This window comes from Sceloporus occidentalis, unplaced genomic scaffold (genome assembly GCF_023333645.1).
Source record: "Sceloporus occidentalis isolate IW3139 unplaced genomic scaffold, rSceOcc1.0.p SCAF_51, whole genome shotgun sequence".
Classification (NCBI taxonomy): domain Eukaryota; kingdom Metazoa; phylum Chordata; class Lepidosauria; order Squamata; family Phrynosomatidae; genus Sceloporus; species Sceloporus occidentalis.
Genome location: NW_028317031.1, coordinates 2,885,938 through 3,030,116, shown reverse-complemented (window position 1 = coordinate 3,030,116; position 144,179 = coordinate 2,885,938). Strand labels below are relative to the sequence as shown.

General features: G+C 38.6%; 1 protein-coding gene across 1 annotated transcript; it reads right to left on the bottom strand.

The window, feature by feature from the left end:
* Nucleotides 1–44,146: 44,146 nt before the first annotated feature.
* Nucleotides 44,147–94,415, bottom strand: LOC149288431 (tenascin-R-like). The gene is made up of 21 exons (XM_089491718.1): nucleotides 93,935–94,415; nucleotides 89,973–90,443; nucleotides 79,772–80,047; nucleotides 78,469–78,584; nucleotides 75,022–75,172; nucleotides 74,319–74,588; nucleotides 73,031–73,216; nucleotides 66,493–66,582; nucleotides 61,900–62,163; nucleotides 60,289–60,555; nucleotides 59,919–60,038; nucleotides 59,698–59,841; nucleotides 58,907–59,026; nucleotides 57,600–57,743; nucleotides 49,764–49,894; nucleotides 48,954–49,086; nucleotides 48,095–48,246; nucleotides 47,333–47,429; nucleotides 45,612–45,773; nucleotides 45,325–45,488; nucleotides 44,147–44,257 (listed from the first exon to the last, which is right to left on the bottom strand). The coding sequence occupies exons 1-21, from the start codon at nucleotides 94,413–94,415 to the stop codon at nucleotides 44,147–44,149; spliced, it is 4,050 nt and encodes a 1,349-aa protein (XP_089347844.1).
* Nucleotides 94,416–144,179: the final 49,764 nt, after the last annotated feature.

Genomic DNA, 144,179 nt, shown 5'->3' with positions numbered 1-144,179 from the left:
AGGCTTGTATTTTTCAGCATGCAAACTACTTGTTTTCCTCCTCCTCTGTCGGGTTCTACTGAGGCCTGCATACTTAAGTACATCAAAGTGGGCAGACAAGATGGGCCGAATGGTTCTTATATGCCGTCAAACCAGTCAACCACCATTTGTCCTGTCCTTCTCTGAGTTTTTCTTACTTTAGAACGTAAATAGTTACACTGATTTGTACACACCACTGACCCCCTAAATGTCAGCCTGGGTTGCCAGCATTATTATGTAGAAATGAATAAGTCACATAAGGAGAGGGTTAAGAAAGTCTCTGGTGAGATGTTGGATAGTCATGAGGATTTCCCAAACTATGACGGCAGCATGCTGTTCCCAGCTTAAATGGGTAAATTAGCACAAAGGAGAAAGGCAAATAAGATTAACATGAAATACAGTTTATAAAGTCATCAAGATGTTGCCATCTGAGAAAAAGTTGGAAGGATTATGTTGCGAGCCAAGTGCTCACTCTTCTGGTAAATAGATTCAGCCTGATTCACAGCCACAGCCCAGCGAAGGAATGTGGTTTTGTGTCTGCTTGTAGAGCCATTCTCTATTATCTCACTGCTGGAAGGTTTAAATACACGGGCATATTATTTAATATAAACTTGACTCCTCTCTGACGAGGCCCTGGCAGTTTCCCTGATTACGTGAGCTTCTTAAGTAGGCGTTGGTGGTGCTGCTACTTTATTAGAAGGTTTTTTTGTCTGTGTGACTCCCTTTTTATGAATACGTTCTGAATTTAGGCACTGCTCATCTAGAATGCCCAGCAGTATTGAGGGTCAGAATATTAGCCAATTAGACAAGTGAATCCCAGACTTTTGGCAGCTATGAGAAATGTAATCCACCCTTCATCATTGCCACTGTACCCTTCCAGACACAATTTGTTCCTTTCGTCCGCCATCCAGAACATCACGGAGTCTAGTGCTGACGCCTGGATTCTTAGAAAGATACAGAGCCATATCCCCATAGTGCTACTTACTTCTAAGCTCTGCTTACTTCTATGTCCCATTTATTGCTTGGCTTTACCTGCTCCGTTGGCCAGAAGGTGCCAGCCTTTACCTATGGTAGCTTCACAAACCTCCCCCTCCACTAAGTTACAGATGGATTTGAAAAGTGCTCATCCCAGGCTCCTTTATGTCTGAAGAAGGCAAGGCTCCAAGGGCAGTTGTGGTAGATCTAGTCTTCTTGCCAAAATTTTGCGCTTTCCTTAAAACCGAGAGCGACCTCTGCCTGTGTTTTTGTACTGTTCTTCAGGCAGTCTCAGTATTTGCAGATAGAATGTTACAATGTATACAATATACTATAATTTACTTCATCGGTATGAATGCAACCTTGTGAATTTTGTGAAATTGTTCTCGTCTGAGTAATAATGAAAGAACTTAAATTTGCTCAAAACTGATAAGGATTTCCTGCCCACCAAGCCTTAAATACGACAGCTGCTCATTATTAACATATTGCATCAGCTCGGTTTTGGTGGTGGTGGTGGTGGGGGGGGTTGTCACTTATAGACGCATTCTTTTCTTGCAGGTGTGTAAAAGTAATTTTTTTGACACGACAATATTGACCCCTCATAATATATAGTACATGCACTAAAATAAAATATTTCATCTTGTCTCTGCTCTAATAATTAACAATGCATTATGCAGGGCAGCTCTGCCCTTCTCATAGGAGAAACCTGTGTGATTTGTCCTTCCTAGTAAATACTTAATATAGCAAGATGCCATTTTTCATCTCACTGCAATTCACATACAACTCACGGATTACTGAATCGACCCCACAGTATATGGGTGTGTAGCTTTATTCAAGGAAATATGTGGTAGGCGCTGAATGTTGGTTTTCCCATGTGATCATTTCTGTTTGTTTATTTCTCTCTCACTATGTCCGTCCACGTGACTTATCAATGTATATTTGTAATTGTGTCTGCGTGAGAACGGTTGTCTTCCAAATAAGTATTTTCCATGAAAGGAAAAATAATGTAAAGCATGTCTATATGGATATCTATATCTACTGTATGTATGTATGTGTATATATATATATATATATATATATATATATATAAAAGCACAGTCAAATCAGTAAAATACGTAACACTGGTAGAAAGAACTATTTTGATGGCAAAACATAGCATCCAACATCTAGTTGTTATGATCCTGTAAATACCACGGGTATTGAAATAAAATAGAACATACGCTCTATGTATTATTCTGAAAGGTATCCAAGAGCGCAGGCGGGGGGACCTTTCATGTCACCCTAGGGAGCAGCCACATGTGTCAGGGCTTGATCACTACTTTCCCTGTGGTTACTCGACCAGGATTTGTGCACCGGCATGCAGCTATATACTCTTCATAAATACTCTCACCCGCATCCCACTGTTCCATATAATTTGCATTGCCGTCACACAGGAAGCCGTCTACTTTCTGTAGTATATGAGCATGATACAATGCATGTTGGGTGTGTATTAAAGTAATGCAACCATTTCAAAATATTACGAATAATTTTTCAAGCCTCACTCAACAGAACAGTATCATGACCAAGCCGTGTAACTGTTTTTTTCTCTATCTATCTATCTATCTATCTATCTATCTATCTATCTATCTATCTATCTATCTATCTATCTCCCTCTCTCTCTGACGGCCGCCTAATGACGTTAGTGCGGTCTACTGCTGGATATGACATGTGCGTTACCTTGTTATGTGTGTATGGGGTGTTGCTGGCTGTGGCCAAGTCATTTCCCGTTGTGACAATCATACCTGGGAACTTTCTGGCTACCCAGAGCCCCTCCTTGCGGGATGTGGGTAAGAAGTCCCGCTGACGTCGGAGGGTAGTCCCGCTGATGTTGGAGGGTAGTCCCGCTGATGTCGGAGGGTAGTCCCGCTGATGTCGGAGGGTAGTCCCGCTGATGTCGGAGGGTAGTCCCGCTGATGTCGGAGGGTAGTCCCGCTGATGTCGGAGGGTAGTCCCGCTGACGTCATGGGACACATGATATTGTTGAAGGGGAAGTGGGCAGGGATTGCGGTGTGCAGAGACATCGCATTGTGTCCACATAGTGACCTGGAGAAGCGGCGGGAGAGTTCCCAGGTATGGTAATAATGGTCAGGACAGCTGTACACCAGAAAGCTAGCATGGGATATACTCCCAATACCCGTGCAGAACATGGTGAACTGTCATCTTCCAGTAATGTAAATAGGTGAAAAATTGCTTTTTTTAAGTAGCCAGTAAAAAACAGAATATCTCAACAAAAATAGCTCTCTTGGTAAAGCCGGACTAGATAACCTCTCAGGGACACTGGTGGACATATGCAAGAAAGGACATAAATAGTGTAATACTGTCTCTTTAAAAATCTCGGTATATTATTTATTATAAATAAACTCACAAACAAACATGCACTGAGGATCAGCTCAAGTGCAAAATGTGCATTGATAAAATTAGGGTTACGGGACACTTGTGTAAGATAAAGTGCTCTTCTGGAAGTAGTGCCTATTGGCTACTTGAAGACTTCACCTATCTTCCTTTTGTAAGAGAGGTGAGGATCTAGAAAGTCCAGCACTCCTTTTGTCTTTTGGCCTAGGAAGGAATGGGTTGAATATCTCCTCTGGGAATGTGATCCCAGAAGATTGTTGATCCAGTGATCATTGCGGCCCCCCAACAGCACCTATTACCTTCGTGTTTTCACCATTTTACGATTGCAGCAAAGCACCTCAGTCTTCAGAAATATAAAAAAAGGAAAAAATCTGTGTGTCTGCGTACATGAGTAGTGGAAAGGCAACAGTGGCAGAAATCCTGTTAAATCTTCAACTAGTCATATCTAACCGTGCTGCTCCCTCCAGTCATCCTTCAGCCTGTCGCATGTACATACAATAAACACTGTTAATGTTTGCTTGTTTTCTCTAGAATCATAGATTGTGGCCGAGAGCAATTTCATTAGGTATGTTTTTCTCCAGTGAGTTCTCCGGGCCTCTAATGGTCTTCGATTTATGAATATTTCAGTTTGAACAGAATTGGGTAATACCCAAGCCTTGGACTGTTAGTGGTCCTTTGGGATTGGTTTGTAAACTACAGCATTAAACAATTGTCAATTTGAAAAAGTGGTATAGAACAGCAGGGACAAGGAACTCAGGGTTCTATATTGGATCTAATATACCGAAAAGTGGCAATATTATACAAGGTTTGACAATTCACATTCTGCCTATTCAGTTGCAGGCAGAATGTAAGTACATTTGCAGTCTAACAAGATGGTAGAATGTCCAGCCCTGATATAATATACTGGGATCTGAGCTACACAAAGTTTAAGGGATGGTTCAATGAATTTATAACATTGTATATCCCAATGACTGGACTCTAACCAAGACACATAAAAAACACATCATGCAGGGTAGCTATGATTTTTCAGTAGGGAAATGTTAATAGTTCCACAGAAGAAAAACCATAAAATGCCAATAAATGCCAGCAATGTTAATGCTAAACCCTTTTCACTGTATTTCACCAAACTGAAAACAGAAAGGGAGAGAAAGAAATCATAATAGCTGTACTGCGCCACTAGGAACGTTTAGGAAATCCAAATCAACAAACTATCCAACTCAAAAATAAACAACACAAAAAATAATCATATATAAATCAACAAAAAGTCTCTAGTTTGCCAACTCACTTGTAAGTTCTCTCCAACTTGGATCTTCTCCACAAACTCAGCCACCTTTTTGCCACCCCAGCCCAGGTTCTGCCATAGGAGAAAGGACACAGAAGAGTAGAGAGAACCACATCCCCCGGAGGTAAAAGAAGCCCCTGCACCTGAACTACTTCATCAGCTCTAACCCAATACTCCATCCCACAGCCACCAAGGTGTCTGCACTTTGAGAAAGACTTTCTGATTATATTCTGCTGGAGATGACAACTCCTCCATTTCCTAAATGAAATCAACCTTTTGGTAAACTGTTTCTATGCAGGGTAGCTATGATTTTAATATAGCACGGCAGTATTCCATATGTAACTGTCATTAAAAACAATACACAAAAACAAGCTTTACACCACATCACAAGCTTCCTAACTGCTGGAACAGATACATTAAAGTATGTAATGGGAGGACAGCAGGCAATCTACTTAGTTGTTCTGCATCTGGACAGAGGGGCTTATTCACTAAAAGTTATGTTTTTGTTCAAATAAAAAAGAGAACAACATTCAATCTGAAGTGAACAGCATTCAATCTTCAACAAAATGGTCATAGCACTGGAAACCCATAGAGGAAACACAAATTTGGTCAGCCATGGTGGAAAGTTTGGCTAAAGACCTGGTTGCATTTTATCTGGATAAGCACTGTCACCATATACCAATGAAAGATAAATACAATTCCAAAATTATGCTAGGTGCTCATATCTTTAAATTAGATCAGTGTAGGTAGATATACCCCTTCAAGCCTGCCATACCCAGCCAGTGAAATATTTCCATTGACAATCAGATCTTTCTCCACGATAACATCTAAGAACCTGACAACTAGACAACAGAGGAGCTCGCTACATGCTTTATTGTGAGCTATATTTATACCTTTGATGTTTTATTTAAAAACCCACTTATTTAGAAATATGCTTGAATAGGACTTTGTTTCTTAGGGTGAGCTCAGCCTTTAAAATTCCCAGCAGCTGTCATTATAACAGATTTTTGTATGCGTCAAACTAAATAAGAAATGAAGGCATGTAACAGAAAATATGCTTTAACACCTTATCATTTTTTGGATGGAAATTTAAAGTGATTCAATATACTCCAGACGCCCATCTAACCAGCTTCCAAATAAAAAGTATCAGGTGCTTAACAAACGAAAAATACCATCTCCATATGAGAGAAGCTCTCTTGATAATAAAAATAGCTGCCTTAGGCAGTTTTTTAATATCCACAAAGTTTTATTTTCTTGTTCACTATGTTAATTATGGTAATTATGTCAGAGGGGAAGCAAAAGGAGAGAAATGGGAACTCCCCAATTAGATTAAGTTTATTCCTGCGTCGATGATATTCAGATTTAAGTAAGAGAATCTAAAGTATGGTATTTCAAAACCTGTTTGGAATTCTCTTGGACTGGGCCACTAGAGCTCAGTAGGATCCCTCGTCTAGGCATGAAATTAATGGGGACTTTGTACAGTAGAACTCAGCAGAGTAAATGGTAAATAAGGTTTGAGTTACCTAGAGCTGCCTTGACCAAGGTTGGCAAAACAAAGGAATATTTAGACCATCTTATTCAACTTTATAGCTACAACTCAGTGAACAAAGTCGACGTGATTCTGTAGATATTAGGTGTACTTACTAGGTGTATTAGGTGTAATCATGTTCTCGTGTAAAAGGCATCACAACTGATTCAAGACCTTGCTTCTCGCCGAAGTTATAGAGGGAATCTCTGAAGTACTCTAAGTGTATGACATCATACTTCTCACCATGCTGTCTAAATAAAAGGTCTCCCTGACATCTACAGACTTTTTATCAAATGTGACTAATATGACAAAATCCTTTTTTATGTGAAGAATCCTTTAGAGCTATTTTATATTAATATGTATACTTATATAAGATCACAGCTGGCGGGGGTATGTGCATGGGGCTGACAGGGGTGCCAAATATTCTAGGTACTGTGTTTCAGTGTTGCAAGCAGTCCAAGCATTGTCCAAAATTTCTTCATATGCCGAAAGGGGACATACCAAGACATTTTGGACAATGCTCTGCTTCCAACTTTGTGGGAACAGTTTAGGGAAGGCCCTTTTTATTCCAGCATGACTGAGTCCCAGCGCACAAAGCAAGGTCCATAAAGACATGGTTGGATGAGTTTGGTGTGGAAGAACCTGACCGGCCGCACAGAGCCCTAACCTCAACCCCATCAAACACCTTTGGGATGATCTGGAATGGAGATTGCGACCCATGCCTTTCCATCCAACATCAGTGCCTGGCCTTACAAATGCTCTACTGGATAAATGTAGTAAAAATCCCACAGAAACTCTCTAAAATCTTGCGGAAAGCCTTCCCAGAAGCTGTTATCGCTGCAAAGGGGGACCAACTACATATTAATGTCTATGTATTTAGAATGCGATGTCATAAAAGTCCCTGTGAGTGTAATGGTCAATACTTTTGTCCATACAGTGTATCTTTACCCTTACGAAAAATTAGTGCAGTTTTTCTTAAGTAATACTGCAGTTTTTTGGACATGAAAAAACTGCAATACTGCACTTTTACTGCAGTATTACTGCACATTTACTGCAGTTTTACTGCATTTGTACTTCACTGTACTGCAGTTTTACTGCACATTTACTGCACTTTCTTTTTATATTGCAAACCTACAGTTGTACTTCAATGTACTGCAGCTTTATTGCATTTGTACTTCCGTACAAAAATAACTGCAGTACAACTGCGGTACAGTGAAGTAAAAATGCAGTAAATGTGCAGTAATACTGCAGTAAAAGTGCAGTATTGCAGTTTTTTCATGTCCAAAAAACTGCAGTATTACTTCAGCAAAACTGCAGTATTTTTTTTGTAAGGGTAATGCTGTATTCAGTTGTACAATATTAAATTCAACAGAATATGTGGGGTTTCACCTTAAAATAACTCTGGTATCCAGTTGTTGCTATGGAAGGCTAGAATACAATACCATTTTGGAGTTCATTGCATTCATTATAGCTCTGTGGATCGAAAACATTTGGATTTCAGCAGAAAAACATTTTCACTGATAGCTCCTGGTATACCATGGTACTAACAAAACCAACAAATTCACCTCAGATAAGGGCCTGCATGACCCTTTATAGATATGAATAAGACTTCTTCTGCTAGGTGGATATTCCACTTATCTCGCACTCTCTCAGTTTATGTAACATTCCCTGTTGAAAAATGCTTGCGGAAACTTTGCACAGCGCTAAGCACACAGACAGAGTTATCCCAGAATACACTAAACTCTATAAGAACAAAGTCTGATTCTTTGTCTGTTTTGCTTTTTGCCCCACAGTATGTCTAAATGTTCCTCTCCAGTACATGTCAGCGACTGCTGGCAGTGAAGGATTTAAATGCCTTACTTGTTGCAAAACACAATCAGTTTTATTTTAGGCCCAAGTGCTTTCAGATTGTCCATATTTGGGGAAGACCAGTGGAATTTCCAGCTTTAATGAATGGGGCGTAATGTATTTTCCTCTAAATTGTTATCACAGGACTGCGAATAAGCCCAGAGGGAAATACACTCAATGCCTTCAATGTCTTTCCAGTAAGAAGGAAAACAAGCACACAAGCTGCTAATGGAACAAACACAGACGCCTGTTATTCCTTAAAGTATACACATGTTATATACAAGGGGATGCACAGATTACACCTTATAGAAAGAGAACCACAACAGGAAGCACGAATTTCATATGAATGAATCTATTCAATGTACAGAGACTGTAATTCATACAACGCACTTGTCTTATACAGGGCTAGTCTTTCTGCTCAATTACATATATAGTATATATATATATATGTTTTAGTGGTCAATATGGTGCTCTGAATTTATTATGGTATAGTTGATAATAAATTAGAAACGGCTTTCAATTTTGTATAAAATAATCATACACATTAACCTCTTGAATAACCTGCCCTGAAGGCCAATAACTTGGCTGGTACCGGAGAAATCTCTGCAATGAGGAATAGAGCTACAGAAGAAAACGCCTCTTTAGCCCCAAATCATATTTGCAAACTTGATTTAGCTCAAGTAGCTAAATTTAACATTATGTGACATTCGGAACGTACTCACTGCAGGATACATTTTTGCAGAAAAGCTGATAAAATTTAGCAAGTAGTAGTTGCAGTGAGAAGAAGCCCAAATGCAGCTAACAGTGGAGTTTAAGATATTTTCTTATCTAAGCAATATACATTTTCCATATGAAATTATGTGTTGGAGCTAAATCTTGATAAAATGAACGGGGGATTGCTAAAAAAAAAAAAAGCAAAAAGAACTGGAATGATAAAAATGTAGCTTTACAGGACAAAATTTGGATTCTTAGTTGAAGTTGATGGATTTATGATTTTTTTAGTCTTAATTACTATGTTACAGTGTTTCCTAATAATAAATAGAACCTAGAAGTAAGGAAACAAATTGCTACATGTTCAAAGTCAGAGATTTGACATCTATAATATTCTGCGGAATGCATTTAGAAGCTGAAAAACAGGCTTCTTAGAATTAGCTATAACTACTGGGACTATTGTTGGTATTTTAAAGGCAGGCTGGTTAAAAGAAGAAAACTTGAGCAACAGTATTAAAATCGATATACAGATCCAGAGCTGTCATTTCACACCAGTCCTTTTAGATTAAACAGAGTTCCAGACCCAGATAGCTGTCAGCAGACTGGGCTAAAGCTTCTTTAAGTTTTAAACAGGAGCTGAATCCTACCTTGGCTGGGGAGGCTGGATCCATGCAGTGCAGGTTCTGAGAAGTTAACTTTTCTTGCCCTGTAGCTCCAATCTTAGAGACGTCAAGGAAATTGTAAGAAGTTGTTTTTCTGTGAGGCTGTCAGATTTCTCATAGGTCTGTTCTCTCCCCCTCCCTCTCTCCTGCCTGCCCCAGTTTATTTCCTCCTTTCCCTCTCCTCCCCTCCACTCCCCTCCCCTCCACACTGGTACCTGGAGCAGTTACTGTGACTCACCCTGGTCTGATGCTTCTCCCTGTTCTTTGTGTAGCATTTCTCCCCCCCCCCATGCTTGTTCATGTCATTGCATATTGGTGAAGGGCTGGCAGCCAACATATAAGCTGATGGAACTATTCTGAGACTACTAGTGATTCAAACATGCATGGAGTGCAATGACTAGAACTTTGCTGGAAGATATTTATTTTCTGCTATTTAATGTTATTTACTGCTTAAGATAAAAACAGCATCGCAGGTGTGAGGAGGCTACTCCTCTTTTTGGAAGAGAAGTGATAGATTCAAAAATCGGGGGATTCTAAATATTAAAGAATAAAAGTATTCAATGTGCAGATACTATACTTCGCTTGTCTCAGACAGGGCCAGTGTTGCCCTGTTGGGGTTTTTTGGACTAGAGAAGTTTCTGCTCAATTGTATATATATATATATATATCTAGTTGAAATCTTGAGAAAGGATCATGGTGCTGTCCGAAATGTTGTGAAATTTCTGTACTTTGTATGTATCTGACGGGAGCTGCACCTGGGCAAGTAATTATTATTGAATCATAAAAGCTGAGTGCAAGCCTTGTGGATTTTATATATGTGTTTGTATATATATATATATATACACACACACACAGTATATATATATATATATATATATATACACATGTATATATTAGACTTGTGCATTCCGGTTTGTAAACAAGGGTAGTCGAAAACAAAGCAAAAATACTATATATTTTCTGCCAACCACTTCCGCATCTCGCATCTTCTTGTAACCTCCCTGCAAAAATAATGGAGCTTCCGGTGACATCCTCTCCCCTGATTACAAAATCAGGGAGAGGACATCGCTGCCAGCTCCACCATTTTGCACTATGATAACCTTGTGTGAACAATCTGCCGTTAAATTCTCTATTTCTATGTTTTTGCTGTAGTAAAGACTAAGACCTTAACCCCTTTGCAACCATATACATGCACTTAAAATAAATATCTTGCAATATGTGATACCATATAGTATAGCAGTGTTACCAATGATACTTTTGTAACAGCGATGGAGAGTGCTGCTACATACAAAAAGTTCTAAAAACAACTCAAACAAGAACTAAAAGTTGCCTGTCATACACTGTTTAAACAGTTTAAACGCACTGGCACACCAAAATATAAATTTCAGCTCTCACAGGCCTTGTTAGCAGGGTGCAGTAAGTAACCCACTAAGCAGAATTGTAATGGTGAGTCCAGGGGGTGGCCCTCTTTGCTTTCTACCCTGCACCTGAGATTTTGGCACCCTCTTTTTCTGCACTCTAGTGCGAGAAGAGAAAACGCTTACAAGCTACCTTGTCTCTGTTTAGTTGATGTTTCCTGTTAATTTTTTCAAGCAGCCTTTGTAGTGATGAGCGTCAGGATTTAACAAACCACCTATCTCATCTTGCATGTGGCCAGCAGGGGACTTGGGTTGATAAGCAGTGTTGGCACTTTAAGGCTAGCTGTCTCTAAATAATGAATGCGCATGACCCAGATGCCGACTGCACACTGCAAGACCCAATCTAAAGCAGGAATGCTTGGTATGCGGTGCTATTGGCTACAGGCCCACTGGGGATTTGCCTGAGGTGCCGATGGGCAGTTTGGACCTGCATATAACAGGATACTCCTTTACCTTTAAACTAAGTATCTCTAAGGCAACTAAAATGAAAGATTTAATTACACTGGAGAAATGAAAATCACAAGGTATAGTTTTGCCGATCTTACTTATGCTGAAGGCTGTGCAGGTCTGTATCAAAACGACAATTACAGTTGAGTCGGGGTGTTTTGCCAAATGCTTAAAATTGTCCATTGCCTTCCTTCATGGGCATTACATAAAATACCAAAAGTGTGGTTTTGCAGTCTTATTTTTGTGGTATTTTGCAGCTACCATTGAAGCTGCATTTGTGTTGAGGAGATGATGTAGTCTCTGTGCAATGGACTAAGTAAACCAAGTGTGATTATAATTTCGCCGTTCTAAAACAGGAACACAAATTCACCCCCTGCATCCTCTCCGAGCTGCATTTGGCAGAATTGCAAAATGGAATCATAACATAGATAAACACTAACAAACAAATGGTGCTAGATGGACAGAAGTAGTAAAACATTCAAGAGGATTGATATTAATGTGTTTTATATACCTCCTCAGACATCCATATTATTTCATATGTGTTTTTAGATTCCCCCCTAACCGGGTATGCTTATATTCTAATACCAGAGAAAACACAGTTTACTCTCACAAACATTTGATTTTTCATTTAAAATACACCTGGAGAATGAAGGAACGTTCTTTAATCCAGTTGATCTTGGAAAAGTAAAGGAGAGATTGGGAGTCTGTGCAAACATTGCGTTTAAGAAGTTTAGTAGATATGAGGCCAGGGGCGGGCTGGGCCGGGGGGCAGGGGGGCAATTGCCCCCCAGGCCGCCCTAAATCCGGGCCGGTGGGGCGGACGGACGACCGGCAGACGAGCATTCAATGCAGCCGCAAAGTCAAAAACTAAGCGGCCGCGAGCAAGATTGAATGCGGTCGTCATGCCAGTAGTGTACCTGGCGGGGGGGGGGGCGGTTTGACCCGGCTGCAGCTCATCTGAGGGGTGCCACCATGCAGGCACGCCTTCAGAAACGATGTGCGCGGCAACTGTGGCTGTGCGCCGGGACTTGATGTCAAATCCCGGCGCACAACACTGAAGCCACGCCCACCGTCTTCTCAGTACACCGGAAGGACAGAAAGAAGAAGAAGAAGAGGAGGAGGAGGAGGAGGATGAAAAGTGAGAGTGAAAGAAGAAAAGGTAGGACAAGATTCAGGGAGAGTGGATTAGTGTGAGAGTGATGGGTGTTATACTGAATGTTTGTGAATGAGGGTTTCAGATAGCATGGATGTGTAAGTGTTGGGGATAGCTTGGCATAGGGAGTCCATAATCACATTCCTTTCATGCCCAGATTCCAGCATGTAGTGGCTGCCTAGGCATGATAGGAGTGTGATTGCTGTTATAAATTATTTTTTGGTCCTACTTTGGTGTATTAACACTTTTATTGGACAGAATAATTCAATGACAGTATTAATATATATATATAATTGCAAACAGCAATCACACTCCTATCATGCTAAGTCAGCCAGCACATGCTAGAACCTGGGCATGATAGGATCGTGATTGTTGTTATATATATGTGTGTATATATATATATATATATATATATATATATATATATATGTTAATATTGTTATTGATTTTTTGTCTAATTTTGGTGTTACTTTTAATAAAGTATTTTAAAGTTTTTTTTTGTTTTTTTTTCAGTTTTGGCCAAGTGAATGCTGAATTTTCAGTTTCAGTCCAGAATTTTCATTTCGGTGCATCCCTACTATATACTATGCCAGTCACTAAAGTGGTAAGCCTACACCACATCAATGTTTGGCTTAGTATATAGTGATAGGGGTTGTCAGTGTCTGGCTCAATGTATAGGCACACATTGACGGTGGTACCGCATAATCCCTAAGTATATAATGATAACAATTTTGCTGTACCCCTGTCAATGTTTGCCTAACCATAGAAACTATGCAGTTTTAAAGTGTGTGTGTGTGTGTGGGGGGGGTGCCACATACAGGGTCTGCCACAGGTGCCAAATACTCTAGGTACGCCCCTGCATCATGCGGCTGTCAGACCCAACGGCCATGCCTCAGCTCCTCTTCCCACGTCTTAAAAGGGGTGTGATGAAGAGCTGAGGCATGTGGTGCGTGCACACCGGCCACTTTAATTTCATTAGGCGCTGGTGGAGTGACTGCCGCACGACGGCCGCTTTCAACGTCGCCAGTTGGGCCAGTTGACTAGACTTGCCCCCCAGACCTTAGGCTGCCAGCCCTCCCCTGTATGAGGCTGTACCTTTAAGGGTGCATTAAATGCATAGAATAACAAGGCATACAGCATTTTAAAGGTTAATCTCCTGTTAATAGACTGGACTTGCTGGAATCCTGTGATCCCCCAGCTATGGTTGGGCTATAACTATAACTGGCTAAGTGTTTACTATGACCAATTAGCCAGAATAATCCTTTACATTAAGAATCTTGCCCGGGAATTCCTTTTTTTTTTTGTCGTATGGTCCATTATATGTTAAACTGAAGCAGGGAACAGCAGATTGAAAACATACCAGATATAATAAGAGTGCAATTTACGGTTTGAGACGTGACTAAACAGTAACCTCTTTCCCCAGTTCTTAAATGTATAGCTTGGAGGTGCAAGATGAATCAACTATAGATTACTGTAATCTGGCAACACGCCTATTAAACATAATTTCACTTAATCCTGTAAACAAAGAAATAACATTCATTAGTAAAGTTTTCAGACGCTGTCTCCTTGTATTGTACATGCCATGTAAGCCACCTGTGCCGGCTAAAAAGGCTTTTTAGGAGGGGTACAGATATAAAATGGGTGCGGCCCAGGGAGAAATAAGAGGGTAAATTGGTAAATCTTAACCAAAATATGTAGGACAGCTGCCTGGGGCACCTGAATTATGACTGAGCAGTGGTGTATTGTTCATAGGGCCACATGGATTTCTTGTAGTAGAGACAGAAACCGATGTGGCCCTCTTTCTTATCCCGTTGTCCTTTCTAAGAGTCAAAGCATAACGCTATCTAAAATATTTAGTTTGTCTTTGGCGACATTTGCATACCTGGGACCTTCCCAGGGTAGGCACCCGGAGCTCTCCCTCTTCTCTGGGAGTACCTATGTGAGGGGGTGGGGCTAGCCTCAGACTGCCTTACATGGGCATGGAGTAGGAGGTAAACTGGGCAGTGATTGGGTGAATTTAAACAACCCCTCCCCCGCCCATAAAAAAAGTAAAGTTACTCGGAGAACCCAGGCAAGCATCACTTCACCTGGAGACTCTGGTAAAACCTGGAGAGGTCCTAGGTATGGTTAATTGGTCTCAGACTAGCCCTGGACATAACCACTAAGCCCCTTTCCTTTGTATGAGAATCTCACTTGGGCTGGCCTTCATAATTGTGAATAATGGATTCTGATATCTTAAATGCTTAATTTACTGCAAATCCAATTTTAGTGAATTAGATTCATTTGCTACATAATTGCACTATATTAAATATGAACATAGGTGCCGTTTTAAACCTTGTTGAGCTTATTGAGTAAGTGCCACAGGACCCAGAAGACAGAAATCGTTCTGGTGGTTAGAATAACGAGGTCAACTCTATTTTTAAACAGTATAAACAAAATTCTTAAAATAAACAGGTTTGTGATTTGTAGACTATTATAGTTTTGTTAGATGACAGGTTTACCTCCTGGCTCCCTTGGTGATATCTGAGAGTAAAGTATATTTTACAAAGATATATTACCGTTAATACTGCGCCTTCAGGGACTGGGACAATGACGTGTCAATATTCATCCCCAATTCAATATATTCACATTCACCCAGTAACATTATTGCATAGAAATGCATTCGTATTCCCATTACACACATGCACATAGTATGGCTTCCCTGTGAATGAATCGGAAGAGCTTAGAGGCATTACATGTTGGCCACAGAGCTGTAGAGAGACACACAACCCTCTGTTTCTTCAGCTGCAGGCTGCGATTGTACAGCTGCAATAACTGGTCGGAATTATTAGTTGGCTGAGTCATGGAAAGTCTGTCTTGTTCAGACGGCTTTTTTTTTTTACATTCCCCAGGTTCTGGGAGCCAGAGGAGTTTTTTCAACTTTTAGTGAAATCTAAAAATAGAACCCGTCTTGTTTCTCTTTTAGAGGATAAAATTGTAGTGGATAAGGGTGAGAAATGGAAAATGAATCAAAAGGAGGTCTGCTGAGCCGAATTAAGATGCAGCGACACCGCTGTGTGAAGGAGGGTTTATTATACAAATATTATAAAAATATTAAAGGGTTCTGCGAGGCACAAGCAGAAGTGAAAGGTAGGGTCGGCATAGGTTTATTAAAGGAGTCCGAGAAGCAGAATAGAGGTGTTGGGATGGGTCAATATCAAAATATGAAACATAACATACTAGTAAAAAATATTTTTTACTATTCATTAAAGAGAAATATTGATCCAAAATTAGAGAAAGAGATCATTTTCATACATCCAGAAATTGTCAGTGACTGCTTAGTTGAAATCAGGCCCGGACTGGCCATCGGGCACACCGGGCATTTGCCCGGTGGGCCGGACCACGGCAAGGCCGCATTGATTTAGGGGCTGATGGAGCTGCAGCTCCAGGCCCCTACCCTACCTACGGCCGCATTAACCGCCGCAAAAACCCGATGTTTTAATTTAAACCCTGTGCGGCCGCAGACCCCTAAGGCCGGCCATGGTGGGGGCTTCCCGGCCCCTTAGAGCAGGGCCGGCCTTTGGGGTGTGCGACCGCACAGGGCGCCACACTCCAGGGGGCGGCGGCGGGGGGCGGTCCGCACCGGGTGCCGCTCATCAGGGGGTGCCAACTTGCGGCACCCGGCACCCCTCCAGAGACGGACAGTAATGTCCGCCGCTGGAGGAGCAGGCTCGCAAGGGAGCGGTATCGGAGGTCTTTAACAGACCTCCGGTTCCCTTGAGTGATTTTAAGCCGGGTTCAACCCGGCTTAAAATCACTCAAGGGAGCCGGAGGTCTGCTAAAGACCTCCGATACCGCTCCCTTGTGATCCGCGCGGCAACAGCTGCTGTGCGCCGGGATTTGTTGTCAGATCCCGGCGCACAACACTGAAGCCGCGCCCACCGCTGTTCGTGCCCTCTGACCCGGAAGAAGACAGAGAAGACAGAAGAACTGAAGAAGAGGAGGAAAAGGAGCTGTAAGGAGAAAAAAAGGAAAGGTAGGAAAACATTCAGTGAGAGTGGATTGGTATATGTGTGGCTTAGTATATATGTGTGGCTTAGTATATATGTGTGGATTGGTATATATGTGTGGATTGGTATATATGTGTGGATTGGTGTGTGTGTGGATTAGTATATATGTGTGGATTGGTATATATATGTGTGGATTGGTATATATGTGTGTGGATTGGTATATATGTGTGTGGATTGGTATATATGTGTGTGGATTGGTATATGTGTGGATTGGTGTATATGTGTGGATTGGTGTATATATATGTGTGGATTGGTATATATATATGTGTGGATTGGTATATATATATATGTGTGGATTGGTGTATACGTGTGGATTGGTGTATACGTGTGGATTGGTGTATACGTGTGGATTGGTGTATACGTGTGGATTGGTATATACGTGTGGATTGGTGTATACGTGTGGATTGGTGTATACGTGTGGATTGGTGTATGTATATGTGTGGATTGGTGTATGTATATGTGTGGATTGATGTATATATATGTGTGGATTGGTATATATATATGTGTGGATTGGTATATATATATGTGTGGATTGGTGTATACGTGTGGATTGGTGTATACGTGTGGATTGGTGTATACGTGTGGATTGGTGTATACGTGTGGATTGGTAGGTGTGCGGATTGGTAAGTGTGTGAGAGTGATGGGTGTTATGCTGTACCATTTCCAATGTCTTTTTCATGATCTAATTATGCTCTAAAAGTACATCATAACTCCCATCACTCTATACTGTTCCATACAGTGGCAGAGCTGGGAGGCAGAGGCCTTGCACCCCCACCGCAGGACTCCTGAAAGGTAAGTGAACTTCAAAGAGGGAGAGGGTAGATAGTTAGGAGGGGGTAGTTGCGGCGGGCTTAAGGGGCTCTGCGTTAATGCGGCCATAGAGGACCAGTCAGTCCGGTCCTGACTGGGCTTATTTTAAGGTGGGGGCCTGGAGCTGCAGCTCCATCAGCCCCTAAGTCAATCCTCCCCTGCCACAGGTGCGGTCGCAGTTGCTGCTTGTTCCGGCAACAAGGTAAGTAGGGTGAGGGAGGGGGGTGCAGTGAGAAGAGGCAGAGGGGGGTTAGATAGTGAGAAAGGGGGAGAGGGGATAGATAGAGGTGGTACATATTGAGAAGTGGGGAAGGGGGTTACATAGTGAAAAGGGGCAGATAAGATGAAGAGAGGAGGTAGTGTGAATGCGTATGAGAATGAATGAATAAATGTGTGGATGAATTGTGTGAATGCGTATGACAATTAATGAATTCATGTGAGGATGAATTGTGTGAATGATTTGTGAGACTGCATTAATGAATGTGTTAATGATTTGTGTGAATCATTAAATGCAAAGATGGTACATGAAGGGTGGGCTTTAACAATAAATAAATAAATAAATAAATAAATATGGGCTGCTCAGGCTTAAATGCCCGGGCCTATTTTTTGTCCCAGTCCGGGCCTGGTTGAAATTATTTGTACCCAGTAACTGAATGCAGTTAAGTCGTTTTAGGTTTATTAAGAAAAGTATTTGCACGCCATAACAGGGCTCAGGGCTGGACTGGTATTCCCGAATCCAGTGGCTGCACTCACATAGCATTCGGCTGGACATATCCAGCCGCTGGTCGCATGCTGCAGCGTTCAATCTGCCGCTCGGCCAGTAAGTATGGGGCATTTTCCTGGGGTGCCAGATGGCCAGATGGGTCCTGCCAGGATTTAGAGAAACCATTGTATTATAGAAGTGGCTGAAGAAAAACTCAATATATTATGGCAACCTAAATCCATGTATTTATAGTTTAATTTCTGCCTCCTAGGTAGGCCTCTTTTAGTTCTTACTATGTTGGGTTTTATTTATATTATGAGGAAAATTGTTTGAATTTCTAGTCTGAAACAATATATTGAACCCAATTTTGTTTTAAAATACTTTTTATTAAACCAGAGCTAATATAGAAATTATTGTAGAAAAGACATTAGTGATAACAAATCTGTAATCACTGAGGAATAACTGAATTTACATAGTAAATCATCCTCCTCTCTTTCCCTTACAGAGTCTCTGCAGCCGCTAAAGGAACTGGAAGTCGTATGTATGCAGGGATCACAAGACAGCGGCAACTTGAAAAAAATGAACAAAATTCAGCATCAGTCATATGAATTAAAAGAAACATAATTTCCCAATACACATTCCTAATGTCCCAAAGATTTCCCACAGAAGACCTCAGTGAACCCACATAAGACTAAGCTGAACCTTTAAGAAACCAATACTGTTTACCTAGTTAGCACATTTTGCTTAGTTACCATTGACTTTGTCTCCTAGGAAAATCCTACAGTTGATACAGATATGTAGATTTAGGAAAGATGAGCTTAATAACTCTGCTCTTCGCTGCTCTGAAGCCACCGACACAAGTAAACAGAGGATGACTAGGCGGCTGGATTTGTGCGGCCACATATTGTGATTTTATACTGCTACAGAACGTGGCCACCAGTATCCAGCAAGGATAAGTATCTGGCACTATTGGCGACTGAGCTCAGTGTGCCAGGTGGCCAGTGATCTACCACCAAGTGGAGCAGCAATGTGGACTTGGCCATGTTTAGCTTTAAACCCATTTGTAGTCTTGAGAGCCTGGTTTTATTAATCACCTGTGGTCGAAAGTAGCAAAACTACCGCATGTTATATTGGGTCCTTATTAAAGGAAAATCCTTCCGCTTGACTTAACTGGGTTTTACACTCATAGACACAGTCATTTTTGCTATAGTCATTGTTAAGGACAATGCTACTAAAAGGAACTTACGTTAACACTAAGTATTTGATTTCCAACTTCATATTTAGATGACATGTAGCTACAAGATACATAATTGCTTAACCTTTAATGGAACTGTGATTTTCTGGGAAATACTATTATGAAATCGGGGCGTGATGTGACCAAATCTGCTCTGAACTCAGAGAAACTTGTTGGTATTAGGAAATGTTTGTCTATGAGTAAGTCACACCTTGGCTAGGTTAAGTGGTTAGTGGGACACGAACTACAGTCCTTAAACATGAATGTTTCTACATATCAGACTTGTAGAAATGATTAAGAACAGAAGGATTTTGGCACGGTTTTGCTCAGGCTATAAAATGATAAATTTTAACTTGCCTTATTCATCAGATAAGGAATCTCTGCTGGCATACCCTACCATAGTTAGTTCCTATCATAACTGTTGCTAAAAGAATAGACATAACACCCAATATACACCCTACAAGTCTCCACAACACTACAGATACTGTATGTTCTACACTAAACATCAGTGCACACGCATTTTAACTTTAAAAACAGGGCGATCTCTACAAAAGTTTATTTCTGTCAAACCGAGGTTAATTAACTCGTGTCTTTATATTCTTTAGCTCCATCCATAAAAACGCCTCTATTTAGACACAAATCCACAGAGCCATATTTCAATTTTAATTACAGAAAACAATGATGGTAGCTGTTTGCATATTTGTTAGAAATGAAGAAAGACGCTTGTGTAATATCGCTACTCTGTGAAACTGTATTCATTTGATATGCATACTTATGATGGGTGATATTTTTTCATGGAAGCCTGCAGATGTATGTAGATGCAGAGAGCTTTCATATTAATTATCTTTATTTGTTTATATGAATATCTACGGATAAAGAACATCAGTCTTCTACCCATTCTAAAGCTCAGTTTTAAGGCATTGATACAATTTCTTAATCACTTACAATAATTAAAGGGATAAAAAAGTAGAGATCTATTTTCGAATACATTCTTGAAAACAGGTTGAAGAATGTGTCCTGTGCAGAGTAATAAATATGAGTAATATCGCAAGAAATGTGCTGGCGTGAGATGCTTCTCACTGCTTCACACCTAGCATTTCCTATGGAGTTCAATGTAAAGGTCACAAACCGCTTAGTGTGAACAGTTTCACACTTTAAATACAAAAAAGTGAAGCGCAATATTCTAATTTAATATAAGTATAACACCTTCTGGTGAAGTGGTGCCGCAAAGACATAGGAACAAAATCCCCAAAATGTTCCAAATTAAATACAATCAAAACCCACACAAGTGTCTGTTGTCCTCCGTTTCTGATGTTACAGAGTCCAGGCTTCAAACTTCGTAGCAACTACCACAAAGAGACGCCGTCTTAGTCCTCTGATCCACTCCTGTAATTCTAACTCCTTCTCCCAATGTCGTCAACACGCACTACGCGTTTCGCTTATCGCTTCATCTGGTGCATGCCCTTGATGCTCTGCCTACTGGTTTATAAAGCAGCCGGTCTGTCCTAATTGGTGTAAGGCCGCTGAAGAAATCAAACAGCTGATGCCAATAATTCGTTTCAGGTGAGTATTCACTGTGATTCGTTCATACCTGGGAACTCTCCGGGTTTGACCCGGAGATTGCCGGGTGAGCGCTGCTCCTCGGGTTCTCCGGGTCAAGACCCCAATCCTCCGGGTCCTGACACGCCCCGCTCCCCGCTCATTTTTTCCTTTCCCGACGTCAACGGGAACGCCCACCGACGCAAGAAATTCCTGGGTATGGATTCGTTTCATTTAACCCCTATGTATGTGTCCTGTATACATATACAAATTATCTTAAAAATACATATATATATATATATATATATATATATATCAAATGTGATCAGTATCTGCAAATATGTGTCTGTTATACCCTGTTTTATGATTTCTTTCTTTCCATGGCATGTATGGTCAAGCTATGGCAGCCAGGACCTGGGTACTAGAAATGGTAGGAGCTCATGTAGCACACAGTCTCCCTTAAATATCTGTATAGCAGCATGTACATGGTCATATCAATGAATGGAGAAAGTTATTTCTGGGTCACTAGCCCCTGCTTGTCTCTTCATCTACTATTCATTAACCTCATTTGGCCTTAAAATATTTTCCTTAAATGCTGTCTCCTACATATTGCTTTCTTCCGCTTCCCTGTTTACATTTTTATAGTCATCAAATCCACTTGAAGATTAGCTATCGCACAGATGAACTGTGGGACGTGACTTTGAAGACATCCGTTTGGACAGAAATTCACATTAACCCTTTGTTTCTGGGGTGATTAGACATATACGGAATATCTCTCGGTTAAAATGGAGTTTCTTCACTTGTTACTTAACTTATACATGTTAAGTTCTATAAAAGAGTGATCTCGGTATAGCATAGCACATGTACATATAGAAACTTATCGCTTGTAAACATAGAATGTATGAGGAAGTGAGACAACAGCAAACTGGCCCTCAAACAATACGACTTCAAACACGTACAAGACTGCTATCCATATGTACAAGACTTCTGTCCGGAGGGATTTGATCCATACATACTCACAAAGCCCCGGGTTATTTACATCAAGCTCTGTGTGAATAGACAAAGTCTTAGGGTCACATAGTTTGGAGAGCTCATTTACTGATACCTAAACATCCTAATCAGTACTTTTCTTAATGTGTACATTGTCTTTAAAATCCCTGCTTGTCTTTAAAATCCCTGCTTTTCTTTTTTTTTTTTTGGAGCCCGAGGTGCTTGCTCCTGGGTGCTGCAACTGTACCATGGGCAGCAGAAGCCAGTATACGATACTGAGTTCCCTCACGGGGAACCCAGACAAATCCCCCCCCCATGGGAGGGTCGGATCTTGAGTTTTACCCCAAAGGGCGAGGCTCCTTTGCTGGCCTTCTTTGAAGAGAGGAAGGGGTCAGAAGGCTCCCAATCCTCCTCCAGCAAAGTCCAGGCTTCACTGCCTCTAAAAGAAAACAGTGTCCAAAAACAAAGGTGACAAAATATGTGCCAAATCATTGTGAGGGCCTCGCCATGAATTCAAAAAGCCGTGATATCAATAAAGGGGAAATTAATTGGCACTCGTGAAAAACAAAGTGATATATAAATTAAAGAAAAACAATTTAGGGGGAGGCCATTGCTGGCCTAGCCAGGTTAAAAAATAAATCATCTTAACCCCAGGACCTGATGGTACAAGGGGAAAAGGAAGTGCAGGAAAACCGCCAGTGAGATAATGCGCTCACCATGTGCAATGGCGTGCAATACCGTACACAGTGACTCCAGCATTTCTGCCGGGGCAAATCAGCACCTCAGGCTCCATTGCTTTCACAGTCCTAAAGCCAAAGGATCAGTGTATCCCCCCCCCATCCAAAGGGGGACTACACTTGATCTTAGCCAAAAGGCCGAGAAGCGTTAAAATCCCTGCTTCGATACAGGTGAATACAATATTTTAGTAAATCAGTAAATATCTATGGTTTTCATAAGCAGTATATTTAAAACCATTTGCTTGCCATGGTTAGTGAGACATCATTAACATCTCTTTGTGATGAGATATTAAAAGGTTTACATTTTGAAAAGTCTCGAGGCCAGCAAGGAGATCAATATGGCTAAAAACAGTACAAACAATCAAATAGTGCAATGTCTATGTGATTGCACTTTAGCAGTTATTTCTATGACATCATATGTAAATTAGGAAATAAGAATCGATTATTTGCCTAGAGAGTTACATAATGATGCAAAAAAGACAGCAGTATAAATTCTGATGTTTCTAAAAATAATGTGTGTTTAACTGATATTGCCATTGCTTGTAATAAAACTTCAGTATTGGCCGCATACTGCATCCAAAGACACACACATTGGGGTTGATTCACTAAAGGGAGGGTTGACAGGTGTTGTGGTTTTAACTCCTTGACTTACTTCCCTAGAGATTATGAAGGGCCAACCTCTATGAGCTTCTTCTGTGGAAGAGGTTGGCAGTCCCTGCATTATGTATATACCATATTGGCTTGAATATAGGCCCCACCCGAATATAGGCCGCACCCTTAAAGTTTGGTGCTATTTTAAAGAAAAATATTTATATTTAAAGAAAAAATACACATTAGTGGAATGGTAAAACAGTATTTTATCCAATAAATGAAGAGGAATACATGTATGTTAACATTTTTGGTATCAATCAGTTTGTCAGCATATATAATATACAGACAGACAGAAAATAGCCATTTTAAGGTCCCCCCCTTAATTCGCAATGCACCTTACTTACAGATATGCCCCTCTGCCCCCTGATATGCCACCCTGCACCCCAGATATGCCACTCTGACACCTGAGATGCTTTATGCCCCCTAGAAATGCCTACGTACCCCCTAGAAATACCCACCTGCCCCCCAGGTATGCTTTATGCCCACTAGAAATGGCCCACCTGTCCCCTAGAAGTGCCACTCTGCCCCCCTGATATCCCACTCTGCTTCCTAGAAGTGCCACCGCCCCAACTTACCAATGCACCCCCAGACTCCCTGGTGTCTAGCGGAGCCGGCCGGTAGACGTCTGTGCGATGCACGCAAACAACCTCCGCTGCCGGCACTTCAATGACAGAGACGCACCGGCTGAAGTCCTGGCAGCGTTGGTTGTCTACGTGCATCGCTGCAGTCGGTGAACGTCTGCGCGATATGCGTAAGCAACCTCCTTCTCTCCGGCAGATGTGGACGTTTGCACGATGACCTCCGCTGCCGGAACTTCTGCCTATGGTGGAGCACCGGGGTGACATAACCTTCTGGCGCTCCACCATAAGCGGAAGTTTTGGTGGAGAGAAGGATCCAGGTCCCCTGCACCACTGCAGGAGATCTGGATCCTAACAGAACAAAAACACCTGCCCAGGAAAAAGTGCGGCCTATATTCGGCCCAATACGATAGTTACATCAGTGGCATTTCTTCAAAGTCTTCTCATCCATTAAATGATACATGACACAGGGCCAGGTCAGTACATCTTGCCAGTGTTAGCCTTTCCTTAATGAATAGCGAAGTGGGCAAGTGAAAACCACAATCTGCAAATATCCCGCCAATTTACCTTTTCACGAATAAACCTAAAAGTAGAAGAGTATTTTCTGTTCTCTAATCTTTAATTTTGCGGTTTGTGGTTAATTTGGTAACAAAAGCAGCGCCCCAGTTAGAGGCAAAGTGTTTCCAGATTGTTTATCGAAACCTGAATTAGTAAAAGCTTTTTAATGTATTTAAACTGTTCTATAAACAATTACCACTTAATAGCTGAATCATGCCCAAATTATTTAACTGCAGGCTTTTAGAACAAAAAAAAAACCTGGTGACATTAAAAGGACCAAAATTAGACAATTAGAGGTTTAGGGTAAAATAAACTGTGACAACAACACAGAGAAGCCTGCAGGTGAATTCTGCTGGGGGGTATGTACTAATTCAGGGGTACAAAGTGCTGTAAAGCTGCGTAAAAGCAGGCGCTGGTGTTAATACGTTCACTCCTGTGGTTTTTCTGCCTTCTGCTTCTTGCACATAATTTAACCTCATTAACTCTTGGTAAGATTCAAGCAATCGCTTCCTACTAAGCTTTAAAACAAGTAAAGAATACAGAAGCAGTAGCGTGAAATAAAAAACAAACAAAATCAAAGCTAACATGTCCTTTGAGAACGCAACTTTCTAACACATTAATTAGAAAAAAAACAACAAATAATAATAAAATAAATGGTGTTAGCGGGCTGGTTAACCCTTCAAATGACGCCCAGGTACACAATGTATTGAAACCCATTAAAATTAGAAGTTGCCTTCTAATTTTAATGGGTGTAGTAAATAAAACGCCTGCAACAGGATCGTGTAGTTTCTGGTTCAAAATAAAGTTAGTTTAAATAAATTCCAAAGTTTTTAAATCTGTATATATATATATATATATATATATATAATGTGTGTTTTTTTTATTGTTAGCTTGATACATTATGGCCATCGCTGCCTTGTAAATAACAGAATGTTTGTGGCTTCACCTTGCATGTAGCAGTCTGACTAATGAAGATCAATGGGAACTTTGCAAAGTTTTCGGGCCGTAAAGTGACGTGTCTTGTAGGAGACGAAGACCGAATATGACATGACTATTTGAAAAGGCAACCTCCAAGTCTCCAAATAAAGGTCAATATTTTAAAAGCGTCGCAGGATGCTTCATAGTATATAGTCCATTATGGTACTTCTCCTTTAGTTAACCCGTTAATGTAGGTTCAGTAGTTATTCCTTGCTGTAGAGGATTTGGTACCCAATGGGTAGTCCCTAGCATTTAAGAGGAATGCAGCATGTTCTAGTCAAAAAAGTCATGTACTTAAGAACAATCGTAAAGATATACTGTCTGTATGTTCTATGGGACAAAAGAAATGTATAATAAAACATATCAGCAGCGACTAAAAACGAAAAACCCAAAGCAGAAAAAGTAAAATCTATTATAAAATGAATAAAATAGAGATGTCCTTGAACAAATTACAAAGCAAAACCACATAATACTAGACAAATAGGCTTGTTAAGGAATAAAATGTTAGGGGAGAATTGTCCTGTGACATGATTCTGAAAAGAGAGCGGAACTTTAACCACGGATACAGAATTTTACAGATAGTTATGCAAATTAAGACTTGCAAAACTTAATAATAACTCTCTTCATGGTTCGATACACCCATCTGTTTTTCTTTTCACTTTACCAAAAATAGAATCTCTCTTGGGTTCGCAGCCCAGCAACAAACCAGACTAAAGTAAAAAAATAAACATGTTTTTTTATCATAGAAACTCTGCTCCCTGGGCTATACTATAGTATATAATAGTTTAAACTTTTTCGGGCGGTAAATTAACATGGCGTCACACAGTTATCTTAACCAATATAACCAGGGTTAACGTTAGAATGTATATACTCGGCAAGTTAGTCTGAAAAAAAAATTGTATGGTATTTCGTCCTTTCAGGGATCAAGTTGAAAGGTGAATCCAGATCTGAACCTTCTTGTTCTCATGGACGCCACTGAGGAAACCCTTAAACATAGCTGGGAACGCTCTGGATTTTACTTGGAGACTCCACTTCTCCAGGTTGACACCTGAATCCTCCAGGTTTTAAGAATGGAGTCCTGACACGCCCCACTCCATGCCCATTTCTCCTTTTAGATAAGGATTTTCCTCCCACTGGAACCGTCCACAACATCAGCGCGAACGCCCACCGACATCAGCCGGAGCACCAGCAACATCCTGACCTATCCCACAATGGTAGGCTCGAGATAGTCTGGGCCAAAAGTTCCCAGGTATGCCCATAAAAGCTGAGACATCAGATTTTGGTTCTGGACTATATTTGTAGAGGTTTTTTCTCTATTGCGGCACAGGAGAGCTAAAATTCGAGATGCTGCTGTCCCCTTAGGACAGGCTATTACACGGCTGTCTGACATGGATTACCAGTCATTGCTGGATTTTCTACTGGCCAAAGAAGACAAATGCCTAGGAGCCCCCACACTCATGGGGCTCCCAAGCAAAAAGGGTAATCTGGGACAATCTGTTCTAAGCTCAATTGTGATTTGTCTGCATGAAACCTAATAATGAAAGCACTGGCGTATGATGATACGTCTGCTGGAAAGGCGATCTACAAAAGCACTGAACTGTATTGCAGCTGTGCCAGGAGAGACCCATTTATGTCAGAAAAGGAGCACGTGAGTTGTAGGGCCGGTAGGTATAGTGGCGCTTGTTATCAGTGAGGATGTGAGATACATCGCACACAACTTCTTGTACAAAAAGGAAACCCTCATAAACAGCACAAGAAAAAACAATCTATTTCTCTCTTTCATGAAATGTAAAGCATGCATAAAATATGCAAATGCATGCCTGTGCCCACTCTAAATAATATGTATTAAAAGGGAACAGCGGTTGCTACAGCTTTTAATATAATTAAATTCAGTAATTAAATCTACCTAAAGCTTGCGTGTTTTGTTTGTCAACTAGTGTAATGTTTTTGAGATTTTATGCACTGAAAAATACAGAAAGGTAAGCACACCCTAAAAAACACATTGCAATTCTGGGGTGCTGATGAAATGACCAACATGTAAACACAACCAAGCAACAGACCAGCACGCATCCAGCAAATACTGTTTAAAGGCAACTAAGGCTTGAATATTGGGGATTCTGACACATTAAATGGCCATATACACCGATCAGCCATAGTATTATGACCACTGACAGTTGAAGTGAATAACACTGATAGTCTGTGTGTGTGTGTGTGTGGGGGGGATATATTAGGCAGAAAGTGAACATTTTGTCCTCAAAGTTGAGGTGTTAGAAGCAGGAAAAATGGGGAAGTGTAAGGATCTGAGCGACTTGTGAGCCAAATTGTGATGGTAGACAACTGGGTCAGAGCATCTCCAAAACTGCAGCTCTTGTGTGGTGTTCCCGGTCTACAGTGGTCAGTACCTATCAAAAGTGGTCCAAGAAAGGAAAAACGGTGAACCGGTGACGGGGTCATGGGCGGCCAAAGCTCATTGATGCACGCGGGTGGCAAAGATTGGCCTGTGTTTTCAAATCCAACAGATGAGCTATTGTAGCTCAAATTAATCACAAAAGAACAAAAAATGTAACCAACGTTTTGAAGGAAAACACATTTTTACTTTACGAAAAGGGTGATACATAAATGGAACAGCCTCAAATCAGAAGCGGTAGAGGCTAATACAGTGAGGGAATTTAGGCATGCATGGGATAGGCATACAGCTATCCTGAAACTAAGACCGGACACTGATTAAGGTCTTTACATCAGGAACAATTGGCAGAATAGTAGGTCTGATCAGCTGTCAGATTCTATGTTTCTATGAATAATGATCTTCAATTAACAACATTTGTGAAAATGTTTTTTCGTTTATTCTCAGTCAGGGTCACAGGTCTATTAACTCATCATAACTGCTCATTTTTGCAGCATGGAGTGATGAAACAGTTATGGCTGCAAGATATGAATTACAGATGCCGTCGTGTTAGTAGGCTAATTCCAACAATGTTCAAAAATCCAGAATTAAATGAAATAAACAGGAATAAGAAACAAAACGGAATAACCCAGATATTAAAGATATATTTGAAATAAAATACAGCACTGAAACAGTTTGAAAATACCTTTTAAACAGTCTATTTGAAGTTTTAAAAAACTTTTTTTTTCAATGCACATATTTATTGTAAGGGCTGTCACTGATATATTGTTTGAACATACTGAACTACACTGAACATTTCATACAAAGGTTTGCAAAGTCTGTAATTACAAGTCAGACGTCCTGCAACATTTTAAATGCTTTCACGTTCTGTAATTACATTTCAAATTCTCTTCATTCTAAGACGTTAGTCATATTATTTAATTAGAGATCACCAAGGTGATTTGTAAAGCTTATCTTAGCTCCAGGCAACTGACATTTCTTTGGTATTTTGAGTTAAATAACACCCTTTTTAAAATAAAAAAAAAATATATCAGTTAATTCTGTGTCTCTCTTTCCTGTCCTTTCTTTGACAAATTTAAACTGTCTACGTTTCATAGGGGCTCTTCTTTGTTCAACGGTTTTGTGTAAATTAATTGCTTTAGTTACTTAATTATTATTATTATTATTTTTTTAGTTAGGTAACATTGAAGAAATATTCACCAGAAAACTGGCACAGCAAAATTGTTTGGATGCATCTGTGTAGGGATCAATCATATAACACGGGGTTTAATAAGACGATGAGTGAAAAGTATGTGTATCTACTGTATGTCATAGAGTATAGTTTATGGCTGCATTTGGCTTTAATCTGAGGTTGTTGAAGCCAAACAGTACATTTCTTGAAAACTACACTACACTAGTGGGAACTGGCTGTAAGGAAGAACATACAGTATATGTGTATGTGTACGCTGGTGGTGAAAGTATGCTTATATGCTGCTGGGAACTGTTTGTGTGTGTTTATGTTGGTCCCAGTAGGGTTAACTACCAATAGCAAAGTGGTCGAGGGGCTGTCACCACTTCTGATCTGTCTATCTAGGAAGAATACACCACTGCCAAGAGGACTCAGGTCTGGAACACCCCAAGCAGCCTGTGAGTACATTTGGTTGACTTTGCATCTTGGTGTGTGCATGTTATTGAAAGCTGTGTATGAGTGTATGCTTGGGGGTGCACTAAGGTTGGTGCACTGCACCTATGTGCCTGGTAAACAAGGCCCCCAGCAAGGTAACATACTGTAAGTGTAAAATGTTAGAGTGAGTGTTCATGTGTATTAGTGTACTGTGTTAGCAAAAGTGTGAGAGCATATGCATGTTATTCTTTGGTGTTAGAGTGTGTGTCAGCATATGGCATTAGAGTATGTGTTTTTTGTGTTGTTTGCATGTGTGTGTGAGCAAGACACATTTGTTTATGAATTTAATTTTCAGTTCAGGCAAAAATTTTGGGGGGTGGGGGACATTTTTAATTCAAGAACAAAATTCATGGTCCAATGCTCATATTCACTCACACTCTCTAAATGTTCCCCTACCACTTCCGCATCTTCTTCTGCATCTTCTATCTTCTCCGTTCTATTCTATTTTCAATCCTTAATCTGGTATCTTCTTTTTTCGTCCGCATCTCCGTGGACATAACCCAGCAACCACCACCAAAATGGCGACGCTGTGGTGACATCCTCCCCGCTCCTCTGATCGGGAAAACGCCAACTGTGGGCAATATGGTGGCACTTGCGGTGACATCCACTCCTAATACTCCAATCTAAATATACTTCTTTTTAAAATGAAATACTGTTTTACTGTATTTTCTTGTTGAAAACATTTCAGCTGGGCCTCTTCATCCTGTCTTTCTGTTCTGGTCGCCAATTTCTGACATCACAGATTGTGCAATGGCCTAGGACTTTTATTGCTCTTATTATTTCTTATTACACAGAATTTGACAGAGCTGATCATACAAGTATCACAGGCAATAATGTTAAATAAGTAGATAAGAGCTTCTTATTCTATTAAATGACAGAATACATTGAAGAAATAATAAAAGAAGGATCAGGAAGCTCCGGCTATCTTTAATTATGTTTATTGTAGAATAAAAAAATACGGAATAAGAAAAATTGTAACTGTTGAACGATATATGTTATGTTTAACAGATGTGTATCTATTATACAATTCTTAAATCTAATAACTTTTTTCCTATTTAAAAGACTTTTTACCCCCTACTCAAGGTTAGTAACATCCTGCATGATAGTTGTTCTGAAGATTATTGTCACGGAGCTGGCTAGTCCGACCGACTACCTCCGCTGTCTTGTGCTCCCTTAGCCTGGGACAACACACTTTCCCCGGTTCCCCAGTCACTCGCCGAGACTCAGTGTAGGGTAAAACCAAACGAAGACTGATTTATTTTAGACACACAGAGCTGGATATATCCAGCAAAACACACATTAACATAAAACAAGATATTGGGACACAAACCGCCCCCTTAACCTGCCTCTCAGAGACAACAGGGGCAGTAACGGGATTAACAATACAATAGGTGGGGGGAGACTGATTTATACAACATTAAACATCAAAGAATGGTGGTCACTCCCTGGTGGCAGATCCTGGCTGTCTGCTGGAGATAATCCCCTCAGCCAATGATGAGATGATACTGCTGGGGGTAGCCACAGAAGCCTTTCCAAACCCAGGGCCCATAGTCAATAGGGAGGAGGCTGGCAGTCAGGCTTCTCCAGTGGCCCCAGTGATGGAGGCTTCCGTCACAATTCTCCCCCCTTCGAATTGGACTGACATAGGATGAGACCCCAAACGGGTTGACTCCGTAGTCAGTCAGTTTATTTGGCCCATTAATGCCCTCCCAAAATTGGTGCTCCTGCTGCTGCTGGGGAGATGGGCCGGCTGCGCCATCTCCCGGGTACCGCTGGGGAGTGATGCCGCCTGCATCCCCTCCCTGGTGCTCCTGTTGCCATTGAGGAGGGAGTTCCGGTTGATCCGGTCCTGGAATTAGGTTCTGCTGCTGGGGGGGCGGGTCGGCCGCTGTATCTCCCTGAACTCCTGCAGCTTTGGTAGGTGCTGGGCAGAGGCCAGCGATGCTCTGCCTGGTTGCCAGCACTTCAGCTGGGGTTAGGGAATCTTGTGGGTCGGCCTGCCGCTGGGGAGGAAGAGGCCGGTTCCTCTGCTCCCGGACATGTGAGCTGCCGCTGGGAAGATGGACCTGCTGTCACGTCTCTCGGTTCCTCCCACTGCCGCTGGGGAGGAAAAACAAGTTCCTCCGCTCCCGGACATGTGAGCTGCCGCTGGGGAGAAGGGCCGGCTGCCACATCTCCCTGGATCCCTGTAGTCATTGCAGATGTGGGGCAGAAGCCAGCAGCGCTCTGCCCTGTTGCCAGCTCTTCAGCTGGGACTAAGAGATCTGGGCAGACTGCCCAGCATTCTGAGGCCCCCGGTGTGGAGACCGCAGTGTTATCCACCCCTCTTGGGTTAACATCCTCAGATGTAAAATCAGTTAGATCCACAATCTCTGGATCTGGTTGTGGAGCACAGTCGCACAGCTCCAGTATCGGATCTGGATTAGCTGCCCAGTATCCCTGTGACTCAGGGGTGGAGACCGCAGTCCCATCCACCCCGCCTGGGTCAACATCCTCAGGTGACCACTCAATCACATCCACAAAATCCATACAATCCCTGGACACTGGGGCATTCTGTTGAACGCGTTCGAACAGTTTTTTATACGCCTTCTCCAGTTCCCACTCCTGCGTAATTAAAAAGTCTAAATCACCTTTAAGTCCTAGCGCATCTGGGAGGTCCCACTCCCTGAAATCCCGGATGTCCTCAATCCGCCACTCCGCTGTGCTGCCGAAGTCCGGATCCTCCTGAAGACTATCCCATAATAATCCAGGGCCACCAAAGTCATAGCCCTCTGGAGAACAATCTTTCGCAGTTCCCCAATATGCTTGCTCTGTATACCACTGCAGAGCCCTATAGTGATCTTCCAGCTCTACCTCCTGTTGGACCAGCTTGTCCAATTCGGATACCCATTGCTCCTGGGGTTGCTGTCCCAGGAATGACATCCGTAGTTCCCGCTGGTCTCTAATCTTTTGTTCGGAGCTTGGAAGACACTGACCCCGGCGTATAACAGCCCTCTGCCATACTGACCGTCGAACCACTTGCCTCAGGTTCTGGTATTGTTCTGTAGGCAAAGCAGTGGTGTAGCAGGAGAGGATGACCCGCAGCAGCCCCTGGAATTCTGATACCACATCCATGTCCTTGTCAAGGCGACCGAAGTCTGCCGTCCTGTCGGTTAATCCCGGTAGAAAGTAAGTGTCCCTCGGACTAAGAAGCAATCCCACCGCTTGCCACCAATGTCACGGAGCTGGCTAGTCCGACCGACTACCTCCGCTGTCTTGTGCTCCCTTAGCCTGGGACAACACACTTTCCCCGGTTCCCCAGTCACTCGCCGAGACTCAGTGTAGGGTAAAACCAAACGAAGACTGATTTATTTTAGACACACAGAGCTGGATATATCCAGCAAAACACACATTAACATAAAACAAGATATTGGGACACAAACCGCCCCCTTAACCTGCCTCTCAGAGACAACAGGGGCAGTAACGGGATTAACAATACAATAGGTGGGGGGAGACTGATTTATACAACATTAAACATCAAAGAATGGTGGTCACTCCCTGGTGGCAGATCCTGGCTGTCTGCTGGAGATAATCCCCTCAGCCAATGATGAGATGATACTGCTGGGGGTAGCCACAGAAGCCTTTCCAAACCCAGGGCCCATAGTCAATAGGGAGGAGGCTGGCAGTCAGGCTTCTCCAGTGGCCCCAGTGATGGAGGCTTCCGTCACAATTATCATATGGTCTTTCTGGATCATAATGCCATCTTTTAAATGCTCATCATTTAAGGCTGACGCAAAACATACCGCTCTTACAGCATCACTTAACAAATGTCATGTTATTATTTGTTCTTCAGCATTATTAAAAAAGTCTTCTTCTACTAGATATAGGGTGTAGGGTATGTTTCACTGACCTAGTGATCACATTTACCAAATTGTCTGCAAATAGATTGCCAGTGGTGTGAAGAGATGAACCGGGTCTCCTATGAGCTGGTTCATGTATATATAGATAATCAGTTGTGTTTCCCAAACCTTGTTTAAGCTAGCAAAGGGAAGATCATCCAATGACGGCAATGGTTTATCATATACAAAGATAAATTGCGGGCCTTCCAATATTTCAAACCACATAACCCGCCTACTCAACGGCACTCAATGCTATCCTGTCTGACATAATCCGTTTCTTTAAAGCAACTAAGGGAGCTACAGATGTATATAAAGCAACTTGTTGACCCTGAGCCAAGTCCTATGATTTCCAAAGTGTTACTGACACTGCAGTTAACAATTTTTCCAGAGCGGTATATTTTAATTCTGTATTTGTATAAACATAGGACAGAAGACAGAAAAACTATGTGTCCATTGTAAATGCTGCCCGTTGTAACAGAGCAATTAATTCATTATAATTTGGTACAAATACCATGCCATTATTGAATTACCCATTTATGCTTCTCAGTTGTTGTAAGTTGTAAGACTTTCTCTTGGTAATTTGGCATGAGAGCACAACCTTGCTGTGAAGTTTTGAAACCTAAAAATGGACTGTAGAGCGGACTATCTGTGATTTTCTCAAGGAGATTATGAACCTGGCCTTGTCTAATGCTTGTAAGACTTTCAAATGATGCTGCTTGTTGTCGTGTGAAACATAAATATCGTCCACCCAAACTTCAACATTTTTAATGCCAGCTAAAAAGAGAGACAACGTCTCTTGTAAACAAGGCTGGAAAATTTTAGAAAAATCCTTGAGGCAGCCTTGTTCAAACATATTGTTTTCACTGCTACTTAAAAGCAGTTAACCAGTAACTCTCCGGGGTAATATGATGTACCCAAAATCTGTTTCCCAAGTCTAAGCAACTCATAAATTTTCCCCTATATATAGAAGGGGTAATTTATTAACTTCTCGGTAATCTAATACCATCCTTCGTTTACCATTGGGTTTAGGATAAATTGCAGTGTTCATAGAACTGTATTGTTCTATCAAAACCCCTTGTTTCAGGAGATCATTTATGAGCACCTGGAATATCTGGAGTGTTAATCTTACGTTACGCTTGTTTCGTAGGTGCCTTAGTATTTGTGTTGACAAATGTCCTTCCTGTGTCCAACTTGATTTCCCATTATTGGAAAATGTGTTTATTTTGTTGTAAAACTTTCTCTAGTACAGAATTGTATTTTGTTAACTCTAACTGTCGCTGGATTACAAAATCAATATCGACAGGTATTGTTAGTGTTTGTGCTACAACGAATAAGCAATCAATAAAGGGGCATCTAATTTAGGATGTCCTACCAATTCTAAAGTAGCATTCTTTCCATTGATTTTACAGTGTCATGATATATAGGGCATGTCTCATATCTCTCATGTGTTTTTATTGTAATTGTAGAAAAAGCTTTGGTCCGTGTATTGTTTGGTTGTACCAATAATATGTCTGTTTGCGTGTTTAATACATCATCTTCATACCTGGGAACTCTCAGGGTGTGCTCCTGAGTCTCAGGGTTTTTGCCCCAATCTCAGGGTGAAAGGGTCGATTCTCAGGGGCAGCACCATGAGATTTCTGAGGGAAAAACAAACCTTCTGGCTTGTCTGGTGTCTGTAGATGAGTGTTTCATAATGCTTCTACTACCCCCTTAAATTTAAGTGGAAGGGTTTTCCATCACCTTTACCCACCATAATTTATATAATGATCATTCATATGTAAGCTTTGTAACTACCACAATAGAAGTAAATACCTGACATATAAGATGTTTCCAAAATTAGGGCAAATGCCTAAATACATTTTAATTTTTTTTCATTTGCACTGGCTATGTTTTTGGGAGGACATTGTAAAATAACCCTGGCTGTCAGTAGGTTAAGTGACAGGGAGCATTAAGAAGAAAAGCAAAATTGCAGATATTTATTTCTCTCTACATGAGAACATCACCTGAATCCTTTGCCACAAATCCATGAAGTACAATGAACCTATTTACGCTGATTTAAAGAACAGAAAGTTTAAAACAAAAAGAAACGTAATTATGCTAAACGTCCGAACATGACAGATCTTTCTTTACTGATAAAATACCATTTAATATTATTTTTAAATTCGACTTTAAGTTCTCAAAACCTTGGGCCTTGTCAGACTATTTTTGTGCAGGTTTCTCAGAATGGCGATACATCTGTAAACTGTACAGTGCTCAAAACCCGGTACTTTGTAAATAAAAAAATAACGATAAGAATAAAAAGCTAACCACCTTATGGCCGTTATAGAAGCCAGAAAAACAATCGTAAATCATACACTATAAAATAAGGAGAAACAGTTATATATTATAGGTCGGAATGGAACAAACATCAGAAAGAAATTTGTCTGAAAAAGGTATAAAGAAATTGAATGTTCCTATGAAAATAACAAAAGAAAAAAAACACAAAGAAATGATTGTCCTATTTTCAAAGTTCTAAGATGGTGTCCTCAGCGAAGCTAGATAAAAGGAAACAATCTGGTGAAATGAAAAATTCTGATTATATAAATTTCTGGCATGTCAGCAATCATAGAGATCAATGAAGGTGTCTCTTCAATTGGATATTTAAAGGTGAAGAAAAATATTTTTTCTCCGTAATGCTTAAAATCCTGTGCTGTATACAGTAATGTCATTTAGCATTTTTTATCTTGTTTTGTTCAATAAGCATACTTTATCTGCAGACCTGGAGGCTGCCATTGTTGTCAGTAGTGTGATATTTTGGGTGGCTTCCCTTGCTTTAACACCACACTGAGCTAATGCTTTATGGCAATGCTAAAGAAGTCCATCCCTCCATAGACTTACATTAATTAGAGTATCCTGCCGATTAAAACTGACATAAAACTTATTATACAGGCAGAATGATAAGGAGTCAAAGCATTTGTCTAGTAGATTGAGCTAACATACAGTAACAGAGCTACAAAAACATAAAGATTGTTAATATATAGCTGTCTGAAATGTTGCAGAAAAGCTAACACTTTTTTAAATACATTTTTAGAAAATGTATTTTAATCTGATACAAGTAATGAAAGATATTAGTTGGGGGGTTCCCATTTAAGTATCTGGAAAGATGGAAGACCCCAGTTGTAGATTGCATTGGATTCTCCTTGGTGTGCTTAGCGTGGGATAAATGTCAGACATGGCTGGCCTCACTTGTTTTCGCTTAAAATTGTCTGAAACCAGAAGATTATTCATCTTAAAAATACATTTTCAAGACTGGAGATTTCTTTTTCTAAAATTGCCTTACTTTGAAAGGTTTATAAAATAAAATATCTGTGTAAAGTCTGTCACCAATGAAGTGCGCTTGAGCTAAATTTATAACAATAGTTTGATGGAGTTGGAAAATTAGGGGTTTGTCTTTTGTGTCCAATTGATTGATTGATTTGGGATGTATTCACTAACCTGGGAATTAGCAAGAGAGATTAATATTTCAACTCACTGACTTAATTTGTGGTTATGGAAGGCCAACCATCCTTATAGTAATAACCCAAGGCTATTTCTCAAGACCTAGAAAGACCCAGCAAGGCACAAAAGTTATGATTAAAATGAAGGAAATTAAAACTAACAAAAAAGGGAACTGAACAGATGGCGGCTAACTTTTTATAACTTGACATAAGAATAAAGGATTTAAAATGAAGCTTATAATTAAGGAATCGTTCCTTTTTTTGTAACCACCTTTAACTAAGAGTGGACTTTTGTAAGAATAAATGTAAATTTGGAAAACAAGACAGTGTAAACAGAACGGAACAGATAAAAGATTATTGGGATGTTAACCTGGTCTGTTTTTCTAGATCATTGATTCTTTAGATGTACTGAGGAGTGAGGACCCCATGGAATAATTCTGATTTTAAAGATTTATGTTCCTGCGGCAACCTCTCATTCATCTTATAGAAACTGCCAGTCTTAAGTCCAAAGCTAAGCTCTTACCCTTGATTTTTTGTCGGTGCTTTAGCATGTACGCTCACAAGCAAGTATTTTCATAATCCTCGCACCACCTTGTTAAGAACCTTACTTATAAATGCTACACATGGATGATGACTATGTAACTACACTTACAAATGATGCCTTTCTGTGGTGGTCTTGTGTAGGAGAAATCGCAATTCCTTCTTCGCTCTTGTTGCCTCCCATAGAGGTATAGGAAGTAGATTGTAAACCATGCCTGGACTGGCCATGTGTCACATCAGGCAAATGCCCAGTGGCCTGGTGGCCACCAGTGCCATATAAGCACCCCATCTGCTGCTCCAGTGGCAGATCAGGTGCTACAGTGTGCAGCCACAAATATTCAGATGCTGGCCTTAAACTGCCAGGGCAACCTCGTCATTTCCAATCCGGCCCTGTTGGCAGTTATTGATACCTCTAGATCAGTGCTCATAAGACCCCTTACAAACACTGTGTTGTGGTTGTACTAGAATATGATAACTATTTAAGCTGTGAGTTGTAACCTTGTTTTGATCATTTTATTCTTGCGGAACAATAGATTAAAACGGCATGCATCTAAAAGGCAGATGGCGTGCTGCATATTTTATAAAGATAATTATGGATAAAACCTAATTAGGTTCTTTCAATTAATCATATTTTTTGCAATAGCAGCTTGTTTTAGCTAAAACTATTGCATAAGTGTAGCCCTTGGGTCTAAAATTATCGTAAAAGGAAAATGAGGGGCCATTCAGTAGAACTCAAGGCAGCTGTCAAACATCTAATGGAACTTCATGTAAGAAACACTGGTGAGAGTGTTATTTTGTGATGCACCCTCGTGACAGTCAAGTGATGATCAACCTTCTAATGATTCTTCAGGTATAGTCTTAATTAAGTTATATTAGGGGCTGGCTGTGATTACTTTATTCTCCCCTGTGCATTGGAGAGATCCCATGGTAGGAGCAAAATGTCGCCGCAGTCATGTGATGATCAACCTTCTAATGATTCTTCAGGTATAGTCTTAATTGAGTTACGTTAAGGGCTTGCTGTGATTGCTTTATTCTATGGTAGGATCAAAAGGTCGTCACAGTTGGTGAAATAAATACCACTTTCACAGAGTGCTGAGTTTCATCGTTATTTGTTTTCTATTGTGTTTAGATTGGATGAAGTCCAGTTTTGGCACCTGAATTAGAACTTCTGCCAAAATGGCGTTGCTTGTTGTGACGCCATTTTGGCAGAAGATGGGATTGGGCTATGTCCAAAAAGATGCGGACGAAGATAGAAAATTGAAGACAGCAGATTGAAAATAGAAGAGAATAGAAAAGAGAAGGGAAGGGAGAAGATAAGCGTTAACTGCCTAACACGAGTTAAATAGAGCTATCTCATCACTATATTTTAATTTTGCAATGGTTTTCACAATAAAAAAAAAAGGGAACCCTTGGGTTGCAGTGCACAGAATACTGTTTAGCTGAAAGTTACAACTGTTAGAGAAGGTTAGAGGTTTCTCTACTTCTTATAATATATACTTGCTGTTGTGGCTGCTATAAAGGTTGCGACCAAGCAATATTTAACTTTCTTTGCCCATGGCATGTGTACTTCTGCACAGAAGCAGTAGTTCTAAAGCAACGTGCCTTTCTTTTTGTAGCATCCTCTCCCCAAAGAGGTTGTCATATTACACAGCCCTGTGGTTCTTCTAACAAGGCTGCCATCTATTTATGCAAATTGCCCAATTTACTGTGGGAACGCAACTCAGCCTGACTGTGTCCCAAGCTAATATTATTCTCACTATTCATTACATTCTGGTTCCCGCCTGAAGACTGCACGCTAATTATGGTAATGAGCCTATCTGTGACACTTCAATTAAAATATCATTATAAATAGCACTTATCGCTTACTTCCACCTGTGTGTCGTACTTCCTGGAAGGAAAATGGATAAAATCTAGAATGTCTCACTTCAGGTTTACAGAATATATCGATTTCATTGTAATTCTTCTTGGCGCACCAAGGTGCATAAGCCCTTTGCGTATCTAGTAGGACACACCAGGAAAAGAACTAAGAATCAATAGGTCCTCTGGTTTTGAATACTCAATCATTAAGTGAATGCTATCTGTGAACGCTTCTCTAGTTCCTATCATTAATAACCTGGGTTGCAATGGATTGTCCTACAGGTTGATTTCATTAAAGTGATGCTATTTGTTCCAAAACCCTGCACTTTGCTCATTTCTGCCACACTGACTTTTGACAGCTGTGAGACCTCTTGCCTATGGACAGATGTTCCTAATGTTCAGACGGAATACGATTAGGTGTTCACTAGCCATATTTCCCCAAATTCAATTGTATTCCCCTAAGTGAGTTATCTTAAATGCTGCTGTCATGCTTCAATGGCCAAGCCGTCCACTGGTTTTAACTTGAACCTATATCAGCAACCCCTGTTCTCTCTTTCCCATTTTCTATTCCCTGCATCATGAAAGTGTAGTTCTTGTGTAGAATTCATTTAAATACAGTGTTTTAACTAAAATAATCCACATTTTTTTAAAAAAAAAATATTGGAGCAAAACATTTAGTAATTCCTGTAAAGGAAAATCCACTAGGAAAAAATCATTTTTTGTTAAAAAAGTATTAAAGAATTAAGAAGTTTGCACCAGCATTTCTTTAGTCTTGCCTTCAGAAATGTGATCACTCGTGTATTGTTCCTTTAAATGTATATTAGTGTCAGGTAAGTGCCAGACTTTTCCTAAATTGAAATGCCAGGTTTATTTTTTTTTAGAGTTTAATGATCTAAAATCGCTTCAGATAGGGACTCATTTGCATGTGTTTACAAGGCACTTTCTCTTCCTCGCCATTTTCCCTATAAAACACCAAGCTTCTGCCTTTGATATTGCCAGCTAATTCCATCAATGTATTGTCTTCTGACAGTCAGATCAATAGAATAAGACATTCTCAACACTATCAGTTAATTAGAGGGATATAAAACCCTTCCATATTGTGTCTTTATGACCACAGTAAAGTGCTTTTAGATAGAGATGTATTGAAATGGGCTGTAAGAATAATAAGTGGAAGTTAGAGAGTTAGCAAGGATTGTAGGTAGACCATAAGTGCAATAAATAGCTACTATTCTTTTTAAAATGTAAAAGGAAAATACAATTTCTTGTTATTTTAGTTCTTTTTCAATGAGCAGATCTGAGAACAAATTTCTCAAAATGTTTAGACTGTAGTCGGAAGGATTTTAAGACAGATGAAGCAGAACAATATCTGAAAATGGCAACTGTTTAGTTATCTCAAGCAGGGCAGGAATGCTGTCATAGAAAGTGCACAATATACATGAACATGTTCTCGTCAAGCAAAACCCCAAGTTAAGAGGTGAATACAGGCTTATATTTTTACAAAGCGTTGTTTAAATGTCATTGAAGTACTTGGGGGGGGGGTCCACCGAGGATGATACTCATCAGGCGGGTGCCACACTGGCACAAGAGGTCCCAAGTCACCTGGAAATTCCCTCTCTCTCAATGCCTCCCTACCTTCTCCACAAACCACTTCCATGTCCCGGTCTCCTTTCCTGCTGCTCCACTTTGGAAAAGGGGAATGGATGATTAACAAACATACCCTGATGGGGTTAAACAACAATATTTTTGAAAACACATTTTTATTCCACTAATAGTAATAAAATCATTTGGTGTGAGCTTCCCTTTAGAGTTCAGTTCATTGAAGAGTGTAGCCTGTAATTGGAGAGATGCTTATATTTGTCCCAGTACTATAATAAGTCATATTTTGAATGTGGGAAGCAGGTAGACTAATGTGTAATTTATATTACATGGGGACTTTCTGTATGAGCGGACACTGGTTCTCCTGAATAGCCCATTGTCAAGATTCTATTTTGTGACTTGTCAAATGTGTTAACCAAATGGCTTTAAACAGCCAGGGCTGGACTAGCTATCACGAGACATGAGACGTAGATGGATATGCGGATATGGTAATGCATGACGTTTTCAGTACTTTAGGGATTCTGACAGATATGTACATAACATTTACATTTGTTGAAATCTGTACTCTTGGGTTTTCATAGGGAAAAGGATCAAGATCACTGATGCAGATGGTCATGTTCAGGCATTTGGTTCTATACTACTTGATATCTGAAGTCTATTAAAGTAACAATCCACATAAAACAATGACTCGGTACCTGCCAGGCTCCAGTGTGGCATGTTGTCATCTGTTTACAAACCTGTCTTGTTAGACATTTCTTTGCCAAATTGACATTTTATTTTTCCAACTTTCAAGTTCAGTAGTTCCTAACTAGAATTCTAAAGGATCCGTCAATTCTAAAATTATATTTTTAATATTTATGAGCCCTTTCAGAAGAGTTGTATGTATCAACAACGTTACTAGATAAATACCTGCCACTCATTGATATGTTCTATGAAAGATCATAGGAGCGTCGTTCTATCTTATAAAAAAAATGTAAGACTGCTTTCAGTCATTTTGATGCTTACTGAACATGAACGAATTGATCTGAATACTTTACTCCATGCATCGGATTCTTCATTAGAAGACCTTCCTATCCATGGCTGCTGTTTTTCCATCCATGCGGCAATTAGGCATAAAGAGCATGGTTTTATTTTGTTAGATATTTTTCAGAATATTGAATAAAAAAAGTTATTAGTTAGTGCTACCAAATTCTAATATATTGTGCTCTGGAGTCATGATTAGAATAGTGTGTATTTGGCAACAATCTATCAGCAGTGAGTTTGCAGATTATACTCAAAATCACTTATAAAATAATTGAGACGGGTTAAAAACGTTCTACTCATGTCATTAAAAGGTGGCAAACATCTAAGTAGTTGTCAATCACTCTAGTCATATTGGGGATATTTAGATAAATAGTTGAAAGCAGAGATCTATAGCAGAAGGTGACAAAACTAGCATTATTTAATCAATTCCCATTCTCATTTATCTTTCTTCAGTTCCCCTTACCCTTACAAAGGCTGCCTGAACCAATCATAAACATTAAAGAAACTTAACAGTAGGGGTGAAATATCTTAATGAGGAGGTATACACATAAAGTACAGTTTTTTAATTTAAATATGACCACCACATACGTAGGCTTATAGTGTATGGAACTGGGGAAAGTGGCAGATTACTGATATATGACCAAAAATATGTAGACACCTGACCATCACACCTATATGAGCTTGATGGACTGATATACTGAATTGTGGCTAAAGTGGCAGACATTTGGTCCCTTAATTTAAAATCTGTATTGTCAGTATATGAGTACAAATCATTTGTTTTTACACCAGAAGTACGTGGCCAATCATTACCTTAAATTTGTAGCAGGCCATTGAAACCTCCTTATTATAAATTGCTTTGTCACATAAAAACATACATTAGGTGGAATGGTTTTAATATGTTAAGAAGAAACCCCTTGCACTGGGAAACAGCTAATGTAATGGCGATGCTTCAATGCTCTTTAAATCAGAGAAACATTAATGGAGTAACTCATCGCAGGCCCTTTATAAGGAAAGGCATAATAAAATAATGTTTTGCAGGCTAAGAAAATAGAAGAGTTGACAGAAAGATCAGGGTGAATCAGTGAAGCATTTCTCCCTGTGTCGCTCGTCTCCGTAAAAGCTCAAGGGAGCAGATTCTCTGAATGGAAAGTTGTAAGTGAAATGATGTTCTGTAGATTGGACCGCAGCTAGATGATACTCTGTAATCTTCTAGAGAAAGAGAGTCAAACACACTGGTATCCTCCCATAGGAATCCTTTATTAACGTATAGAAAATGCATTAAAAAAAGGGTCTATACATCAGCTAACAGCATCCATGATACAAGATAAAAGAGGGCAGTTAAAACGATCATAGACATCTCTCTCGGTAATCATTGCTATGGTAATTAATACCAGCTTCCCAGATCCCTTCTGCACTAAACTCAATGGTTCGCTGAAGGCAGAGGACGCTCTGAATCATCCCATTTAGGGCCTTGCTGTTAAGGTTTTAGAACCGGTGTACTTAGGCTGAGGGACGAGGACGTTTGTATAGGAACAGCAGTGAAACATAAATCTATAACAAAATCAGAGAAACACATAAAAACACTACCAGTAAGAAACATAATTAGCATTATTTACCCCGTCCCTCTTAAACCCTTAGTTTGTAAGGCAATCAGGCATCTTTGTGCCTTTTGGCCAATGCAAGTAACTGGTCACAATCAAATAGTTAATGAAGATTCCACACAAAGGATTTAGCATGATGTCATGGATGCTGGCAGGAAAAGGGTCAATGTGTCCTGGGTTGCAGAGTCTTCAGTGCTACGTGGGAAGGGCCCCTTCCTCTTGGCTGAAACTATACAAAGAAATCGCCATTAATTAAAAGGATTTGTATTTGCACAAGGAGCGGGGCTGGAGTTTGGCACATCAGTTGTTAACAAGAGCATTATTCTTCATTTTGGGGAGAATATTATATCTTTCAGAAACAAAAGGGGAAAAAATCCTGGATCCACAGAGGTCAACAAATAGACAGGAAAACTGTGTTGTGTGGATAAAGGTAAAGACTAGGAAAAAATAAATCAAGGATCTACAAGTAAGGAAAAAAATTGCAGGGAAGAATAAAATATATAAAAGGACTGGAGCGCTTATCTACATGATGTTAGACATAGGACTGTTGCGAAATGAATTCTGAAGCTCCTCATGTATGTTGGACGTACACTCCCAACGGCTGGGTAAGAAGTCACAGTAAGATACTGGCACCCCCTACACAACAAATTGTAGGACAGGCGGTCTCTACAGGTTTAGAAAGTATTGGCAATAATAGGACATGGAGAAAGTTTTAATATGTTGTTAATGTAAGACAGAGGCTGGTAGATGTAATGGGAAGAATGTGAGGGTCATGTGTTTTAAAAGTCTTCTCGGTGGGCTGGTAGGCATGTACAGGAAAATGCGAGCAAAGCGTTTTACAGGTGAATTCAGATCTGGATGGAACGTTTTTTCATGGCTCGTTGCCTGTACGGCCTCATCTTCATCTCAACAGATGGGATGGAAAACTCATGCCCCTTCCAGTGATACCAGTTTATTCCCTAGAGGAACACGAGCAAGACTTAGAAAGGCAGGAATAAAGAGAAAGTCAAACAGGATAAATTGAGGTATGCATTGACAGAAAACTGCAGAATAAATCTACACTATATGTATATATTACGTACCCTGTTGTATGCAGGGCTTACTGGAACTGCTCAAATCATGGTTGAAAGCGGGTAGATGTAGCTGAAAAGGCCCACCCTCTTTTGCCTTATACATTGTTCTAAATATATTGACTTTTAAATATATTGACCCGTGGTTTAGAACAATTGCCCGTATTGTCATTTGTAATGTAAAAAAAAACTATAAGTAATACTCTCAAGCTTATGGAAAAGATAAAAGCCAAACTAGATCGATACATCAATACATTATTTCTGTTTCTCTTCTATAAAGGTCAGCTTCATATCATTACCCATTTTTATTGCTTTAGCACCCAAAAACGCAATTTTTCTTTGTTGGAAATTTCATTCCAGAATGCAGGGTATTAGAACAATCAGTTACATTGCAAAGTAATTCCTATGGTTGATGCCAGTGGTCTCCCCGGCCAAGTTGCAGCACCAGGTTTTTTAAAGTCTGTACGAGCGACTCTATTGATTGCCAGCAGGGGGCTCGTCTGCCATCTACCAGACGAATCAATGCCATCAATGAAGTGCAGGTGCACTTCATTGGTTGATGGCAGAGGAGGCCCCTGCCGGCGACCAATAGATTTGCTCGTACGGAACTTTAAAATCCTGGCGCCAAAGCTGCTGCGTGCTGCGTTAACCCCGCATTAACCCCTCCTACAAAAAACAAACAGGAAGAATGTACACGAAGATTTTTTGGTCCCCACAAAGACGAACACGAAGAATTGGCCGGCGCCCAAGTCGAGTAAATACTGCTTATTTTACTGCAGTCGTGATTTTTTATTAATTTAATGTAAATAATATTTTTTCTTTGTGCAGCCTTTGTAGACTAGTACTTAAAGTGTGGAATGTGACATTATTGTCTCTGTGGTGTATCTGTCTCACAGGTTGCCTCTGTTATATATTCTAATAATTTATCCATTAGTGGCCAACATATAGTAAGTTACCTGGCTGTGTCGGGACTCTCCATATTTGCCGTTCAGATTAGTACGGTGACAATTCTTGAACCACCATGCTCCTTTATATGACGCAGCGCAATTTGTCACCGCAACATCATTGTCTCTGTCCTTGGTGGAGAATGGCCGTCCCTGGTGGTAGGTGAGGGAATCTCCTACAAAAAAAACAGAAATCAGTATAATATTTAGTATTCAGTTTGGAAATTTCATAATTTATATAAAAAGCTCCGGCATCACTGCTATGCATGATTAAAAGGAATAGGAATACTTGGATATACCTGCAGTGCCATTGTAGTCCCCGATGCGTAGTTTGTACATACTACGGGGGTCTCCTACATAGAACTTATTGTAATATGCATACACAGATTCTTGTCCATCACGCATGTCAATTCGAAGTTCATATCGGCCTTGAGAAGTCAGCTGGTGTAGATTGTCCAGTCCTGTGGTGTAAGCATATAAAAGTGTGTTACTGGACAAATAAAGTAAAGTTGTAGAAGTGTTGGGTCCTGGAATCAGTAGTGTATTCGGGCATAAGCCATCAAGGTGGCAGGTCTGGGGGCATTTACTGCAAACACGGCCACCATCAGAAATCTTGGGGACCTGTACAAAACTAAAGACAGAGCTCCCTTTTCTTCATACTGCCCTGCCCCAACCTTGCAATGGCACCACCAGGTCCCAAACTTTGAAAAATATTGAGTAGAGTGCCAGGATATGACATCATATCCCACACAGACCTAAGGCAGCATTAACATAAATACACCACTGTCCCGAATGACTCCTAAAACTGGTTCTGCTCCCAGAAGCTGCTCTGACTTGGAGTTTCAGGCAGGTGGTGGAGCATCTTGGTAAAATTTCAGTTATTTATCTTCCATTATTATATTTTATGTATAGGATTTCTGTATTGCATGTGCTAATGTGCAGTAAGAAAGCCAACCCATGAGGGGCTCACCTATAAGTATTAAGAGTATGTTTGACCATCACGCTACACAACCTCTCACATGTCTTTTTCAATAAATTGTGTAACAGTAAAAACAGAGCATGCTTAGCTAAAGTATTTTCATCTTTTTAAGTCATTCTAGCATCCATTTTTACATTTGCCAGCTGCTTGTGATTAGAATATACTGCCCACCATCTGGATTATATAAAAGAATGCCAAATGCATTTTATATGGACCTGATAAAACCATAATTCATACTGGAATTTATTTCACCACCTTTTTTGTTGTTGCATACAAAAAGGTTTGAGAACAATTCAACCGAGAACGGACAGCCGGTCCTATGCTGTTTCCCTGCTCAGGAGCTTCTCAACGTTTCTCTTTTTGTGTTAAAGGACATTCTAAACACACTAGGTACCTTTTAAATATCACAATCAAAACGTGTAATATGTAGATAGAAGAAGTCTGATCCTTCTTTTATAAAACAGTGGTGTAAGTAAGTGCCTTCTGCAATTTACAGGAAATCCAACACTAAATTATATGTAAAAAGAAATTCAGGTACAAAAAACGGTAAAACGAGTACAACCTCCAAAACACCAACTGGATGTGCCCCTCTTCTGCATTATTTGCAGAAATGCTTTTATATTCCTCGTTGTTAATACTAGATTTTCTTCTTATTCTTCACTTATTCAGCAGGCAGCAACACTGTAGCCTAGACTATGTAGATGCCTCAATGCTATTGTGTCTTTTTCACAATTCTTTACTGAGATCAGTAGAAACACAATTCCTTAAAAACACAAGCTTCAAATAGCATAATATCTAGGAAATCAGAAGAGTCCAATTACGTTTGGAAGTGCCTATTATGCTGTTGAATAAATTGCTAATTTCTTATTTAATCGCTTTGATGATCCACGTCTTACAGTTTTGGGAAGTCCCTGAAGTAAGAAAATTACCACGAAGCTTCATCTATCCAATTACAAGTGGCCAGTTACAAAAGGGAAATGCTAAACAGATCTCCCTTTTAACAGTCACAGAATGATTTGTACAGGACTTAATGTCACTCACCTAGCCAAAACTCATCCTCAAGGTTGCCAAACCCCACTTTGTAATCAGCCCACTTGCGAAAAAAATCTGTCAGCCCGTTCTGACGTCTCTGGAACACCTGAAAAAAGATGTAAGCTTGATCTGTTTTGAGATTGGCGGCTAAGGTCATGTATGTTTACTACATGCTGGTTTTCAGCAGGGTCGTGCAATAAACAGACTGATGAGGATTTTTTAATTTCTTTTATTGGATTACATTTTATTTCCCTTTTAGATGTGTCCTTCGATACATCATATAAAGAAAAATGTTTTAACTTAATTCATGTTAACAATGATTCGACGCATCAGGAGGACTATCATGGAAAACAATAAATTATGGAAAAAAACAGATTAATGGAAAATAAGTATCAAATTGGCAGGTCACAATAAAAAGTTAGACCTATCTTAAATTCCAATGGTCATTCCATGCATTACTCCTTGGATTTTTTTTAATCATATCTAGCTGTCTGAATTAGTGTGTTGTTATTGCTAATAATGGGTTAATTGAATACATATCCTTCCAAATACTTATTATACTTATTTATCACTTAGTTATCACTCATTGGAATGACAGAGAGGTGTCTATCAGATGGTTAATGGGGCAGATCTCTGTAGCAGAGAGGAGAATGATGATGTGCCACTGTTCTGATCTTGATTGTGGGAGAGAATATAATGACGTGATCTCCTGTTCTTTGTCATTGCTAGATAATTTCTCACTGCCAACCCTCGTTTCAAAGAATGACTTACGATCCAACCTCCGCCGTCAGTCGTCATGTCACAATAGACTGCTACACTCTGACTCTGCTCCCCATTGATGTAGATGGTGTAAACGCCACTCTGGGTATCTCCATTCAGCAAGTGTTGGGAACAGTCTTGGGGATGAGAAAACATTCTGCCTCCTGTAGGGGGGGAAATGTAAAGGGTAGTTGTGCTGAATATGACTACTGGCCTACTGTAGTGTGGAACAGGATGTGGTGACCAGCCTGACAACTCAAAAATAGATCTAATTAAGGTAAATTCAGGGCCTGAACTTCCATGTAAGTTAACTAAGTGGTTGCTTTGAACATTTGCATAGTGCTGGTAGGCTGTGTCGCCTTAAGGTTCAAGAGAGGAGCCAGAGACATAGTGTGCCTATGGCACAAAAAAAATCAATAGGGCAGTCCCTGGGTAAATCATACATTATAATAAAACAGCCACACTTATATTCAGAAAATATTTATTATCTCCTTCCAGGGATAGTCAACAACTAACTCACCAATTGTACTTCATCAGCAGTCATAGTACTTTGCCCTTTAATTGACCTTTACTGAATCAACGGCTCAAATGCCTGGTAGGTCGCAGGCAAACACCACCCAGTCCGGCCCTGGTCACGTGACTGAAGATACTTCCCAAGCAGAACTTCCCATTTAGGTCATGACAAGTTCAAAGTGAAATAGCTTCCCTTTTCTTACGAAACCAATCCACACATTTTGAAATGATGTCTTTAAGTAGGTTTAACGCTAGATGGGTTTTGAGGATATCCCTCAAAATGACAGCTGTCTTACATATTCCTGCAGTAAGGTTATGATAAATATATAACTGAGAATAAAGCGTAACAGACACTGACCGGTAGAGAACACAGTCTGAATGGCAGAGCTTCTGTCTCCATTCTGTACAGACAGGACAGTCACTGTGTACTCAGTGCTTTCCAGCAGACCCTCCAAGCGGATCCACGTGTCCTCAGCATCCACAATTAATTCCTGAGGGAGATAACCAAATTAGTGAGTGCACAAAGATTGTTTATGGTTACACAAAGATACCATGAGCTTAGCAACAAAAACAAAGCACTCTAGACTGCCTCTATGTGTTAAAATGATTTGACACGTATGACATTATAGGCAAAGACAAGCATTTTGCAGCAAAATCACCTATCTACAATGGTAAAATACAGTTTTTAAAGATCTTTAATCATGTATTACACATGTGTAGGTTGCTCAAAGGGTGCACGTGTTAATACAATGCCAGGGTTGGCCCCACCATGTAGGAGACCTAGGTGGCTGCCAAAGGTGCTGAGCTAGTGGAGGCACAATCACATTATTCATTATATGCCAATAACCATGTTATGTATGAGGGGGGCACAGGAGGCATACTTTAATAAAGGTGCCAGAAACTCTAAAGGTCAGCATTGCACATAGCCTTGTGATGCACAATATCATTGTTTGCTCACCAGGCTGCTATGCCAAATGAAATCCAAAAGGATTGTAATTGGATGTTGGTTCCTCAGCCTTTTCAAGTACTTACGTTTATGCAGGTTGTCTCAGGACCATCCAACAAACTTGGCAGGAAAAAAAGCCCCAAAGACATAGCTAGAAAAGCAGTCTGACTGTTTCAATGACATCATTTAGACAGCAAAATGCCAAATGTTTTCTTGCCTCACCTTTCGAGTCCCATTAGTGGGTTTGTATGTCAGTACATAATTTTCAATAGTAGAACTGGATGGTTGCCATGATATTAGAGCGCTGGTCCGTGTTATCTCTGTAGCTGTAAGGTTCTCTGGAGGATCCAAAACTGCAAGGATGTAAAAGAGTTTCAAGAAGTCAATAAATATGGTTGTCTAACTAAAGAGAACTGAAGGGCTTTGGAGTAGACACTCAAGGTTTATCCCATTTTAGAGAAACTCAGTTTTATGTAGATTTAAAAGTAACTTAAAATTAGGTAGATATTTTAAAAAAAACAACAGTTCTGGGTCAAAGTTCTAAAAGTGGATCAGTCACCTAGGAATAGTTTTTGCGATTTATAAACATGGTCTACTGAGTCTCCACGTGTACAGCAAGTATTTTTGTAAAGCACATATATATAGCCTAAGAGCCCTCAGGCACTTTTGATCCCCGTGGGCTACAAACTACCCAGACAATGATTATATCATCAGAGGTGGGTTCTAAGGCAGGGGCTGACCACCACTTCAAGTGCCCCCAAGACCATTAATATAAGTAAGAAAAAACAAAACTAATTTCATATGAAAAGAATAAAAAAGCTGCAAGTAGAATCTGGCTATAGAAAGCTAAAAATATGGGCTTTAATATTTGCTAACTGTGCTGTAGCTGATGTCTAATAAGGTGATAGTGTACATTGGATTTTTTCATTGATCGCCAGCAGCAATTTGGAATGGGATATGAACTCTGCATTGATTTCACACTAAGTTACAGGGAAGGAGACTTTGCAAGTTTCTATGTTTAGTATCTCACCATTAAACTAGTGCTTAATGATAGAGTCCTAATTAAGGTCATTATTGTATTTCTTGAAGTGTTGCTTGAAATATCCTTGATGGTAAATTGCACAATTTCCCCATTTTTGTGCCTCATTGAAAATGAATTAACTGATTAAAAACCAAATGTTCACTACCTGATTTCCCATACTATTAATCCAATGGACTGTAGGGGAATTAATAATCTTCCATTCCTTTTACTTTTGACTTCCAAGAGATATCGACCACGCATTGTAAAGCTACTCATCTCCCAAGAGGGTTAAAAAGCTATATAGAATGAAATGTAAAGTGTATAAATTATCAAAGGACACATTGCTTTGTGTACCATATACATTGTTACTTGTATAATAGAACATTTTCATCTTGGTCCATTAAGTCGCATTATAATTTATGATAGATCTATGTTTCCAATGGCTACTAAAAACTTTGCATTATGCAGCAGTGATACAGAACTACTTCTCCACACGCCACGGAATGGCTACAAAGAATTAACTGGAGTTCTTCACCATTTCCTATTCAATAAAAAGTGGGAATTAAATCTGGAGCAAGAACATGGGAACTATGTAATAAAAAAGTGATCTACTATCTAATTACTTTTGTTTGGGGGCTGAAATGAAATGAGCTAATCCTTGCATCTGTAGTAGGTGTTGTTATTCCATCTTGCTTTTTATTAACTATTATTATATGTAATATTTCACTCTGTTTTTATATTGCTAATTGTAAGCATTATTTACTGTTGCAAATAATCTTTGTCAGGTTCTAAACTGTAACTAATGTTGGTTTATGAGAGCTCCAAAAATAAAACTAGGGTGGTTTTTGATAAATATTGGGGTATTTTAGACCACATATGCTAAAAAAGCAGAGACCCCAAAAGGTTAAGAGGTAACATTTAGAGACAGTCATTTCGAAATACACAAAGGACAGGTCATTTTGGGCCGTGGAATGGTGTGGACAGGCTACCTGGCTAATCACAGCATTCTGCAGTCTCACAAAGATGCTAAAAAGACGTTGTCCTAATTATTCTCTCGTACACGTTGGCTTCCTTTGCCATTTTATGTATTCTATGCAGCAGCGCAAGTAGGTGTAAGCTATCCTTTTTAAAGAATGAAATCTGATGAGAATACAACTGATCTAAATCAAGTCAAGCCCACGTGTTTAACTCTTTATGTACCATAACAGGTATAGCACAGCTTTTTGGGATGCAAAAAGGTAGGGCTTATTATTGGACAGTCTGGTTAGTGAAGTGCCCCCCTCCCCTTTACAGGGTGATAATTCAGAAACATTCACTTATTTCAAGTCAGCCAAGCCAAATACTTGGTATTTCTTGGCTACCCCAAGCCTCAAGTATTAAGCCAATATCACAACCTCATGGTGACGAGTCCCGTTAAGGATGAAACAGCTGTCCATGAGTGATGATCTGGCTATTGCACCTCTTACCCGAGTTTTATCAAAGGCTGTCCTGTACAGCGGGCAATTACTCTCAAGGGATCCATGTATAAAGTGGATATAGAGGTAAAAGGTGATAATTGTTTACCTTATTTGCATGTGCCTACCCAGAATCCCTTGTGGTTGTGGCAGCACCATGAGATTTCTGAGGGAAAAACAAGCCTTCTGACTTGTCTGGTGTCTGTAGATAAGTGTTTAATATTGCCTCTACTACCCCCTTAATTTTAGTGGAAGGGTTTTCCATCACCTTTACCCACCATAACTTATGTAATAGTATTTCTTGGCTACCCCAAGCCTCTAGTATTACAACCTCATGCTGATGAGTCCTGTTAAGGGCAAAACAGCTGTCAGTGAGTGGTGATCTGACTGCTTGGCTTTTTAACTAAGCTCAAGTGAGTGCCTGTGAGAGAGGGAAAGCTTGAGCCTCTGGTATTAGGGCTGGGAATGCATGAATCCCCAAGGCTGTTTTTAGTTCTCCTGTCCTTGGGCCAGGACTGGGTGCTCTGCACTGAGTGTAAGTGAGAGGTTAAGTACACTGTACCCTTTCACCTGTCACATGCTGGTAAGCACCTTGGATCCCTACAAGCATATTTTATTTTTCTGTGCACTAGCCCCCAGCCTTCTGGCTCAGTGTGCAGTGCATATGGATAATTTTTTATAATACCAACCGGTAAGGCTGGGGCTTCCACTGGGAGCGTTTTGTGTATGGTTTTGTCACATGATTGCACTGTTTTTTTTCCACAGCGCATGTGTTTTTTTTACTGTTTGATGTATTTTTTTATCGATTTTGATGGACAGACAGAAACACTGAAAAACCAAAGTGGACCCTGGTCCCCTAAAGGTCTGGCTTTTCTGGTGAGGAGGGGAGTTAGGTAGCTCTTCTGAGCAGCCCCCCCTCCTCCTCCTCCTCCTGCGGGAAGGGGCCAAGAAGATCCTGCCCTCCTGCTGGCCTTATGGCCGGGGAGGGAAGGAAGGGGTCGCATATCCTTTGGAAGTGCGACCCCAGAAGAAAACGAAGAAGTGACCTGGTGTCCACTGTGGCCTTCTGGCACTTTGGCACTGGCACTTTTTTCTGTTTTTTTTTCACAACGAAGCACGAACCTCGGGGCTTCCAAAAAAAAAAATTAGTGGTGATCTGGCTACTGTACCTCTTAACCGAGTTTTGTCTAAAGGCTGTCTTGTACAGCAGCCAATTACTTTCACGGGATCCATGTTTAAAGTGGATATAGCGGCAAAAGGTGATAATTGTTGACCTTATTTGCATATGCCTACCCAGAATCCCTTGTGGTTGTGGCAGCACCATGAAATTTCTGAGGGAAAAACAAGCCTTCTGGCTTGGGTGTCTGTAGATGAGTGTTTAATAATGCTTCTACTAACCCCTCAAATAGTTAAGACATTATTTTGGTAGTGTAGTGTGCTCTAGCTCCAAGCACGTCCTCCCCCTAGCAATAAGAAAAAAAAATATTTGGCTCGTCAACAACTATGCTAGGAGATATTTATCAACTCAGATTGTACGTTTAATTATGCCCATTCTTTGCCAAATTGAGAACTGTCAAGTGAACAGTCTCAGCAGCCAGCAGATGGTGCAGTTTAGCTACCATGCCTTTAAAGACTGACAGGTTTGTAACAATGATGAACTCCTGCAGTTCCTCTTGCCTTTGGGGCTCGCATATCTCAACAGCTTGTAAAAAGCCCAGGGTTCAGAGATTGTCACAGACCATCTGCAAATCACAAAAAGACACTCCTGGGGCCCGAGATAAAAAGGAGAACTCACACAAGTATGGATGCTTATTTTTGACTCACTCAAACAGCTATATAAGACCTTTAATTATTACTATGAACAAATAAAATAAATAAATAAACATTTCGCACAAGCGGTAACAATGCTGAGCAAAGAATGTGCCTCTTTATTCTACTTGCACATTAAGGCTGACTAATAGTTGCAAACCATAAGAAACAACAAGTAAATTATGCTTAGAAATATGCTTTGTTCTTATTAAAGGACTCTATCATTGAATGGTGGTATGATGACCTACATGTCTAATGGCAACATTAAAAGGGTACCATCAGGGGTGAGTCTGGAGTTTCATAGGGCCTGGGTGCGGTATTTTGTGACTCCCCTCTAATTAAAACACATGCACAGACTAACACACACACATTCACTCTAACACCTTTTCACTAGCACATAACTTAGTTTTTGTATTTTTTCCTAGTATCCACCCCCTACCTGGCAGAATCTCTCAGGTCAGTGGAGGAGTCACCTCATTTTGACCCCAACAGCACTATAAAGAGCCTCAATTCCCTGTCAAGTCAATGCTCAATAGTTTTGTGCCTTGGCCACAGTGAGATTCATGGGCTTGGTTCTAACTCTTGTCGCCTTGATTTTGACCCTTGCTTGTTTAACCATGTACGAATGATCTGGTAGTAATAATATGTATTAAAAATCCTAAAATAAGAAGTAATCGTATTTGGTTCCTAGATGGAGCCAGAAGCTATAACATAAAAGCAGCAACATGAACTATTCCTACAAATTCCAAAGATATAGCTTTGTGGATGAATGATCATTATATAAGTTATGGTGGGTAAAGGCGATGGAAAACCTTTCTACTTAAAATTAAGGAGGCAGTAGAAGCATTATTAAACACTCATCTACAGACACCAGACAAGCCAGAAGGCTTGTTTTTCCCTGCCACAACCACAAGGGATTCTGGGTAGGCACATGCAAATAAGGTCAACAATAATCACGTTCTACCTCTATATCAACTTTATTCATGGAACCCTTGAAAGTAATTGCCCGCTGTACAAGAGAGCCTTTAGACAAATCTAGGGAAGAGATGCAATAGCCAGATCACCACTCATAGACAGCTGTTACGTCCTTAATTTTCATTGTAAAAAAAACAGAAAAAAGTGCCGGTGCCAAAGTGGACACCAGGTCCCCTTCTTTGTTTTCTTTGTCGCTCTCCTGAAGGGTATGTGGCCCCTTCTCTCCCCGGCCATAAGGCCTGCAGGAGAACTGGATCTTCTTGTCCCCTTCCCGCAAGGGTTGGGGCCACTGAAATTGTCATTTGGAGGCTGCTCAGAAGAGCTACCTAACGCCCCTCCTAACCAGAAAAGCCAGACCTTTGGGGGACCCGGCTCTACCGTGGTTTTTCAGTGCCGTGTCCATAATCTGTTTGCATCAAAAAAGTAAAACCACACGTGCGCTGTGGAAAAAACAGTGTAATCATGTCACAAAACTATATACAAAAAAAGCTCCCAGTGAAAGCCCCAGCCTTACTAGCTGGTATGATAAAAAAAGGCTGGGATTAGTGCATACAAAAATAAAAAGTGCATGTAGGAACCTGAGGTGCTGAAGCTGCTTACCAGCATGTGACACATGAAATGGTACAGTGTGCTTAACCTCACACTTACACCCAGTGTACAGCACCCAGTCCTAGACCAGGAACTGGGGACCTAAAGACAACCTCAGGGCTTTATACATTCCCAGCCCTAAGGCCAGAGGACGAAGCTTTCCCTCTCTCATAGGTACTCACTTGATCTTAGCCAAAAAAGATGATATAAACATAAACATAACATAACATAAACAAATAAACATAACATAAACAAATAAACATAACATAACATAAACAAATAAACATAACATAACACATAACATAACACATAACATAACACATAACATAACACAACATAACACATAACATAACACATAACACATAACACATAACACAACACAACACAACACAACATAACATAACATCCCTCAGAAATCTCATGGTGCTACCACAACCACAAGGGATTCTGGGTAGGCACATGCAAATAAGCTCAAATACTGGCTACGGCACCTCTTCCCGAGTTTTGTCTAAAGGATGTCTTGTACAGCGGGCAATTTCAAGGGATCCATGTATAAAGTGGATATAGAGGCAAAAGGTGATAATTGTTGACCTAATTTGCATGCACCTACCCAGAATCCCCTGTGGTTGTGGCAGCACCATGAGATTTCTGAGGGAAAAACAAGCCTCATGACTTGTCTGGTGTCTGTAGATGAGTGTTTAATAATGTTTCTAATATATATATATATATATATATATATATATATATATATATACACACACACAAAAACTATCGCCTTTTCCTGGTGCCATTAACCATAGACTCACCTCTAAGAATGCCCACCCGCCCTCACGCCCGCACGCCCTCACGCCCGCACGCCCTCACGCCCTCACGCCCTCACGCCCTCACGCACGCCCTCACGCACGCCCTCACGCACGCCCTCACGCACTCTGCTCAGCTCAGCTGTTTTTTTTGGTGCCTCACTAGTGTGTCATATATTACAACATCCACTTCTCTAATCTTTTGTATATAAATATGGTACCTGGAGCACAATGGCGTCCGAGTGTCGTGAGAAGCTGTATGCGCCCATGGTAAGTAAGCTGGCAACGTACACATTTTTTTTTTACTGAAATCCCATAATTGTTATCTTTACAAAGAATTTAATTTTCTTTATTATAATGTTTAGACTGCCTATAAGGATTTTAAAATATTGTGTACTATATAGTCAGTTAACTCATATTAAATAATTGCACGTCTCCCTTACACTGATATATTTAATAGATGAACGTTAAAACACAAAGCATCAAAATGATCCAGGAAGGTACGTTGTTAAATGTGTATAACAAGAACAAAAGCGAGAAAAAACCTCACTACCAAGCAACCTAAAACTGCGTTGGGAAGAGAATATTTTCGATCTTTATTAAACCTGCCTTTTTATTGTGCCAGGACGATTGAAGGTTATTTTTTATTATGAGTTTAGTGCTTAATTTTTTCATTATTTATGTTAGCATTTTGAATATGCTTTTCCACGGACATTTTTTCCATCATAAATGGAAGCCTTGCTGAGAATCAGCACAATAGTTTTTATTTATTATGTATTTAGTATAATCACAGGAATAAACCAATCTGACAATGTTTGGTCTTAGCCTATTATTAATAAAAAACAAAAAAAAAAAACCATGTCTACCGGTACAAACCTTTAAATATTTCTCATTTATAAAAAAAAATCACAATGTGAGCGGAAAGCTATTGCAAAAATAAATAGAAAAACCCTCTTTCCAACATTTTATACTATTTCTTCTACCATGGTTTAACTTGAAATCAGTGCCTAGCATTGGTTCTTAAATTAAGTGAATACGTTTGCCAATATGGTCTGTGCAACAAAATTATAAATTAAAAACATTTTACCAAAAAAGTATTATACAATAAATAACCTATAGTATATTAAGCAGAAGCAGAAATCTGAGACGTGGTCCTCACGTACCAGTAGACAGAAACTGAAAAGTAAGAAATAAATTATAAGAATGGGAGTATTTGAAAGTTTAGCCCAAAATCCATAGGGTAAATTAAAGTCTTAATGTATTTACTTAAATCTGCAGCTTTCCCCCTGTGCTGGACGTCAGCTTGTGATTGCAGATGATTAGCTGCGTCCTTATCAGAACCGGTAACTGTGGCATAAATATTTTCTCTACGTGTACTCTTTCAAACATGCTGGATCATATTTTTACATACGTGTGATGAAGCTGACATCAATGCTTCGGCTGCTTTGGGGCCCCACACTGGCACTTAGTTGAACTGAATAACTGGTTTGAGGCAGGAGGTTACTGAGCTGAAACTCATGACTGTGCCCATCAACCAGGATCGTCTCTCCCGAAACTGTCCAAAAAACCCAACATCTAGGTTTTAGAAAAGGTGCTTATATATTATTAATATCTGTAGAGGCAATAAAAATCTACAAACAAATTAGGCACATAGTGGTAGAAAGTGTAAGTGTGTGGCATGTGAGGGAACGTTATGTTTCATACACTTGAGTAAATTAAGTTTTGTTTTTTTTACATGCTTCTGGTTGGGTCTGTATACTGTACAGAAGACAGGGGGCTATAGTATTAAAAAACGATTTTAGTGCAAATGTTAAAATATTGAGAGGTCATTATGGAACACAATGGAATGTTCCTTTTAAATGCTTCATGTTTAGAACTTTGGCCCATAATTACTCAATACCAGTGAGGATCCTTTCCTGTCTAATCTGTTGTATCCCTATACTGATTTGTAAAAGACCACCACCGTCGGGGCTGAGATTTAACTACTACTTTTATGGTATTGTCCGAATTTGCCTATAACAGAAAATTCCTCCTTATTCTGGTCCTTCGCAAACTGTTGTGCCTATTACATCTCATATTTGTATTTAGATGACCAAAAACAATATTTGTCACTGGTTAAATTTTTACAAAAGGATTGGACTGTGAAGGAAATGTCTCGCAAATGTGCAAATTGGGCAGGCATAGCTGTCAGCATGAATTCTATTTAGTTGCCAGAGTCAATAACTGATCAAGCAACGTATCTCAGAAAGATACATAAAAACACGTTTCTCCTGCTGTGTACACCTATTGGCATGTCTGTACATTTATGAGAATTGTTGTTTTTTTTAGCAACGTTTAAAACATATTACACTGGGGGGAGCCGACCAGAAGTTCCCCGTTAATTTACTGTTTCTCTGGAGAAGGCGACTCTCAAGATGCTCAGCAGCAATAGGGACAGTTCTGCTGTATTATCTGGTATTATCATATGGCTTAGATATACAGTTATTTTATATTAGCTTATATTCCGTTCTAACTATGTTACACTGGGTTTAAAGGCACAGTGTACTTCTCAAAATGTCTTTTTAAGTGCATGATGGGGTAGACTTCTGCCTCATTTCCCTCCTCCTCTTCACGGCAGAGAGTGTACCACTCATAATGCGGTTTCACCCCACCTGTCCTCTGTGGTTTGCTATTAAATTACTGCGTGTGAATATATGGTGCCTGTGTGACCTTTCTAACCTTTGTGGTGCGTCAGTGTAATAATATAGCTCTCCACGTCTGTGTTCGGAGGCTCCCATTGCAGTGCGGCTTCACTTGCGGTGATGTTACTGGCCCTTAGGCCAAGTGGAGGGTCCAAGGCTGCAAAATAAAGAAAGTCAAAAGACAAGTGAACCCAAGATGATGAATTGTGCCGGATCCAAGGACAGTTAATGGATATCTGGAACGGTGTGGGTAGGATTGTGCAGCCTCTTACCTCTATCTATTTCATTAGTGTGTTGTAAGACGTCTTCCATTAAAAAAATGATACTTAACCGTGAATGCAGACAAACAGTGCTTGAGCCCACGCTCAAGAAAAGATGGAATTTTACCCTCCACAAGCTTACAAATGATTTATACGTAAGCATAATATTTAATTAATGCATTTAGATAAATACAGCACAGCTATTAAGGCTTGACAGGTAAGGAAGAAAAACATCTAAAGAGAAGGTATATGGTTGTTGCGTCTTCATTTTCATCATGAGACACTGTAGCAATCAACAAAACTTCCTATTATTGAGCCTGCATTTTGAGCTGTGGAAAATCTAAAAGAGTTGTGCTGTGATTAAAAAAAAAACCATCATGACATTTTGAAATTGGTGTTTTTAACTGTAATAATTCTCTTCAAATACCATATCTTAAACTCAAAGAAATCAGTCAGACTATTGGGGATTTCTATCTATATAAAAGCATATATATATCTCAAAGTATTGATCTGTTAGGTTATTCTTGACAAGTGATTTAAGAGACTGTAAATTTCAATTTTTACTGACCTGTCACAGCAACAACGTTGACTCTTTCGCTCTCTTCTCGCCCCCAAACGCTGCTCAGGCTAATTCTGTATTCCATGGTTGGCAGAAGACTTATCAAGGTGTACTGAGTAATATCACTTCCAATCACCACACTGTCCATCCTCCCTACATTAAATACAAAGAAGATCAAAAAAAGGATGGTACATCAAAGTGTATGTTTTGGTAGCTGAAGCCCATATTACCTTTTGCGCATTGGTAGGAGAGCCGGTAATGATGGAAAGAGGAAGGGGGTGGTCGCCATACCACCGTCAGAGAATCTTCAGTAACATTTACCACCCTTACGTCCATTGGGGGAGCTACACCTGTGGAAGACAAGGGTAGACATGACAAAAAAGAGGAACTAATAAATAAATAATGATTCCTTGAAGGAATTAATCCTCAAGATTCATGCAACATCATAACCGCTTGGTTAAGGTCCTAGTTAACTTGTATGGCCCCCATCAGAAGGAGGCAAGAGACCTATACAAGAATAATAATACATCATTATACTATTTTTATTAAATGTTTGGGCCTCTAAAAACCTAAAGTTTCCTCTGGGCTCTTATCACCTACCTGTAGTGACGGTACCCTCGACCAGCTCTCCTCTAATGGCCCCATGGACAGGTAGCAGGGTAACCAAGTACTCGGTGCTAGGCTGCAGGTTTGAGAGGGTGATCTGTCTTACTGAAGAGTCCAGTGAAATCTGAATTGGTTCTTTGCCTCCAATGGGGGTGTAGGTTAGGATATATTCATCAGCTTGCGGGGAATGATCTTTCCATGACACATTTGCACTAAATGCTGTGACAGCTGAGAAATGAAGCTGTGTGATTGGACGAAAACCTGCAGAATACAAGTAAACGTTAACACTGTCAAGTTTAATCTGGATACAAACAGGAATATTTAATATTTTTAATGACTCATTATAAAGAGGATCAACTGAGTGATGGGCAAATTTCTCTCTATTTCTACAGCACTGTGGAATATAATGGTGCTATATAAATCAATATTAAGGATAATAGTAATAATAATATACAAATCAATAGTTTTTTGGGGTGAAATTACGATTTAGTTATTAGTCAAAGTGAAAAGTCCATTGGCCTACTAAATAAGACATACTCGCAAATAACAGTGTTGATAATCCTAATACAGGTAAACTTGGCAACACGATTTTACGTTTTCAGTTCATTGTTGATTATAACAATAACAGATTTTGGTAAATAGGTTGATGTATAAATAATTTAGTTAATTTGGCTGCCAATTGTTCTACCAAACCGTAGATGAATTATAACCAATTGACTAGCTGCTGGATGTGAATTGGTCAGAATTTCAACCCAAGTTACCCAACATGTTATCTGATTTTTTCCATGCTGCGAAAAGTTACTTGACCTTTGTTCCTATTCTATGTTCTAGAAAATGCCATGCATACCTAAAAAGTGTTACGCAAATGCATCGTATTAGACCTGTCATTTACTCCTTTCTGGAAACAACCTTTCAGTGCATGGTTCTGTATTATAAGACTAATGAGCATTCCCAGCAAACGTTATCATTTCATATAATTAAAGTATTATTTCAACAAAGCATTGGACATTAAAGAGTACTAGAGACAATATTTCCAATGCTACATTTAGTTCTCAAAGCGTTAAGTTTAACAGAATAGGTGGAACAGCACCTTTAAATTCAGGCACTGTATTAACTTGTACAGCTTCTGCTGGAAGAAGAGAGAGAGAGAGAGAGAGAAGGAGTTAAAGAAGAAGAGTATGAGGAGTTTTCTGCATTTGCATGCACCATTTACATATTGTCTGCAGTTGCCTAAACAATTTAAGCCTAAAACATTGCTTTCACATGGACAAGCGATAATTAATTAATAGAGTAGGGCACAAATGTGGCCATTGTCACAATATAAAGAATAGACTTCTATAAATAATTAGCTTTTTTATTTATTGGAACAAATATGCAGTAATCTTTAAGTGAAATTTATTACCTAATTTATTTAGCACTAGGGCAGCTATAAAGTAAATCTCTGGTGCGCTAACCACAGAATATTGTGGGAGTTGGTAGAATAATGTCAGCTCTTGGTGGGAGAATTAAGGTCTATTGTGAGAGCTTTATGCATACGCATAGGGAATAATAAAGGAGAATAAGGAGCTGAACATGGAGCTTCTTTCAAAGTGTATAAAATGTTACCAGTAAAGGCATCCACAGTTATCTCCCTGCTCTGCTGCCTCCCTCTCTCTGCGGTGATAGAGATGGTGTATTCAGTCGCAGGATCCAAGTCAGTGAGAATATACTTTGATGCATCGTGTGGGACAGTGACCTCAGCAGCCATGCCAGAGGATGGAGTGAAGGAGATACGGTAATGGTCAATAGGTCCGTGGACTTTTGTCCATGCCAGGGAGATGGTCTTGTCAGTGGAACCTGTTACCATTAAATCACTTGGGCTATCCAACTCTAAAGGAAAAGAAAATCTAGTTCTTATTATTGTTTCTAACACAGTGGAGAGCATTGACTAATGATGAAGAAACTCAGTACAGAAAATATGGCTAAACTGTAGACCCAAATGTTCAACTTGACCTATTGATGTTAGTTGTCCTATGCTCAGATAGGTATTTGTGGATTAATCGTAGCAACTGGGGAGATATGTGAGCAAGCCACGAAGTGCCCAGGGTATGCTTGGAGTAAAACAGGGGTAGATGTCAACAAACCACTGCATATCCCACAAAACTTTATAACCCCCATGCAGGTTTTGAGACAGATAGCATGCACTTAACTCCTCCTATAGTGTAGGGTAAATTATCTTAGGCTACCCATTACTGCACTTTCCCAGGACGAAATGGTTCTTTACAAGTGACCTGGAACTCTTAGAAAGCGCTGAAGGCTTTGGTGAGTATTAAGCTTCAAGAGGTTGGGATGTTAACAGAATCAGCTTGAGTTACAGCTCTACTGCGCCAGTGATTTCCAATTTCTGGTCAAATGTTTTAGTGAGGTGAAGTGAGGCTACATTAAATTATGATATTGTTATTATAATAATGAGCTAAGTAGAATAATGGAATGTCTAGACATTTTTACTGAAGCAGCAAAAAGTAACCTACAAGGGACATCTGATATAATCATATCAGATTAAAGGGAGATTTTCGAAAGGCTTTGAAGAGACATCTGATGTAACTATCTAATACCTGTGCATTTTTTAAATCTCTTAATAGGAACATTTCATCAGAAACAGCATTGTTCACTGCGCCAACAAAGTAAGGGTATCATCAAAATCTTTAAAGTACTATTAGTCCCAAATTCACTTAGTTGACATTTTTATTTGTAAACTTTTTTGCGTTCCATTTCAGCACTGGTCATACTTACTAATGATTTCTGAAGCAATCCTGCTCTAAAAAGAACTAAAGTAATCAGCAGAAACAAGAAACTGAAGCCAAATACCTTTGACTTTTTTGCGAGAAGTGCCGCAAGAAAAGGTGTGCAATATGGCCGTGGCGCGACATGTGACGATGCAGACACCAGACTTTGTCAAGTTGGTGTCACCCAAAACATATGAAAAGTTCTCATAATTGAGCATTCATACTGTCCTCATAAGGACCTAAACTATATACAACAGAAAGAGCTTGGCCCCCTCTTGTCGAGATGGCCCACGTCAAATGTTGGCCTCATGCCAACACTGGCTCACCTAGCCATAGTTTCAGGTTTCAATGGGAAATATCTACAAGCCACCAATAGTGCATTTTGAGCAATATGACAATTACAGTGCTTGTATGAAAAAGCAGCTATATCAGCGGAAGCCCGACCACTTTGATCATGGACTTTCTAGCAAGGTGATATGATGTTGCTTATTGAAAGCAGAGTGAAATTGGGAAAGAGGTCTAATCACCATAGCAACTAAATGTTTCTGTTGATTGTACCATTCCATTGTTCATCATTATATGTACTGTATGCGTCTTTTGGTAATTGCATATCATTATTACATTTAGTTAAAAATGCAGTTACTTGATCCTTAACCTCTCAAGGTTTTTGCCTTGGATATGTTTTTCACTATCTTCCGGTAGCTAGAAACAGGTATTTGTATTTACTTAGGAATATGCAGTAAAACTATGATCATTAAAGAAGCTATAATATATAAAAAGCTAGCTGACTGCCTGACATTATTGTGCATCTAAATAATATTATCAAACAGCTTTTTTTTAAAAAGAAAAAGTAGCCTCACTTACACTTTTGTGAGGGGTTTCCCTTTTTGATATTTGCAGTCTGGTACATGCAAGGTCCCATTATTTAAGATGCGCAAGACATAAAGCAACCATTACAACATTCCATTTGTAACAGAGGGTTAGTGGCTACTTACTGTTCAAATTTTCTCAATGTTTCTTAAAAACAGCTATTGCTAGTTATGACAGTACTATATCAAACAGGAATAATTAATTAATGTGCATTCAGGTGTAAAGTGTTGTTTGCAGATGTTTAAAGATGTCTAAGTCACCTCATATTATATGTTCCAAGATGCAGCTTTGCACGTACAGTGTGGTTCCATTACTTTTCCAAACCTTTTTTGGTTGGAATACCCAAGTTAACAGGCTGAAGCTGACTTCCTCATATTCTGATCTGGTTTAATATTATACGAGCATCCCAAGTTTTGCTTTTCTCATTGGTATATCATAGATGAAATGCCTGCTTAAATATAGGATAATTAAGTTAGAATATCTTCACCTTCCTTGTAGGTTAGGTTTTTGGAAGGGCCATTGCTATAACCATTTGGTTGCCACTATTATTGATTGACTAGAAAAGTATTCCGGTCAACCTATTTAGAGGTTACCGTGCATGCTGAGGATTGTGGTGTTCTTGGGTTTCTACAGAATAAGACTGTCATGACTATACAATTCTAATTTAAAACTGAGCTGGTTTGGCACTTATAATGTTGAAGTGGATGCTGTAGAGGCTAGTAGAACCGATAGGGAACTAGAGAAGGGTTCCTTTAGCACTATAAGACTATATAAGTAAGAACCTCAGAAAAAAACAAGCCTTCTTAAGTAAACATGGCATTAGAAAAGGATTCTACATTGCTGTAGAAGAAGACACTTTGGACTGTTATGAGATAGGCAGGACTTCTCCTTCAGACAGATAACATGGGAGATAATGACATTTCCATAGCCTAAGGGCCAAAACGTAGATTGGATTATCTGAGAGACAAACCAATTCATGTCAGAAGAAGGAAGAAATTAAGTAGTATTTGTCCAAGGAGTTTTACATTTTATATGCATCTCATCCTATTGTATAGATCATTCATACATTGTGAACTTTTATTCTGCCTTCTGAATTGTGTACTCAGCAAGAGAATGACTTGCAGAACCTTTAATGAACCCGTTATTAAATCACAAATACAGCAAGGGTGATGCCCGAATACCAAGTGATCAATGCTGGCCGCTTTCCTAAGAATATTTAGCTCTGCATATAGACAACTCATTTATATGCAGGGGGCCCTCACCAGAAGCAGCGATACAACATCAATTAAACTAATGATAAGAAATAATGAAATGTTCAATTTACTTCAAAAACACCTTACCGCTGACTGCAAACACAAATAGCTTTAGAAGAATAGCGATAATTGAAAATAGTTTGCAAAGGGATTAAAGAAACATTAACACCTTGAAACTAAAAGGGCTCACACAAACTCAGACTCCCAAGGTGAATTTCTGCATAATGCCTTTTTTTTGAGTAAAATACTTTCCATATTTACATAGTCAGTTCTTATAGTGCCATGTACTTCTTACTTTTCATGGCTGTATATTAGGGATTCAAGAAAACCCTAAAAAATTTTTGTCACATGCTGCATAAATAAAGAAATATGTTGGGAACCTTTGGCCTAGAAGAACCAAGAGCTGCATCTAGAGAAGGACACTGCGTATTAGGAATAAACCTCTGTTTGCAATGCAAGATCTCGCATATTTATATGCAGTTAAAGATACCCCTGTATGGTGACTATGAGAGCCTTAGGCTATATTTTAATGAGATTATGGTAGATCTCAGTTCCATTATGAATGCACATGGAAAACGTGAGACCTATAGCTGTCACTTTTATTCAGTACATCCAAGTAGCTGATCAACCCAGAACCGGCTTGAGCTCATTCACTGAATCACACACTAATATATATCTAAATAATTTTAAGGACATTTGGATACATGCAATATCCAAGACGGGAGCTAATGGTTGATTGCCCTAGAACTGGAAGTGTTTTAAGTTGCAGTTGACATGGTCTTGATGGAGAACTCTGATGCACTGAATGACCGTGCTCAGTCTTTGCACATTGTATGTTTGGTTTGGTAAGGTGTCTGATTAGGCAGCTTTGATATGAGATCTGGGAAAGTAGGTGAGTGAATGGTGCAATCAGGGTTATTTTAAGTTTTGGTGTTCCTCTGGCAGTAGATCATGTGAACCCACACCTCTTGTGATGGCCATCTATGAACATTCCTTTTCTTTTAAGATTTTGGCTATAAACTGATAATGCTGCATCTTCAGAACAGCTGAAGCGCTACCATAATGTAAAAAAATATTGTCACACACTCAATTTTAATCTGTTCGCCTCAATATAGTTACAAATCAGCAGTACTGATCATAATGTATAATTTAAGGTCAGGATCACTTGTAGTGACATTGAAATATGACATGATTAATATGTTCAATATGGGTCCAGGTGCTAGGATAACCAGGATTGTGGTTTTTTTTGTTGAAGCTGCATATTCTGTAGAAGACCTGATCCACTAAAAACAAAGTAATGAATTACTCACCTGTCCGAGCATTTATCGTTGCTGGAGCACTCTGCAGGTTATCCCTGACTGCAGATATTCCAATACCATATTCTGTTCCCGGGATCAAATCTTGAAAATAAAGTGAAAAAAAAAGAGATTAGATGCCCAAGGGACTTTCCACAAAGTGGTAAAAAGATTGCACCTCGTATCTGCTATTTGATGATGTTACTACTGTAACAAGAACGTTAAATACCTTAAACTCTTGTAATTTGTCTTAACATTCTCTCAGCGACATGTTAAATATAGAGAACGTATTAATCAAAATTTAATCAATTTCTTGGCAGCCTCGTCCTTTAAAGATAAGCTTCCTAGGACATTACACAGGAATGGTGACACCCTCGACAGACACATTAATATGGCTCATTCAAAGATATGTGTCACTAACTACTAGCACTAGAGAGGAATGACAGATTTTCCGTGGTGCTTCTTTTACTTCAATTCTATCTTTCTTTTCAAAATCCATTATATCTGGCAATTGGTTCACACGGATAAACAAATGGTCACGGCACTTAAAAATGTAAAATGCAAACTTTATAAGATTTAAAGGTGAAAATAAAACATTTTCCCATCGTGTAAAAAGAAAAGTAGTATCTGCAGCATGAAGTATAGTGAAACAGAATGGAGTACGTACAACATTTACTATGTCATCGACAAGTAAGATTTTGCATTTATTATAATTTATAAAGTGAGGAAATGAATAAGTAAATGAAAGTATAAATGAGGATGTGCAAAGTTGCATGCAGGTGAAAAACAGAAATAAAAGCATGAAAAGAGGAGAAGGAGGTAAAAGCAAGTAAGGAAGTGTGATTTCTGCCCCCGTGAAAAGCCAAATAAAAAATTTGTAATCCCGTCACATGATGGAGTGAGTTTTAATATCACATGACAAAAGTGGTATTCATACAAACATAGCATTTGATGGCAGATAAGAACTTTTTAATACATCTACTCTGCCCATTTTTATGGATGTAGAGACAGAGACTTGACTGATGTACCCTCGAAGTCCGGGCCAGGCCCACCCAACCAGTTTAATTACCTACTAATTAACACGACACCAAGAGTGGGGTTGGAAAGGCCACAGCCGATTTATTTATTTAACAAAGCCATTGCCACGCAACCTAAACCAAAACTAGGTAAGTAACAAATAATTAACATGAATAAATAATAAAAGCCAGAAACAAGGCTATCCAGGTACCACCAACACAGAGGAGGACATACCGGCATGCCCAACCCCGGACCCGAGGCTCCGAGAACCAGCAGCAAGGAAATGCCACCAAATGCTCTCCCCCAGAGCATACACCCCCTAGATGGCTGGTAAGCCCCCCCCGACTGTGACAAAATTAACTGCCCAATCAACAGCGCAAACAATAGGGAGGGTCCCTAACCTAATGATACCTGCCAATAAATAACCTCCCAAAAACTCCACCCCCAAAACTCCAAAAATGCCCTACTCGGCATCCCAGTCAAGACCCACTCACATCTCCCCTCTCTCTCTTCTCTCCTCCGGATTCTATGCATTCCCTTTTTAACTTGAGCTTCCTATATAATTGCTGCCTATACTAGCACTAAATATATTTACTTACATATGTATTTATATATATACCATGAAACACTGGGACGTGGAGATTAACCTTCACAACACTATTGGACACCATGTAAGAAAGTGACCAAATCGGTTGCAATCATGAATAAAAAAAAATCTTAATCACCAACCAGTAACAATCACAGAAAAGATGTATGATTTGCCACCGTCATTAGAGGCTCACAATGCGTATTCTAAAGTAAAATAAAATAGTCTTTTCCCCCTTTGTCGTCAAATGGCTTTAGAATTTTGTAAATATAGATGCTATGGAAACAGCTAATATAAAGGATTCCTGAAATACTGCATAAAAAAAACCCGCAGAACATTTCAAAATAAATATTTTTGTCTAACAAATCCCACAATTCTGCCACTGATTACAAAAAAAAAAGATAAAATAATAAAATTGAAACTAAAGACTGAATAGTGCAGTAGATCCGGTAACAAGGTGCTCGATTGTGAGGCTTGATAAATAGACTGGTTTCATGCACACTTTGGTCTGTCTCTTTCTCTCTCAAAGGTGTATGAATCACGGTGCTGTAATATAAAGATAATTTACATCGGCCTGTAGATTCCCCAGAATATTACACTGTCAAGTCAAGTCATGGCTGTCCGAGATACAATAATACTCTATATAATCTGTCTGACAGTACCTGCTGCCCCGTAATATACTATACTGCCAGATTACAGCCACCTTATATCCTGGTAAATTTCTCTACGGGGACTATTGGCCATCACAGGATTTAGGACTAACCGACGCTAGTCGAATGTAAGTCATGTCAAATATATTGGTGAGTTCCTCCAAATCTCTGAATTAGCTCAGGGCTCTGCAGTGAAAAAGACATTTTTAAGGCACCTTGCCCTGATGTAAAAAACATATTTTAATAAATGCATTGTTAATAGAATATTTGGTTCAGTGTATTTATTGAAAGTCAACTTCATATCTCATATTGGCAGGACAGTTTACCATAAATACATTAAAAAAAGAGAATTTTGAAAAAAAATTGTGACTACAAAATGTTGTTTTTTTTTTAATAACTTCTAGATTGTAATCTTATTTTGAGAAGGGCTTTCCTCGACGTTAGTTTCCGTAAATCCAAATTATTACGTGATTTACTACTTGTTTTGCCCTGTCTACCCATTGTACAGCACTGTGGAATATGATTGCACTATTTAAATCGGTAAATAATAATACTAATAATTATAATTGGCAGAAACAATGTTCAATTAGAAGCTTTTTTTGTGTCTACGTTTTAAAAGGTTCCTTTTGTTTTGTGAAGACACTCATTAAAATACATTAACTGAGAATATAATTTCCAAGGTTTTTAAAATATAATGTTGGTTGGAAAAACATATTGTTAAGTAAGTAAAATAAACACCAGAAAATGCTAAAGCAGGTACTAAATACAATTTAAAAGTGTTTATAGAATGCATTTGGTACTGCAATCCGCAGTGTATTTAGCCTTGGTGTGTGATGGCTGTCCTTGCTGCTGAGAGTTGGTATATGACATCATATACCGGTTCCCAGCCTATTATGACATGCGGTGTCAGGTAAAGTGTGCTATGGAGGCTTCTACAGTATAAATGGGCCAGTCAGATAGATGAGATATCTCCGTTGTAATAGACCCATCATGTAGTGGTGCACCAAGAAGCCTAATTGCACAATAGGGTGATCGCCCCCAAGTTTATGGTGCGGCCTCCTTTAGCCAAGACACCTTAGGGCAAGTAGGATATCCCACTGACTGTGAGAATTGTTCAAGATTTCATGCTTCTTTAGATCTTGGCAGATCTTGTCTTACTACAGCTGCACCTTCAATTATTCTTTTCTTAGTGATGTTATTGGATTTTAATATTCATAAGCAGTTTTACATGTTTCCAGGGATATTGCTAGAATGCCCACAGTTGTATCATCGGAACACTCATTCAACGCAAGCCAGAACTTCCCTTCTGTTATATTGAAATCCCCTAGAAAATTATGACATCAAGAAGCCTTTTTAGAAAAACAAAATAACAGAAGAATATGGAAAGCTATTTTTGTGCACGCGAGCATCTGCCGTTCTGTAAAATAGGTTAAGAGTAGAAAAAAATCTTCAGCAGAGAAAAACTGCCTTAAAGCCGCACATTACCTGTCATCATTCTGTGTACTTGCGGGATGATGGTCAGTTAATCTTTGTAATACACATGCAGGCAGTTCTTAAGAATCCCCACTTTCATAATCCTCCACCAAGATAGATATTCAGCCTCGCTTGCTGCTCTCTGACCTGCCATTAGCTTTGTTAAACTAATCTCTGATGATATGTACATGGATATATCACAGGTATAATAAGACTTTCTTATCTCTCCACTTCGACTTGTCTTTTCCATTACTGTTGATAGCAAGACATTCTCCTGATCACCGGAGCATACAAACATATGAGGTTCCTATAAGCAATCTCTCTGTAAAGTCTTTTTCTCGTTTGTAATAGAAATCACTGGCACTATCTTCTTCTTTTGGACTCCATAGTGCTAGCCTCCCGTTGACCTGTACTCACATATATATCAATTTTCCTTCATGCAATTGATTTTTTTCCCAGCTCAAATATATATTTTTTTAATATAATTTAGCTTTTGTTGGTTTCTAGAACATTTCATATCCGCCTGTCAAGGTACAGGTTAAAAGAAATACTTATATTTATCATGTTGTAATTGTATCTGCATCCACAGTAATACAAGGGCTGGATAACCATCCCGATGAAGACTGTTAATCCCGTGGTGAGGGGTCAGATTCCTAGCGTTGATGTGGATACAAACTATTAAGATCTACATAAACATTGTCAAGGTTTCTGGCCAGAGCCATCTTAAAATCACCAATGGCATATCAGTAAAAATATGTAATCCCTGCTGCACATATTAGTGAACATAGAGTAACCATAAGATATACAAGCAGGGACCTTGTTTTGGAGTATTGTATCCTTTTTACTAGACTGAAGCTCAGCAGAGAAGCTAAATGTTAGCTCTCTGGGCAGGGACCTCATATCAATTGTAAGATCAGTAGAGCAAGACTGGGTAGCAAAGTGATAAAAAATATTACCAAATGACCATTTGTTTTTTTCAAAATACAGAACAAGTACTGTATCTATCTATACATCACATTCACCAGAATACGGGAGACATTTAAATAGTAGTGTTCGTATTAACAGTTCATATTTATACACGTACATTGACCACGATTAAAACTGGAATAATAGAGATGAACTGGTCTATGTTTTCAGTAGTCAAACAGGCTGTAGGGTCTATTCAGAAAGGCCTGTGTTGTGCCAAGCTGGGTTGGTCAGGCTAACTTTAATGAGACCTTTGAAACTGATCAACTTGCCTAATCAATAAAAAGGAGAATAGGGGAAAAATCGACTCACAACACTATTAAACTCAATAGGACTGTCCCAACATGACAAACAACTTGACCAATAGCTTGCTTGACAGACTTGAATAACAACTGCCCAACAGCAGTGAACCACAGCCAACATGGTAGAAGACTCTCAATGTGTCACTTGGTGCTGTCAAGTGGTTTTGAGTTAAGTTAATTCAGTAAACTTCCAACAGTACTGACAACTCAGACCTTAGTGAGCTGACCTGTCTGGCCTTTTTTATTACCACAGATTTCTAAAACCTGATATTTAACTAAAATGAAACCAAGGTCACCATCCATCTCCAATGAGACCAAAAGATCAATTGCATTTAATTACTAAAACAAGAGTTGGCATGAGAATTTGCAAGGTGCATTCACTATGCATTACAAATGGCTGTCCCTGGCAAGTTTCCCTGTGGGAAGGGTTGAGCCGGTACTTTATAATGTATAGTTTAATCAGTGAGGTGGACAGCCCTGGCTAAGGTGGCCCTGTATAAATTATATTTAAATCAGTGAGATTTATTGATCGTCGTCAATAAGTAGTAGATATAAAGAAAGGCTCTGCAGGGGGTAAGGCTGTGGCGGTGTGGAAGTGTGAAGATCTGATGGTTGCTTCTCCATGATTCTAAACATTACTTGCTCATGAAAAAAATCCCTAACAAATGTAGGATTTTACAAAATGAAGGGTCATTCATAAAACAGTGAAATATCTTTGGATATGGTCCCTTCTCACTTACAGGATCTGCCATCTTTATATGCATAACACTGAATCACTAATTCTTTTGAAAAGATAGTATTATAAGCACCACTTCAGGTCAGGGTGGAACTAAAGCACAATACAGCATGAATGAGTACTTTTAATAATTATGCCTGCTGACCCCAATATCCAAAGCTTAAACCCAATTGAAAACGTAAAAATATATCCAGCTGAGAGCGGGCACTAGACATCGGAAGATTGCTATTTTGGAGAGCAGTTTTAGTAGGCATTACGTGATAGATAAATTACATATGTTAGCCTGATTCTTTATCTGAGATGAAAAAGCTTTTGAAAATGATAACTGTAAAATACTTTAGGGAATGAACCATGTGTGAATCTCAGTCACTACGCGTTGCGTACATAGTCATCATAGGATTAGATTTTTGTATTTTTATTTCATAATAGTGCCATTTATACTTAGTGGGAGTTTGGAGTTGAATCACTAAGAGAGGTTCAACTCACTGACGGCACTGTATATTATTAACATATAATATATTATTCTGGCCCAGACTGAATAGGCTCAGGGTAAGAAGGGACAGTGTCTGTGGAGAAGCAGATGGTGGTGCTGCCTTGTGTCTGGCCTAGGGCAGAGCCCCAGCTGCCCCTTCCGCAGCAACCTCTTAAGGTACCAATTGTACATCGTTCATTAATAATTACTAATATTGGTGTAAGCAACCTGTGACTACAAACGTATTTATGAACGAGAATTCCTATAATCCATCTCCTTCCAACAGGTATTTTACATAATCGAGATCTAGATCAATACTGGTTACCTGCTATGGACAATGCATATACTCACTGGCCAGTGTGCCTTTTGTCATTTGGCCGCTGTTTCTTGGGACTCTCAGTTCATGGTACTGATCCCCGGCAAGTGTGCTGTAAACAACCAGGTATCCCTCCCCCTCAGCTTCACTGTTATCCCATTCCAACTCCAAAGTGGATGCGGATCGAGAGATCACTCGCAGGTTTTTGGGGGCATCCAACTCTGGTTGAAGAAAGAGAAAAAAAAAACAATCATAGAGAGGGTAGAGTAATCACTCATCAAACTGTGATAAATAATAGTATTCCAAACAAATACCATAAAAAAAAAGAATTCTAAATTTGGTCACAAGGTACATATTTAATAAGAATTAAACCAAAACATCAACTCATGTATACATATATATATATATATATATATATATATATATATATACATATATATCCATTCACTCACATTGCACACCATTCCAAGTTTCCCAAGCCTGGTGCTAGTAACCAGCAGTTTCCATATAAAGCACTTTCAAACAATGGTCAGCACTCCAGGTCTTTAAATTAACAATCTCTCTTTATTCAAACATTTGAGATTGTTAATTTAAAGACCTGGAGTGCTGACCATCTTTTGAAAGTGCTTTATATATATATATATATATATATATATATATATATATATATAAATAATCATTCTTATAACTGGCCTAAGATTCTCAAAGGTGGACCTTGGACAAATAGCAACATTTGCCAGGAGCAAAAAGGAATCTTAGGGACTATAGGGAGGTTGCAGATATGACTTCTGGACCTAGAAACAACTATATTGTTTGCTTTTACCCAGCACTGCACTAGTTAACAGAGCTGGTATCATGCGCCACTGATATATTTCTTGCCAATGCCATATTTTTGGGTCGGTGGAGATAAATTGAGTACCCTACAGTATGTATGGGATACTATACAGGACCTCGAACAGATGCCAGTGTCAGTGTTCAAAAAGGCAATCACGCAATTTGTCCTTCATCTTATCCGTGAGGCCAGTAATTACTGTTTCCTGGGTCCCATCTACCATGTGTTATTTACTCTCTTCCAGACCTTGTACACATGACAGATGGAAATTCAAAATATATACATTCTGCAGGGAGTTCTTCTTATCACTGTGTGTGTAGAAATGGTTACTTCTGATAGATACATTGCATTAAATGTAACTATTTTCTACATAATAATGCTGTGGATTTACACATTACTTGCATTCTATCAATATATGACTTTTGTGAGCAAAAAAAAAATTTATAAAAACACAGATGCTGTATTTTCAATTGTTGAGCTTGTTTAAATACCTGTAGTGAAAGTTGTGCTGACTGGTTCACTCTGAGTGTCTCCTCGAACCCCTGTCACTGACACTTGGTATTTTGAGCCTGGTCTCAGGACCTGCATGGAGTATTGGCTGAGTGGAGGTTGCAGACGGAAGGTAGTTTTCTCCCCTTCACCGTTAAGTGGTCCATATTGCAGCTGGATAAAGTCTAGTTTTGCCCTTGCTGGAGTCCACTCCACAAATGCTACCGTGTCTGAAACATCGCGGACTAGGATGTGGGATGGCCCGTCTATGACTAAGATGGAATAATAGAGTAATTCTCATATGATTTTTTTTTATATATGTATTCCTAAAGCACCGTACACCTTTACAGAGGAATGAACATTCATTTGCGCCCATACTTAATTACATTTACATTCATACACATATACTCCAGTATCCATGGGCAAAGCATTTTAAAGAGACATGGTAACAAGCTTTCAGTAAGCTTTCAAATGTGTTAATTTTTGCAAAACAAATACTTCCCAATGTGGTTCATTGTGTGCAGTGTTTTCCAGTGAATAAGGAGAATAAATTCTCTGTAGGCTAAGAGAGTGACTTGTGTATATCTATCCTTAAAATGGCTAACTAAGCCACAAATAAAAGAGGGTAAATCGTATGCTTATGACAATGCTGAAAATGCCTCAGGCCCAGCAAGTACAATTTAGTTTTTTAACTACTTAACTTACTGGTAGATACAATGCCGGATGTAGGGGGACTCCTTGCTTGATCTTTCAAAGAGACAATACTGACTGTGTATTCCTCCCCAGGCTTCAGCCACGTCTGGTTAAAAGAGGTTACGCTACTGGGGAGCTGAACGGTCAATCCACCTTCATTATTCTAAGATCAGAAGAAAAGGTGCATGTTAATAAAATCCTATGGTACAACACAGTTCACTTGGATATGAATAATATTAAATTCACGCTTAAAAATAAGGACAAATGTCACCAGAGTCTAGGATGTCACTCAGCACTGCGTGGCCTTCTGTACCTCTCCCTGTGGAGTGCAACGAGATGTAGGTGCAATTTATACATTGTAAGTAGAACACCATCCTACATCATAGCTGAGTGCCTATTATCCCACGACGATATAACTTCTCCTTGGAAAGAAGAAGATGAAATTCTGGTTTCTTATCTTGCTGCTTTGCCCTTCCATTTCCCATTATTGTTGATGAGGCCTTCGTTCAGCAGGTCAGCGAGGCATAGAGCTACTGAGCACAGTGCGACATCAAATCATTCACCAAAACGTGACAATACTTCCTGGTACCTAACATTATGACATTCATTTGAAGTCCTTGCCTGTGTTCTCCTGCATTAAGGTCTGTGGCAGATTTGTCACCCACACTACCCTAGTCTAAGTGTCAGATGACACCGCATATCACTCCCATAATGATCTTTTCTCATAAAACAAAAGTGACATACGCTCAATCACTTATGTCATGACTTCTTAAGATCTTTTATAGCAGAGCCACATAGCACCTTGGAGCTAACAATGATATGTTGCTCTCTGTGCTCTTTTGCAGAATAAAGCAAAAAAAAAAAAAAATCAGTCATTCTCAGCAGAAAAACTAAACTAATATTTGGATTAAACCCAGTGGAACTTTAATTCTGTTTCTGCTGCCAAGGGACATTAAGGGGAATATTATTGTCTTCAATCGACAAGCAATCAGCAACATTTTTACATCTTCTGCAATGCTATATTTAATTGAACATAGAAACTTAAATATCAAAGGAAATCACATATGCTTAAGCATCTCGTAACTCAAAGGCAATATAATTTGAAAAAAGGGAAATCTGGTGAAGCCACCGACTGCATCTGTACACAGTAATCATATAATGTTTGATTATGAGAATAAGTGGCTTTAAAACCATTCCTGGCTTCTTATGTAATACATTTTTTGGACACTTATTGTATATCATTGTCAACTGCTTTTTGTGGTCAAAGATTTATGTTGCTGTAACTTGACATTGAAGTGGAGTTGCTCAGACTGACTGTTTTATGTTCTTTTCCAATTTAATGGTATCTGAGGTAAAATCTCTGTTTCGACAAATGTAACTTGTCAGCAGGTACAAATATTCTCAATTGTCACCTTAACTTAAGCAGGTATTTCACCTTCACACTGAAAACTTACCGAGAAATGCTGAGTCTAAGGGTCAAAATCTGTGCGTTCCCGAGTCTGGTTACAACACACATTCAGCACATGTTTCTCTTTTCTGAGAGCTTCTGCTTAGATGTGAGCAACCCTGGACCTTCTAGTTTTTCAAGCAAACTGTCCTGTAACTCCATTGGATTTTCCAATTCTCCACACCTCAACCCACAATGCTGACAATTCCCACTGACAATTATATGTTATTATGTGAAGTGTATTATCTGTCAAACACTGTGCATAATGACTATTGATGGGACCTCACACTATGGTTTACTGGGTGCACTTATAGCACTTCTCATTCAGATTGGCCCTGGCTTATTTTAAACCTTGTATAAAACAATTAATGTTGCCAGAATGTGCCTCATACAGCCAAGCCCTTATCCTCAAATGTTTGGTCTATCTAAAACAGTTGATGGCACATCAAACAGCCTGAAGTTCATATCCAGGCAAACATAGGTATATGCATTGCAATTCTGCCTCCCGATAAACAGATGCATTGTAGCCATTCTATGTTCATGCAAGGAACTTGCTTTGATACATGTTATCCTGTAACTGATTCCTAATAATCTGTGAATCAACCTAGCTTGTTTTTAGATCTTTACCTATTTTGTCTACCTTGAACTGTTAGCCTGTTTATTAAACTGAAAAGAGATGCCTCTGACCTTGGCCTATATCAGCGACAACATTTGTATCCGTACTTGGACCGTTGCCCTGAGGATCTGACTTTAACAGCAATGTTACATGTACCAACCAGCGATTTTGAAAATTTACAATATATCAATCTGACCCCTCAGCATTTGAAAGCAGAATACAATCAATCCTATCGTGCCTTTCGATTCTTGTCACAAAATCCATCATATTTTGGCATCAAGTTATATTTGAGCTATACCACCGGTCGTGCTTATTTGTATGATCAGCAAAAAAAAAAATCTACCTTCCTGTCAAAATATGCTTTCCTTTTCTGACAGATATATTAAATATCACAGATCTGATAAAGGTAAGTCTAAATAATAACATAATAATGGTATAAATGGTTAATTTCCATTGCAATTTTGAGAAAATGTGCTAAAATATTAGTTACTAAAAAAATTACAGTACTGTCCAAAAATATGAAATCATGTTAAATGCACATTTATACTATTAAAGAGCAAGCATATTGATGAAAGGTGAGCAGTGATTTGTTGCCACCTTCTGATTGTACATTCTATGTTTCAGTGAGATATTTGTCTTAGACAATACAGTGTTATTTCACCTTATATTCATCATCTACATACTTTGCTTTATTAAGCGATCTTAGTGTAGTTGTTCTTGACTTGACTTGTGATTGCATGCCTTGAGACGCATGCCTAAAGTAAGATCCTTTTCTGCAGAAGCCTACTATTCTAATGTGGGTGCTAGAGTTTTATTGGAGTGGGTTCTAGATATTTTTAATGAAAACTGACAATACAGTTGCGTTGCAAGATTATAAAAGGATCCACTAAAAACTTGGCAATATTAGCGAATTTACTGGTGTGGCAGCTCCTGATCATCAGGATTCCTAGCTTAAAATCAGCAGCTGCTCTGGACCCCAATTTACACATGGAGCCCCCTTTTTAGGATTGCTGTTTGACTTCTAGTGGCACATTACTGTAATGTATTAAAAAAACAACACACGGACGTATGTATTGTATTTTTAATTTTCCTATATTAAAATCAAATATTGTGTCAGAGGCAGAGTTTGCCTAGAGAGAAACTATGGGAACAAGGAGCTTGTTAGATCTTCCAACCTCCTTATATCTAGGTGCTGCTTCCATGCCACAGCTGACTTATTTCCCTTGGTTGCCCGCAACTGCATTCTTCCAACCAGAGAAAAACAATGAAAATCGCTTTTTTACCGGCTTGTTAGAACTGACAGCCTGTAGGCAGAATGCAACACTCAGGGGTTTTTGGCTAGATTCCCATCCTGTCTGGAAAACATATACGACTGGCAAATTGTTTTGAAATGCACCTTTGGAGTAAAGCTAATCTCCCATCCATCAAGAGCAAAAGCAGGGGGGTCCCATTGCACCTCCACTGAGGTCTGTGTCACTTCCTTAAACTGTAATCCTTGCGGTGGAGAGAGATCTGATAAAAGCAAAACAAAGGAATTAAACAATTCATACAAGAGATAACAGTTGTAGCTACTGTAAGTGTGTAAAACTCTGACAAAGTACTTTGCAATGCTGCAAGATCTTTGTCGTGACCAAGGCAAGTGCATTGACTAGCTTATTGCATAAGTTATGGTGGGTAAAGGTGATGGAAAACCCTTCCACTTAAATTTAAGGGGTAGTAGAAGCATTATTAAACACTCATCTACAGACACCAGACAAGCCAGAAGGCTTGTTTTTTTCCCTCAGAAATCTCATGGTGCTGCCACAACCACAAGGGATTCTGGGTAGGCACATGCAAATAAGGTCAACAATTATCACCTTTTGCCTCTATATAAAGTATGTATAAAGTGGATATAGAGGCAAAAGGTGATAAGTGTTGACCTTATTTGCATGCCCCTACCCAGAATCCCTTGTGGTTGTGGCAGCACCATGAGATTTCTGAGGGAACAACAAGCCGACTAGCTTATTGGAAATTTTACCTGACTACTGCAAAAACTAAAAGAAACAGCTTTTTCAATTCCAAGAATTATGACCATGGTAATGCTAAGGAACATAAGGCGGCAGTAAACTTTTTGTTTTCTCTTCCATTCTGCTGGATCCTGGCTGTCAGGTCAGAATCTGACAGCACTTTGGAGACACAAGCTTGTACTGTCAGAGACTAACTCTAGACTGAAGAAGGTTCACAGGTGGAATTTAGGTTTTTGGCATGTACGTGAAAGGATTTTATCACTGGAATCTCATAAAAGAATGACTGTGCAAGCTTTAGTTGTAATATAATTAACTGTCTCTTAATTGTAATTAAGAGGATAAATTCTTACTGCCACTTTAATTCACAACCAGGTAGAATACCTTAATATAGTGCCATATTTACGATATATGTCAGCATATCTCAGGTCCTCATCAGCAGGACTCTCGCTATACAACTTTTCACTTTTCACAGGGTTTAAAACCCTGATTGCACAGTGTTTTGGAATATATTTGTGATTTACAAAATAATATATAAAAATAATAAGTACTTTTATAATGTGTTGGGAACCTTATAAATAAGCTCACCCTGAGACTCTGAGAATCTACCCTGTAACCCTGTGATTGGGGGAAGATTCATAAGAAGAGCAAAAGCAAACTAAATAAAAGAAAAATAGGAGAAAGGTTTTCACCCACGTGTTGACACGGTGATGCTGGTGGGCTCACTGGTGATTTCACTGATGACAGAACACACACTGATATTATAGGTAACTCCTGGCTCTATCTCTCTGATGGTGACTGCACTCCAATCTCCTGGGACTCTCTGCTGTAGTCGTTGTAGGGTTCCCCATTCTCCTGGTATTGCCTGCTGATATGAGATGACATATTCCGTCACAGCAGATGTACCTTCCCAAGCCAAGTCCAACCAGTTGTCTCCAATAGCAGTGACACTCAAATCCATTGGTGGGGCAACTGAGGAAGTAAGAAAACACAGGTTTTAAAGTTAGCAATTTACTTTGGGTATTTGGGACACTTGAGCCATGTTTTCAGCAAGGTTTGAGTCTTTACAGAAGTAAAAACTGGCAGACTAGTCGAATTGTTCTTATCTGTCATTAGATTCTATGTTTCTACAAATTAAATTACAGAATTATATAACGTATGCCCCTTGTGGCCAAAATTGGAACAACAGTCCAATTCTGGTAGCCCACTATCAACATTGCCAACTTTCCTCTGATCTTAGCAAATAGTGAGTAAGAATGATAATTTGGAATGCAATTTCATAATAATATAATATGCAAAACCTTAATACCTTCTTATTATCAGAGAACAAATATATCAAATCAAAACTGATGTGTTGATTTTTTTGTTCACGTTTACAGAATAACGATTAGATTATTAGGCCTGTAGAGATGTTTAGTCATATGTCTAGGCAGAGCAGAGTATTCTTTTTGCACCCCTTGCAAAGTCAATGCTTTGTTCAGCCCTGTCTAAGTGGGTCTAAATCCTCCTCTGTGAAGGAATGTAGAATTGTCTGTGGTCATTTTACCACAGTAATTCTAGTACATGTGGGGTGATAGGTTAGTTAAGGAATAATTGGATATCTGAGATATCAGTAAAAAAAAAATGCTTTGTATCATTCTCTGTAGTTTTGAGCATACTAGCTAATGAATTGTGGATTTTGCCTACCAAAACATGCCCTTTATTCTGGTTAGCCCTCAATTTTGTGCAGGTAGCAACCAAAGCTGGAAGCAGAGGGAGGCAGCATTGTGTATACTAAGAGGTTCGATATGTGCAGTCTGTTCTGTTAAAAGTGCTGTCAAAAGTGTAGCAATAGGGAGTGGTACTGTAATGCAGTAATGACTTTTAATATCCTAATCAATTTGAACAGTTGCTAGTGCATAGGCACCTTGTCAAGATACTCATGCAAAAATGGCCTGGTCATTCAAATGTGAGAAAAGAGGAGCAGCTCCATTTCTTCAGGCTTAGCTTAGGATCTCATATAGCTGTCACCCCCCCCCCCAACTGCCATAGTTCAGTGGAGGTCTGTGCATCTGCCTGACCAGACAAGCTGTTTGGGGACAAACTTGGCACTGACAAGCTGTTTGAAGGCTAAGATGGCATTAAAAAGATCTTTGAGGTAAAGATGTCACTCACACGCTGTTTAGGGACATGTTGCTTGGTGATGTTGGGGGATCCAGGGTTAATTGTTGCAACGTAGCCCTGTGGTTCTTCGTTACACCCTTACTGGTGTCAACTAGAAAATTTACAATTATCTGTTGAGTAGGTGTAAGTTACAAGTTTCATTGAATTTTATTTCCTCAGTGGTAAAAACTTGACTGAAGCTGACAAATGTCAGAAGCACTCACACCAACTTAACAGCTGCTCAAATTTTAGTGAATATTATAATCCCATGTCGAGTTGTAGCATGTGAGTTAAGGATGCTTCAACTGAGTTTGTTATTATTAACTGACAACTCACTTTTTAGTAAATAGATAACGTTAAAAAACTTTTGTTTTCATAAAAGGTGACTGCGGTAGAAGAAAAAGTCATATTGTCATTGGAAAAAAAAGACAGTATTTAGCTGAAGGTGCAGAACAGTAATAATACAGTAGATTATGGCCAACTGGCCATATAAAGAAGAAACTCAGATGATCTATACCTGTGTATATAAAATTGAGTTATTTCTGCTTTTAGTTTATAGCCCTCCTAAAGAAGAAAGTTATCAAGTCTTAAAAGCTTGCAAATTAGCCTGAATCAATTAGCCAGTTAAGATATCACCCACAATCCATTATCATTCTGTAGCTGAAAAAGAGAAGGAATTGTCTGTAAAAGTACAAAACATAATATATTCCTTCACGGTGTAGATTTTCAGTCTGTTGCAGCACTGCAGGCTTTAAGGATGTCTCCAGCTGGGAACAGGTAGACCAAACAGTGATGTTTGAGGGTCGGGGAAAATGGATGTGAAATTAGCTGATAATTAAAATGAGAGAATTCCATTTTCTTTTGTTTAGTAATTCCGCAGATGGAAAAACCAGTGAAAATCTGGATTAAAATACTTTTTTGATGATGAGTGGTGAGGATGAAAAATGGTAATTTCAATAAATCTCCTCCAATATTTGCTATCATTTCTTACATCTCTTGGCTCTAAAAACTAGACATATAGTGAATTAGATTTAAGAAAGCCCCCCCCTATTGCAGTGTTTTTCACATCTTCCTCGGCAAACAAATGATTCCCTGCAGTATTTGGTATCTGAATTCCTTGGGTACCTCCTTCCATCAGCCAGAAAAAGTGTTAGAATGTTGTTGACCTTTAAATAAAGCATAAAAGTGGAGCTTGATCATTAATGGGACACCTACACCTTTAATGTATCTCTTAAAGGACTTTGTAGGTCATCCCATCTTAAGCTATAACCGCCTGTCTGCGCACCACTATTTCTGGCTGCCTAATCAGTGAAAGAACTAGTAGCGGTCCACCTATTTCTCATTCAGAGATACCACCCACCCAATGCTTAATCTTTCTCATTGCAGAATTCTATTTTTGAGAGGTCCTGGCTAGAATGTTAATATTGTGATCGCTTACTGTGTTGATTGCCCCATTGTGAACACTCTTAAAACTCTATTTTCTCATTGCATCAGTAGCAAATCGCTAGAGTGACTTATTTCAGGTTTATTTATGCTTCCTTCATATAACCAACGATGTCCAGACAAACTAATATTCCATTGTGCACAGGCAGGGATAATTATGATGTCTTTTACACAGTATATTAAAGTATTCTAGCATTAGTTCTTCAGGAAACATGGGCAGAACATCAGAGGTTAATGACTTATGCATTGTGCTTGCAGAATTATAGAACATTTACACATCACTGATCATTGTCAAGTCTCAAATCACTTGCGCATGGACATCTTTGTATATTTTTCTAAGGGAACAAAAATCACTCAGGACTCATATATGAAATGTCTGTTTTTTTCTAATTTTATTTGCAATGTAAAGTACAGACAAGCCCTGGATACTAAGAGGAAGGGCTGCATGACTGGGCCTATATTTAACTAGAAGCGTGCTGGCCAGGTTTTAAAGGGGTCATTTAAGGGACATCCTATGGGGTCCTACATCCTCGTATGGGTGGGGTTTTGGTGGCTATTTAGGGGACCGTTTTTCCCGCCACTGATCAGAAATCTGTTAATCAGAGTGACAAACCAAAGAATTTCCCGCCCTCCCTCCCCAATTTTATTCTGTTGTAAATGTATGTAGGGTACGGCAGAATTTTGAGATAGGTATGCTGAATTTACAATAGGTTGTTATGCCAACATTCATGTTCAAGTGGTTTTTCTCCACGGGTTCAGTCCCTGGGGGAACTCTCGAAGGGTAGGGTGTTCCGACCCAACGGTCTCCGTTTGGAATTTGGCGGGATATCCCTACAAGATGTTGTTTGGTTATGGTTTTACATGTTATTAATGCATAACCTATCTCTTGTTTTATTAATATATTAACATATTTTCTTGCACTTGTCACAGTTAATAAAGCACTGTGGCCTTACACTTTTTCCAACGACCTCATGTCTCTTGTGTTTTTTATTTCATGTCTTTTCGCTGCATGTTAACATATATAGTGCCCGAGTCATGTCAAGTACCATAAATGATAGTTTTTATCAGAAATAATGTGCTCCGAGGCAAAATGTATCCATACAATGGATTTACTTGGTAATGTTCTTGTTGGGGAAATTTTAAAGAAAAAAAAAAAGATTTCTGACAAGTATATTAAGATCTTTAACATTAAAATTTGCATTAGATTACAAGCTTAGAGGAATCAAAGAAATAAATAATACATTTTTTGCCTTGGGCTCCTAAACACACAGATAATAATTATGTATGTTGTATTTGCTTACCCTTTTGAATAATGCATGATCCAATTAGTAAGTTTTTAAGGATCTCCAATTTAATTTTTCAAGGTTGAATTTAAAAAAAACAACAACTCACATACCTGATAATACAAATTGTTTTCAGAACACAAATGGAATCATCTCTAAAATTTACTCCATTTCAATAACCATGTATGTAGGTCCAGGGTTACCGTCAGAAACCATATATATGCGTGGCCACACGCTACATGTTTATGCTCATGTAGCGTGCGACCGGGTATCTGCAGATCGGGTGAGTGTGTGGCGCTGTCAGCCAGCGGCCCACCAGGGAAAAGCTGCATTTTAAGCAGCTTATGTGAAATTGTGCGTTTGCATTGTACTTTGTTTTGCCAGTAGTGGGTTTAGCTATCTGATAATAGTCAGGGATGATTTTTGTTTAGTTAGTGCTCTGAATTTTTAAAATAAAAAAGATTCTGTCATTTCTACCCCTGGAAGACTCTGTCAAAAGCCAGGGATTGGCACATTTTGTCATAATACATCATTACAATGCCAACATGCGGTCCATAAGATGGTTCCCGATTAACAACGCATAGTTGTATTGATTTAAAGAAACTCACAGCGTTATTTATAAAATGTAAAGTCCAAGGTGCTGATGCTTCCATTGTGAAGAAGTGTGTGTGTGTGTGTGTGTGTGTGTGTGTGTGTGTGTGAGTGTGTGTATGTGTGTATAGTGCTCTGTAAAAGCTGGATTCAAAGAAACTCAGTACAATGAGGACAATATCTAACTATCCATCAAAACAGTAAAAAAAACACCTAGAGAAAGTCATGTGGTATAACTCTTAACAAAATTGATTTACACAACATAGATATACATAGTCTAATCCAGGGGTAGGCAACCTGCGGCACTCCTGATGTTGTGGACTACATCTCCCATAATGCTCGTACAGTGATAATGCTGGCAAAGCATCAAGGGAAATGTAGTTCACAACATCTGGGGTGCCGAAGGTTGCCTACCCCTGGTCTAATCTATCACATTTATGTCAATAAATAGTTAAGCAAGGGAGAAGTTCTTAGATTAGTTTGTACCGCTCTAGTCCCATAATGTGATCTCAAGTAACTAACCTACGCATTGCACGCTCTTTATTAGCACTAAGCAGAAAACATAATTATCTTAATTACTGGAAAACACCCCATTAATTTACAGCCTTCAAAGAAGGAATTGGAGAGTGTTTGGCAGAAGAAAGGAGAAAGGCAAGGGGATGCTGTTTATGAGCAATTGAGATAAGGAAAGGCTAGGAAAAAGAAGTTTAACACTTTTGGTGCCAGTTGAGCATGCAGATTATTGAAAAGCTGCTGCTAATAGGGGGTCTGGAAAGAGAATAAGATCAGGAGAAATCTGGAGGGGGCAAGACAAGGAGAGTGTGCATTTTAAGGAGACTTAAAAGGAATCACAAAAAAGATTTAAGGACCAATCCAGATATTCTAGAGTCAAACAACACGTGATGACTCCTAAGGTTATTTCTGACACAATGTTTATTACTGGGAACAACACAATTAAAATTAATGGAAACTTTTATTTATTCAATCAAGCGCTGTTTATTGCCTTGAGGAGGTCAATGAAAGGCATCTAACCCTACAAATAACTGCGGATTCATTTTACAGTATCGGTTTTGTAAAGAAGAATGCATTAGTACAAATATTTGAATTCTCTCGTTTCCATCTTTTGCTGAGAGTTGTAGACCTTTTTTTATTGAACGTTTATATCATAATGACAGTGATGCTGGAAGCACTAAATTCATTCAGTTTATCAGTGTGATAATGACCTCAACTTCAGATAAAACGGGATTTTATCCTTCAGCAACCTTCAAGAGGTCACATAGAAGCATCACTGAGTTGATGTATCTTTAAAAATACCAGGTTTCCAAACCGTTTAAATGTTTAACATAACAATACTTTTCTCTCTCGTTTTTTCGCAGTGGTAAACGAGTTGTTTCCTTGAACATTTTGCTACCTTGGATACAATTTACAAACGTATTTTCTTTACCAAGCTCCCAACTCTGGTGATGTCACAATGCAACAAATCATCACATCACTTACCTATCCTGACGACTCTTATAGGATAAATTCTATTTTTCTATTGTTGCTTCCACAGAATCCATAACTCAATTTGCTAAAATGTTTACTGCAAATGAAAGTATCTGACTCTTTCCACGCTGTCCACATCCTGAGCCTAAGACATACTAGTCAATGCCATGTAAGTGGACCTCAATCCTACATTTATCTCTACTCATGACAAGCGTCGACGTCTTGTCATTTTTCTCTAGCTGTATATGAATCCCACACACCAGGAACCAGCACATTAAGCTTTCACCCATCATTACACAGAAAATGCTGATTGCAGGGACAGAATTAATCAATTGATCATAAGAATGAACATGATCAATGAATCATTTCCCTTAATTCATGATGTAATGTTCTAAAATCATGGAAGAACAAGATGGCTGCTCTGGATGACAAGCTGCATGGCTTATTTTTTTAGGAGCCCCACGCACTTTGATTATTAGTAGACTGGATGTGCCATTTCTAGGTGATTGTACACTAAAATGTTGAAATTGGCATAGTACACACAATTCTACAGCTGTAGAGTAACAATCTCATAGGACACTTATACGTCATCATCCGTTTACCTCCGTGGTCTACACCGTGAACTGCAGCTAGTTGTTCCATACGAGCATATACAGTATATTCAAAAATACAATAAAATAAATAAAATATACACTGATGTGCTCTTTTCATTATAGTCATATTTGGAAAATATAGGGATTTCTCAACTCTTGAAACATTTTTTATAAAAGTAGGTGCAAGTTCATATGGTTGAAGCCTATGCTTTTTTATGGACTTTACATTTTAACTAGGCAGAGTCTGACATAACACAACATTTTGAGAGTTTTTTTTTACCATAGCAACCATATGTCTTTCCCCATCAACAGGAATCTTACATTGGTTGCTATGGTGAAAACACAAATTTTCTGTATGACCCCAAAAACCCAAACTCAGTGTTAAGATCTAAATAATATATAATACTATACTGTCCTATAAAATATCCGATGCTAATAATACAACCAGGGTGTATATAAAAATAAAACATAACGCTCATATGCAGGTGACTCCACTATGTGGGCAACTATTTTGGGGCCCATCAATCTAAGTGTCTCAGAGAATACGAAGGGGAGAAGTAAATGCTTTATAACGTTGTATCTCTCTAAAGTATTTTTTTAATTAAAACATTATAAGCACTGGGTTCCTTATTCTTTTCACCGCTCGTATTAGAGAGCGTAAATCTTGACTTTGCCACGGCTGCACCCTCGTTGGTAGTAATTGAAACGTTCTGTATCCTCTTGAGCCTCCCTGAGATGCCACTGGATCCACGGTGGTTATGATGCATGTTCGGAGAGCTATACAGTATGTTCTCAGGTTTAGATTGTTACATTTGCTAATGTCAACTTCTCTATGCCGTTCATTTCTTCTTTTAATTTTGCAGAAACTTTGTCACAAAATACTTTAACTGAAATGAGTGGTTGTACAAAAATTGCTATAAATTTTTAAAAGGAGATTCGTGTACCATTTTCAACAACACATATGCTGTGCTTAATGTCTTTAAAAATAAGCCACTAAAACAAATAGAATTTTCTTGCTTGATAAATGATGCACAATACATTGCAGTAGAGTAGAGACTTTAGTGCTATTAATCAAAGTTTTCCAGATGTAATGCTAGAAACAAAACTGCACCAGATTAAGAAAGAAATTATTTTAAATTGAAACTAATGGGGTTTTCTTTTTTTAATTATATGTATTTTTTTTGTCATCCCGTATCTCTTATAACTGACCCCCAATGACAAATGAATATCCAAACCCTGCTACCTTAGTTTGCATCGCAGCTGTACGGATTCTGCAGTGCAGAGACATTGATAAATGATTTCTCTACCAGTAATTTAGTTACTCGAGCTTTCTTTGGTTGTTAATTTTTCATTATTCCTTATGCTGATGGTATCCACAAAAACAATTTTTTTAGATTATTTTTTTATAAAGTTTGATTTATTTTTAAAATAAAGGACATCTTGGTCAAGTATGGAAGACATCGGTCTAAAGGACAGCACTACCAGCTCCCCCTGCTGAAGATAATGAGGGTTTGGAGGAGATTCACAAGTGATTCTTGTTGTTGTGCATAAAGTTAGTTACCGCCTATATATTTCAGACATGATTGACCTAAACATATTTTCTAATCTTTACTAGGTAACCTCTGTGGAGTCTTTCCTTGACCTAGGATCATATAAATGCAGTATCTTTTAATGATACTTCATTCAACCCCTGAGCTCTATATGCCTCTAGCAGAATTATACCTGTTTTAATTAGGTATGCAAGGATCCTTTCCTTTTACATATTTATTTGCTGCTAAATTGTTTAGAAGCCAGATATGTAAAATTCATGTGTTCTTTTACAAGTATAATTTTTTTCTGTCATTATTATATTTAATTATTTTTAGCGCTGATACACTTGATTACCATACATCATAAAGTAGATCTGTCATCCTTCCGTAATTCTCTTCTAATTAACAATGTTAAGTGTTTTTACTTTGTTTTTCTTATTTTTGCAGTATAAAGTCTTCACAGATATCGGAATAATGAAATATAGACTGTTTTATCTCAGCAGTTCTGTGTCTTGTTGTGCCTGTTGTGGAAAATTCTGCATAATTATTCAATCTCCTTGTCCTGAGCTCAGCTACCATTTGATCATTCTGAACCTGCCAGGACATATCAACCTCCACCAAAATGTGCAAAATAAATGTAAACTAAATATAATTGTACATACTTACCCCACAAAATAGTTCTACTGATATATGGATTTGGAAAGGTGACAGACACGTTATGCATGTAATGTACCTAAAATGACTTCTATTACGGCATGGTTCATCTTTAAAGCACCAGTGAAGTTTCTTCAACAATTGAAGAAATGATTAAACAAACCTTATTTATATTAAATTTAAGGTATTCAAAATCAATATCTAAAGTCATTCTTTAAAAAATTCAGAGTAATTTACCACCATTTCTTCTCTCTCTGTCTTGTTGAGCAGAGACGGTTGCCAGCATTACAGGCATCAGCAGTGTCCCTCCATAAACACTAATATCAAACCATCTTGATAAAGGTCCATGGGGACTGAAACATCTCTTGCTTTATGCCGGAATGAATTCCGGTTTCTTTTTTCTTAGGTATACAGCATAACACTTTGTAATAGCAGCACTTTGGAGTCTAGCACCTCTTACACATTGTGGTTGGGCAGCGATGATGTACGCTTGATGGAAACTGAGAAAGCCCACGTGAGATATTTCATTTTGTTAAAGGGGATCTGCACCTTTCCCAAATCATGAATACTAAAATAACCAGTATGTTCAGTAGAGAATGACCACTTGCTGCTCATAAGATTTCCACGAGGATTCTTTGACTATTAGTTTCAGGTAACATTGTGATATCTAAAGATAACTAACAAAACCGTCATGTCTTTTTCTCTAAGAAACACTACGTTTCACTACTTAGTCCGTATCCTTTGCTGGAGTTGGCATTGGGTCCACTAAAGAAGCCAGCCACAATGGCGAAATGCACTGCAATCTTCTTTATGACAGAGAAGAAGATACAATAGAGTACTGGATTGTCCAACCAAATGGCATAATTCGTTTTGCTGATGCTTAGCGGAGAATGGCTCTAAATTACATTGTAATAACATTGTAATAAAAATGTTTGTGCAGTTATGAGTGCACGCTAAGTAAGGTTTGTTAATGCAAACTTGTTTGATACTATCATATTAAAACCTACATTTATCACCATTTCTGCAGCTTTTTACCATGTTTTCAGGGATATCCAACAAGTGGCACTGTAGTTTTGTAAAGCTGGCAAACTGTTGGCATTACCTGGTTTGGAGACATAATCTCCCAAACAGATTTTTAGTTTTGTGAGTTAAATGCATTGATAGTTTGATTGCTTACCTTCTGAACAATCCTGCCCACTGTACCCCTCTTCGCACTCACAGACACCATCCTGGCATTGCCCTCTCCCACTGCAGGCATTCACACACCACAGGCGCCCACAGTCCTCTCCGGCATATCCCTCCTGGCAAACGCAAGTCCCATTGGCACATCGTCCTTTTCCCAAGCAGTCACCTGGACAGCGTAGCTCAGTACAACCAATGCCGGTGTATGGCTCCTGGCACACACACTGCCCATCTTGACATTGTCCACGTGGACTGCACTCTTCAGGACACAACAGGTCTGTACACCACTCCCCGGTGTAGTCTGGCTCACAAACACAGATCCCCTCAATGCAGGTGCCTCTTCCAGAGCAGCCGAAGGGGCACAGAGGTTCCGAGCAGTTCTCACCACCCCAGCCTTGGCTGCAGACACAAGTGTCCAGGCTGAAGTTCCCATGTCCACTGCAGGGAGGCGCAAATTCTGTGAGGCCTATAGAAATTGAAGAGAAATCAGATTATACTTGATCATAAAACCAAAAAATGTATGACCTGACCAAACAAGACACAATCAAAGAGTTGGAATAAAGATTTAATTGAAATTTGGATGGATTTTCAAGGTATTCCGGTGTCTACCATAAATTTTGTCTTTTTATTGTTCCTGTCTTTGAGGCAGAGCGTATACCCAGGGCCACTCAGATACTACTAATAGGAGTCTATTTCATAAAACCCAAATGGTATTAAGGTACCATGAGTTTCTGCCATTGCATTCTGCCATCCGCTAGGCATGGCACATACCATTTCCTTTAGGATGCTGTCAGAGATTGGTCATGGTAGCAAAAGTCACAGCAAGATCAGCAAATTGTATGATCTTGTAATCCATGGTATTATCTACTCATGAAGAGCATCTTAATGATAGTTGATAAAATGTAGAAAACTCCTGCTCATATATTTTGTGCTTTAAAAATAATTTTATCCTGGCACAAGTATACGACTTATCTAATAGACTTATTGGCGACTAATTCACAAATGTCTACACAACTCTGCTATTCTAATCAATGCAACTTGTGCGATAGTACCTGATCATTTCCCTCTCGCTGCCCTCTCATTTGTTTGCATTGATTTCTCATGAGTTAAGAGATTTCCTTTTTTCTCAGCAAATTTAAATCTATATTATTTTACACCGTCTGCGCAGATATATAGCTTCCTCTCTTTTGGACCCAAACAAACCAACTCTTTCTTCAAAGAAACCACAAGATTCCATATTTTGGAACATCCATGCTTGTGCACAGTTGGGTGTCAAAACAAACAAGACTGGTTCATCTGGGCTGTTCATCTGGGGCATTTTCTCATGGAAAGTAAGGAAAGAAATCTAATACGCAGCTGTTAGTTGTTATGCACAGAATAATTAACCAATGTACGCACCAAAAATACATTACTTAAGTAAATGTATCTACCTTTTTACTACCTTTAGATTTGCTTCTATCACATGGTGTGCACAATATCGCATATATATGTTATAGATTGTTTATGGGTTCTAATTGTTAATGTTTTGGACTTTTTTAACAAGTTGCAGGATTCAGGACGACTTTCCAGAAATAAGCAACATATATAAGAAAATCACTGTACATAAAAGTACATAAAAATGTCTTTGGAATATATCTAAGTGATTGGAAAAAAACCCAAAAGACGTAGGTTTTTATATGGCAGGTCAGGTCATGCCTTGGGCAATGTGTGTCTGGTGCCAATAGTCTAATTATTAGAAAATTATGATATTTTATTACTTAATCATACACAAGGTTAATTGGAGACATATATATGTGATAATGTCTGGCGGGTTCTTAAGGACACATTTGGGAAGTGTTTGCACATACATAATCAGGGCGAATCACTTTTTTTTTGCTCATACAGAATTAAGTTGAATCAGCTGAGATTGCACAGCTTTACATAAATGGAAACTTCTCATAAGTGGGAACATAAATGTCAGCAACTTATCCATTAATCTTACCTGTTCCCAGAGTTTCTTGAATTTGGAGGCTTCCCATGTGTATTTTTCTAAGCAGTTTTTTAAAACTATTCTTGCCTTCCTCATGTAAATCCAGCTGAGCCTCTTTTCTACGCATCCATCAATCTGACATTAAGACTTATGTTTTCTCCCAACTTACTTTGACTGTGGAGTTTGACCCAACGTGCTACCTCTAGCATCTTTTACCTTACGGAATTTATCGGCTATCATAAAGACACTTGGAAATATTCCAGGCGCTGAATGTTTTCTTACCTTCCATTAAGGGTACAAGGCAAGATAAATAGATCAGGGAAAAAGGGAACAGTTACTCATTTTGTGCAATAACCTCGGTCAAAAAATGTGCTTGAGTCATGCTTTAGCGCACTAATGGCTGATAAATTTGGGAAAAAACTAAATTATACAGCGCTGTAGGGTTTGTTAAAGACAGGAGTATGATTATATTAATGCATTTACTTAAAATTAATGAAAAGTAAGACTATGACTGGCCATCTTTGTAGATCTTGATCTGTAGGCGGCTAGCCGAGTGTTATGAATTGCACTACAACCAGCTTTGGAACTCTCCAATGTGTCTAACCCTTTATCAGACCAATGGTTTCCATGTCGTCTACCTTGGTTATTATCATAGACTGAATTCTGAATGACACTCAACTTAACTTCTATAACATCTTAGCTCAGTGAATGGAAAAAATATCACTTTCTCCGTAATAGCTTTTGACTTTAATCTTCATGTACTGAACAGACTCTCAAACCAAAAGTAATAGGCTGTAGAAATATCCGTGATCATGGTATTATGAACTGTTCACAGAACTATCCATCTATGGAGCCTATTGACCTACAGGTAGCAAGACGGAACAGAAGGACTGTGAGTAAACCAAGTCATTTTACCCATAATAATCTAAAGTCTGGGAACGGACCCTACTTTCACACAGGTAAGTCCTTTACAGTCCTGGTCATTAATATCATTCACTACTTCTTCCCATAAGTTGTAGGTACCTTCAGAAGAAATGAGCCAGTGCAATTATAAAGAAAAGGTAATGCTGTAGGATGGAAACACATATTATATTCTGTCAATAATTATAGCAAGTAGGCAAATATTTGTCTTCAAGGTTGTAAAAGAACATATACCGCACAGGTGTGCAAGTCTTGACTACAAGGGCCCCAAACCCAACAGGTTTTCTGGATGAAGCGGCACGCGTTGGAGAATGTGATATAATTTTAATTAGATGTAATTGAATGAAATTCGGAAATACTGGCATGATTACATCTGTTGAGGACTGAGTAATTTACATAAAGGCTGGCAGTTATCTGAATCACTCGTCATTAGCTATTGTAGGACTTTGAAGAACCCGGGGGCTGCATTTCCTTTTCCCAGCCGGTGCCTTGCGTTTTACGTCAGTGCGCGTTATGAGGTGTCCGGTGGAATTACACAAAATTTCCTGACATCCTCTTGCAAATTTCTTGAGGGGGTCCTCGTCCCTTGTTTGTACCGCAGAACATGCCTCTGCATCTGCGTGAATTAGGCATTAACTTATGCAAAGTAACAGATAAGGACAGGTGCTGATGAACAGCTTGTGCATGGCTGGTATAATAATTCTAGAGGTCATAAATGACTGCGAGAGCATCATTGGGCTCCGCTGTGAGGTGTCCATGTTATGGCCGGGGAGAAGTAACTATTTAATGTTGGTTGATATCTAGCTTTGGGATATCAGTAAATCCTGAACAATGTGTACAAGCTTCGGTAGGGAAACAATAGTCTTGCAGTTGTTCAAACCACTGCAATCACGCTGCTCTAGAATGTGTTTAAAAAATGCGAGGCTCACATAATTCAGACAATAGCTCTTTCCTCACAATCTCTTTGCGTACAAATTTAGCTTCAACTATTGTTCCTGTTTAAGCATACATTTGCTATTAGACCAAAACAACAAATAAAAAAATAAAATTGAAATAATTTTGCTTACCTGTGGCCTCTGCATCCTGACATCCTCTGTCATTACAGTGCTCTCGAAGTAGCAACACCTCCCTTTCCAAAGCTTCAATCCTGCTTAGTAAATGCTGCACGGCATGGGGGGCCGTGTAACATTGGCACAGCCTCTGTGGGACCCGAATACTGTGTGTAAATGTTATCTCGCTCCCTGCGTCTGCGGCATTCTCTGTTTGTTGAGACACCCAGCTACCTTCCTCAGGGGCTTCGGATTCCACAGTGCAGGGAAAGCCCATGGGGACATTAAAATTGTAGACATGATTAAAGACAAGTGGCTGCCTCTTGCTCCCAAATACATTATCTGTTACATTTCCTCCTATCTCCACAGGGATGTGCCTTGTTTGAGCTGTTGTGACATCAGCCTGACATTGAGAGAGTCTTAATACGCAAACCAGCAGAACGAGATGTACTCCAACCTGCAAAGGTCCCAGGGCCCCACTCGCTCCTTCACTCCCCATAATGTCCGGGTGATGGAAGGCCTGATAGCGCTGCCAGAGTCAAATGGTCTGTTAAGAAATAGTGAAAAGTTAATGGGGAATTGGCGGAAATAAATGTTTCAGTACTATGACAAAGCATGTTGTTAAAAAATTCATCATCTACCTTTTAATGTGCAGCAGTTCATTTATGTCTGTTATATTTAGCTTTCTTAATTAATTATAAATATATATATAATATATATTCCAAAATATATTTCCCAGTTCTTCCATCATAACTGTTGTTGTGAGAGTAAGAAGGGGGAATCTAAAATGTGGCACGTCTTCTTAAAGGGTGCACCTTGCTCTGAAAAGCTCTGTTATTTTTTGTAGAAAGTAGAAAGCATATCTCCCATGTATATTAGAATAAGTCATGCAAGTCAGACAAGTGTTAAAGACCTTGGAGTTTATTTACTTATGAAGAAAGGGCCAAGATCAGTTTACTTACTAATCTACTCTACAGATACATCTGCCAAAATGCATCATATGCATCATTTGTCATCATACATAAGGAGCCACATACTTATGTTGTTTTATAGCACAATTAAGTTGAAAGAAGTCATTGTTTGTGCGGTAGCCATGTCAAGTTGGGAATATCGACCAGTTGCACTAGAATTTACCCCTTTTGTCATAGAGCAACACTCCATTTTGCCCCAGTTTTGTCCACTGCTATATTGAGGCAGGAGTGGAACCCTACAGTCTAAAAGCTAGCGACAGATAAAACGCATTCATTCTTGCTTTCTCTTCTGTTAGAAAAATAATGCCCTAATCTGCAAGTCTTATTATAGGTCATTTATGACAGTTGTAACAATAAACAAAAAATAGAGCTTCGCGTAAAAAGTACGTTTTATACATCTGCAGACGCTCTGATTGTTGTTATTTGACGTTAAAGAGACTGTAAAAAAATAAATGATTCTGTTGTAGAAGTAAACATTAATTTTAGGACACCCCATAGAATTTTAACGAAAGATGCTATAATTTTTAAGTTATAGGGTCTTTTTGTTCTACCCGGCACTGTGTGTTTATGATGTGAACAGTCGGTGAATCAGGTCAGTGCCTTTCCTACACATAGTGCCGTAATCTTCTTCTCACTACTTTCTTGCTGAGAATAGATCGAACTCATTCCTAATGATTTACAGAGATCTTTTCTGGAGCAGATAGGGAGAGAAAGACAAATTTGAATTCTTGAATGATTCAGAGAGTTAACGTTATGTAGAAGTTTTCAGAATGTATCCTTCTGATCAGCTGAATTGCAGTTTTTCCTTTTTTTTATTTGTCCCAAATACACAAAACTTTATTTTTAAACTTTACTTGTTGACTGTATTGATGATATTCCAAACCAGTTAGCTAGAGATACTGTAGGAGCAAATTCTGGTGTAAACTGGTAAAGGTGGAGCAGTCATCGTACCAACCAAGAGAATGCTACGGCTGATTGTTCTACTTTAACCCCTTTGCATCAGAGCTGCTCTTTAGATACCTAGGATGTGGAAACATGGGATCTTCCGGCTGGAGAGTTGGCATGGTTAGCTAGATATCTAATATGTCTGACACCAAAAAGCCTTAAAAACTGTCTAAAACAAAAATGGTGTGGTTTTCAGGATGGGCAGTAAGGAGACAGAGCCTGGACTACGTAGATGGTGTCATATATGAGGTGGGCTACCTTTAAGACATGCCCACTGGATTTTTGCAGATCCTTAAAAATGGCATAAGAGCACGCCTGGACTGGCCATCTGGCGCACACTCAGCAGATTGGGTACTGCAGTGTGAATACTGGGTGTCTATGCCCAAGCGCATAAAAATGTAGTGTGCGGCCGCGCATATTCATCAACCGGTCACACTTACATCACTAGGCGGCAGCTGGCTTTAAAGAGCCAGAGTATGCTTTATGAGACATAAGACACTGGGTGTGAAGATTATATTTTAATCATCTTATATACCTTCCCTATGATTATGTCCCAGATATAGGGTAGCTAAATACATTATATTTTTAAGAAAGTAGTCTGGTTAAAATGAAACACAAGACAGAGTTAACACAATATAATGTAATCCAGCAGCTTTGCAGAGACAGAAGCATAAAAAGTGATGTAGTTCTAAGAACAATGACAATTCAACGTTAATGTTCCAAATATAAAATGTATATATATATATATATACTTTGCTTTCAGAAGTGCGTGTAGGAACCCACTGTCCCGGAACCGAACTTTTATCCCTGAGGGCCCTACTCACAAATCTGTGTGTTTAGCAATCCATGCACACAACAAACAGCTGGACGGTGCATTTTCTCGCATCTCTGCACTTCACAAATAGCTGCAACAACTGCCAGTGCAAGCTGGAACAGAGAATACCACAGGAACACAGATACTCATTACAGGCTGCCCGAGGGGAAGCTGCTCTGTTACTAAGAATAATTAGCTCCCGCTAATCTCTAGAGTATCTGGCTCCAGAGAGGAACAGGCCAGGGGCAAACTCAGGCTAATGAGAAGATTTTTGGAGATACTGAGAAGACCAGAGATACCGATAGGGAGGGAGTCGAGAAAAGAGAAAGGGACATATAATATTGATGGAGAAGGAGAGCATAATGAATAAGGAAATGAAACAAAGCTGAAGGGATCAGTCATGATATAGCAGAGAACGCATCACAAGGCATGACAGCTATGACACGCGTGAGACACAACTATGTCTGATAGGAAGCAGCAACACATGAATAACAATGAAAGATACGTTGTGATAAGACACAACTGGCATCTCTGTGAGAGGTAATAAAGCACAATGTAAAGACATCTATCTCTCGCACAGACAGGACGGAGAACAAAAAACAGACTCCATAGGTCTGAATTGGTCCTTAACATCCAGAATCATGCCGGTTTTTGGATTTCTCTAATTAACACATTATCCAATTCAACAATGAGCATGGAGTGACACAGAAAACCAACAAATAGTGTTTCTGTGGCCCTAACATACTGGGACTTTGCAGCCTTTTCTCATTTGTTGTAGAACGTACTCGGAAATTATTACAGATGATTTACAGTCTAAGAGCTGGACAGAACAAAGTCCATAATGCACAGGGAGTTATTAGACCAGCTAAGCATTATGGGAGTTGTAGTTTATTGAGGCTGAAGTGTAAAAAGTGTATTTTTCAATTTTGGAGAACTCAGAACTCTAGAATTAAGTGCTGCAAACCTTCTAAAAAAAAGAATGTGAGAATACTGTGAAATATAACAATTGTAGTTCAGAGACGTGGCAAACATGAAATATGTTGTGTATGTGAAAGCACCACAACAATGGTGTTCATAAAAGGTTAGCTGTAAGATTCTTTCGCAGAAGACGCTGCTACAATAGTTTTGGGGAGATTTTTGTGAACATAAATGAAATGTCTTTAAATAATGACAAGTCCAGGTTTCCGGTATTAGAGCCATTTGGTTAATACATTTGGTGCATTACGGCATAGATTCTTTAAGATGAGCTATTCAAGGGTTAATATTTCAAGTGTGGGACTGACCCTAAAGCATAGTCACCACTGACCCTAAAATAGAGAAGCACTGAAACACTAAATACTACACGATTTTTAGAAATGATGCATTTGGTTCTACAAAAGTAGCCCTTGAATTATGTCATCGAAAGTCCCACATCTCCATTTTCTTTGTACAAAAATGTTATTGTAATAAAAGAACTATGATAGTTTATAATGTAAACAGAGCAGGAAAAAAAGAATTGGTGATATAGAAATGGAAATATTCAGAGCAGGATTTAATAATATTAACTGAGCGTTTGGAATGTTATTGCATTATGACGGTGTTAAATTCACAGCAGGTAAAACTATTCTGAGATCACAGTTTTATAATTCTCAGCATGTTATTAATGTATTGCCATATGGACAGTTAGCAAAAATTAGTAGAAATTATAGTGATATTAAATATTTGTGCAAGAAGTCCTTTTGGAAATTCAGATTAAGTAGGTATGGTTGCATATGATATATTACTAAGGGAAATTGTTTTAATGAATGGGAATGAATTTACAATTGCCAGGAATACTAATACTGGGTGAGGTTTTACCTGCACCTAGGCCTATTGCTACGAGCTTAAAACTCCTCGCTCAATATCTTTTTTACGAAACGTTAACTCAATGTTAGCATTTAGCACTTTGGCCAAAGTTCCGAAATTTAACCAAGCTTAAACATTTCATAGTTTGCTGATTGTCTATAGCCAGCAATTTGGTTGATCTTGGGCAACACACCGTCCAGTTATGATGCGTTCTTCGGCGATCTGTTGGTAATGTGAAGTCCCTCAAGATGAACACCTGATAATGCCTCCTTTGTTACTCATTGATATTGGGAATCTGTTGTGAATCAAGGTCTTAGTTGCTAAAATGTTTTGTAAATCTGTTCTGCAATACACATAGTAAATTAAGGAGATCCAAGGTGACCGGAGCTATGGTCCAGCTTCAGCTGTTGCATCACTTTGGTCTGTTACCTTTGAGGCATGTGAAGGTCTGTTTAAGAAGAAAAGTTTTCTGATCACCAATATTCTCCCTCTAGTGAGAAAAGGATGAAACTACAGAAAATCACCCTCACCCTATTCCGGTTCAAACACAACGAATCCTCTGCTGAATGGAAAAGACTTTCTGTGAAAGAGAAGAATGCTGAAGAATGAGTAAGCTTTATTTTGATGGAGGTTTTAAAATTATTATATTTCATTTAACAAAGATACAGGAGGTTACATGGATTATTTCAAAGGAGGAAAATGTCATAATCTAAAACTAGATGGTCAGAGGTTTAGATGTAATGTAAGGAAGTTTTACTCTACTGATACTTGGGAACTTTCTGGGTTTCGCTTGGAGAATCCTGGTGAAGTGTCTCTTCTCCCACATGGTTGGTAACACAGGAGAAAAACCTTGTGCCATGGTCATCCACATAGATTACTGGTACTGGCAGGAATCATCAGCGCTAATGTAACGCCATTCCAACAGACCCCATGCCACATCCATAAAAACAGAGCAACAGAGCTGTAGTCAAGTCCTTATATTTATGAGAAAATGTATCCCAAGCAGTAGAAACCATTCCATAACTGAAGGCATAAGTATGGTGGTACCCAACCCACGGCTTTCTAACCAGAGATTGTAAAGTAAAAAGTGACAGCTTGTATATATTTTCTGTATATTACACTGTACATTGCCAATATACATTTCACAATAGAAATGTCTGGATAAGCGTGTGTGCGTGTGCTGACTACTGTATATGTTATGTGTATTCCTAAATAAATGTGTATACGTTGGCTGGGATGTGTGTGCTTCGGAACAGAAAGGCACAGGGATATTCCAAGCTGAGGGTAAAGGGTAGCAGTGAGCAATTCTCCGGGGAGGTTTAAACGATTGGGAGGCTTTAATTGGGGCCACCAGGTCAGCCACTGATGTCTTTAATGTTGTCTGTTACTAATTGATGAATTAATCAGAGGCAGTTACACTGATTAAACACCTACTGCTGTGTGATACAAACTAAAGGGTGTGAAGGTGATACAGTAATGTAATATACAGTAATATCTGCATAGTGATACTATATTAAAAATCTTACCTAGTGGAAATAACTTTCTAGCAAGTCACTGCAGAGCCTGCTCAAACTTCAGGGTCACAGGTTCAAATCCCAGCAGAGTCAACTCAGCTCTTCATGCTTTCAAAGTCGATAAATGAGTATCATCGATTGGGTAATAATAACATCTATTATTCAGCTGCCGGTTTTGTTAATTCCGAGGGCGTGCGCTAAGAAAGCGCTTTGAGTCCCACTGGGAGAAAGGTGCTATATAAATACTAGCTGTTATGTTATGAATCCTAAGAAACAGACTACTGTGAAATCGACAATTATATTGCTTTCTTGGTCTCATAGATCTGTATAGATGACCTCTTTCCTTATATTTCCCCAAAAAATTATATTTACTTGGTTATGGTTCTAATGACTTGCTACGGATATTCTCAATTACGTTACCAGTATTCAAGCAGCAAATTTTGGGTTCTGATAAACCAGAAAGAAAATCTCCATCTGGAATGGATTGGTTGATCCAAGACTCCTGAAGGTTCCAAGAATTCCAAGGACCAATCTTGCCTACATAATTTTGCAAGCAGAAATACTCTGTGTGTGGCAATATATAGAAGACATCAAAATAAGCATAAACCCTTTTTTTGTGATGATTTATTTGGACAAAGTAGACATTTTAGCTCACAGCATCTACTTGAACAAGTTCCTCCATGCGTACAACTGTTTGTATGTCCGTACAGAAATCACAGCATGCATCCAAGCCATGAATCCACATGTGAAATCCATTTCGTAAGGAATTTATCTGCGTTAACTCTTCCGCAACATGACAGTATCAGCAAGAACTGCATTGCAGATGCCCTGTATGATGAATGACTTGGTAAGAAATTATGTAGCCCCAAAAGTATAGAATCAATATGATATTTAAAAGGGAAAACACACCTATATATTATTAAATATAGATGTCAGGCCACGTCTTTTAAAAATGTTTAAAAATTTATTTTAACATTTATTGCCTGTCTATTGTGTTTAGAACATAATATCAAATTAGTTTTAATTAAAAAAATAATTTAATTACAAGTTTGAAAACATTAAAATTTGAAAAAAACAATTTTTTTTGTATTTTTTTTTTTTTAGTAAATATTATTGGAAAACGACAAGGCATTTGGTATGATGCTAAAAAAAAAACCAGATCAGATGTTGAGCAGGGCCCTTTTCTCTTTCTGTACCGGTATGCTTTAGTGTGTTAATGTTGTTGTCATTTTAAATTGAATTTGTTTAGTATTTTCACAAACCTCTATTGTAAAAGTGCCACAGAGTCTGCTGGAGCTAAAAGAATAAATGCAATCTAAGGTATTAGGTGTGATGAACAATAACATACATGCATTTTCATCAATATCTCACTTGACCTGTGTTGATATGTTTCTTTTTGAGATACACAGGTATTTTTGGCCATTACCGTGGCACGGGTTATTAATTACTATAATAATTACTTTAATAATTAGTGTGTGACAACGCAATGGTGGTTATCAGCAAAATCTAGAGCAATGCGTAACAGCACTCTAGACAATCAGGGCAATTGGGAAGGCAGCTGAGTTAACTCTTTAAGTGCTAATTAAAGTAGGTATTTTATAAGCTTTTTTGTTTTGCTCATTCTGTTAGTTTTTCTCCTGGGTGAATGTAGAGAACCCTGGAATTACCATGGAAATGCGTAATCAGTTTCTGTTATTGAAAACACTCAAGTTTACTGATTAGAGTCCGCAAAAGTCTGTAGTGATTCCATAGAATATTGGTGCATCATACACCTAATTCGTTACCTTCTGTCTGCGTCCCCACATATTCCTTATTTTAAACACACAAGAGCAGGACGCTCTTCTCATTTTGTACTTCAATGTTCAAAGTGTGTTAGTATTATTGGTCATTTTGTATGTTTTGAATTTTAATGTTCTCCCCCCCCCACACACTGTACTAGCGATACGGAATCTTTTAGAGGTGTAAAATTGAAATGTAATAATAAAACCTAATGTAATAAAGCATTGCAAATAAGTCATCGTTTTATATAATGGGAAAATAATTAGTCTAGAAAAAATGATATAAATAAACTGAATAGCAAAACCACAGCCCAAACAAGGAATGGATACTGTTAAGTCGCACAGTCCATAATTACTGTTAATGTATCCTTTGTCATGATGAAACTGTTTAATACATTTCCCACAATATTACACCAAAAATAAAAAATAATTATTATAATGATAATTTATAAAACATTCAATAGCTAAACGTTACTTAGCGGTTATAGACTTGTGTGATTATGGTTGAGCTGCAAATGTCAAAGATCATGAACTGCTGTACAAGACGGGCTATTGCTTTCAAAGGTTCCATTATAAATGGGATATAGAGGCAAAAGGTGATTATTGTTGACCATATTTGCATGTGCCTACCCAGAATCCCTTGTGGCTGCGGCTGTGGCAGCACCATGAGATTTCTGGCTTGTCTGGTGTCTGTAGATGACTGTTTAATAATGCTTCTACTACCCACGTGACTTAAATCCATCATTAGCTTGTAATGATTACCATTTATTTATTGTGTTTTAAAATCAGATAACATTTTTCAAAATGCAATATAAAACTTTTCAGGCATATCTTTATATTCTGTGTTTTACAATGGGTTCTATTTATGTTGAAAAAAAACATCTCGCCTAAAAAAAGTCCTTGAAGTTAGTGGTTGTTTATAAGGCATAGGAAGGACTTTGGATAGAAAGTAAACTTTGGTTAATTCAACCTTGCTAGGCTTGGAGAATAGAACAGAAATTGTGCTAATCCATAGCAAAGGGATATGCAAACAGAACTGGCTATGAACATGACATGAATAGATTGAGCGACGGTTAGATATGAGCCCAGGTCTCTAAGCAGCAGTAATTAAGGCTAAAGATGCCATTAGGTTTAGCAGTGCAGATGTTAAATTACAACACTGACTTTTAGAAACCCAACAATGCTAACAAGTTTAGGCTCAGTGCTTTAAGCAGCATTTAAGGTCGCAGTTCTGAAGACACTGTCACGCAAACTCTTTAGTCTACTGGTAACTTAAGCTTTGATTTGATCCTTCTCTTTGGCAGACAGTGTCTTAAAGCTGTCTTTAATTAGCTGTTAATTGCGAGAGCCCAAATGTTTGCAGAAAGCAATGGAGTTTAAATAATCTTGTTAGAAAAATCCTTTATCTGGAAAATTTCTTTGAACTTGATTCTTAGCGCTTAGGTATTATATACATTTTTACTATACATACATGTCTGACAAATTGTTACACTAACAAAGGCCTTTCTACTGACGAAGGAGGAGTTGCACACGTAATTAATATGACACACAATATAGGGTTTTCTTCATGACACTCCTTGCCTCGGGACGTCCAAACCAACTCCTCCATGTGTGAAATAAATTGTACCTAACTGAGCCATATTTGTATAGGGGGGGTTTCTTTCTTCATCCAAAAGAGAGGAATGACAGCCTTGGCGGCACACAGGATGTGGTAGGAGACTGAATGTTTATAGGAAGTGACTGAGAGGGAGGTGTGATGCAGCAGAGCTGCCTCCGGGGTTAGGATAAGAGCCGGGTCAGACACCTCTCGTAATACACGCTCCACAACCTTCCAATACGGTACAACCAGTGGGCAATCCCACCAGATGTGCAGGACGGTGCCCGGCAAATGTCAGGTATATCAGAAATAAATCTATGTAGGTCATGAGGGACAAGGTACCACCTAATGAGTAGCTTGTAGGAGGCCTCTTGTATTTTACTAGCCAATGCACCCTTATGTGTTAGTTGAATAATTTTATCCCAGTCCTCGTCAGACGAGATGTGGGGGAGGTCTCGTTCCCAAAGGGCTAGGAAATACGGTTTGGACTTGGTGTCCAAGGCAAGTAACATGGAGTATAACACTGACATCAGATGGGCCGGTGCATAAGTGTTCAAAGTCCGTCAAAGTTCTACGGTAGTCAGAGCGGCGAGGCAGAGAGGTAATGAAGTGTGAAAGTTGGAGATAAAAGAAAGTGTCCTGTGCGTGCGGCGGGCGAGTGCCCAACAACTCCTTCATGGGTTTCACAGCGCTGCCCACATAGGTATGGTGGAAACGCAGTGTACCCATAGGGGAGGGCGAAAAACGAGCCGCTCGGCCAGTGAGGTACCCGGGTGGGAAGGCAAGGGAGGATTTTTTTTTCACCATATAATTTTCACCTGACATGAATTATGAAATTATCTCAGAACAATGAATAGACTTGTATATTTAGACTGTTAAATAACATTGACAAAGATCTTAACACAGAACTATACACTCACGGCAGAGAAAAAACATTTAGCTCATCTAGTCTGACCATTTTCCTGCTGTGAACTTGGTGCCTTCACAAACATACATACATCAAACTTATGGACAGGATTAAAGCGCGACTGTCGTTTTTAGATGTGAAACTAAATATTCAATGTCATAATTAATTGTACCAATTTTAAAGCCAAGTTAACTAGAAATATATCTCAGCAACGGGCAGATTATCTGTTTTGCTTAAATGCTAACCTATGTGTATTTGGCTTTAATTTATGAGGAACTCTGAAAGAGGAATTGGCACATCTAAGATAAAACAATAATTGAATCCAGCTTCCAACACCATATATCACTTGTGTTGTTATTGGTTTTATATTCTGTTTTCCAGTTAATACAAATTTATATTTTCCACCTCTTATATCATATCTGCCTCTAACGAAGGCATAGCCAGGACATTTATTTGCAATTGTTCCTTCATTTCCCACCATCCCTTAGTGAACTTTGTATTGGAATCCTACAGTCAGGCAAACTTACTGCAAAGGCCTAATAGCTTTGTAGTGGAACAGCATAGTTGTCACGCGCGCCGCCGCCACGGCTCGCTCTCCGGCTGCTCACGCCGGCTCGCCGGGCGCCGGCAACCCCACTTCCGTCCCACACACGAGTTGCCGACGGGTTACGCGCGCCGCTGCGGCACTTACCCCGGCCGCACACGCTGGATCCCCCGACGTCGGCGTCTCCTCCTCCGGTCCTGCCGCGGTCACTCTGGAGGCTTGCAGTCCTGCTTCTTCGGGCGCACTCACCCGCTCACGCTCCAGGCGCGTGGCCGCGCGCACACGCCGGGAACACGACGGTAGTGCGCCATCTAGTGGTGGGACCAGCAAACACACCTGATATCAATTTAGGGCGCGACACGCTCTACGGCGCGGCTGATGACGTGAGTGTTTCCTTTTTCTATATAAACCTCATTTGTTTGCCTTGTCTTTGCCCGTTCTAAGCGTTATCTAGCGTTGGGTTTGCTATTTTCTTGTTCTACTTGATCTCTGCCTTGTGTACCGACCTCTTGCCTGTTTAAACGACCATGATTCTTCTCTGCCTGCCTACGAACCCGGACCTGTTTACTGTTTTTGCACCTGATCTACCTGCCCTGACCTCGGATTGTTTTTTTACCTTGCTGCCTGCTGTTGCCCTCGACCTCGGACTGTGTTCTGGACTTTCTTTAGCTGTGCTTACCTGCATTGTTGGATCCCTCGTCTACCTGACCGTAACAACGGTTGTGCACAACCTCTAGAGGCTCCTCCATAGTCTGCTAAAGCAAACATTATGATAAAAGTTCTTGCTTGGGCAGGCAGCAGGATTCCAATACAAACTCAGGGATCATGGTAGATGTAAGATAATTTGCAAGAAATGTCCTCATACAGTACCAGTAAATGTTAGAGCAGGAAAATATAACTTAAACACAACACAAGTGATGGTGTTCGGTGCTAGATTCATTTAAGTTCAATGTTCAGCGCTGGCTTTTATGTTTTCATCTCAGATGTAACAGCTTTACTGTAAAGAGGCATTGGACATTAGACATTAGTCCACAATTTTCAGAAAACGCAGCTCTATCTATACTTTTTAATGTATGCTATCAACTGATCTTCCTTTACATATATAAACAGGGATCACACCTTATTAATGTTACCATACTTATATGATTTCATAAAGGTTATATATATTATATTAAGATTTATATATATTTGTAACTTGCAATATGTATGTTGCCTGCACACTATGATGGTCTTCACGGTGACAGACACTGCTATCTGCTTCTTTGTGCATCGGATGCTGTCCAATGCTCTGATATATTGAGGTTTTTTTTTTGTCTTTTGGTTTTATCCACAGCTTTGGTGCAATCATGTTATTTCTGGCCATTTGCCACTTCCGAGGGTTGATGAGGCTTTACGCAGGTTTGTTCAGTGAGTACCTATGTGTGATTCAGTATTTAAATAAGTTATGTATATGTGTTATCATCTTGATAAAGGTCTGGAAAATGGACCAAAACATCGATGATGATGATGAAATTGTAGATAATTGAATAAAAAGTTTATTGTGCAATTGAAAAGACCAGAGAGTCACTTTGGATATGTAAGTGTATATATATATATATAATATTTATTAATATGGTGCCATCATATTCTGTAGTGTTGTACAGTATTCTGCTTCCATGGTCCAGACTAACACATCTAGTATGGTCTAATGAAGTGTAATATGTAAACATTATCTTCCATATTATAGGCTTTTTGTAACATAAAAGGTATCGGCTACAAGCAGGCTTTTCAGATTGTGATGGACATTTACAAGCTGACAAGCAAGGCGAAACTAATGGAATTATCTGGTTCACGATAACATATATTTTTGGTTCATAGATGCTGCGCAAGATATCAATGGCCTGACAAATATTAAGGATGCTTTTGTTAAGGCCAGTGGTTCTAGCGGTCTTATTAATGAGTTAGTTTGAGCCAGCGCTTAACTATTGGATATCAAAGAGAGTTGAGGACACAAAGGGTATATCATAAACTTGTAATAAAAGGTATATTTTATTTAACCATTTTTTTCTGCTCAGTCTCAAGGGAAAATGCTCTTGTTCCTTAATCTTAAAGACAGTCTTGGAAAGAACAGAAGGTGGTCAGGGATTTTTTGCACAAAGCAAATAGTCCTTATCACGTGTGCCTAATAGTGCTCATAGAAATTTGATTTAATGTTTTTTTTTTAATATTGCTTGCATATATACAATAGAGTATACAGTAGGAGCCCAGTCCCAGATGATTTAGCCTTTAGGTAGGGTTATCATAGGGCTTTCTGGCTGCCTTCTCCCCATCAAGACTTAGGGGGTTCCCTCTTTGGGGGCATCAGGGAGAACAGTTCTTGTAAAAGAAAAGGGTTCTGACTACTTTTAAAGAGTAAGATCTCAAAAGAAGAATACTGGAGATATGGTGTTCCTCCCTGGCTCTTCAGTTTTTGGCACAACAGATCCCACCCTCACATTTTGTACCTGGGGCTTTAAAATAAAGGTTTCAGTTAGGTGGGTTCTTTGGCTTTAAGTATGCTCTAAAGCTCTGTACAAAGGTTCGAGCGTGTGCAGATGAAGGCGTTCATCCGTAGAAATTAAAAGTAGCAAGTGCATATACATTGTTTCTGTGGAGTTGGTTTGGCGTTTTTTTACTGAATAGGGGACTTTGTACATAATTAGCCATGTGTGTGACATACTCATATTGACATAAGTGTACTTTTTGCTTTCCTTGTTCTCAATAACGGAGGCGTTTTGCTGCTTTTTGTCCAGCTGTCCACAAAAGCTTACTGAATGTGTGCTATTATCTATATACATATTACACCCATCTTTTAGTGACTTGGGAGAACTTATGATATTTAAAATTGCACGTTATGTTCTCATTTTAACACATTTAATTTGGCCTTTTCACATCCTGCTGTGCCTTACCGCTGCCTCTAATCAGAATGTACTCAAGAGAGTAAGTACAAATGAGACTGGCTTCCTTCAGACTGAAATCGGTGCATGCAATTTCAAATGTCTCTGTAAAGGTATTTAAGGTTTTACATTAAAAAGTAAAGCCCTACCTGCTGGCTTGTCTACTTAACTATTTGCATGTTTATGTTTATAGTTATCACTATGAATGCCTGTGTACTCTATTCTATACATTACTTCATGTTTCAGGGGAGTTGCATCTCCATTTACAGCCATATATTAGATACAACTTGGCCCACCCAAAACTAATCCATTGTGCAGGTAGATCTTACTTAATATAATTACTTAATTACTACAGTAATCAATTTAATCAGAGTGAAAGATTTATGCAACTTCACTAAGTGCCCAAAAAGAGATTACTCTAGTTCTACTTGTTTTCTATAAAAAAGACATAGCACAGTTATTATGTTGGATATAAAAAAATGTATATGTCTTTTTCTTAGTTTTTCCTCTAAGTAATTTTCTTAAAGGAGTGGCAAAGTCTCAAATATGGTTAGAAAATAAGTGGCTTACAAGACGTATGTGTGAAAAAGAAAGCTGTCACAAACAATTTAATAAAGGTCTAACTTCGACATAGCTGTTTGAATCCCTTCATGTGTATGGGCCTCACAGAACTTCACGCAATCCCACAGTATACATCGTGTGCATTTTGGATTCATCTAATACCTTTCAAAGCTTTTTGATATCTTTTGGAATAGCAGAATAGATCAGAATACACCCTGTTGCAAAAATGTATGTCTCACTCACTGAAATATACATTTACACACTTGGTAAAGGAACCTTTCAATTTCGCTAAGCTCAGAAAACAGCCACTAAATTCTTTAGCCCAGATTTCGATTCTTTGAGCTGTTTTCTCTTTCATAATTTTTTTTTTCTAGAAACATTCTTTTAGACATAAAAAAAAACCAAAAAAAAAAAACCGACAGATAGCTATGTCGGAAACACGGCAAACCAACTTCAGAAAGCTTTGTTTAATGTTTTCAAAACTGCAAAGGGACTGCGGAATGCCTTTGAAGATATCAATTTCACTGAAGTCTACGTTTTGACAATAGACACAAATCCAATTTTTTTTAACCAAAATTCATAATAGCGTGCGTCTCCACCTCTGGCAGCCAGGAGGTGAATCACTCGGCATTCTTCTTTTCGGTACAAAAATCATTGTTACAGATACCATACCAGGAATACCACTCTTATATTCCTCCTTATCATGTTTGACACATATCTAATTAACCTGCTCCCTGCTGCAGCATTTGCTGGTTCTGACTGTGAATTGCAGGGATGTAGTAACTAGTGCACAGTAACCATTACTACTTGTCAAGAGTCATTCAGCTTAATGGCTTTGAGTGATAATGACTGGTGTTATCAGGTATGTAGACAACTGCATTACCCATAAGAAGGATAAAAGCTACACTGCTTTTAATCTAAGAAGAAGTTCTGAAAAAAAAGCAACATCATAAAAAAAATGGAAAAAAATATTTTTGCACAGATATACTATTATTCTAAACCCTCTGTTCTTCTCAGAGTTTTCTTAGATTATAAATAAGAAGAGAAAGGTAAAAGCCTTACATTCCAGCACAGTGTCATACCTACGATGATCACTAATATGTCTAACCACATTACATAAAACACATTGATAATAATGAAAATTCCACGTTTGATTTATTTAATCTGGTTTAAGAAAAGGATGCACTAGGGAATGAGTAGGAGGGTAAAGGAGGTAGTATCCATGAATGTATGTTAGAATGAGAATTATGTATATGTGTGTGTTAGCATGAATGTGTAATTATATGTAAGCATGAATGTGTATGTGTACTTGTGTAGGTGTTTGTGTATATAAGCATGGATTTCTGTTTGAGGGGGCAAAGGTGGCACATGCCCCTTGACGGTAAGGGGCAGCTCTACATTAATATTATAAACATACATACATATACACGAACCCACTAATAATTTTCACATACTCTTACAACATACACACACAATCACAGATACATGCCCCCAGCTGCACCTCTAACGCATCCATCTTTGGCCAGTTTGCTTTCCTATTTGTAAAATCTAGCATTACACATTTTGTGATCATACACTTGATCTAGGCTACATGTAGTTTATCTTAACTAAAAAAGGGAATGCATCATCTAGGTCTGTGGCATTTAAGCTGAGAATCTGAAAGAACATAAAGAAAGTACTGGTACAAAACATTCATGAGCCCTAAACATAATGACAGATTTCTACTAATAATCGTTGTTGAGTTGAGAGGTGGGACATAATCTGGTAACAGTTTGCTCTTACACATACACAGTTTGTATGTTTACACTCTTTTCACCAATATTATAATGTTTACGATTATACATATTTTTGATGGTATCCAGCAGTTTCACAGATTACAGGTTCAAACTTTTCCTTTTTACATAGATGCCTGCGGCCGTTCGGATTGATTTGGAAATGTATTTGCATTCATTTCCACATTACTTCAAATATTTCCCATTTAACGTTAGGCCAGTGATGTTCCAAACGTTTATTTCAGATTACTTTGAAGTGAGAGACAGTTGTACAAAGGACAGCACAGGGCTATAAATCCATATTTTATCAGGAATCAGTGATGCAGATAATAGGGTATCGCTGACCCCTACTACTAAGCCCTAAACAGATTGTCTATAAGAAATATTACACCTACCTCCCAATCCCCTACTGAAATCACCAGTACAATGGTTAAACTGGATTAGCAAGTGCACATGTGTTCTTGATATATAATATGGGTACAGGCATATTTGCGTACCCACTTTATTTTCCTCTTGGTGGAAGTCTAACACACTGGCACACTTTCCACTTTGGTAATATGAAAACAATATGTCGACTTTTGTAAAATGGGTTGATGTCGACCTTTGTAAAATGGAGTGATGTCAGGCACGAAATACAAAATATCAATACAATACACTTGAGATCATGGACAATGCTTGAATTCATTCATATTGCCATTCAAAAAAATGTAGCGCCAACTTGGTATCTGGGAGAGTTAACAAAAAATGTTCTGCTCGTGAAAAACTTATATGATGAAACCTTTTTCCGTTTTTCCAACAAGAAACCATTGTTGGAGTTCAAGGATTCCTTTTAGGAAATATCATTGATTTCTTTCATTTCCCTTGTGATAGCAATCATTAAGGACCAATTTATAATAGCCCTGGAGCATGGTAGGTTCACCACACAAAACGGTTCTGCAGTGATATAAAAAGAATCAGCATTTTAACAACCAGAAAAGACAGTTTTATTATTCCATTGGATTGACTGATTGATTGATGTTTTGTTTTCTTTGTTGGTCTTGAATGGGTTAAACCAACTCACCAGGTACCCATTAAGTATTGCTAGCGATTGAAGAAAAGAGGTTTCTTCCTTTCCATATGCTGTCTCCATCGTCTAGGAAGAATTGATTAATTCAAAGATGCTGTCACCCTGTGAAAATGTAAGCTCCCTGAACTGTCTCGTTCTAGTTCTTAGTTCTTAGTTCTATCTGTTGATTATGTTCTCAGTTTCTCCAGACTCTTTGTAGCGTATTCCCGGATATATAAAAAAAACAAAAAAACACCCACACAAGATTTGCATATCAATGCATCTTCCTAGTTAACAAATCCTTAATTAAATAATATGCAAAATAAATAAATATATGGCTCTGACTTTCTGGAACAACCTGTGCAGTCATTCTATTTAATTGCTCTGCCAAAAGAATTAAATTACAATCCATACATTTTGTAAGGGTGGATGCCAATTTAATTTTCTAAGAGAGCCATTGGTTCCTTTTTCATTATCGGCTGACATCATTCTTTACATGCCACTGTCCTGAAATAACATTCTTTCCTCCATTGGAAAGAAAGAATGCATAATAAACGTGAATGTGATGAATATTATTTCGCAACTCACTCTGGAGTCGGATATTTGTTATCTACACCAATGTCATTTTTTATTATTGTCAAGGGCACTTGGCCTTTTTAATGCTGAGAACAGTTGAGGTCATTCTCTCTGGACTTGTACACTGTTCACTTGAACCTCAAGGGGGGAAGTTACAATGACAGCTTAGGATAGCACATCCGGCTTCCACGCTGGAGAATAAAACTATTGACAGCACTAAATTCTCTGTGCAGAAGGTACGGTGTCAGCATATGAAGCAGACATTTAAGGAACTCCTTATCTTCTCCATTCAGTGGCATAGAATGTTTTACTGCTCCGTGCCATTCAGTCATACTACTAAAAAGACGATGTTTGGGGGTTTTAAACCGGCTAAATGGACACAATTTGGTGAAATTAACCAGGAGCGACGAACAGATAAACTGTCAAACTGTATTAAAAGGTACACTGTCAAATTGCCTATAGATGCTCATAGAGATTAGAAGGACGCTATGGCATGAGAGATACATAAAAAAAATATATTGCATTGAGGTTGGAAAGTTCTATACCTGCAGTATTATGTCATAATATGCAAGCAGGGATATTTTGTACAGAGAGCGTTTGTACAGGGTTAACAAAGAACTTCTGAGTTGAAATGATGTCTGTTTGTACAAATAAATTGGTCATGATACATTGACACTAACATGTTGAGTTTTAATCCTGTGTCTACATGTCTTCTGTATACCTTTCCTTGGTCTTCACCACCAACTTTTAGTCTCATAGAGTCCTATTATATATGAATCTATAGATCAAAATAGTGTTTTGACGAATTTCATAACCAGCTGATATCATTTTAGGAACCCTATGAAGAATTATACAATTGGCATCTCTTTTAAGAGTTAATCCCCCTGCATACAGCATGGTTTTCAGTGATTGTCTCTTTCAAACCTCATTTTCTTCGTGTAGGAATCTCTGACAATGACTTGATTACCTTTTAATATAAGGCTGAGGCAATCGATTTATTTTCTGTAAGACACAGCCCCATGGCCAGATCTGATTTACCACACTGCTTCATTTATACTAATTTGATTCTCTTATTGCAATAAACTGTGTTTTAATTATGATTATTTTTGGCCAAGAAGTGAACTATTTTCTAGCCTTATTTCCTAAAAGAATAGAAAACATCTCATTATTTCAGTATGGAGAGAAATATTCTTCCACCCCAGCATTTGTTTGGCTGTTTGGTTATATGGCATAGTTGATTTCCATATGACACTTGTTGAAAGTTCTGCATTGTATGGAGGACAGACTTTTCTGCAGACCATTGTATCATAATCCCAGTATCATTTATTGATAACATACCATCACAGTTGACTATCCTGCTTAATAGGAAAGAATGTGAGTATAGGATCTGTGTCACTAATACACACAGAAACAAAAAAGTGTCCCACATTAGATACAATTCAGATACTTTTAAGGATGAAAGGTCCAAACTTTGCAATAACGATCTCACCCTAACAATTCCTGTCCCACATTACAGAGTGAGTGCAAAGAGATAAGTGACTTGTTGTGAAGGAAACAGCTCCACACACCATGTCTTCTGGCAGTCTGGGCAGTCAATGGAGGAGGGCATATGTAGGAACTGCTTGGGCATATTGGCTATGAGATCTCCTTCTTCATAAAGTAGCCGGCAAGTCTGAAGCCAAGACAAGGGGAGAGGGCACTTTGGGGGTAAAGGACAAGAGAAACTGTTACCCTGGGGTCTTAGCAGGGCCGGCCCGACAATGGAGCCGAGTGGGGCCCCAAGCCCTTTTTTTTTTTTAAAGCGAAAGAGAGAAAGGGGCGCCAAGTGGTTTTCGCTTACCAAGCTGTCAGTACCCGCTCGGCGCCCCTCTCTCTCTCCTCTGCGGCGAGTCTTCCTGTTCGGTCTCGGTGCCGGCTTGTAATGCTGAGCGCCGGAAATCTTCCGGCGCTCAGCATTACAAGCCGGCACCGAGACCGAACAGGGAGACTCGCCGCAGGACTGCTGAAAGGTAAGTACAAGGGGGGGTGGGGGGGGGGCGGCAGGGACAGAGGGAGAGGAAGGGTAGATAAGGGGGGGGCGGCATTTTAAAATTCGCCCCAGGCGGCATTTTGCCTTGGGCCGGCCCTGGGTCTTAGAACCCAAGGTCATCTCTGCAGGCACTGTTATGTTACATACAGCCATAGGAAAACACTGTTCAGTTTACCCTTGCTACATGGAGATCAACAGATACAATTAAAACATGCAAAGAACATATACATTAAACATAATATTATATATATATGTGGTGACTTGGGTTGTTGAAACCTAAACAATTCAGAGAAAGCCAGTCCCCTTATCTTTCAAACCACTACATCTGTTATTCCATGTTTTCATCATACACCACATGGAGGAGCTTCACCAGATTCTAAACATACAATAAGTAGCATTACAATAGCTGGTAATGTTTATAGTGCAGCACTAGGGGGGTATTTTTTTTTATTAGATTTTTTAGTTACAGCCTTAATTATCCCAGTTATATATATTTTATACTATATATAGTTTTTAGAATGTTTCATCTTCTCTTTGTATGTGCTGAGTGAATTTTCTATGGCTCTGTTTATTGGTTAAAATTTTCTAGAAAAAAAGTATTTTCTGGTCTACAATTTGCAAGTGAACATTTTAGCTACACATTTTAGAACATTTTAGCCCACTAAGGAGTATTCACCCCATTGAATCACTAATGAGTATTGTATATTTTTGTGCAGTCACAGTCTAGAATCCGCAACCAAAATGTTGCCTTTCAAGGGTTAGTTACAAACCATGCTTTTTTTCACCACTGTTAACTCCAATTAAGGTTTAGACTGGTCATTGAATGAAACCCAATGTTTTCTTCCCGATGTATTTCTTTTTTGTGCTTGTACGGTGTTCTAGTCCATTACTGTGTGTGATATGTACATGACTTGGTTTATTCTCTGCACTAGAAGGCTTCTTTATGAATGGCTCAATGCTTTCTCTGGATTAGCAGATTGCAGTATAAATGACCTGATTCTTCTTTTTCAAACAAGCAAATCATTTTGTCACTGACTTCATTTTAGCTCTGATATCAAGGCTCAGTTTTGGATGTGCAAATCACTCACATGTTGTAATGGAAGATTAAATCACACACATTGTAATTTATTCAATCAAGGAACCTTTTTATGTGTTAGTTGAAGAATGACAGAAAATCATAAACCCTGTCCTGGAATGTGCTTATAATTTCCCATTCTTCTACTAGCTTTGCTAATGACCGTGCACAGTGGAATAAAACATGTTTACAACCTATCAAGCAAGACTTTGCAATTTTAAATTATTTGGGCAGAAAAGCAATGCTTATTGCTTAGGATATGTTTGATGAGCAAACAGTGTGGTGTTAATTTAACAGAAAGCACATATAAATGAAATTAAATATAAATATCTTCAGAGAGAGTTAATTATGACACTGGATAGTAATTATTTGGCCTGTAATGTTACTGATGATGACCAGGCTACAGACAAGTCCACTCTTCCTTCCTAAGCAACTGTCTAGGAAATGGGAAGATGCCTTCATGTTTTTTGCTTAGGGGCTCCTGATGTGTAAACCTGGTTCTCTGATGCAAAATTATTTTCTTCCTCATCATACCGCCATTTTGTACCACTTTGCCTTGTAGCCACCACCATGAAGTGACTATTTAGATAAGTCAGGCAGGTGGCCATGGCTCCTACTTTCCCACTTTTGTGTCTGGCCCTGTCTGCCTCTTGCCGAATTCCCAATTTAGACACCTAAAATGTTGGGCGTATGGATACTCTACAAACATTGTGATCTCCTAAAATACAGGGACATCAGGGAGGGGCAAAGGTATACGGTCCCAAACAAGGACTGTCCTGCCTAAAAAGGGACTCTTGGGAGGTCTGTAGGATTCTTAATTTGTCTATTTACCTTAAAATGTGTAATAACTACACATTGTAGACAGACGACATCTGACACAACACATTTTTATATATTTCTAGTAGAATGAAGTGGTATATTAATCCCGATGGAATGAAAACTACTTAGAAAAAAGACTTTGAAGCATCAGGTTGAAGCTGCCTCACCAGTGCAGATACTGTAAAGAAAATCAACACCAAACAAAGCTGTGCCACTTGAATTTTGATTTTTCTTTGAAGCTGATTGCAATGTTAAAACATGCCCCCCCCCCAGCCCCAAGCTTTTTGGCCTTTAAAAATGAAAACGTAAACAGCCTGCAGAGGAACATTTACGCTTGGGTTACTGTACACACAAGGAATCATCGAAAAACAAAACATGGGTATTTATACCACTATACAGAACACAGCACATTCATGTCAAAGGCGGACATGGTGAATACACACGGGTTGCCAGGCAATATTTAATCTTAAAGAGGCTTTGAGCAAACCTCTACAGGAATTCTACCCCACATAATAGATTAAGAGTTCCTCAGAGGTGACTATAATTTCATAGTGTCTGAATCAGATTGGAAGCTATGTTTTATTCTTCAGATGGTACTTGAAGTAGACCTGTCGCTTCCCCAAATTCTATGGGGATTATGCATGAATTCTGGTGCAGAATTGGAAACGTTGTTTTGGCACCATAGCAAACATTTGAATGTTCTGGCTGATTGGACCACTCAATTAGTTCCTATAGTGATGGAGGGGTTGTTTAAAAGATAAAAACAAGGGGAAAAAAACATTAAAAGAATCCCTTCTTAAACTTCCCTCTCTAAAACCCAGATGTCTTTTCCTCAGAGCTCCACCACCAGAAACCTCCATATTTTTAATTTGACCTTTTTTCCCTAAAACACTCTTCTCCTGACCTCTGCACGCATGTAGTGGAGCACATTTTCCACCAGCACCTGAGTCTACTGAACCAAGAATTTTTTTACAAACCATATTCTTATAAAGAGCACACAATATTGTTGCTTAAAACATTATGCGCTGACCAGCTGAGGTAATACAATTATCTTCGTGCTCCGTTAGTTATAGATTATGGAATGATTATGGATTATACTCGCAGACATAATGTAACACTTTTCACAGAGATACCTTTCATCAAACCAAATGGTTTTACCTTTTTTTTTTTTTTTTTTAGTTACAACGGAATGTCTGACACCTCTTTCTGGGTAAACACACATGCTGCGTGGGGACACCGTGACAAGCAACACATCGAAGAATTTCACAATTGTACATTAAAAATCTGGTACCATCATAGCTACAGGGATAGGCAACCGATACTTGTGGGGGACTCCTTCTATTATTTCACATTTTTTTATTTATAGAGCAACAGGAGCCACTCCTTCTATGCTGGACCAACAAAACGACACTGTTGGTTACCTTCCTCATCGGGCATTAAAAGCCACATTGTCAGCTGAGCCTGATGGGAGTGACAGTCTACAGCATTTGGATAATGAGATACGTGCATAGAAGAAAAAGTTCTGTATTCCCAAATTAAAGGTTAACATGTAGTATTAGTATTCCTTGGATGAATTTGATGCCGGCTACATCTCTTGGGCCAGTTCACTGCGGGGAAGTTGCACTGACATTCCTTTTAATCTGGATAAGGACTATATGGCTTTCATCTGTATACAGAACAAACATTCCAAAAAAGCATTTCAGCAAAAGCCCCGCAGAGGAACTAATCGATGTCCCCTCCATGAGAAGCAACCGTGGCTGAAAGCCAAACTGCACCTTACTGATTTCTAAGGGCATTTAAATACTTCACTGCCAAGAGGTCTAATGGAAACTGTTTATTGAAAAGTTAATTATACACCAAACTATGTCAAAATAAATTATCCCTTGAAAGATGTCTAGTAAATCCAGCTACAATTCTTCTTGCTGAAAAGACATAGTTTTCTGATAATATATTAGTGTAATAAACTAAAATGAAGTTGCAGAAAGCAGCCATTCATTTGGGGACAGAGTGGGAACAATGATTCAACACAACTCCCAGAGCTTTACCGGAAACGTTATTTTGTGGGATCTGTCCCCATATCTAAAATGTCTGTATCATGTAGATGTGCATAGACACGTTTTTGTTTTTATTACGCGCACTTACATCATGTATTTCAACCACAATGCTTCGAAAAAAAGACAGCTATAGCCTGCGCCTTACAAAGGAAGCATCTCCCATGGAGCATACAAGCGAAGAACCAGGTATTATACTACTGAATCCAAGGCTAACGATTAAGGAGTTTTGGGCCCTGAAGCTATTATACAAGAATCTGGATTTCCTGCCTTTAGAAAGCTTGTTTTTTCTCTGCTTTCTGCCTCTTGTGGTCTTTTTTCTCTAGTTCTACTCTATTCCTCCCTCTTTGACCATTTCTTTTGTCCTGCTTTTTTTCACCTCACTTGCTAACATTTTTTCCTCACCTTTTTCAATCTTCTTTCTCTTTTTTTTTTATCTTGTTTGTCTCACTTTCACATTTTTCACCCTTTTTCTTCTATTCTGCCCCCCACCATACACACATTCATATACCCTTCCATACAGTAGAACCATATGGATTAACATTTCCTAAACCTTTCAAAATTCAAATATTTGATGTTTTCTGGCTTCCTAATTCTACAAGCATTTTTTTTTTTTTTTTTTTTTTTTTACATTTTTTTCATTGTTATTTATAACTTTAGAGTGGGTTTAAAATGAAAAAAAGCTGCAATAAAATTGCTGTACAAATATAACAGGACCGGACTGAGGATGACTAGGTAGCCTTGACACTTTAAGGCCAGTGCCCGCCAGATGACATGCATGTGGCCGCCAGCTGTCCACACGTTACTGTTATACACAAGCACTGCATGCTGCAAGGCCGGATCTGCCTCCGGAGCTGCAGTATTGGTACGTGTGCGGCCAAATCAGCCGCTAGTCCGCCAGGCATTTCCCGGCCGTGCTAGATGACCAATTGAGGCCTGAATTTATGGGAGAAAATAGGCATTTTGTAGAATCTCTATAACATGGTGGGGTAGAAGGTTTTTTCTTATTCCCAAATACATTTAAGACAGACCTAAAAAGCCTCAGCAACTACCTGAAAAATAATGGTTGTACGAAACTTTTCCACCGTGCAATCTGTCAAACTGTCAACAAAATAATTGAATTAAAGTAATTAAAATGTAATTCAATGAATGAATAAAGAACTGTCAATTGTTGATGGATGTCTGGCGGATTTAAAGAAAACCAAGGTTTTAAAAAAGATACTGCTGTAGTCAACCAAACTAGGTGACATATTCTGATGATGCTGGCTGTGCCAGAAGCTGCTGTTGATCTTAGCTTCAATGAAGAATACTTTAAATATATATAAAAAACAATAAAAACAACAATTAAGATATTCAAAAAAATGAACTTAATAAATAACGAGTAATACATGACTGGTCACAATGTTTACACAAATTGACCCAACATTTGTTATTAATGCCTCATATTGTAAATTCACAATTATGGGCAAGTTCGAAATACGGCATTACAGAAAATTGCGTAAGATTACAGAAAATCTGTGATAAGTAGGGGGCACCAACCAGAATACAGCAAGGTATTCACCTTAAGGGCAAATAAAAATAGCAATGCTACATTTAAGTGCATTAACCGTCATGTACCTTGATGTACAAGCCCAAAACGCCTCTTGGCCATAAGGAGCATAATTAAATCTATCACCCTTCAGCGCAGACTGCATTGGAATCCTATTGTCAGCCCAATCGGTAAATCCTAACTGTGCTCTGCGTGCAACATTGCAGAAAAAACATGATCAATATGTTTCATAAATATAACAATTCTACTCGAGGATAACCTGGAGTGTGACGGCTTCTATTTAAATATAACCTTGAGTTTACTTTTCCATGCTGAGCAACTACGGAACTTCCCCGTTCTGTGTTACAGAACATCATACTAGTACAAACCTACATTTACGGGCAATGTCATGCAGCTACACAGGGATCTTCATCCATAGTCATTATAAGATATGGCTGTGCACCAGCATCTCACTGTGATACATATTGTATTGAACAAGATAAAAGCAGAGCAATACAGTGCTGGCGAGTGATATTGGAAAAGGAGCATTAAGAACTCCAAATGAATTTGGGCTCTAGTAATTCCATTCAATAAAATCCCATTCCAAGAGAGCAGCGCATGATAATAACAGCAAATGTGTTTACACATTCAATTATTTTTATTGTCTGCCCCCTCCCTCATCTTTTTTTTTTTTTTTTTTCATGTATATAATATAAATGAGAGGAGAGGAGACAATAAAACCCAGCACTGAATGGCAAAGTCAAAGCTCATTCTTTAGTAGCTTGTACAACGTTATTGAGACAATAGGGCTGCCACTGAGATTTTCCCTACTGTAAAAGCGCAACATTGAATTTGAAGCACCTGTGGTAAGAATGTGAGATTTTCTTGTTTGCAGAAACTAATTATCCAAATGATCCATTGTACTGATGTATTATGGGCCACTTCGCACTTATTATATATGAGTCATCTGTTGAAGCATGAAATCAAATCTGTGGATTCCGCAGTAGGCATCCTGTAGTCATAGCTGTATGATCATATAAAAACTATCTTAGGTTTGGACTAACAGACACATATTCGCTACAGTATATTCCACATATACCCAACAATGGGTATAAATAATGCTAGATGGGTCGTCTGGCCCAACTAGTCATACAGTGTCCGGCTGCCATCTGCATTTTAAACGACTGGCCCTGACTATCCAACAGCTTGGGTTTTTAGGATCTTGCTGAATGACCATTGTTGGATTAATTGGACTTTCAAGCTAGCGGAACCACAATTTTCTCTCCTGTTAAGCACAGAACACCAACCCGATCTTGTTCTTTTTTCAACAATTTGTATTGTATCAAAAACAACACAGCCTTTTCTGCTGCTATGGAAAATTTCCTTTTGACCTATCAGTGTTGTCTATTGATCATAAACTAGATCATAAACTAGAATTAGTCCGGTCAGAAGAACATATGAATTAAGAAAAATGTTATACAATTTAGGAATGATTTTTTTGGCAGGGATTTGGCATTGTATAACAATGTGGATGATGTTCTTAATTGTGTATTTAGCGGTAACGGTGTTATATTAAGTAGCTGTAGAAACCCCTTTGAATCAATTACCAGTACCGTCTGTTACCTGAGCCATTTAACATAGGGAATATTAAATAGGATTAAATAACGACATTCATGAAGGCAACTAATGGTAACCCAAATGCCGTGGACTGCAATTTACATTATGCTATTTACTAGTTAAGCACTGTGGGGCTTGTTGTCCATAGGACTGGGTATTCCAGATTTTGGCTATCCCTGTGAGAAGTTAACAAAGCCTGATTGGATTTAACAACGGGGATCTTGATGTAACAATAAAAAAACAAATGAACCAACTGTCATCATGGGGCAATTTCCCATCCCTCAGTGTGTGTCCACTAATAACAATTAAAGTGAATAAGGTCTGTTTTAATACAATCATCGTACCCACCACTAGAGGTATTTGGTAACTGGCCCTGCGGAATGTAGGATAATGATCCAGGCATGTAGGTTAGGAAATTACAGACCATCTGATAATACCCTGTGGATTCAGATGCCAACCGTAGAAAGAAATCAGAGAAATGGGAACAATCATTATAAGGAGCTTATATTTCTGTTTGGTCCTTCCAGAAAACATTTGGGCCCCAGGAGGTGTCATAAACAGTGTCTTCTATTTTGGTCCATTCCCAATTATACATTGTTTCTTTGATGGCAACACACTTGAATTACCGTCTAACAAGGATGATGACCAGCTACGAAAAAAGTGACACAGAAACAGTATCAAGAAAAAAGTAATCTGCAACATGATCTCATCGGATAATTATTTATAGAAAAAATATTGTGCCACCAAAGTGTCCAGTGATCCGAAGGACCCTTCATGTTTGGGCCCTAATTTCCACTGTTCTCCTCCAGCTGCCTCGGCGATGTCCTCTTTGATTAAGACATGGGGTCACGTAAAAAAGTATGCCTATGTTTTTATTATATTAGTGGCTAATTTATTAATCATGAAAGCTAAATCAGTCTATTGCCATATTTGTGTATGACTCATAACAGACAGCCTTAGAAATGATTAATATAGTTACATGTTTTTTACCTACAGGTTATCTCTCTCTCTCTCGCTGTCTCTCTCTCGCTGTCTCTCTCTCTCTCTCTCTATATATATATATATATATATATCTACATATCTACAGTGATGTCATTAGTTCTATGTTTTATCAGCCCACAGTACAGCTCTGTGGAACACGTTAAAATATTATGAAAAGCCGATATCTAGAATAACAACAAATTTGGTCAGCTCGCAGGCCATATCCCGTATGTTGTTTGCTTCTTAACCATAATTAAAGATAAGTCTGACTTGTTTATAGATGCTGGTGAGTACAAAGTCTGGGTTCTCTTTTCTACAGAAAACTTTCTCTGGATGATTTAATACCATCTCTTTTGGCATTATCTGGATATACACAAGATGTATATTTCTGGTGTTCTATTTTATATACAAGAACTGTAAATAGTAATGATTTTTCATCTGAGCTTGCTGAATATTTTTTTATTATCTTTTCAGCTACAGGCAAATCAAAGCAAAACTTTGGCTCATCGAACAAAACATTATATCCAAACGCAATATCCTGGTGATAAATTAGCAGGTAACCATATAAGATATGTATTAAAACATCATTGCTACCTAAATTATGTCATAATGATGAGAAGATACAACAAAGTTAAAGTTATTGATATTCAATATTTGGACCAACTTTTTAGTGACCACTAAAGAAGGAAGGATTTATAAACTTATATTTGAGAGTATGGTTTAAGACCAGGCAAATGTCCCGTTAATACAAAGAATTTAACCTGGAAATGCTGGAATTTATTCTAGGTTCCCTCTGTCTGGAACTGAAAAAAAAAGCTAAAGGTTTTCTGTTAGTGATCCAGTCTCTTAATATCAGAACAATCCTCCAACCTCCTTGAAAACCATAATATTACGCCTGGAAATGACCATTTATACCCATCCAACAATTTACATAGGCAAAGAGAAAACCCAAGACTCTATAGATGATTTTGTGACCTATTGATCTGTACAACTGAATAAGGCAATTAGAAGAGGAATATTAAAATAATTTAATTTATGACTACATTTTTTGTTGTTTCTATACATTAAACCCAGGTAGATGTGTTTGTGCCCCTTTCTGATTGAAGAGCCATTGCTCCTATTCAAAGCCTTGCTTGATGTTGCTTACAATATTGAACATTGAGAAGAATTATTCTGGAGTGAGATGTTGTGACAACTTGTTTCAACCTGGGGAAGTTAATTTATTTACACATGCTATGTAATCAGGCACAATTACAAAATGAGAAGGTTTTTTGACATCAGACAAATCAAATGATAGAGCTACGGAAATTTTTAAGTATATTGAGTGCAAACATTTCCATCTTATGATACGTTGGTATCATTTATTTAAAAAATATATTTATAGGCATTTTCCTTTACTTCAAAATGGACCAGATTGATACTGTGTGTGTACACATATATATATATGAGTAGTAGAACAATGATTAACACACCTTGTTTTCCCGCAGAAATCTCATGGTGCTGCCACAACCACAAGAGGTTCTATGTTGGCACATGCAGATAAGGTCAATAATTATCACCTTTTGCTTCCATACCTATTTTATACACAGATCCCTTGAAAGTATAGGACAGCCTTTTGACAAATCTCAGGAAGAGATGCAATAGCCAAATCACCACACAATGGTGTTTTGTCCTTAATAGAAGTCATCAACATAAGGTTGTGACAGCAGCTTAATACTTGAGGCTTGGGGTAGCCGAGAAATACCATTACATAAGTTATGGTGGGTAAAGGTGATAGAAAACCCTTCCACTAAAATTTAACAGGTAGTAGAGGCATTATTAAACACTCATCTACAGACACCAGACAAGCCAGAAGGCTTGTTTTTCCCTCAGAAATCTGATGGTGCTGCCACAAGGGATTCTGGGTAGGCATTTGCAAATAAGGTCAACAATTATCACCTTTTGCCTCTATATCTACTTTATACATGGATCCCTCGAAAGTAATTGCCCGCTGTACAAAACAGCCTTTAGACAAAACTCGGGTAAAAGGGGCAGTAGCCAGATCACCACTCATTTTTTTTCCTGTGGGATACTGCCCAGATCCTGCCAGAAGGCCAGGGGTCCCCCTTGAACTTCTGTGGGGGAACGTTCAGGTCCTGCCAGAAGGCCAGGGCCCAACAGTCCCCCTTGAAATGTGCAGACTTCAGATGAAAAAGTCCTGATATTTTATTTTGTCAAATAATGATAAAGCCTGGCTTTTTCATCCTAATTTTTTTTTTTAAGCCCCGAGGTTCGTGCTTCGCTGTGAAGAAAAACCAAAAAAAGTGCCAGTGCCATAAGGCCACAGTGGACACCAGGTCCCCTTCTTCGTTTTCTTCTGGGGTCGCACTCCCAAAGGATATGCGATCCCTTCCTTCCCTCCTCGGCCATAAGGCCTCCAGGAAGCCCAGATATTCTTGGGCCCTTCCCACAAGGGTTGGGGCCACTGAAATCTTCGTTTGGAGGAGGGGGGCTGCTCAGAAGAGCTACCTAACTCCCCTCCTCACCAGAAAAGCCGGACCTTTAGGGGACCCAGCTCCACCGTGGCTTTTCAGTGTTGTGTCGTGTCCAGTCCATCAAATCACTGCTTGTATCAATAAACTCAAATACAAAAATATATAAAAAAGTAAAAACACACGTGCGCTGTGAAAAAGAAACAGTGCAATCATGTGAGAAAAACTATATACAAAAAAGCTCCAGCCTTACCGGTTGGTGTGATGAAAAAATTGCTCATATGCACCGCACACCAAGCCAGAAAGCTGGGGCTAGTGCATACAAAAATAAAACCACATGTAGGGGTCCAAGGTGCTAAAAGATGCTTACCAGCATATGACATGTGAAAGGGTGCAGTGCACACTAAGGACTGGGGACCTTAAAACAACCTCAGGGCTTCATGCTTTCCCTCTCTCACAGGTACTCACTTGATCGTAGCCTAAAGGCTGAGAAGCAATCAACACTCACAGACAGCTTTTTCATCCTAAATGGAACTCATCAGCATGAGGTTGTGATAGGGGCTTAATTCGTGAGGCTTGGGGTAGCCAAGAAATATCCTTATATAAGTTATGGTGGGTAAAGGTGATGGAAAACCCTTCCACTAAAATTAAGGGGGTAATAGAGGCATTATTAAACACTTATCTACAAACACCAGACAAGCCAGGCAGCTTGTTTTTCCCTCAGAAATATCATGGTGCTGCCAAAACCACAAGGGATTCTGGGTAGGCGCGTGCAAATAAGGCCAACAATTATCACCTTTTACCTCTATATCTACTTTATACATGGATCCCTTGAAAGTAGCAATTGACCTTATTTGCATCCGCCTACCTAGAATAAGGTAGAGGTGCAATAGCCAGATCACCACTCATGATGAAAAGGTGATAATTATTGACTATTTGCATGCGCCTACCCAGAATCCCTTGTGGTTGTGGCAGCACCATGAGATTTCTGAGGGAAAAACAAACCTTCTGGCTTGTCTGGTGTCTGTAGGTAGTACTGGCTATAGTGGTGCCAGGCTGTCTGGGCAGGGCATTGTTTGCTAATACAATCTTATCAAAATTACTGTGTGTGAATATGTTGATGTGTTTTCAATAAAAGCCCCTGTTTCTGTCTGGTGCTTGGGGTAATATGCAAAGAGCTCTATTTGTGTAACCCTTCATATGCTGAATCTCTTGTTCCTGTTCCAGCCTTAAGGAACAGCTTTGGATGGTGTTTCCATCACAAGTATCATGTCCAAAATCATTTAAGATAAAACAATGCACATTAAAGTACTTAAACGTACTTTAATCAGGGCCAGCGCCATCAATATGCAAAATAGGCGCCCATTCAAAATTACTGTAACATACCCTATTTGTTGGTGCATGCTATGCTAAACTGTCCTACGCCATTTTACATGAACTTTCTTTTAAGGTTAAGGATAAGAAAGCTAAGCTTGCTCAATATTGTCATGGTCCAAATGGTAAAATGATGCCACTTATGGGAGAGCTTCTCTGTGTTCATACATTGTATCACAATTCTATGTCCAGAAAGTACGTACTTGTAATATATGTGGTATACAAAACAACACAGCCATGAATTCTGTCTAAAATTCTAAATTTAACTGTCCTGTTTTGTGATCAGGGCCTCAGACATAACAAGCTACAAAGCACAGATCTTATTCCAGCAAATTGTGGAATAACCCAGATGTTCCAAATAATTCAATGTTGTCATAGTGTATTGCGCCGTATTATAAGATTTCATGCCTGAGCAGCCAGTGGCGCCGTTACACATGTACTCGGGGCTTCTGGAGAAAGCAGCAGTCCCCGCGGCTCGGCTGTTACACCAAACCCCTTAGCTCAGCCAACCATGAAGGAGGATGTTTGCAACCCTGAGCTCGTCAGGTTATGAGCTGGAATCAATTAAGCAGTTTGTAGTTAAATCATTTAATTAGCCGGTTCCTGGTAATCGGAGCAGATTCAATCAAGCAGCAACTCAAGTCATTACATTTAGAAATGTTATCAAGTTAGCAAATGCAAACGAGCTCATTTGCATGAAGTGCTGCTAAATCAGAGGCAGGTTTGATTAAGAACATACTGAAAGAAATGAGAACAAAGCTTGTTATCTCCAATCCTACACAATTTACCAGAGACTGGAAAACCTAAGGCTGAGGATATGTGTATGTGGGATATGAAATGGTCTAAAGAGAAACTATTCTTCTGAACAAAACCCAAATTTGATACCACCTAAACCATCTATTATTTTATTATTATTATTATTATTTTATAGACAGGGTGTTTTCATGCTGATTTTCATGTATTTCTCACAATTTCTGTATTGGGATCTTTGCTAAGGTTATGTGAATGTGAGAGATGGAAACACTGAATTATTGAGGCTGAGGAGGCAACTAAGCCTAGGGTCCAAATCTGGGCCCCTGCCACTGGGTGTGTTTGGGCGAGGGGTTCACCTTGCATGCACCATATTGAAGCCAGTAAGAGCTCTGAAAATCATTTTCAAACCTTCTTCCTTCTTTTTTTTCCCTCACTGGTGCTGCCTTTGGCTCCTGGATTTATTTTTATGCCAGCTATGGGTTAGAACTTCACTGTACCTTTTTATTCATTGGCTATTCATTGTTTTTTTGTTCTATGCACACATGGAACACTTGATAGAGTATGTGACCTACAATGGCACCTTCAACAATGATTAGAAGCACCAAACCTTGTGCTTCGGAGAAAAAAACAACCATTTGGCTAAGATCAAATGTATTATCTCCTTTAGGGTGTGGGAGGTCCGCTGATGATCGTCACGGAGCACTAGTTGCTCCCATGGAGTTGTCCCTGCCTGTTGTCGGGTTTGTCTGTTCATAGGTAGCTTTTTTATGCCTTTTCTTCGTCCGGACTGGTGTATTGGCTTGTGGCAAGATGTTTTTAATGCCAATTTTAGTATGGGGGCAATCTATGGCTTCTTATTTGTTCTATTTTGTTTTCTTCATGTGAACTTTATATGTTGCATTGTTGAGCACTGCAATTTTTTGTGTGCCACTTTTGGTTTTTTTGCCCATGTTTAGCCACTGAAAATAGCACAATGGATCGGCGTTCCCCAGCAATAACCGTCCAAAGTCTTTGTATATTGGGGCCAGTAAGTCTTGGTCTAGTTATCACCACCCTCTATCTGCTTCTAGGCTTTCTATCCAGAGACAAGCCAGTCTTTCCCCAAGGATCCAGAAAGCTGCAGTCTCCCAAGGAAGACCCGGGCCTTCCGCTGGGCTTCATACCTGCGAAGTCTCTCAATTTGTATCACTGGCAGTGGGTAATGGCTACTAGTAAAGCCTACTCCCTACACAGTCTTACACACTCACCACTACTGCCCTTTTTTACCTTAATCTCACCCACCTGGTACTAGCCTGGATGTAACCCTTTCTGGCTTCCATATCAAGTGGGAGATGACTTAAAGTTTAAAGGTTTATTTGGGTATTTTACAACAGAGCTCTGAGATCCTAAAACCATATGCAGTTTTACTTATTTTGTTATGTTGGCTCATTAAAAGTGTCTCCTTAAATTAAGACTCCTGAGCTAATATGGTTATGTCCATTTTCTTTATAAGCCCAATGAGAATATTTTAGTATTCCCAAGATAACACAGTATAAGGAAAAATACTCTAAAATGATAACTATTCTATTAAATAATAATAATTTAATCAGAGACAGGTTTATCTCAGTTGAACAATTGCACTCCCTTACTACAATATTTGCTTGCTTTAATGGGACACTTTAACTACTTTTAAACAGTGGCTGATTCATTTAAGTGGTGGTGACTTTTTCATTAGTGGGTGTTTATCAGAATTTTATCAAGTGCATTTAAAAAAAAGAAAGTGTTAATGATTATAGAGCATGTGTGAAACATTAGGTATCTGTTTTTAAAGCACCCTGTTATGTGTCCATTTAAAATTATAACAGTTTCCTTGATTTATTCAAAATGCTACTTTGCATATCCTATTCTGGGGTAAGTAGCTTTTTAATATTCAAATGTTGAATATTCTATATATATATATATATATAGTAAAAACACTATTGTGGGTATGTTGGGCACAAATCAATAATACTAATAATGTTTAAAAAACCTTTATTTACTTTTAATGCGTTCTTTTACTTTGTACTTGTGTAACATTATGTTTTTGTTGGGTTTTTTTGTAACGTGACAAATGACCTCTGGGCACAACACTATATTGTTTTTTCGCAAGTTTTTGGAGGTTCAGAAAATGGCTTGAAATGTTTTGTGGCTGGGAATATTGTATACAAGAAATTGCTGCAATTTTATAGAGAAATCCAGATAATTTCTATCTTGTTTGTTCATTTTCCATTCATTTGTTCAAAACACTTGAGAGCTTGAACCAAGCCAAAAAAAAAACAGAACGAAGAGAGTTTTGGAAAATTAGAGTTAACACACTGCTTTTTGAAACCCAATAAAGCATTTGGGTCTTGGGTCTCTGGGTTACATCGCCTGGAACTGAGTGTGGGAAGTGGTGTTTATTCATGCGTGCTCCCCAACAATTTTTCTCTGCTACACAAGACTGTATGGTCCAAGTTAGTTTTCAAGACAAGGAGATGTAGGCAGTGGTTGGTAGTGTGTTTGTACCTGAATACCAGTGCCCGTGTCAATATTTGGCAGAATCAATTAATGAAATGATTTGCCATACTTTAAAAGTTAAAACGATGTATTGATTTTTATTTCGATACAAATGGTATAAAATATGGTTATGTTCCAAACTACGTGTATTACAGCCACATCTCCTTTTCAATTAAGAATATACAAAATGTATAATCTGTTAAAATTCATCAACATGAAAAGGTGTTTTCTCTACCCTAAACAGCACAGGATGAAGGTATCTAATATTTATTGCTTAACACAAAATAGTTATAAACGGAATAACCCTATTTTCATGGAGCATGTCAATAATAATTTAGGGCAATGGACCATAGCCCAACCCTTGAGTGATCATACACGTAACCCCTTAATGACAAAGCCCGTACATGTATGGACTCAAAATGCATTGTTTTCAATGGGTTTAGGGACCGCCCATTGTCCTTAAGGGGAAAAGAAGGCAATGTGATTCATGTATGAGTCTATGGAGTATTGTACTGTGGCCCTTCTACAGCATAGTGTTGGGGACCCTTCTCAACATTCGCAGCCTGATGAGGATCCAAATTAATAGACTGGAACAGCATATTGATTACTATGTGTGAATGAAAAAAATTTTTTTTTTAAATATTCTAAAAAAAAAGTGCAATACAAGGTGCCAGTTTTGTGCATTTGCTAGCAATGCACCAATTTTGTGCATTTACTATGTAATATCTTGTTACCTTTAATTAATAAACATAGACATTGGAGTACCCTGAGGACCATGAGTCATGGCTTCAGGTAAGAGTTCATTACTCATTTCTCCCTCTCATTCTGGGCTAGCTGTGCCCACCTGTGCAGTTAGATACGCCTTTATGCCCCAGTATAAAGATAGGAGAACCTTTGGACTTACCTGGGATGTTCTCCAATAAGCTGATCCTTTTACATGTGCCCTTCTATGACATGTTCTTCTCTTCGGGCATTTATTTTAACCAGTGGACCATGGGTCATGGGGGAACCACTAACCAAAATGTGCCACAGCATTGAAGGAGCCCGTGTTAGTTCTCTTATAGCGACAAAAGCTCTGAGTGTTTTCAGAAAATTCTCAGGTATGTTAATAAAGGCCAACATTCTCTGTACAGAATTAAAATAATGCATTTTTTTTCAATCTAGACATCCTAAACCTATTTTTTTAGGGTTGAACGTGACTGACGTTAACCCCTTAAGGACAATGGGCGGCCCCTAAACGCATTGAAAACAATGCATTTTGAGGCTGTACATGTACGGGCTTTGTCATTAAGGGGTTAAATATTCTCTAAAAGCACCTGTCCTCACCAATTTAGGAGGCTTCATTTTTTATACCACCTGTGAGTGTTAATTGCAGTCTGTAAGCATAACACTTTTACATTAACTGAAAATTCTTTCAGAAAGGCGTCAAATTTATTATTATTCCTCTGGTTTGCCTATTTCAATGCATTGATGATATTTGTATTTCATTTGACATTGATTATAGGGAAAGCATTGAGTTATGGAGTGGTATTACTTTTTAAATAAACAGAAATTTTAAGCAAAGCTTCTGAACAGCAGTGTGTATTTTCCTGACTCTATGATGATTGCTGCTGATAAATTATTTGTAATTGAGTGAATTCCCAAGTGGTCTAGTAATTTAAAAAAAATTACCCTTTTTGCAGAAATATGCCATTTCATTGCAAATATGAAATATTTTATCTATAAAGCATGGCTTTTTCCTAACCTAATGAAACACTGATTTCTTGTCACAAATATTTGCCGATCTATGCATCTATTGAGCAAGCTAGAAAAATGAATCTAACCCACAAATAAGTATGTCATTAAATGCAATAGAAATAAGACATTGGGGTGAGAAGTTTTTTCCTTATTTTGCTATTGATGACATCACTGTGAACACCCTCTGGACCATAGGCCAATAAGAAAAAAGGCTTGGTGCCAATTCTGAAATGTTGGGATGCAGAGCCCTCTTGATTATCCACATAAATCCTTGCAGAAACTAGAAGCTGGACGGTCTGGTGTTTAATAAAATGGGGTGAAAAGGTTGTCTACTTTTAAAACAAAAGGACTTAACTTAAAGGGTTCATGTAAATTAATATGACTGGTTCTGTAGCCCCTCTTTAACTGAATGTGACATTAGCTTCATCTATTCGAAAACTATTTAACAAATCACCCTTACTATGCAGTGAAACCTATTCTGGGTCATCATACCTGGGAACGCTCCAGATCTACTCAAAGGCTTAAAGTAAGAGTCCTCAATATAAAGATACACTTTTGCATTTGGCCAGCCATAACTGGGAAGTTCTCTTATATATGCCCTTCTATGAAATGTTCTTCCCTTCAGGCATTAGATGTCTAATATCCCTCTACTCATTACCATTTCCAAGCCGTGCTTTGCTACTTTTATGATCTCCTCTTGGAGCCACAGTCTTCGGAGCTTTTGCACAATACTCTATGTGAGCCCTACTACTGATTTATAAATATGTATCACCATTTTTCTCTTTTGCTTCTATGAGCTCTCACCATGTCACCTAAAATCTTGATGTTTTTTCCCACTGGTTTCCCTGAAGCTAATCATCCTTGACGTCATCGTAAATAATGATTCCCAAGTTTCCTTTCTTCTGAAGCCGTTGACATTATCGCATCATTAATCCTATAACCTGCATGTAGATTTTTTGTGGCCCAAGTGCGTCATTTTACACATTTTGGCTTTAAATCATCTTTGGTACAGATGAAGCTGAAGACCTCTATGCCATCTACAAAATACATAATTTCCAGCTAGATTTTTATAGCACCAATAAAAGTATACTGTATATACACTATGTTGAAGCATAGAAAAGTGCAAAAAGAATTTACCAAATATTTATTATGTAGGTTTTTTATTTGTAATTATACAAGCTATGGCTGCTAAAAAATGCAGCTTAATATTATTATGTCTTTTCTTCTACAAATCTTTAACAAATAGGTCAGCAGCTTAACAGACAGGTCTCTACCAAGACATTGCTAATTAGACAGAGGATGTTGTATAGATTAAAGCAATGTAAAGTCACGACACTCTTTTTAAGGAGGTTGAAAGAGATCTAAACATTAGAAATGTTCAAATAAAACAATGTAGTATTAAAAATATACAAAAATTCTACATTTATGTAAAATTATTACAATATAGCGTGTGAAACATAACATTGAATGAAATCAGTATTTGCAATACTGTATATTTTGCTAGAAATGCATATAGTGTCTTCCTACTGCATTTATCAGCCTTTCTAGGTAGGGATTTTTAGTAATCAACATCTACTGTCCCCTTAGCCTCAAATTATAACTTTGTGCCCTTTCCACCTCTCTGTCAATAATCGGGTCCTTAGAGGATTCTTTACAATGACCTTAGATGTTTTTATATACAGTTTTCTGCTGTAATATGTGTAGCCTCTACCTGGAACTTGGGAAAAGACAGGGTTCCGAGGATAGAAATTAGCAATCTTTAATTTTGTTTTAAAATGTCAAGGGAGGGATTTAAAAAAAAACTATATTATACATTTTCCCTATAAGTATATTCCTATTTGTACAATATATATACATTTGCATATTACATTTTTCCCTTGTCTTGAAGCTGATAACATTGTTTATGGTTGAAAGCAATGTTGTATTTACCAAAATCAATAAATAGATGCAACAAACATAATCACATATCGATTGCAAATTACACGTTTATATTCTTCATAATCTTGCATTTATTTATGTTGAATCCTATCAACTACTTACCTCCCCTATGACTTGAATTATACATCACAAATTAAACGGTATCAAATAACCAGATTCACAATATAGCCTTTATCAGCTCATATAAGTCAGATACATCATGAATTAAGAGTTATTTTACAGTATTTCATAGACAAATCTAAAATATATGAATGCTGTGAAAACAATTAAAAAAAAGTACCTAACATCTAACTTTTGGCATGTTGTTCACTTAGATAATTTTAGAACTGCAAAGATGTGGGGAGATAAATAATAAATATTTTGGCTTAATACGTGTTTTTATTTTTTATACTGTTCGTACTTAATTAAGGAAAAAAGCCAGGATACCAGTTTTATGTATAATTACATTGAAATTATGAATTGTGCCATTGTGTTAAAAACAGTATTAGTTAAATATAAGTTAATATGTGCCAATTCTGAGTACCTTGGGCAGAACAAAGTTTGGCAAGGTCTGCAAAACTAAAAATTATGAACATCATCAATAATGGAACAATAATCACCACGATGGGACTATGTTTAGCTAATAAATGCAGTGAATTGCCAGATTTTGTGTTTGATCCAGAAACATACATATTATTAAAGATATTAGAGAGAAACATTTTGCAGAAAAAGATTATTTTAGTGTGAATACAATCAAATATATTCTATGGTAGTTTGTGGAATAGATTATATGTAAATATATAGGTTTAACCAATGTTTATTGAATTTCTCCTAGCAACCACAGAAAATGGGAAACAATTATAAGAACTTTAATGATATTTCTAACTTGTTCGCTGTAGACATGATCTTGTTAAATAATGATTTCATGAAATAATTTCCTGACTACATAATTTTGATTAGCATATATTATTTGAGCCATTCTATTGCAGAATCATAGGTATAGGCAGCCCCCTGGTCCCATACTTGACAGTTTAGAATCAAAACGGGACATACATTGTGCCCTTATCTTTACATCTCTTCTTAGAAGTACATTGTCGTTTGCAATAGAAAATATAATTTTTTTTTCTTAAAGTAAAGGGGTATTTCATGCATCAGATAATTTTAGCACCTTGATAAGCACCTTCAAGAATCTCCAACGGATTGGCAGGGTAGATTAGCTCTGATTGATGGCTAGTATTTCTTGCAGAAACTTGATGACCTTAAGTGCACATCAAAGGTTCTTAGTAAAGAGTAAAACAATGCATGTATACACTGGACCAGTGTATACCAGCAACGCAAACCTCCCAACTCAATAAAAAAATATATAAAATAGAAAAGTGAAGATTTATGCTAAATATATATTAACTAAATAATGTCCAACAAAAATAAAATATATATATATATATAAAACCACAAAATATAATGAAGACGCTCCAAACTTATCTCACCTAGACATCATTTATTTAATATATGGTTAGTAGACATCTTTACTTTTCTATCTTAGTAAAGAGAATTGTACAAATTTGCGTTTCCTAATGGACTTGTAAAATGACTATAGAAAAGATGATGAAGCTTTCTGAAGCAATACATTTTCTTGGGACGTAAACATTTATAAGAGTATTAAGGTTTTGGGTCAGATTCCAGCCAATGGCCCATTCCAAATGATGTTGTTTATCAAGGTGTTGGGACCGTTTTCTTTTTTAATCATGCCTCACAAATACATAGAAACTACGAGAGTGTGTCATTGCGTGATAGATTGGATACGTTTACCAGACAGCTAATCATATTTATTTTACTGCTTAACATTCCAGCAATTTCTCTGTCAAGGGGAAATGTCCTGACTCCAATTTATGATAGATTTATTTATTTGGGTCTTAGTCTAATTCATTTTTAGTTAGATCCTCATTCATGATATATGATTATTGGTAAACATGGAGAAATATTAACATGTTATTAAATTGTAATTTTTCACTAAAACATTATTTGTATCATTTTTATTTAAATTGTGAGAATAGATATAACGAACATAGCTTCCGAGCTCGGTGAGGTGCTTGGCTCTCCAATGTCACCACAATCCCCCAAATTCCTACAATAGTGACCTCTAAGTCTGGGTACCAGGATTTTATCATGGAGCGAGTTCTCATAATTTTGAGAAGCTCTCTACATAGTTTAGAACATAGACTTTACAGTGAAGAACAATGGTATATATTTAATAGCATGTCGTACAGCGACAGTCCATTCTTCATATGTAATTCATCTTTGTAGTTCCATGCCCTATGTGATGATTACCTTCAGATGAGGTGATTTTTCTATAATCTATCTAGATTCGGAAGTTAGTCAAGACCTTTCTGCTATCGTCCTGTTATATATTTTGCTATATTTTATTGTTATATAGGACTGAAAGTATTAACAACCTTTTTGCATCAAGTTGAAAGCATTCATCTCAGGGCTATGTGTAAAATGAAAAAGATAATAAGAATCTTCCTGGGGGACAATAGTCTTTGTGATTTCTTGAATTCTGAGAGCTCTTTGAGTTTTGTTGAAGCTCTCTTTTATAGCTTTCATCTTAGAAACCCCCATGTCTCTCTTTATAGTTGTTACTAAGACTTGACCCAGAATGTGGTTGTATATTAACTACTTTTCAATTTATTTTTAAATTAACTTTTTCTCCAGTTTTGATTCTGCACCTAAAGTGTGAATGCAGGACAAGAACAGATCCCTTTGCTCCAGGCCAACCAGCTGTCCATTTTTACTGAAGATACTCTGAAATAAGCCACGCAGGGTGGCAATGAACTCAATACAACCCATCGGTACACACTTTAAATATATATGTTCCCTTGTTGACATGTATATCTGGTCCTCCTGTTACATTCTACGATATTTCAGTGCCATGCTTGTATCTGTCTCTCCTCCTTCTCCCAGATGAATTTACTGTAGTATTTAGTAACACTCTCCTCCAAGCACTGACACAGTGCTGACAGCTTCCATCGATTTTCTTGGTCTCTGTGGGGGTTGTGAGCTTGCTTTGGGAACTTGTGCTCCAGATTAATCAATGGAGATACAAACATAGACACACAGGAGGCATGGCTTTTGCTTTCCAACTAAACAGGGCTCAGATGTACATTGTTCGCTTCTATCAAATTAAAAACAAGCTCTTAAGTTGTAAGAACATAAGCAGTCTGGTTGCTAGAATATAGACTACAACCACCTAGACATTCACTACTTGGGTACTAAATACATTCTAGAACCCTGTTTATATAGTTAAAAAGAACCCGCTAGTGTTAACTTTACATCCCGGTTAAACTCCGAATGTACCATTTAAATTATGCTGTAAGTGTAGTAAGACAAACAGTCTATGACTTTCTAATGCCTCGGTATTGCTATTTAATTCTTAAATTATGGTGACAAATAGCATAGCTGCCAACAGTGCCAAATTTTCCACCTGCATAAATACTCAGTTGTTCCATTATCCAAACTTGTGTTCACTTCACCCCAATGTAGTTACTTTATTTGCAGTATTTAATGTTAGCAGGTAATAAAAGCATTATTAATTTAATCGTTTGAATACTTCCATTTTTATGCACACCTTCCTCTTTTAAGTAAAAGGTTTTTTTTTAGATGAATTTCCCACAAGAGGAAATGGGCACAGATTTCCAAAGTTCAGGAATTTTTTGAAAAGAGTGTAAAGCAAAGACATGATGACCAATTCCCTCTATGGCACAAAATACTACGCAAGAGGCTTGTTAGCCACATTATCTAGTGATAAAGTGACAGAAGAGACATCAAAATCATTTCAAGCCTGTGCAGAATTTTCTGATATAAAGCATCTCTAAATCCAGATGCCTTTTACTGAAGCTACTATTGAAATCATCTTCTGTTATTCTGCCAGTGTCTGTGTGGGCTGTACGATCAGCATTTTTCTTTACAAATGCATATGTAAACTTTTTTTATAAGTTTGGCTTTGAAAGTGTGAAATGAAGAAAAAAGCTCAATGGCTGGAAAAGGACACCGTTTCTTTTGAATCCTTCTTTCAAGGGGGTAAAAACACCCACTTTCTCTCTCAGGCCTTATCACACTATTACCCACACTCTTACTAATAGTTGGATGAGTTTTGACTGGCCCACACAGAGCCCTGACCTCAACCCCATCAAACCCCCTTTAGGATGAACTAGAATGGAGATTGCGAAACATCAGTACCTGACCTCACAAATGACCTACTAGATGAAAGGGCAAAAATTCCCACAAAAATACTCCAAAATCTTGTGGAAAGCCTTCGAAGAAGAGTGGATGCTGTTATAGCTGCAATGGTGGAGGTTGGGTGGTCAAATACATATTAATGTCTATGTATTTAGAATGTGATGTCATAAAAGTCCCTGTTGGTGTAATGGTTAGGTGTCCCAATACTTTGTCCACATAGTGTTTTCCTTAATAACTCCCCATACTATCCTGACCAGCATAATTGGAAACTATCTGACTCCGGCTACCTGGACCCCCCCTTGCAGGATGTAGGTAGGAGGTCCTTCTGATGTTGGTGGGTGATCCCGCTGATGTTGCAGGACACAGGAAGTACAGGCAATGGTATATTTGTGATGGCCAAACTGGACGCTGCGTATACTCAATGGGGAAAAGCCAGTGGATGATGCAGCTCATTACCACATGAGCTACTGGGTCTCCTGATGAACAAGCCTAGAAGCCGGCATGTAAGCTTGTGTCTACCTCCTTGACCTAAGCCTGGAAAACCCTGGGGCATACAGGGAAGACTGTGGGACAGTATCCTCTAAATGCCAGTGTCAATTTTTAGTCCCATATAACCTCTGTTTGCATTCCTAAATAATTAATAATGAAGCCACAGAGTTCTTAGGGCTGTTTTGAGACCATATGACCTGTTTACATATTTCCATGAACTCAGGGACAGTGTAATATCTGGGTAATGATCTAGACTAGGTAGAATCAATAATAATAAAAACCTTGATAAAACATTGGGATCTTTATAGATATTGAGAACAAAACTCTTGTCTTGTCCAGCTATTGCATCTACAATACCCAACTCTTTGCTGATTTTACCCAAGAATTAAGTGAAATTCTCACAGCAGCTGCAGGAAGCATGCTGTAACTATCAACCAGGAGATTGTCAGATTGTGAGGAGGGAGACGAGGCGGGCAGTAGAAGATTTCTTTTTTTGTGAGAAGTCAGGTTACTATATATTTTTGCAGAGAGTAAGCTGAAATTCTAATCGTGTAGAAAATTGGAATCCAGTGGTAGGTAATCATGGTCTTCAAGTGTCACTAACGGGCCAGTTTTAAAGGATATATGACATCGGGCACATATAATTCAGTCACAGGGATTGATTCTGACTAATCATACTGTGTTGATGAAGAGATGCACTTAAAATTAAGCTGACATGCTGGACTTGTCAGAAAAGCCTTAAAGACGATAATAATTTTATTTGGGTGTATTCTTTATGTAATGAACCTTCAAAATGTGCAGGCATTTAAAACCCTTGCTCTATTTAAAAAAAAGAGATGGGATTTACTTAAACACCCGAAATATTACAATAAATGTGTATTAATATTGCATAAATATTGTGTGGTTATTTTTCTATACATACTGCAAACCTTCCCAGTATCCATCTCCCAAGGGTCTCCTACTTCCTTATGAGAGGCAGGAAGAGTAATGAGGGCTGTTCCCAATAGCCAAGTGGCCTGTATGTCATAGAAGCAGGTAGGCCTGGACTGTTCATCTTTCACACAGGGCAAATGCCTGGTGGGCCGCTTACTTATTGTGCCCCACATTTGCCTCTCCAGTAGCAGATTGGGTCGTGCAGTGTGCAGCTGCTGGCTGGATACACATGGCCACATACTGGATGAATATAAAAATGTAATGGGTGGCTGACAAATGTTATACATGGGGCCGCTGGCTTAGCCATCCCCAGTATATCCCTGAGAGGGGGAGTAGTGGTTGGAGCCAAATATTAGGTAGCGTTACCAAGAGGTCCAGTGATCAACTGTGATACCAGAAGCGTCTGGGGCAAACCCATAAGTTTTCAATGTATGTTTGTATGTTACATTGGAATAGTGAAGAAATGCTCATTGGGAATCGGCTATAAATATATGCATAAAAGTAATTCTAATGCAAGAAAAAAGTGCCTATACCATCCTAGCACCCAATGGAATGATCATACTAGGAGAAACATTTCAGAGGATGGTAAGTCATAAAGGGTGTCCTACTGTCCTTTCCACTTGCTAAGACCCAAAGATGACAAGGTGTTCTAAACAGCTGCATTAAACTACTACTTTTGGAGACTAGAAAGACATTCAATTTTTTATAGTGTTAACAGATGACCTCGTATTGAACAATGTAATATGTGGGCAAATAAATTAAATGTCAGATGTTTTTATGTAAAATATCTTCTACATATTATGTACAAAGTCCCTTCAAATCCTGTACAGCAAAAGTTGTAAGTTCTAATCAGAAATGCTATTAGAATGTCATAACTTTTTCTTAAATATCAAAGATTATTTTCTTAAACAACATTAAGAAAAAAAGAGATTATTTGCAAAATAATAATGCACCACATTTAAAATAAAAATCACTTGCTTCTTCAATAAGCCAGTTATTTTAATTATAAAGTTTTCAGGAATAAATTGTGTTATGGATAGATTTAATGCATTTTTTAGAAAAAATCCAAATCAAGAGACTGTAACCTTATATATGAAACATATATATTTCAGGAAAACGTAATGTGGGTGGTAAAAATATGCCGGCTGTCAGGGTCCATCCAGGCTGTGGAGCTGTATATCTCTGTTTTTCCCTGCCTTGCCTCAGTTCCCATGTCTTGCTGTGGTCCACTCCTGGATTTCCATATGCTGTCCTGAACCTCTGATTCCTTGATTCCAGTCAGCTCTTAGCTTCAGCTCTGTTTCCTTTATAAGGTGTGTCCCACCCGTTTGTTCTGTTTGTCTCAGTCTGCAGTCTTAAGGTTTGTCCTTCTCGGTTCTGTGTTTGGATTCAATGTTTAGTTTCGTATGCAGGGCTTAGTGTTAGGACCCACCGTCATTGGAGTACTTTGGCGTAGTGGTGGGCTAAGCATACTATGGCCATATGATGTGATGGAATCTCCAATTGTTATCACATAGTCCTAGGCTAGTTCCTGTATTCATGTTTGTCTGTCTCTTATGTACCTTTGCCCTTCTTCCCTGAATCATCTGAGGATTTTGGTTCCTCTCTCCTCTCCCCATGTTCCAGTTAAGATGTCCTATCCTTGCTTAAAGGAGAAGCGTCCGAGGATTCTGGCTCCTCACTCCTTCCCCTGTGTTCCTTGCCTTGTTCCCTGTCCTTTGTTGTGCCCTGTATCATGTATGTCTTGTATGGTTATGTTCCTTGCTCGGTCTCCCTGTTCCTTGCTCTGTCCTCCTTGCTCCTTGCTCTGTCCTTGCTTGCTATGTTTCTGTTGATACTCTGCTTAGCTTCCATACTCCCAGCCTGCAGCACCCTGTCATGAGTCTAGTGCTATGTCTCATGCCTGCTCCAGGGTGCCTGCAGGATACCTCCAAGTTTAGTTCGGATTTCCACATCCAGCCAAGTTTGGTTCTGCCTTGTTCTGGACATCATCAGCTGCTATGTCAGGGCGCTGGTATGTGGCTGCACAACTCTAGGTGCTCAACACCCTGGTGAGTGCGGTCGCCCTGCACCATGCCCTGTCCATCTCCGCTACTGCATACTGAACTCCATCTTTGGGCGCTCTGGGTCTTTACAGTTGTCTGTATGGACCCGGTTTTGTGACACTGGCCTCAGTTTAAAAAAAAAAAAAAAATTTATGCTAAGTTTTAATTAATTTCACAATATAATAAACATTCTCTGAAACTTTTTTTTTTTCAGTTTTTCTTAATAGCTATGTTTAATTATTTGAAACATGTGATTAATATATCTGTGGGCCTTGGCGGTTTTTTTAATAGTGGCTCTTGTTTTCTCTGCTCCCATAAATTTTACTGTTCTTTGTTTTTACTATCCCTACTTGAAATATGAACTTTTGACTTCTGATTCATCGCAAGAAAAGACAAGTTCACTGGTCGACCAATGTCCAGTGTAGATACATAGATAGGGACAGCAAAAAAAAAAGAACCAATTAAAAATGTTGTGTTTTTTTGTATCACTTCTAATGTATTATTTATTTAGGGCACAGATACAACCACATTAAATTGAGCTATTTGGTAGTTTCTTAGTCTGAGCAAGAACTGTCTGAGGATTTTATATAACATTGGCTATTCCCACATCCCACTTTTTTTGTAAAATGGCATTCTTCTGTAATAAGATTGTGAAATGTTATTCTCATATTTTTGTGAATTAAATGGGTTTAGCAACTCTCTTTTAATCCAATCCATCTTGCCTAGAAACAACCTTATGGGTTGACCTAACAAATATAGAAATTTAGGATGAAGCGTATGCTTCCTCTCTCTCAAATAAACTCAAAATTTTACAAAGAGAAAAACCTTAAATGTATTAATAATTTTATGCACCACTGCTCCATTCATTCCCGTTGCTAAATTATAAAATGCTATATTTATTACCCTTCACATTATCAAAAAAAGATGAAGAAATTATAGACTTGGATGCATGCTTGCACAAATAAAACACAGAATGAGAAATAAATCTATAACATATATAATAGTACAAAGTAATGTGAAGATTTACAAAGCAAAACCTCATTTGGCCACCTTCCATGTATAAATGGATACAGTGTATTAATATATATAGCATTTTAGTATTTAATAAACTTGAATGTACACAGATATAAACAGTGCTGGGCTGGAAAGATATCAAAACATCAGTATTTTATCTCACTGATAATAAAGACCAAGCACATATCTCCTGCATAAAGGGCTAAATTGGGTCTGAACGATGTCCAATTTAATCAGTGAGTTAAACATTCTGTTGCAAAGATTATGAATGAGTATACCCATAAGCTCCCTGGGTTTAACACGGAGTCTCCAGGTAAAGCGCTGCTACCCTGGGTACCCAGGTCACTTTTCAAGGGAAGATTTTTTGTTTAATTTAAGGAATTAATATCTGGGATGCTGAGCAGAGCCATTTATCAAGACTTTAAGGTTTAAAGATGTCTAATGCAAGGACTAAAACTATCAGGGAATTGACAACTGACAATGCATAGTTCTTTTTTTTTATTTTGTTTTTATTATAATTTTTTTATGGGGAATTGATGCCCCCCCACTGTTTTCTTTTATTTCACAATAAATAAATACATACATACATACATACATATATACATATATTATACATTACATAACTACATAAATAACATAATACCTATACATTCATATTTGTACTAGCCCCTGCTGTTAGCTTTTTATCACATAGTATTGCAAAAAAAATAAATAAAAAATATATATATATATATATATGTATGTATGTGTTCATTTGTAACATCCAGACATGTCACTTGTGCTTTTTGAACTATATTTTGAGTTATGTGTAAAATGCAGAATTTATTACACTGTGATTTAGCAGGATCCAGTAGAACCTATATAATAGTGCTTGAATGACTAGGGACAATCCTGTGCCCCTGATTGACTTGGGTTTTTAATCCCTCCACAGATTATGTAGGTGACAGGATTCTCATTCTGTAGCTACATTATTGGAAAAAGACAATAGTATCAGGGAATGAGTTTTTCTTGTAGCTACTATATTTGCAGACATCAAGTAGAATCTGTTTCCTTAAAGGAAGGGAGGCTGACTTCTCATCTCTCTCCGGGTAGCTCAAAGGTCATGAGATGCACTGACACTCATTATGGCATTCATTAAGCAATAATGGCTTGGGATTTCCAGTCTGCCAGTTTCTGGTTGACAGCAATGACTCTGTTGTTGTATATCGTTTTATATACTTTTAGGTATACAAAACTGAACGGCTATATATATATATGATATATATATGATCCTGTTAGCACCACACTTAAACCTTTACACTAGAGTCGCTCATTGTATTGTCCATATTGTCCAAACTATATACCAACTTAAAACTAAGTTACATATCATTATGCTTCAATCATGATTTAAGACATCTGCTTTATAAATGACTGCGCCACATTAGATATGCATCTGTAGCATTTTCCTTGCTGAAATTGAAGTTGTCCAACAATTTACATCTTAGAGCAGCTCCCACCAAAGTGCTTCCAGACCTAATGCTATGGAAATTTCTTAAGGCCACTATATGGTACAAAGCATTGTTAGTGTTTAAATCACAAAAGTTATATAGGAAGCTGTTAAGCTGTCAAAGTCATTCTGCAGAAACATTTTTTATAGGAGGACATAGAAAATCACATAAAAATACACAGAATCCGCATAAAAGAATACAAAAACAGCAGTAAAGAAAATAAAATAACTTATGTTGAAAAGAAACAAGTTAAAGTCCCAAAAAAATGTCACTGTGATGTTTATCCACAGGGGAAGAGATAAAAGATGTTAAAAATATTTTTTCACATCAGCTGTCTATGTAATGGCAGCATATAAAACAGAAAATAAAGATCTATGTTTTTTGTTCCACTAGCACATAAACTCCTCGCAAGCCAAAAAAAGCTCAATAAATAAACCAACCAACCAATCATGCAGGTGCCCAATAAACTCACTACCCAGTTAATCAAGAACCGTCCAAAGTTTCAACCAACCCACTGGACAGACAACCAGTTGAACACACCAGTATTTGTTTAATAAAATGTCAAAAAATGTTTCTCACAGGCAGACAGGGGTTTCCAGAAGAAACATAGAGATGAAGACCGAAGACGCAGTGGTAGCCAAGGAAACTTAGTATAGCAGATGAAAGGCACATCATGCTTACTTCCCTTCGCAATTGGAAAATGTCCAGAAGTGCCATCAGCTCAGCATTGGCAGAAAACAGAGAGACCCTGGTAAACCCATCTACTGTCCAGAGAAATCTGGTCAGAAGGGGTTTTCATGGAAGACTTGTGGCCAAAAAACGTCAAACCTCAGACACGTGGACAGACAACAGTAAAGCATGTGGTCAGAATTAATGGTCTCCTCAATCCTGAGAAGTATAGGCAAATACTTATCCAACATGTGATAACATTAAGGAGGTATCTGATTAGCCCCAAATCTTTTCTGCAGCATGGCAGCAACCCCAAACATACAGCAAAAGTCTACCTTCAGCATAAAGAATTACATGAAGAGAGAGAAGCAATCAAGGCCCCCTAAATTCACAGAACAACAGTGGTTAGTTCTCCAAGATGTTTGGAACAACCTACCTGCGGAGTTCCTTAAAACACTGTGCTCGAGTGTACCTAGATACACTCCAAATATTGATTTCATTTCGATTTTTCCTCTGTTCACTCACTTTACATTCTGTTAAATTCTAAAAATAAACTAACATGTCTATTTTTGAAAGTATTCTTACTTTACAACATTTTTTTAAACCTGCCAAAAACAGTACTATATATATATTTTTTTTATTTTATTTTAATTCCACTGTTTGCATAATTTGCAAGTAGATGCTAATGAAATGTGTTGATGCTTGTAAATACAGAGTATAGGAATTTATTATGACTACTCCAAAAGTGTGAGAGAATATTA

Excerpts from the sequence above, each read along its gene's own strand:
- LOC149288431 (XM_089491718.1), bottom strand. The coding sequence starts at position 94,415 with ATGGGGAGTGAAGGAGCGAGTGGGGCCCTGGGACCTTTGCAGGTTGGA. Across the intron at positions 60,556-61,899 it reads AACTGTGGATGCCTTTACTG|GTTTTCGTCCAATCACACAG; the intron begins GTAACATTTTAT and ends TGTATTCTGCAG. Across the intron at positions 45,774-47,332 it reads TGAGGATGAGTTTTGGCTAG|GACTGGACAATCTACACCAG; the intron begins GTGAGTGACATT and ends CTTACACCACAG.